The sequence below is a fragment of the Dryobates pubescens genome, chromosome 4 (assembly GCF_014839835.1).
Source record: "Dryobates pubescens isolate bDryPub1 chromosome 4, bDryPub1.pri, whole genome shotgun sequence".
NCBI lineage: Eukaryota > Metazoa > Chordata > Aves > Piciformes > Picidae > Dryobates > Dryobates pubescens.
Genome location: NC_071615.1, coordinates 47529191 through 47672348, shown reverse-complemented (window position 1 = coordinate 47672348; position 143158 = coordinate 47529191). Strand labels below are relative to the sequence as shown.

The 143158-nt window shown below is 46.8% G+C and overlaps 2 protein-coding genes across 2 annotated transcripts; one reads left to right on the top strand and one right to left on the bottom strand.

Annotated features, from left to right (window-relative positions):
• Positions 1-70301: 70301 nt before the first annotated feature.
• Positions 70302-76435, top strand: SGO1 (shugoshin 1). The gene is made up of 9 exons (XM_009903692.2): positions 70302-70437; positions 70522-70715; positions 71745-71849; positions 72177-72241; positions 72396-72532; positions 73411-73428; positions 73706-74548; positions 75020-75167; positions 76294-76435. Exons 1-9 carry the CDS (start codon positions 70302-70304, stop codon positions 76433-76435), a joined length of 1788 nt encoding a protein of 595 aa, XP_009901994.2.
• Positions 76436-80383: 3948 nt separating this feature from the next.
• Positions 80384-133940, bottom strand: KAT2B (lysine acetyltransferase 2B). The gene is made up of 18 exons (XM_054161237.1): positions 133623-133940; positions 122267-122393; positions 116550-116695; positions 115463-115552; positions 112097-112278; positions 108297-108488; positions 106832-106938; positions 104227-104352; positions 101430-101566; positions 99357-99565; positions 97602-97728; positions 91185-91295; positions 88938-89081; positions 86862-86976; positions 85307-85343; positions 84943-85006; positions 84765-84849; positions 80384-80962 (listed from the first exon to the last, which is right to left on the bottom strand). Exons 1-18 carry the CDS (start codon positions 133830-133832, stop codon positions 80769-80771), a joined length of 2403 nt encoding a protein of 800 aa, XP_054017212.1. The 5' UTR covers positions 133833-133940; the 3' UTR covers positions 80384-80768.
• Positions 133941-143158: the final 9218 nt, after the last annotated feature.

Here is a 143158-nt window from a genome sequence, read left to right as displayed (position 1 = left end):
AGATGGTAGTTTTGCTTGTAAATAGAGCTTCATTTGCTTCCATCTGAGCTAGTGTGGCAATTTTATATTGGGGGGTAATTTCAACCCACCACAGAAGGCAACAGAGGAGGACACCTGTTAAAATGAAGATAAACCAGTGGGTTTAGTGGGGGTGGGCTGTGGGAAAGTGGGAACTATAACATTCACATACCTCTCAATAAATAGCCACTGGCCCTGCAGGTCTTGGCCACTTAGAATCATAGAATCAGACAGATTGGAAAAGACCTCAGAGACCATCAAGTCCTATGACCTAATACCTAACACCTCATGACAACTAAACCATGGCTCCAAGTGCCACATCCAATCCTTTTTTGAATAGCCCCAGGGATGGGGACTCCACCACCTCCCTGGGCAGCACATCCCAATGGCAAATTACTCTTTCTGTGAAGAACTTTCTCCTCATCTCCAGCCTAAACTTCCTCTTGCACAGCTTCAGACTGTATCCTCTTATTCTGCCACTGGTTGCCTGGGAGAAGTGACCAACCCCTTCCTGTCTACAACCACCTTTCAGGTAGTTGTAGAGGGCAATGAGGTCTCCCCTGAGCCTCCTCTTCTCTAGGCTAAGCAACCCCAGCTCCCTCAGCCTCTCCTCATAGGGCTGTGCTCCAGACCTCTCCCCAGTTTTGTTGCCCTTCTCTGGACTTGTTCAAGTGTCTCAATGTCCTTCTTAAATTGCTGAGCCCAGAACTGGACACAGGACTCAAGGTGTGGCCCAACCAGTGCTGAGTACAGGGGCAGAATGACTTCCCTGCTCCTTCTGGCCACACTATTTCTGCTGCAGGCAAACACAATGCACTTGGCTCAACACAAGGCCATTTTTTTCCTCCCTGTGGTGGTGGTGGTCCCTGCTCACAATTTGGTGGTGCTGCCACATATACTTACATGCATTTTATGTAACCACATCCACAGTGTATTGCAGAATATTTCTATGTGACTGGAAAAAGAAAGCAAACCTCTCATATCATAAACCCCAGCAAATTCTACCCTCCAGGACAGCTTCTGTTCATTAAATCATTAGGCAGTAACCTTATAGTGGAACACATTAGATAAATGTACATAGCCTCTTCAACTTTAAATGGACCATTGTGTTTTAATTGCAGCTAAAGCTGTCATAACCAGGACATTTTGAGCCCTGTAAAAGTCTTTTGCATAGACTCATGCATACAGAGGGCCTTCAGTAAATTTCAAACCCCTGTATACCATCATAAGATGGTAACCTCAAACCCAAAGCATCAAAGAGAATGAAATGAAATTTTGGTTGGGGTTTTTTAAGGGCACCAAGTATCCTACAGCACATTAAAATGAATTACTTGGACACTGCTACTGAGCTCATGCAGCAGTTGTTACTTCAAACTCAGGCCTGGAGGTCAGAGCTTATTTTGGTAATAAGGAAAACACTGACCAAACCCAAAAGCTTTCTTCTCGTTCTGTCCACAGTGTCTATTAGCTCTTTAAGTCTCATCTGCTGTGAGTAGAAGAGTTCAGAGAAGTAGCTGATGTTGCCACCTCTGGTTTAAAAACTCTTTCAAAACCTCTTTTAGTCCATGTGCAGAGATGTGCTGGCACTCACTTCTACACACACACCACTGTTTAAAAAGCAAATCACTACAAATAGCTCCACGCCTTAATTCCTACTGCAAGACCAGACAGGGAAAAAGATTGCAAGAGTCTGTCTCCAGGAGATTTTGAACTCCCTGTACATCCATCCAGCTAGTGGCAATCCCATTTCACATCAAAAATCGTAGACTCATAGATTGGTCCAGGACGGAAGGGACCTCCAAAGGTCATCCAGTCAGCAAAACCCACCAAACTTGGAGTCTGTCTCTGGGGCTTCTCCTGCCAGCTGTATGACCCTAGAATAAGAAGTACTCATTCCTTGGGCACTTTTGCCTATAGGAACTGCTTGCAACTTCAGGTTACTTCCCCAAAACCTACACTCAGGTATGCTAAACTGGACTGCTCTGCTAAACAGTTTCCTCTAGCTGTGCAAAACCTAGTGCTTTTATTTGTAGGCTGGAGTTCTGTCTGTCTAAATACCCATTTCCAAGCCACTGTCATAAAAAAGAGTAGGAGTAGCAAAGAGTAAAACCAGGTGCATTTCCCAGAACTCACTTTCAGAAGCTGAAGGGCAAGACAAAAGCATGGTAGAGTTTCCTATTCACCTGCCCCCAGAACACACACTTTCACCTCCATCAGGCTTCAGAGAGTTTCTCTGGTTTTTTCCCAGTCTTTCAAAATTAATATCCTTTATTAGGCTAATCAACACTCTGCTGAGAAAAGAAAGAGGCATCTAAAAATTCCTCCAGGGGACAAAACACCAGAACAATTGTCAGCCTACACAATGGACTCTAATAGGAGTCCTGACATCAGGCCAGAAGCAGGCAGATGGTGGGAAGGTAAACGGTGGAGGACACGCTGCAGAAAAAGGAATGAGGGACATGGGAATCTTTTTCAGCCAGTGTCAGTTCACTGACTGCCATTCTAAAGTTTCAATGTAACATCAAAGTAAATGGAAGGAAATAAGAAGGGAGAAAGCCAGATGACATAAGGAATATCCAAGGACTGGAGAAGGAGATTGAGCTTATCTTTCCTCTTCTTGCAGTGGTGAAGATCACTCATCTGTTGAGGGACTTGAAGAACCAAGTGGCAAGGAGCTGGAAGAATGGGGGATGGACTGCCTGCCCCCCTCTTCCTGCACTTACCACCTCCCTTTTCTTTCTGATATGGATCTGCTGTAATCAGCACTATGTTGACTCTTGCGTGACACTGCAAAGCAGCACCTTGAAGAATTCAGAATGATCAATGAAAGTAGCCAGCCCTTTCTTTCAGTCTTTATTTTTAGCCATGCTTGTGCCCTTCACCCAGCTACTGTGTGAATAACAGCAGCTGAAGGATCACACTAAGTAGCAGGTTGCTGTCTCTCTGGAATGTGGCAGAAGCGTTCATCACCCTGCCTACAGGGAAAGAAAAAAAAGCCTTGAATAATGCATCGAAGGGTTGGACAGAGTGACCAGTGTCCCTGCTCCTTCTTGTGCCCTGCAAGCATCTGAGTCAGGACCAAGAGTCACAGACTCATAGAATCAGCCAGGATGGAGAAGACCTCAGGGGTTATCAAGTCCAACATATTACCTTAGACCTAACACCTCAGGACAACTAAACCATGGTTCCAAGTGCCACATCCAATCCTTTTTTGAACACCTCCAGGGACAGTGACTCCCCCACCTCCCTGGTCAGCACATTCCAATGGCCAATTACTCTTTCTGTGAAGAACTTTCTCCTCACCTCCAGCCTAAACTTCCCCTGGCACAGCTTGAGACTGTGTCCTCTTGTTCTGTCACTGGTTGCCTGGGAAAAGAGACCAACCCCCCCTGGCTACAACCTCCCTTCAGGTAGTTGTAGAGAGCAATAAGGTCTTCCCTGAGCATCTTCTTCTCCAGGCTAAATGACCCCAGCTCCCTCAGCCCCTCCTCACAGGGCTGTGCCACAGACCTCTCCCCAGCCTCATTGCCCTTCTCTGGACACATTCAAGAGTCTCAATGTCCTTCTTAGATTGAGGAGCCCAGAACTGGGCACAGTACTCGAGGTGTGGCCCAAGCAGTGATGGGTACAGGGGCACAATGACTTCCCTGTTCCTGCTGGCCACATTATTTCTGATACAGGCCAGGATGCCATTGACCTTCTTGGCCACCTGGGCACACTGCTAGCTCATGTTCAGCCAGCTGTCCTTTGTGACATTTCTTCTCACAGCCTGCCAGCAGCAAGCACTGCTTGCAAGCCAAACTGACTCGACTGTAGTAATATTTTTCTGCTGAGACAAGAGCGATGATCATCACAACAGCACTGTTAAAAATGTTATAGGCTTCATAAAAGCAGTCATATCTGCTATAAAACGGTAGGTGATCATGACTGCTGCACCAGCCTCATCATAACTTAGCTTGACTTGTCTGGATGGAGAAACAAATTACAGACAATTCCCTTTCTTTTGCTCCATTACTGGGCAGAGTGATGCAGTGTCGCCGTTCCCTGCTAGACCTCTGTCGCTATAAAGGCAGCACAACGATTTTCAAAAGATAGAAGATGAGATCTGGAGTTGAAAATTGTCTGCATAGTGTTACAAGGTCTTTTAAAAAGCAGAACTAAGTAACACCCAGCAAGCTGTTAAGATTTATGAGAACCAGCAATGGCCCTCTGTATAGCTCAGCTCTGAGCTGATGTAAAGGGTGAGTCCCGAGAGGCTGGAGCCAGGCTCTGCTGGGTGATGCCCAGCACAAGGGGCAGTGGGGGAAGCTGAGGCACAGGAAGTTTCACATAAATATGAGAAAGTATTTTTTCCCTATGAGGATGACAGAGCACTGGCACAGGCTGCCCAGGGGGGTTGTGGAGTCTCCCTCTCTGGAGATACTAAAAACTCCCTTGCTTCCTGTGTGATCTGCTGCAGGTGCTCCTGCTCTGGCAGGGGGGTTGGACTGGATGAGCTTTCAAGGTCCCTTCCAGCCCCTGAAATTCTGTGATTCTGTGATGGAGCAGCTCCATGTAAGACTCAACACCTGCATTACTTGTCTGGGTAAGACTCCCTTTGTAAAACCACTGAGAGTTCAGGATCAAGTCTTGACCATGTGTTGTCTAAAAGGCTTACCCTGCTATGTAAACATCATTTCAATTCCCTCTCGTGGCACGCATCTGTTTGCACTGCATATGGCCAGCACAGTACTGAGAAGATCAGGCATTCAGTCCAGACTTTGCTTGTCTCAGGTCAGAGATTCGAGTGACAGTGTCAGCCAGACAACTGAGACAGCTTTCAGTGCAGGGCTCTTCAGCAATGTCTCTTCAGAAGAGAGGATTTGTTTGCTGCTATGAGGGCTGTGCAAATAACTGATTTTCCAGAGGGCTGTCTGATTGCAAGAGAGAGGCAACCAAGCCACACTTTTTATGCTTTATCAAATCAAATTTGGTGTTGGGGGGGTTGTTGTCGGGTTTTTTTTGGGGGGAGGGGTTTGGTTGTTGGGTGGGTTTTGGTTGGTTTGTTTGGAGTGGGGTTTTTTGTCTGTTTGTTTGGGTTGGGTTGGGTTGGTTAGGTTTGTTTTGGGGGGGTTCTGTTGGGTTTTTGTTGGGTTGGGTTGGGGTGTTTTCTGTTTGTTGGGAGGTTTTATTTGGTGGTGGGGGGGGTTGTATTTTTGTTTTCCTTGCTAAAATTACAAGCTCAGGAAAAAAATCAGTATACTAAATGAAACAGTCCAAGAGGTCCAAAACTAAGTGGGCTGATGTGGAAGGACTGTGTAAAAGTCAAAGTCATCCACAGCAATGTTTACAAAGCCAGAGCAAGAAAATGCCTTTCCCTCCTACCTACAGCGAAGGAGAATTTGGCTCAGTTAGTTAACCATCAAGTTACAGCACAGAGTAGGAAAGAGGAAGCAAGGAAAGGAAGAGAGCCTTGATCCTCCTGACTTACAAAGTTCTCCTTCATTCATAGAATCATAGAATCATTCAATCAATAAGGGTGGAAAAGACCTCAAAGATCATCAAGTCCAACCTGTCACCCAAGACCTCATGGCTACTAAACCACGGCTTCAAGTGCCATGTCCAGTCCCTTTTTGAACACCTCCAATGTGTTGAAACGGCTATGCAGAGGCCCCAGTGCCATTCACCTTCAGCTTGGCCTCCATCCAAAATAAAGCAGCTTCAGCTATGGACTTTTCCTCCTTTAACTGAGACAATTCATGCAGTTTTCCATTCCCTACATTTGGTCCAATTATCCAGAAATGGAAACTTTATATTACCTGTGCCAGAGAAAGAAATGCAACTTAAATACAAGCTATCATGGAGAACAGCTGTGCGTCTCACAGAGGGACTAGTCTTTTTTTCTTCCTAAATTCTCAATGTTTGAGGTCAAGCACTATTACTATAGTAAAAGAGAAAGCCTCAGATGGAGGTAAAGAACAGTAATAAGGTTTAGAGCTTTCTGTATTCCCCATATCAGGCATGCTAAGATTCACATTTCTTGAATACAGGGACTTGGAAACCAAAAGGTTATCTTGTTGAGAAGTAGTGAGTCAGTATTGCTCCCCTGGTCCAGGGCAGCTGAATGCAGTCGTAGTACAATGAGGTGCCATTGGGTGAGGAATGGTGCCTGAACCCCACTGCTGCTCTAGCAATGAGATTCCAGAAATGCAGAGAATCTCAGAAGTCCTCTCAGAAGTCCTTGATTGCTGTGTTGTAGAATCCACAATACCACAGAGTCTCAGAGTGTCCTTAACAACAGAAGTCCTGGAAGCCCTTAACAGATGAAGCAGCTAACAGAAATAGAAGTCCCAAGCATGTCCCTGGCAGCATCCCTCAACTGAAGCCCTAGCTGAATTCCCTAACCAAACTCCCCAGAGAAGCCCTAAATCCCCAGGCTCCAGTACTGCTGAGAGTAGCTGCTTAAATTCTCTTTCTTATCAATCCTTTGACCAACAAAACCCAACCACATCTCTAAGCTAAAATCTCTTCCCAATGAGAGGTGCCAGCATGTCAAGAAGGCGGCTGCTGCAGCATGTTCCAACCCAAGGGTGCCAACGTGAGGCTGTTGTTCTTGGCACACATGGAATGTGATTGCTTTGTTCTTTGCAGTGTGCAATTAGTCAGCTAGAAAGCTCCTCCACATGTTGAAGTGGAACCTCCTGTGCTGTAGCTTAAATCCATTGTGCCTTGTCCTGTCACAGGTGCAAGTGAGCAGAGCCTCTTGACACCCAGCTCTCACATATTTACAAACATTTATTAAATCCCCTCTCAGTTTACTCTTCTCCAGACCAAACAGCCCCAGGGCACTCAACCTCTCCTCATCAGGCAGTGCTCCAGTCCCTTCAGCATCCTGGTAGCCTTCTGTTGGAGTCTCTCCAGCAGATCCCTGTCCCTCCTCAACTGATGAGCCCAGAACTGGATGCAATATTCCAGGAGAGGTCTCAACAGGGCCAAGTAGAGGGGGAAGAGAACCACCCTGGATCTGCTGGACACACTGCTCTGAATGCAGCCCAGGATCCCATTGGCCTTCTTGGCCCCCAGGGCACATTGCTGTCCCATGCAGAACTTGTTGTCCACCAGCACTCCCAGGTCCTTCTCCACAGGGCTGCTCTCCAGCAGGTCCCCTCCCAGCCTGTACTGGCTCAGTTGATTCTTCCTTCCCAGATGCAGGACTCTGCACTTGTCCTTGATGAATCTCACCCCTGTCACTAATCTAGTACAAGCATTATCAGATCCTGGCCTTTGGGAAGGAAAGCTGGACATGCTGACATCACTGCAAATGACACTAGAGGAGAAACCACTTGAAAATGAAACTCCACACTTAAAGGCGCATAAGCAGCATTTATTATTTTATATTTTTTGTGGTGTGGCATTTTCATTGTAATTTAAATATAATTTAATCATCATTTCATCATAAATTATCTGGAAGAGATGCATCTCTGCTGGAAATGCATGAGCTGAATTGGATGGCTTGGGTCTCACGCCAGGCTTCTGCACCATCCAGTTATAATGGTGATTTTTCACAAGCACATCATCTTTGTGAAGAGAAACATTAAAATCTACAACATTTTGTGAAGTAGCCACAAGACTCTTCTCTGCTCAGCACTGGTGAGGCTACCCTGGGTTCCATTCCAGGCTCCCCAGTACAAGCGAGACATGCACATAATGGAGAAAGTCCAGCCAAAGGCCACGGAGATGATGAAGGAACTGGAACATCACTCCTGTGAGAAAAGGCTGAGAGAGCTTGGACACTTCAAACTGGGGAAGAGAAAGCTCAGGGGGAAATCTCAAAGCATATAAATACTTGAAGAGGTATTTATATACTTGGAGGGTGCATCTAAAAGGTGTAAAGAAGGTAGCGCAAGGCTCTTCTCAGTGGTGCCCAGTGAAAGGATAAGAAGCAATGGGCACAAACTGAAACACAGGCTGTGTCTCACCACAGACACAAATGCTTAAACATCAGGAAACATTTTTTCAGTATGAAGGTGACTTCACTGGGATAGGTTGCCCAAAAAAGTTAGGATGTGTCCATTTTAGTGGCTGAATAAAAAAGGGTTTGGGCCTAGGACATCACAGAATCATAAACTCATAGAATTGTTAGGGTTGGAAGGAACCTCAAGGATCATTCAGTTCCAAACCCCCTGCCATGGGCAGGGACACCTCACTACATCAGGTTGCACACAGCCACATCCAGCCTGGCCTGAAAAACCTCCAGGGATGAGGCTTCCACCCTGGGCAACCTGTGCCAGTGTCTCACCACCCTCATGGGGAAGAACTTCCTAATATCCAATCTCAGTCTACCCATTTATAGTTTTTTCCATTCCCCCTAGCCCTATCACACCCCAAACAGTCCCTCCCCAGCTTTCTTGTAGCCCCCTTCAGATACTGGAAGGCCACAGTTAGGTCTCCTCAGAGCCTTCTCTTCTCCAAACTGAGCAGCCCCAACTCTCTCAGTCTGTCTCCACAGCAGAGCAGCTCCAGCCCTCTGCTCATCCTCATGGACCTTCTCTGGATACGTTCCAGCACCTCCAGGATGCTTCTTGTAATCGGGGCTCCAGAGTTGACTATGAAAGCTTTTCTTTCTAAACCTATCTTAGGAATGAAACAGCAGGAGATTAGGTGAGTTAGTGCCAAACACAAGTTACAGTCCAGTCACAGTGAAACTAATCTGATTTTGTTACAAACAAACAAACAAAACAAAAACAACAACAACAAAATCCTAACCATTGTTATCACTGAAAAAGGCAAGGATTGGGCTGCCATCCTACCCACACATCCTGAGCACTCGCTTTGTGACCCTACAAAACAACAGGACACACATCCCCACTCCTTTGCTGTGAATGTGTTTGTGCCGGGGCTGGAAACAGTACAACTGTACCTGGCACTGCTAGAGCTCACTTGAGACCTCTGCAAACTGCAGCCAAGGACTTAAAACCAAGTGACAGACCTCCTGCATCCTGCTGTTATAAAGACAACTGAGGTCTCTGAGGTTAACAAAGTAAGCACTTTTTTTAGTTGACCTAAAATCTGTGCAGTTTTAGTATCACAGGGTCACAGTATAACTAAGGTTGGAAGAGACCCCAAGGATCATCGAGTCCAACCTGTCTCGATAGACCTCACAACTAGACCATGGCACCAAGTGCCACGTCCAATCTCCCCTTGAACACCTCCAGGGACAGTGACTCCCTGGGCAGCACATCCCAATGATGAACGACTCTCTCCATGAAGAACTTTCTCCTCACTTTGAGTCTAAACCTCCTCTGGCACAGCTTGAGACTGTGTCCCCTAGTCTAAAAGTCCAGCTCTGATTAAGTATTTCAGTCTCCCTTCCCCCCCATCTGTCTGTTTATTGCTGGCTCTCCTTCCAACTGTAACAGTACCAGGCACATCACCACCCACAGATACTCCCTAATGATCCAGGGGACAGTTAACCACACTATGTACCAGCTCACAAACCACACCAGTGGGTCTGCAACTTACTCAGCTACAGTGAGGACCAGATCTTGAGCTTCCAAGTCAGCCTTCCTTTTTTTCCTCCTCCTTCTTCTTTTTTTAATTCATTTGGCAATAGGACTATTGTCATTCTTTCACTTCACCTACTGAGTCAGTCTGAGGCATCATTATGCCACATAAAACTCTACCATCTGGGACACAAAGTCTCAGGTTTCTGTGCAGCAGCATGTTCTGCAGCCCTATTCTAGCTTCCCCTGCTATGGTGTGCTCTGAAAGCCAATCACATCTTGGGCTGCATGAAGAGGAGTGCAGCCAGCAGGGTGAGGGAGGGGATTCTCCTCCTCTGCTCCACTCTGCTGAGACCCCACCTGGAGCACTGTGTCCAATTCTGGAGCCACTATTACAAGAATGATCTGGAGGTGCTGGAACATGTCCAGAGAAGGGCCACGAGGATGAGCAGAGGGCTGGAGCTGCTCTCCTATGAGCCTCTGGGAGCCTGTGTAGTACAATCATTCCAAGTCTAGATGCTTTTGTTGTGGTTGTTTTGGGGTGGTTTATTTTTTCCATTTTCAGAAGCAGACTGCATGGCTTGCAGCCTCCCCAGCTGTGGGCACACAGATGTTCTCAGTGGGGTTTTTCTTCCAGAGACAATGTTTGGGAAACTCAAAGTAACCCTATCCCTAATCACCTTTGTTCAGTCAGGACTGAGTCAGCTTCTAACAGCAAGGTGATATTGAAGCTGAAGGCTATTTCTCCCTCGTTGTTATTCAGTCTGCTGGCTGCTTTACTGCTCCCCTGTGGGAACTGGTCCCTTTACACCCCAGCTTTCAAATATTAGGTAAGAAATCACTAACACAAACACTATACATAGCATACACAGAATAGAATACATAGAATAAACCAGGTTGGAAGAGACCTTCAAGATCATCGCGTCCAACCCATCAACCAATCCAACACCACCCAAACAACTAACCCAAACAACTAACCTATGTGAACATATGACTGCTAGGATTTTACCAGCTTCTACAAATGACAATCTGTTCACTGTTAACACTGAAGACAGATTTGGTAGTGAGATGCTCTGCTTCAGCATACCTCGAAAAGGACATAGAAGATTTCACAGTATCACAGTATCACAGTATCACAGTATAACTAAGGTTGGAAGAGACCCCAAGGATCATCAAGTCCAACCTGTTCCAACAGACCTCACAACTAGACCATGGCACCAAGTGCCACGTCCAATCTCCCCTTGAACACCTCCGGGGACGGCGACTCCACCACCTCCCTGGGCAGCACATCCCAATGACGAATGACTCGCTCAGTGAAGAACTTTTTCCTCACCTCGAGTCTAAACCTCCCCTGGCACAACTTGAGACTGTGTCCCCTTGTTCTGGTGCTGGTTGCCTGGGAGAAGAGACCAACCCCCTCCTGTCTACAACCACCTTTCACCACAACATGAGGAGAAACTTCTTTACAGTGAGGGTGATGGAGCACTGGAGCAGGCTGCCCAGAGAGGTTGTGGAGCCTCCTTCTCTGGCCACATTCAAACCCCACCTGGATGCATTCCTGTGCAGAGTACCCTGGGTGATGCTGCTTTGGCGGAGGAGTTTGACTTGATGATCTCTGAAGATCCACTGTGACACTGTGATCTATTCTTTCCTTGCTATCCCCCAGCCCATGGCATAAAGATGTGTTACAATGTTCTGCCACGCTGTGAAGCTGTGGACTATTCATCATCAGAGAAATTATGTTAGGAATGTTAGGAAGAGCTCTGTGCAGAAGCTCTTACTGCTGCTAGCGCAGTTTCTTTTTGTCTGCTGAGTATGTATACACACATTCAATGTTTGCTGCCAACAGCAGCGAGAGTAGGAAGTGTCTGCATCTTAAAGGCTGTAACAATGTATCAAGAGTAACAGGAAAGTACCACAGCAATCAGCATGCCGCTGTTAACTCAAAAGCCTCCAGACCCCTGGCAAACAGCACATCTGCACTCACTGGTGGTGTTCTGCATAGCCAGTGTGCCCTTGCAGCCCAGAAAGCAAATCACATCCTGGGCTTCATCAAGAGAAGCATAGCCAGCCGGTCCAGGGAGGTGATTCCCCCTCTCTATTCCACTCTGGTGAGATTCCACATGCAGCCCTGCATCCAGTTGTGGAGCCACTATTACAGGAAGGATCTGGAGGTGCTGGAGCATGTCCAGAGAAGGGCCATGAGGATGATCCGAGGGCTGGAGCACCTCTGCTACGAGGACAGACTGAGGGAGGTGGGGCTGTTCAGTCTGGAGAAGAGAAGGCTCCAAGGAGACCTTTTTGTGGCCTTCCAGTATCTGAAGGGGACTACGAGAAAGCTGGGGAGGGATGTTTTAGGGTGTCAGGGAGTGATAGGACTGGGGGGGAATGGAAAGAAAAAAACTAGAAATGGTTAGATTCAGATTGGATATTAGGAAGAAGTTCTTCCCCATGAGGGTGGTGAGACAGTGGCACAGGTTGCCCAGGGAGGTGGTGGAAGCCTCATCCCTGGAGGTTTTGAAGGCCAGGCTGGATGTGGCTGTGAGCAACCTGCTGTGCTGTGAGGTGTCCCTGCCCATGGCAGGGGGGTTGGAACTGGCTGATCCTTGAGGTCCCTTCCAACCCTGACAATTCTATGATTCTATGATTCTATGAATGCTACAAAGACAGCAAAATTCAGCCTTGCTGGAAGGGTTTGGATTTGATTTTGCTGGCCCTGGCCCACAAAGTCAATGTCATGGAAACTGTAATGTCTTCCTTCTTTAACAGTTATGATATTAATTAGGACAGAATTGAATTCACAAGCTGGAGGTGAATGGAGGAATTAGCTAATAATGTATGATTAAACAACAGTAAGCAAGGTCACTGCTTGACTAAATATTTAGTAACCAGTGATTGGACTTTGCTGGTCGATCTCTTTAAATGACCTGATGGGAGATGACCTCTTTCTTTTAGATTAAATGCCTGCTCAGGCTGAGTTATTGATCAAGAATCTGACCTCATTACTAACACTGCTGTTCCCACATTGTTAATCTCTTTGCACATGGGGTGCAGGTATTCACTGGAAAACCTGAAGCAGATTCAGTCGAGTTGAAGCTTGCTTGGTCAATTCACAAGGTGCCATTTTTGGGTATTCTGGACTGGTTTCTCTCTGCTTTCCTAGAGCAATCACTCCCAGCTTACAGAGGCAGAGGAAAGATTCCATCAAACTCGCATTCTACAGTGTAAATCTTGCCTTGTTTCACAGAATCAACCAGGTTGGAAAAGACCTCCAAGAGCAGATCATCTTGGGGGCGATCACTGCACACATGAAGGATGGCCAAGGGATCAGCCAACATGGATTTAGGAAGGGCAGATCCTGCCTCTCCAACCTTTTCTCCTTCTATGATCAGGTGACCTGCCTGGAGAGCTGCCAAACAGAAAGGGACCTGGAGGTACTGGTTGATAGTAGGCTGAACATGAGCCAGCAGTGTGCCCAGGTGGCCAAGAAGGCCAATGGCATCCTGGCATGTATCAAGAATAGTGTGGCCAGCAGGAGCAGGGAGGTCATTGTGCCCTGTACTCAGCACTGGTTAGGCCACACCTTGAGTCCTGTGTCCAGTTCTGGGCCCCTCAGTTCAAGAAGGACATCGAGACACTTGAAGGTGTCCAGAGAAGGGCAACAAGGCTGGGGAGAGGCCTTGAGCACAGCCCTGTGAGGAGAGGCTGAGGGAGCTGGGGTTGTTTAGCCTGGAGAAGAGGAGGCTCAGGGGAGACCTCATCGTGTCTACAACTACCTCAAGGGAGGTTGTAGCCAGGTGGGGGTTGGTCTCATCTCTCAGGTAACCAGCACCAGAACAAGAGGACACAGTCTCAAGTTGCACCAGGGGAAGTTTAGGCTGGAGGTGAGGAGAAAGTTCTTCACTGAGAGAGTTGTTAGCCATTGGAATGTGCTGCCCAGGGAGGTGGTGGAGTCACCATCCCTGGAGGTGCTCAAGTGGGGATTGGACACGGCATTTGGCACCATGGTTTAGTAGTCATGAGGTCTTGGATTGGATCTGATGATCTTTGAGGTCTTTTCCAACTTTATTGATTCTATGACTCTATGATCATCAAGTCCAACCTGTTTTAGCTAAAAAATACCACATGCAGCTGATGTTCTACTTCTACTGTGTACCTGTCCTCAGAATGTTAAACCTTTGCACTGTGCATCAAGTGGCTTTTACAGAATACTGAATACAGAATTAACCAGGTTGGAAAGGACCTTCAAGGTCATTGAGTCCAACCTATCACCCAACAACATCTAATCAACTAAAGCATGGCAACAAGTGCCTCATCCAGTCTCTTTTTAAACACTTCCAGTGATGATGACTCCACCACCTCCCTGGGCAGCACATCCCAATGGCCAATCTCTCTTTCTGTGAAGAATTTCTTCCTAACATCTAGTCTAAACTTCCCCTGGTGCAGCTTGAGACTGTGTCCTCTTGTTCTGCCACTGGTTGCCTGGGAGAAGAGACCAACCCCCTCCTGGCTACAACCTCTCTTCAGGGAGTTGGAGAGAGCAATAAGGTCTCCCCTGAGCCTTCTCTTCTCCAGGCTAAGCAACCCCAGCTCCCTCAGCCTCTCCTCACAGGGCTGTGCTCCAGACCTCTCCCCAGCTTTGTTGCCCTTCTCTGGACACTTTCCAGCATCTCAACATCTCCCTTAAACTGAGGGGACCAAGCACTCAAGGTGTGGCCTAACCAGTGCTGAGTACAGGAGCAGAATGACTTCCTTGGTCCTGCCTGTGTTTGATAGGGTCTTTTCAGAGAAAGGGGGACTAAGGGGAAGAAGTTGAAGAGAATTGCTGTTGCAGGCAATGCAGGGTTCAGCAAATACAATTGCACCAAGAACTGGCTGCTGCTGCCTCCTCCTCCTGAAGAAACCAGCCATGGCAACACATTGCATGAACCCTACAGATCAAAAGAATCCCCTGAAGACCCAGCACCTCTGCAACATCTCTTTTACCACTTTCCTTTCAATTTAGCTCCACAGGAAACCAAAGAAGCCAGGGAATGTTTGTTTCAATCACAGCAGGTGGTGAGAGCCAGGTTCACCATGGGATAAGGTTGACTGAATCTGTTCACCTCCCACCCAGAACCCACTCGGGGGGGGTGGGGGGGGAAGAAAAAGAAGAAAAGAAAAAGGCACATAACAAACAACAGACAACAGTTTAAACAACTCCCCAGCTCAAGAGGGACAGGGATCTGCTGGAGAGGGTCCCATGGAAGGCTACGAGGATGCTGAAGGGACTGGAGTAGTGCCTTATGAGGAGAGGCTGAGAGCCCTGGGGCTGTTCAGTCTGGAGAGGAGCAGAGTGAGAGGGGATTTAATCAATGTTTCTAAATATCTGAGGGCTGAGGGTCAGGAGGCAGGGGACAGGCTCTGCTCTGCTGCACCCTGGGATAGGACAGGGAACAATGGATGTCAGCTGCAGCACAGGAGGTTGCACCTCAACACAAGGAGGAACTTCTTCACTGTAAGGGTCACAGAGCACTGGAAGAGGCTGCCCAGAGAGGTTGTGGAGTCTCCTTCTCTGGAGGCTTTCCAGACCCTTCAGGATGCATTCCTGTGTGACCTGTGCTGGATTCTATGGTCCTGCTCTGGCGGTGGGGTTGGACTCAGTGATCTCTTTGGGTCCCTTCCAACCCCTGACATCCTGTGAGCCTGTGATCCTGTGAACAGGAGAGGCCTATTAAAAGACTATGTTCAAATAGGAAGCAAATCAAAAACTTTCTGTCCCAGAAGGAAAAAAAGCTGCTGTGAGGTCAAACTGTTAGGCAAATTTCTGTTGAACTTTTTTGTTTTAGCTAAGACACAGTTCTGCCTTCGAGTTCTGCCAGATACACCTGTTTAAAAAAGAAATAACAGCCTGCTTAAAAATGATAAAGCTGACCTGCAGGGAAGTATTGATTTTATTATTTTATTCATTTGGGAGCAGCCTGGCTTTAGTCTAGCACTGCTCTGGTACAGATATTTTTAATGCATTTATTTTTAGGTATGTTGACACAGAACACACCGGATTGGAAGTTATACATCTTTGGGAAATGCAAGATGTCTAACAGAAAGGAAAACAACTATGTGGCGTTCCCTTGAGTCATTTTCAGCCCTGTGAAGTACAAAACTTCATCCAAATTGAAGCAGACTCTGGAAGACACTTAGAGTGAATTATTTCCATGCTTAGAAGCAAAGGTCTGCCCAATGTAAGGAGTTAAATGGGAGAAGTCTTAAGAGAGAGATGCTTATCTGAAAAAAGTCACTGAATGAATAGGAGGCAAGCTGTAGCTTTCCTCTGACCTCCTAAGCAGCAGGGATTGAGAAAGAAAACAATAGGAAGAAATTGAGAGCAGCCCTGAAGAAAAGACTTGGGGGTGCTGGTAGATGAGAACCTCAACAGGAGCCAGCAGTGTGCACTTGCAGCCCAAAAAGCCAATCACATCCTGGGCTGCATCAAGAGAAGTGTGGCCAGCAGGTCAAGGGAGGTGATTCTCCCCCTCTACTCTGCTCTGGTGAGACCCCACCTGGAGTGCTGTGTCCAGTTCTGGAGCCCCCAGTGTTATAAGAAGGATCTGGAGGTGGTGGAAGGTGTCCAGAGAAGGCCACAAGGATGATCAGAGGGCTGGAGCTCCTCCCCTATGAGGGCAGACTGAGGGAGTTGGGGCTGTTCAGTCTGGAGAAGAGAAGGCTCCAAGGAGACCTAATTGTGGCCTTCCAAGTATCTGAAGGGGGCTGCAAGACAGCTGGGGAGGGACTTTGTAGGGTGTCAGGGAGAGATAGGAAAAAAAACTCTAGAACTGGGTAGATTGAGATTGGATGTTAGGAAGAAATTCTTCCCCATGAGGGTGGTGAGACACTGGCACAGGCTGCCCAGGGAGGTGGTAGAAGCTTCATCCCTGGAGGTTTTGAAGGCCAGGCTGGATGTGGCTGTGAGCAACCTGATATAGTGTGAGGTGTCCCTGCCCATGGCAGGGGGGTTGGAACTGGCTGATCCTTGAGGTCCCTTCCTAACAATTCTATGATTCTATGTTTGTATGAAATTCAAACTAAATTATGTCCTATAAAATAGCAAAGTTATTCAGGAGGTGTGGAGGAATGATAATGCTTTCAACTCATCCACCTTTAATGCCACTTTGAACATCTAAGGAAAGATCCTGCACCATAAAGGGAAGCATCTGCAGTCTGTTTCTTTGAACAGCCCCTGTCTACTTGTCCCATACCCGCTGGAATAAGCTCTTCTGATCTTGTTTGCTGTAGAGTGCCAGTATCAAAAGCATCAAGTGACCTAAAAGGCACAGCAATCCCATCTCTGCCATGGCCCTGGGAGGAAACCCTCCCAAGCTGCAGGCACTCCTGTAACAAAAGGTAGGGAACGAATCTGAGTGGTAAATGAGAGATGAGTGCTGGGAGACTCCTCTGCCTTTCTGTGCTAACCAAGAGGAAAAACACCGCCGAGGCTCAGCCCTGCTGAGCTCTGGGGAATTGGCCCAATTTCAGTGAAATTTTTCTAATCCCAGTTTTGGGATCCTTGAGAGTCACCCCTTGTGGCTCACATTTCTGAGCCTGGACACCCTCAGGTGCTGTGTGAAAGCTATTTTCAGTCCCACATGGGTAGGCTGTCAGCTCAGAGCAGCAAGCACTTAACAAGAAAGGATCAGGGGAAGGTGTTAGCCTCCTGAGCAACCCTACAATACTTCAACAACTTCTATGGCAAAGGCAGCTGCTCAGATGAAAGTACCCCAGAGACTGGATGTGACTCACAGGGCCAGCTGAAGTGTGCTGTGTGGCCAGGCACGTGTGACTATATGGAACAGACAATATGAGGGGGCAACAAGTGTTGCATAACTTTCTGCTCCTCAGCATCTTCCTGTGAAGGGATGGGTGGAGAACTTTCCTTTCAAAAGCAGCTCAAGGGTTTCACAAAGATGGTTGTGAGAACTATAGTTAACTCACAACAATTCTGACATTAATTCCACATGTAGGATGGAGAAGACTAAGCTCATCTTTGCCTCCCCCACCTCCTCCCCTTTCATTTCCCCCTCCCTTCTTTTTTTCCCCTTTGAAATAGGTCCTTACTGACACATGCACTCAGAATGGGAAGAGAAGCAGGGAAACCACAGCTGAATGGCAGATTCATTTATTTTCTTTTCCTTTGAGAGTTAGAAATTCATCATGGGCTATCATTAAAGGTGTTTTCCAGTCATGCTAACCTTTGGTTTCTTATACCGTCCAAGGCTCTTGGATCCTCTTAAAAGATGCTTTTAGCTTGATGTCTGATTGCTCTCTCATTTTCCTTCTGATTTTCTTTCAGTTCTCCCAGAAAATGATGCTTCTACCAACTTAGATAGGAAAGCTTTGAGGTCTTTTTATTATGAATTCCATTCTCAGCTATCATTTAGACAATCTGCTAAACTAAGACAGCAAAGTGGCCAGCTGTTGCTTGGGAAGCTGTAGATTCTGAGCAAGGAGTACAGATAAGAAAGACCCATGTAAGAATGCAAATGAATCTATCAAACACAATACAGAATACAGAATTAACCAGGTTGGAAAAGACCTTTGAGATCATCAAGTCCAACCTAGTACCCAATACCATCTAATCAACTCAACCATGGCACCAAGTGCCTCATCCAGTCTCAAACACCTCCAGGGACGGTGACTCCACCACCTCCCTGGGCAGCACATCCCAATGGCCAATCTCGCTTTCTATGAAGGACTTCTTCCTAACATCCAGCCTAAACCTCCTCTGGTGCAGCTTGAGACTGTGTCCTCTTGTTCTGGTGCTGGTTGCCTGGGAGAAGAGACCAGCCCTTGCCTGGCTACAACCTCCCTTCAGGGAGCTGTAGAGAGCAATAAGGTCTCCCCTGAGCCTCCTCTTCTCCAGGCTAAACACCCCCAGCTCCCTCAGCCTCTCTTCACAGGGCTGTGCTCCAGACCTCTGCCCAGCCTTGCTGCCCTTCTCTGGACACCTTTCAGCATCTCAACATCTTCCTTGAACTGAGGAGCCCAGAACTGGACAGAGCACTCAAGGTGTGGCCTAAGCAGTGCTGAGCACAGGGCAGAATGACCTCCCTGCTCCTGCTGGCCACACTGCTCCTGATGCAGGCCAGGATGCCCTTGGCAGCGAGCAGGATAACATCAAGGTGTCGGAAGAGGCTGCGCTGGGGCTGGAAGCGAGCCGCCGCCGGTGCCCTCCCCGGTCACTGCAGCGGGCCAAGGCAGCCGCGCTGGGAGCCCGCACGCTTCGCGCCGCTCTTGTGCCGCCCCCTGCTGGCGACACCGCCGCACTGCGCCCCGCCCCGCCGGCAGCAGGCAGCCGGCGGTAGGGCGCCGTGAAACAAATCCCAAGCCGCTCGGTGACCCGGGCCGTGTCGGACTGCTAACAGCAGTCCCTTGCCAGCGAGTGCGCCTCTTAATAAAATTAGGAGGTGGTTCATTGTGTCCTGGCTTTCTGTGAAACTTCCCTGCCGCGTGTGTCTGTGTATATATTTAAGTCCTTGACAAATTTGAACTCCACTGGAGCAGTAAGAAAGCTAAAGTCAGATTAATCAGAATAGATTCCCTAGATGAGACACTCATTGCTTCTGAGCAAACCTTTAGGGAGAAAAGCTGTCCTTGAAAAATACTTGATGAAGCTGTTGCACTAAGAAAGGGGATAAAGCTGTGGCTTAAACAGCCACAGAGAGCTCTCTTAAGCAGAGAGAGGCAGGAGAGGCATAGGAGAAAGAAAGAGGCTGATATGGAGATTTCCATTGTATCCAGCAACTCCAAACACCTTGAAACCCAGAGAAATCTAGAAGTCTGTCCCACCAAGGTCAAGAATCAGAAACTTTGCTCTAAGATATTTCTTGAGCTAGTCAAAGCACTTAGATCCTTGTGTAGGTGGCAGGGAAGCAGGAGGAAAATTTTGTCCCGATCTTATTCTGGAACACTGAGGGCTCTGCCTCTATTCCACAGCCAGAGATAACAGCAGAGGTGTTTTCCAGGCCAAGATCCAGCCAGGGAACACCCACACCTCCCACTCTGACTGACTTTTTCTCAAAGGCAGTTCAGCGTGGGAAGACTCTTATGTCATCCGTAATTCACTTCAGACTTAGCTCACCTGAACTGAAGGCAGCACAAGAGGCCATGATGCAGTCAGAACCGGGCACTAAGAATCCCACCTCTTTCCATCTCCCTCAGTGACACGTAGAAACAATTGGTTGTTATTTTTTTCCTGTATTTTTCACATTTCTGGAAAGCTCAAGTCTTGCATTTGTTTCTACAACACAGATCTGCAGATTTGACAGGCTGGGATGATTTGTCTGGGCAACTTGAAATCCAGTAACTTAAGAACAATGCACTTAGCCACACCGAAGGCCCAGCTGGCCCAGCAAACTGTGTCCAGCTGACTAGCAGCAACGCCAAGGGAGAAGGACAAGAACAGTCCAAGTCTGTAATGAGAGTCCTCCAGATTGCTCCCTCAGCCTCCAGTGCTCTGTAGTTCAGGGACCTCAGAAGTCAAAGGCAGCAGAACTGTGTATAAGGAGACCTGGGTTTTGTTTTCTTACTCCCAGGAACTTGCTCTTTGACTTCAGGGACCCATATCAGTTTTCAGCTTGTGCAGGACCCTTTGGCAAGGAGTTCCACTATTTCATCCCCTGTTTTCTTTTGTGCCACTCACAGTTTCATAGATGTGTATCTTCTCCTTTAGCAGTCATCACTTTCTTTCAGACTGAAGTCTTCCCTTGCTATCTTTTCATCTTTTTCAATCATTCAGACAAGTAACTGACACCATCCCACATCATTTAAGGACAGACCCCTGATGACAAATAAATGGTTGAAGGCAGGACTAAGGAAAAGGGGGGGGGGGAGGAGGGGGGAAAAAGAGGAAAAAATCCCAAATAAAATCATAAGAGAAACAAAACCCACACAAACAACCCCAAAACTTTCCAAGGGAACTGTGGTTTAAGTACAGCAGTGCTAAATAACTGTAGATTGCAGGCATTCCTTTCTTCCTTGAGCAAATCAGTCATGAGAATTGAACCTCTTACTACAAAGAGGTTCCCCTGGTCCTGGAAGGTAAATTAAAAATATTAGAGAAGAAAGAAGGCACCTAATGACTGGGGAAGGTCTGAGGGAACCTGCCATGTAAGCAGCCACTTTATTCTCATCCTGTTATTACAGCATTTTGTGCTCCAATAGGAACAATAATAGGGTTTATCGGGGGCACTTGTCATCCCCTGCTCTCACATAAGACAAATTATATCCCCAGGGAGGTATTCTTTTTGTGTCATCACTTTGGGCATCAACAATTTCATTTTCTTCAGGATCAGATCTTAAAGCTAGCTTGAGCTGGAAGCAAATAAAAGCAGTATTTACAAGTAAAACTGCAACCTGCAATGGAATGCAATGAACATGTACAAAACACATAGGATTTACAACACTTACAGGTATTGACAAGTAATAAACAGCACAAGGACCACCCCCCTTGCCTCCCCATCACTCCCCTGTAAAGATGGGAGAAGAGAAAGGAGCAGAGGAGTTAATACCCAAACAATGCAGCCAAAGTCAAGCAGAATCAAGTCAGGATCTCTCCCAGAGTGAGGGAAGGGAAGGGAAGGGAAGGGAAGGGAAGGGAAGGGAAGGGAAGGGAAGGGAAGGGAAGGGAAGGGAAGGGAAGGGAAGGGAAGGGAAGGGAAGGGAAGGGAAGGGAAGGGAAGGGAAGGGAAGGGAAGGGAAGGGAAGGGAAGGGAAGGGAAGGGAAGGGAAGGGAAGGGAAGGGAAGGGAAGGGAAGGGAAGGGAAGGGAAGGGAAAGTGGGAAGAAGTTGTTTTGGTACAACCAGTTTTAGTCCCTTATCTCTCCAATGGGATTGTTTAGGGTTGGCTTTATTTTCCTTTTTACACCCACTAGTGATTTGTTTACATTTTACTACATTCTGTTCAAGATCTGTGAAAAACTTTTGAAGGCATAGCCTTAAACTACCACCTAGCTCCAGCAGGCATGCAGTGCTCCAGTGCATAATGCCCTGCAGAAACGCTGGTCCTCGCCGTCAGCGGTGCCATGCTGAAGATGGCAGTGAAGATTAGATAATCACTGCTTGGGTGGCCCACACAGCAGGATGTCTAGATGAGGGTGAGCACCACCAGCTCCTGCTGAAGACAGTCAGGTACTGTCACTGTACAGTGGGAGAACCACCCCTTGGAGATGGTTAGTATGCTCCAAAAGAGCTGTACTACTGCCAGTTTCACTAAGTGCTGTAAGCTACAGGCTTTTGTTCTGACTCCAGCCATATATTAGCACTTTGCCTGCTCCTTGGGGAAGAACTGTATGTCTAGTGATTAGGAAAAGCAAACCTGCTGGCACATTTGTAGGATATGTGCATCTCTAAGTTAAATTTTCACTATGAGCTACTCACACTCACCTTGGAAAGCACTGGGACAAGCTGAGACTGCAGAAAGCCTCTCTGACTGTATCCTTTGCTCCCTTGCTGAAAGGAACCTTCCAAAGGTGGTCTGGAGATGCACAGAACTTTCTTTTGACTAACTCAGGTGATTAATTTGGTAATGAGAATAACACACAGTCAGGCCCACTTCGCTGAAATGTCTCCATTTGTTCTGAATCTTCGGGCAGATACCATTTGCATCTTGGTCTGTGCTATTAAATTCCCTTCACCGTTGCCCTCCAGGCAAGCATAAACCTATTCAAGTTTGGTTGTGGGTGGGGTTTTTTTGGGGAGAAGGCAGCACTACATAACAAAACAAAACCAACCCTGCATACTAATGTCATCAGACTGAAGCAGGGACAGGCTTGTCTGACATCTGGACAGAAATGTTACTAGATACAATTTACTACCAAGCATCTAACCTATCTCTATCTCTATCTCTATCTGTGTCTCTGTCTCTGTCTCTCTGTCTCTGTCTCTGACTCTGTCTCTGGCTATCTCTATCTCTCTATCTATCTCTATCTATCTCTATCTCTATCTCTATCTTCTATCTCTATCATCTCCCTCTATCTCTACCTCTATCTCTTTGTCTGTCTATGTCTCTGTCTCTGTCTCTGTCTCTATCTCTATCTCTATCTCTCTTTCTCTATCTCTATCTCTATCTGTGTCTCTGTCTCTGACTCTGTCTCTGTCTCTATTGCTTTCTATCTCTTTCATCTCTATCATCTCTATCTCTATCAATGTCTATCATCTCCCTCTATCATCTCCACTATCTCTACCTCAACTTCTTTGTCTCTGTCTCTATCTCTGTCTTTCTCTCTCTCTCTCTACCTCTATCCTCTCTCTCTCTCTCTCTCTCTCCATCTCTACCTATCTCTATCTCCATCTCTATCTATCTCTGTCTCTATATCTCTTTGGCCAGTGGTGTTGCCCAGGGACCAGTGCTGGGTCCAGTTTTGTTCAATATCTTTATCAACAACCTGGCTGCGGGGATTGAGAGTGCCCTCAGCAAGTTCTGATGATGCAAAACGGGGAGGGGGGGGGGGGAGGTGGCTGACACCTGTCAGGCTGTGCTGCCATCCAACGAGAGCTGGACAGGCTGAGGGCTGGGTGCAGGCAAACCTCATGAAGTTCAACAGGCACAAGTGCAGGGTCCTGCATCTGGGGAGGAATAGCAGCAGGTACCAGGACAGGTTAGAGGCTGCCCTGCTGGAAAGCAGCTCCACAGAGAAAGACCTTGGGGTGCTGGTGGACAGCAAGTTCTGCATGGGACAGCAATGTGCCCTCATAGCCAAGAGAGCCAATGGGATCCTGGGGGGCAGCAAGAAAAGTGTGGCCAGCAGGGCTAGGGAGGTTCTTCTCCCCCTCTGCTCTGCCCTGCTGAGACCACACCTGCAATCCTGTGTCCAGTTTTGGGCTCCCCAGTTCAAGAGAGACAGAGACCTGCTGGAGAGAGTCCAATGGAGAGCCATGAGGATGATTAGGGGACTTGAGCATCTCCTTTACTGAAGAGAGACTGAGAGCCCTGAGGCTGTTTAGTCTGCAGAAGACTGAGAGAGGATCCAATCAATGTCTATCAATATCTGAGGGGTGGGTGTCAAGTGGAGGGGGCCAAGCTCCTTTTGGTGGTGCACAATAAGCCACCAAGGAACACCAGGTACAAGCTGGAACATAGAAGATTTCACCTCAGCATGAGGAGAAACTTCTTTACAGTGAGGTTGAGAGAGTCCTGGAGCAGGCTGCCCAGAGAGGTTGTGGAGTCTCCTTCTCTGGAGACTTCCAAAACCTGCCTGGCTGCATTCCTGTGCAGACTGCCCTGGGTGATGCTGCTCTAGCAGGGAGGCTGGACCAAATGATCTCTGGGGGTCCCTTCCAACCTCTAATGTTCTGTGATCCATTTCTATAGGTACCAGTTGTGGGTAGTATGAACAATCAAGCACATGGCTCTGCTCACCCTGAGCCAGTACAATAATGTGCTGTACTGTTAGCAGTGGCATCCCACAGAAGCAGCAGAAAGCCAAAGCCCTGATTACTAGGTGATCTTCAAATATTATTGCAGCTCTTCTTGTCCAGACACTGTCCTCCCCATGTCCAGGAAAGCAATTTAGATCACCTTTCCCTTTGTCTGGAAGGAAAGGGCATCTTGCAAGTGCCTTTCTTTGAGGGCTGCGGCAGCGTGCTGGGCTGGAAGCTGTCCCTCAGCTATCCCATAGGCTGTGGGGCTTCGAGGGGGACTTTTAAACCACTATTTCAGTGAAGTTATTGCCACATATCGTTTGTAAAGCTCTGTGAGATCCTAAGGGATGAAAGGTGCTATATAAATGCAAATTGTTGCTGTTGCTATGCATGAACCATAGGCAGGTTCCAAACCAGACCGACTATGGACAATGTCATTTCTCCTTTCTGACCTTTCTGACTGAGAACCACTGCAGTTAGACAATCTCTGAACTGTCTGGGCATGAAGACAAACACCAAAATCTCTGGAAGCTGTGCTCAAAGTGAGCAGGTGAGCTCAAGGAACACAGAAAAGTAAAAATAAGATCAAAGCAAATCAAATCAGATCAAATAAAAATAAGACTTAAAGAAAATAACTTAAAATAACAAAACAAATAATAAAAGAGAAAAATAAAATAACATCAAATAATAGAAGAAAAGAATAAAATAAGATAAAATAAAATGTAAAATTAATAAAATTAATGTTTTTAAAATAAAATAATAAAATACAAACAGCAACAACAACAAAAAACACCTCCCTGACTTAAGGCAACATTGATAAGACACCAGGCCAAGGAACTGCAGAGCTACAGGCTGGGGTTGGAGTGGCTGGAGAGCTGCCAAACAGAAAGGGACCTGGGGGTGCTGATTGACAGCTGGCTGAACATGAGCCAGCAGTGTGCCCAGGTGGCCAAGAAGGCCAATGGCATCCTGGCCTGCATCAAGAATAGTGTGGCCAGCAGGAGCAGGGAAGTCATTCTGCCCTGTACTCAGCACTGGTTTGGCCACACCTTGAGTCCTGTGTCCAGTTCTGGGCCCCTCAGTTTAAGAAGGACATTGAGAGACTTGAAGGTGTCCAGAGAAGGGCAACGAGGCTGTGGAGAGGTCTGGAGCACAGCCCTGTGAGGAGAGGCTGAGGGAGCTGGGGGTGTTAACCTGGAGAAGGGGAGGCTCAGGGGTGACCTCATTGCTCTCGAAAACTACCTGAAAGGAGGCTGTAGCCAGGTGGGGGTTGGTCTCTTCTCCCAGGCAACCAGCACCAGAACAAGAGGACACAGTTTCAAGCTGCAGCAGGGGAGGTTTAGTCTGGAGGTGAGGCGAAAGTTCTTCACTGAGAGAGTCTTTAGCCATTGGAATGTGCTGCCCAGGGAAGTGGTGGAGTCACCATCCCTGGAGGTGTTCAAGAGGGGATTGGATGTGGCACTTGGTGCCATGGTTTAGTCATGAGGTCTGTGGTGACAGGTTGGACTTGATGATCTTTGAGGTCTCTTCCAACCTTGGTGATTCTGTGAAGTTGGGCTTTTATTTTGACCCTGTAATAAACTCTAGGACAACTGTGAAGAAATCTGTTCACTCTTCTGTGCTTCTGTTCCTGGCTCTCCTCCTCCCTCCCCCACCATCTGTTTTGGCTGCCCATATGGTGTGTGTCTATCTACATTGCAAATTGCCTCCAGCTCAGTGTTTGCACAGAGCTTACCCAAACCTCATCGTCAAAGTTTCCAAGTCAATAAAAGCAGCGAAGAAGCTGCAACCCTGTCAGCTGACAAGGCAAATGTATGCAAATTGGGGGCTGCTAATGGGAGAGGAAAAGTGGAGTGGAGTCATGGCCCTTCAGCCTACCAGCTTCTTCCTTCCAAATTAATATTCAGATGCTTAACAGTGCTATTTTAAGAGCCATGAGCTAGCTCGGTGTTAATTAGCTGGGGCAGAGCATTGCATTAATACAGCTGTATTGCCTCAGGTGTAAGCTACATGGTGTAGAACCAGCCTGGGAATCACAACATGACTGCATAGGGCTTTGAAGAATTATCCTCAGTACTCCCTGGGAAATAAAAAGACACAGAACAAAGAAACTGAGGAAGCAGCTCAATGCCTACCTTAATTTGTGGTCTTGCAAGGGTTGGCTCTTCAGTCAGATTTAAAAGTTTACAGCCTTTAATATGTCCTCTCTGCTGGGTGCTTATTGCTCTTCTACTCTGTTATCCAGGCAAACATGGAGTAGCTCGTGGATGTGACTCCCAGGGAGGTGGTGGAGTCACCATCCCTGGAGGTGTTCAAGAGGGGACTGGACGTGGCACTTGGTGCCATGGTTTAGTAGTCATGAGGTCTTGGGTGACAGGTTGGACTTGGTGATCTTTGAGGTCTCTTCCAGCCCTGTCAATTCTATGATTCTATGAATTTGAATATGGTCATCAAGGGATGAGTGCAGGGTCCTGCATCTGGGAAGGAATAACAAACTGCACCACTACAGGTGCATCCAGTCTGGGACTCCCCAGTTGAAGAGGGAGAGAGAGCTACTGGAGAGAGTCCAATGGAGGGCTACAAGGATGCTGAAGGGACCGGAGCACTGCCCTGTGAGGAGAGGCTGAGAGCCCTGGGGCTGTTCAGTCTGGAGAGGAGATGACTGAGAGGGGATTTAATCAATGGTCCTAAATATCTGAGGGCTGGGTGTCAAGAGCAGGGGGGACAGGCTCTGCTCAGCTGCACCCTGGGATAGGACAAGGGGCAATGGATAGAAACTACAGCACAGGAGGTTCCACCTCAACATGAGGAGGAACTTCTTCACTGTGAGGGTCACAGAGCACTGGAAGAGGCTGCCCAGAGAGGTTGTGGAGTCTTCTTCTCTGGAGCCTTTCCAGACCCTTCTGGATGCATTCCTGTGTGACCTGTGCTAGATTCTATGGTCCTGCTCTGGCATGGGGGTTGGACCTGATGGCCTTCAGAGGTCCCTTCCACCCCCTAACAACAGCCTGTGATCCTGTGAACCCACAATCAAGAGTCCTTAGAGCAATTGCATCATACTAACTATTGCCTGGTTTCTTGCCATGCCCAATCTCTCTCACCATGTCTATGCCAGCTTTGGCCAGGCATGATAGCTGTGAAGTGCTGGCAGTCAGAGCTGGTAACAAAAGGAACCTAGATGCCTGTCACACGGTTTTACAACCAAAAGGCCTGTTTTCCTGCGTTAGTGCACGGGGCTAACATTCATGTTTTAGTAGACATTGTGTTTTTGAACTAGATGATGACTGAGCTGTGAATGCCAGGGCTTAAGAAGGACTTTTACCCTTTTATTAAATAGGGGAAGGTGCAAACCTTCTAAACAAAAACCCCACGAGGGCCAGCTTCATCCCTATCTAATTTCATGGGGAGTTACCCACACTATTGTAGAAGTCAGCAAAATTACCACAAAGCAGCCAGTGGTTCCCTTTCTCCAGAGTAAGAACAGAGTTCCCATTCAACCTAACAGCCTATTCCCACGGCATCAATTCAGACGTTTCTCGACAGCTCTTCCACGAGGAACTATGAAGTGTGAAATTAATCTTGGAAGGCCTGTAGATACTAGTCACTCTACACTGGGCATAAATCCCTCTCATGCACAGATCTGCTTTTTGGCATTGGCACAAAGTGTCTCTCAGTGTCCCAGCCTTGCACAAAGACGACCAAACACACTGCGATCTTGTGCTGCACCCAGTTTGAAACTAGACTGAAACTTTGGGTGGGTTGGTTGTTCTTTCGGGTTTTTTCTTCCCCTTCTTAGCCCTTTCTGCAGTCCATAAGTGCTGCCTCACATGCAGTAGTGATTACACTCTGAGTAACTGTAAGAACTATCTGCAAGCCTCCTTCTGGCATGAAACATTGTCTTCTGAAAAGATTTTCACTGGAAACTGAGAGCTGTCAAGAAAAACACAGCGAGAACATGGGAAGGGAAGGGAAGGGAAGGGAAGGGAAGGGAAGGGAAGGGAAGGGAAGGGAAGGGAAGGGAAGGGAAGGGAAGGGAAGGGAAGGGAAGGGAAGGGAAGGGAAGGGAAGGGAAGGGAAGGGAAGGGAAGGGAAGGGAAGGGAAGGGAAGGGAAGGGAAGGGAAGGGAAGGGAAGGGAAGGGAAGGGAAGGGAAGGGAAGGGAAGGGAAGGGAAGGGAAGGGAAGGGATAAAGAAAGAAAAAGGGAAGAAAGTAAAAAAGAAAGGAAGAATGAAAGAAAGGAAGAGAGAAAGAGCAAAAGGAAAGAAAGAAAGAAAGAAAGAAAGAAAGAAAGAAAGAAAGAAAGAAAGAAAGAAAGAAAGAAAGAAAGAAAGAAAGAAAGAAAGAAAAAGAGAAAGAAAGAAATAAAGAAATATAAATAAAGAAAGAAAGTAGAAAGAAAGAGAAAGAGAAAGAAAGAAAGAAAGAAAGAAAGAAAGAAAGAAAGAAAGAAAGAAAGAAAGAAAGAAAGAAAGAGAAAGAAAAAGAAAGAAAGAAAGAAAGAGAAAGAAAGAAAGAGAGAAAGAAAGAAAGAGAGAGAAAGAGAAAGAAAGAAAGAAAGAGAAAGAAAGAAAGAAAGAAAGAGAGAAAGAAAGAAAGAAAGAAAGAGAAAGAGAAAGAAAGAAAGAGAAAGAAAGAAAGAAAGGAGAAAGAAAGAAAGAGAAAGAGAAAGAAAGAAAGAAAGAAAGAAAAAGAAAGAAAGAAAGAAAGAAAGAAAAAGAAAGAAAGAAAGAAAGAAAGAAAGAAAGAAAGAAAGAAAAAGAAAGAAAGAGAAAGAAAGAAAGAGAAAGAAAGAAAGAAAGAAAGAAAGAGAAAGAAAGAAAGAAAAGAAAGAAAGAAAGAAAGAAAGAAAGAAAGAAAGAAAGAAAGAAAGAAAGAAAGAAAGAAAGAAAGAGAAAGAAAGAAAGGAGAAAAGCAAGAAAGAAAGAAAGAAAGAAAGAAAGAGAAAGAAAGAAAGGAGAAAAGGAAGAAAGCAAGAAAGAAGGAAGACCTTGGGCCCCAGATGCTATCTGTCAAACTGGATCCACCTGACTTAAAAAGAAAATACCCTTCAATCCATTCTATAAAGGTCATGGGAACATATGCTGCAAATACAAGCAATTATTCAGCATCTGGAATGACTGAGAAATGTATTGGCCTTTTCCTTCAGCTGAGTATCTTTCTCTTTTATAACTCATGGTTGGTGAACAGGCCCTGCAAGTTGATGAATCTGCTTGCATGAGTGCTATTTATTTTCTTGAACTGCTGTAGCTGACAAACAGCTGTTTGCAATGTGGGATTCAGAGAAAAGCTTATTCTGAGACAGAATGTAAATTACTTACATTTCCCTCCCCTTTCCCAAAATAACCTTTTCACTGCCACCCCCTCCACCAGCCCACAACCTCTTTTAGCAAAATGCTGAAGATCATAGAATCAACCAGGTTGGAAGAGATTTCAGAGATCATCAAGTCCAACCTATTACCTAACACCTCCTGACAACTAAACCATGGCTCCAAGTGCCACATCCAATCCTTCTTAGTACACCTCCAGGGATGGTGACTCCACCATCTCCCTGGGCAGAACATCCCAATGGCTAATTACTCTTTCTGGGAAGAACTTTCTCCTCTCCTCGAGCTTAAACTTCTCCTGGCCCAGCTTGAGACTGTGTCCTCTTGTTCTGGTGCTGGGTGCCTGGGAGAAGAGACCAACCCCCACCTGGCTACAAGCTCCTTTCAGGCAGTTTTAGAGAGCAATAAGGTCACCCCTTAGCCTCTCCAGGTTAACACCCCCAGCTCCCTCAGCCTCTCCTCACAGGGCTGTGCTCCACACCTCTCCCCAGCCTCATTGCCCTTCTCTGGACACATTCAAGAGTCTCAATGTCCTTCTGAAATTGAGGAGCCCAGAACTGGACACAGGACTCAATGTGTGGCCCAACTAGTGCTGAGTACAGGGCAGAATGACTTCCTTGCTCCAGCTGACCACACTATTCTTGATGCAGGCCAGGATGCCATTTGGCTTCTTGGCCACTTGGACAGACTGCTGGCTCATGTCCAGCCTACTGTCCACCAGTACCCCCAGGTCCCTTTCTGCCTGGCTGCTCTCCAGCCACTCCAACCCCAGTCTGTCTGACTGCATGGGGTTGCTGCAGTTATTGAAGGCCAGGACATCCCATCTCTTTGCTCCAGTGCTGGGCAGATTTGTCATCTCTCTGCAAAGCTGCTAGCAGCAGCAGCAGCCATTCACGTGTTCATAGGAAAAATAGATCTTCCTTTCCCTTCCTTAAATATCATACTTTCCAAGTTACTCAATGCATCAGGTTTTGCAAATGTTATGTTATTGCCCTTAAAAGATTTATGTGCCTGTGGCAAGAAGTGTAAAAATCATCTATTTCTTCGTGTTATTACTCTTGCTGAGTAATCCCAGCTGAAAGATGCTGGCTATTACCATGGTGTGAAAAGCCATCTATGACTGATGCCCCCAACGCTGCTCAAGACTGATTGCAGGTATTCAACTGCATGACCTGAGCACTTGCCTCACACGCTTTATTTAGGCCATGTAACACATGGAGCCACAGCTGGATTTCCTGAACCACCACAATACTTACAGTGGTTGACTGTGGTGGGTGGAAAATTACCCCCAGAATAAAATTGCCAGATCAGCTCAGTTGTAAACAGAGCAAATGAAGTTCTGTTTATACAACATCTAGACTGAAACCCAGAAATATGAAATGCAATGAATAGGTACAAAGTATCAAATATTTGCACACATTTACAGTTTATTGTGGTGGTTTTAGGCTATGCCTTTAAAAATTGTTCACAGATCTTGAACAGAAAAGTAGTAAAAATGTAACTAAATCACTATTGGGTGTAAAGAGGAAAAGAATGATAATTCTAAGCAATCCCATTTGAAAGATAATGGTCTTAGGCTAGTAATATAAACAGTTTCACTCTCTTCTTGCTTCTTCACTCTGGGAGAGATAATAACTTGCTTCTGCTTGACCTTGGCTGCATTGGTTTGGTTAAGTCTAACGTCCTCCTGCTCCTTTCTCTTGTCCCTTTTGTACAAGGGGGTAAGGGGGAGGCAGGGAGGGAGAAGCTAGTGGCTTCCCCTTGTCCTTGTGCAGTTTGCTAATTGTAAAGACAGGTAAATATTGTAAATCCTGGATATTTGGTACATACCCTTTGGTACATATTCTTGATCCCTTCTTCTGGGTGGCCAGCACCAGAACAAGAGGACACAGTCTCAAGCCGCACCAGGGGAGGTTTAGGCTGGATGTTAGGAAGAAGTTCTTCATAGAGTGATTGGCCCTTGAAATGTGCTGCCCAGGGAGGTGGTGGAGTCACCATCACTGGAGGTGTTTAGGAAGAGACTGGATGGGGTGCTTGGTGCCATGGTTTAGTTGATTAGATGGTGTTGGGTGATAGGCTGGACTTGATGATCTCAAAGGTCTTTTCCAACCTGGTCTATTCTATTCTATTCTATTCTATTCTATTCTATTCTATTCTATTCTATTCTATTCTATTCTATTCTATTCTATTCTATTCTATTCCAGCCCTACTGTTACAGATCATTTTCCCTCCCACTAAATTTTTGGACCAATACTATGTAGTCGTATTGCAGCACAAAGATCTTGCTCTCTAGTGAGCATTCCAGAAATGAATTCTAATTCAAAAGAGATTCCTTTAGTTCTGTCATTTCAGTGCATTTCTCATGACTTGTCATTAAAAAAAAACCCCACCAAAACCAAAAACCAACAACAACCACCAAACAACAAACACCACCAGAAATAGGCCTTGGACAAAGCCAAATACAGCTGAACGATCCATCAGAGTTACAAAAGGCAACTCAGTTAATTTCACTGCATTTGTGGTCATGAGCACAGTTAATAGGAGCAGGTGGCTTTGTTTTAAATCCACATTTTTCATAGAATCATAGAATGGTCTGGGCCAGAAAGGACCTCCAAAGCTCATCCAGCTTGACCTCCCCACAGTCAGCAGGGACATCCCCAACTAGATCAGGCTGCCCAGGGCTTCGTCCAGCCTCACCTTGAATATCTCCATACATTTTTCCTTGCACTCAGCTGAAAAACAAGAGATATTTTTCAGCTATCCAGTGTGTAGTCTTCATTTCATGTAGTATATAAAGATTCACAACTAACATTAAAGTAAGTGCATGTGGTCTAACTCACTGTAAGCTTTTCTGCTGCTACTCTGGACCTGTTACAAGTGTGTCCTTGAATCCATTAAAACCAGGGTTTGTGGCAAAAAAATGTGTGTGTCTGAACACACATCCAGAGAGGTGATTCTGCCACTTTGTTCTGGGGAGACCTCACCTGGAGTACTGTGTACAGGTCTGGAGCACTCAATATAGGAAGGGCATGGACCTGATGGAGTGGGTCCAGAGGAGGGCCATGAAAATGATCCTTTTCTTCAGGGCTGCTCTCAAGCCAGTCCCTGCCCAGCCTACATCAGTGCTTGGGATTGCCCCAACCCAAATGCAGGACCTTGCACTTGGTCTTGTTGCACCTCATGAAGTTGGCTTGGGCCCAGCTCTGCAGCTTGTCAAGGTCCCTCTGGATGGATCCCTTCCCCCCCCACCCTGTCAGCCACACCACACAGCCTGGTGCTGAGGGTGCCTCAATGCCACTGTCCATGTCACCAACAAGGATGTTAAACAAGACTGGTCCCAGTACTGATCCCTGAGGGACTCCACTTGGCACTGGTCTCCACTTGGACTTGGACTCTTTAAGAGCCACTCTTAGGGTGCAGCCCTCAAGCCAGTTCTTTATCCACTGAATGGTCCATCCTTGGGACCCATCCTGCACCAGCTTGGAGACCAGGATGTGGTGTGGGACAGTGTCAACCCCTAATTTGATTTACAATTAAGAACTAGGCTAAAGTGCCAGCTCCAAACCATAACACTCATAAACTCTGCTCCATTGCCCTTTTATTACAACACAAACTCTTCACCAGATCAGGGGAACTCTAAAGAAGGATGCCTGAACTTAAATGTTTCCCTTCAGTTTGCTTAGGCTTAATTTGCAATTTCATTCTTGCACCTTTCATACCAACTGTTCCACTCTCATCCTCTGTGACAGATGATATCTGACAGCCTGTCAGTACACTGAAATCACAGCAGACCTCCAACTTTGATCCTGTAACCACTGCAGCCTGAGCTTTCACTCAGTAAGACCTCTTTTGGATACATTCACTGGCCTGCTGAAGTAATAGTTTCAGAATACAGAATCAACCAGGCTGGAAAAGACCTCCAAGATCATCAAGCCCAACCTATCACCCAACACCATCTTATCAACTAAACCATGGCACTAAGTGCCTCATCCAGGCTGATGGTGACTCCACCACCTCCCTGGGCAGCCCGTTCCAATGGCCAATCTCTCTTTCTGGGAAGAATTTCCCCCTAACATCCATTCTAAACCTCCACTGGTACACCTTGAGACTGTGTCCTCTCCTTCTGTCACTGGTTTCCTGGGAGAAGAGACCTGAGGCAAGCTTTAGAAGCAAGTGCTTGCTGCTGTATCCAGCGTGAAGGGCACCAGCAAAACTGCAATGCAGCCTTTTAAAGAGCTGCATTAAATTGTTTAAGTCTCACCAGCTTAATCCTTCAAGTATTAAGCAAACAGCTCTGGATTGGGTTTTGAGAAGGAATCTGAAAAAGCCAAGGGTTAGGTTACATGTTGATAAAATTGAAACAGTAAAATCAGAGCAATAAACCAAATCCAAACTATTAAGTGGGCTGATTAAACAGTAAGAGCTCATTTTCCCCCTCTGCTATTCTAGTAATGCTGTGCTCGCTGTAATGACACATATTTTGGGCTTGTACAAACTTCTGTACATCTGCCTGCCGGTGCTAAGAGGCTAAGGGCGTACAGCAGAGTCCCTAAATGACCCTGTGACAAAGGGAAACAGGTCCAGAGCTGCTAGACTGGTAAGGCATGACACAGGGCTGGAACAGGAAGGCAGTGCTACTGCTGGAGGGTGATAGCCTGCACAGGTACCCCTCTGCTCTTCCTCTGCACTCTCCAGGTCTGGAGAAAGGGTGACCACAGGATTGTACCAAAGGATAATTCAACTTGTGAGTTCATTTTGGATCTTGCAGATTTAGAGTCATAGAATATCTCCAGGGAAGGAGCCTCAACCACCTCCCTGGGCAACCTGTTCCAGTGTTCCACCACCCTCATAGGAAAGAACTTGTTCCCACAATCCAATCTAAATCTCCTCCACCTTGAAGCCATTGCCACTCATCCTGTCACTGCAGGCCTTTGCAAACAGTCTCTCTCCATCCATCCTTCAGGTATGCACCTGATTCTAGTTATTTATACTTTTATAGCTCTTTATGATGTGGCTCTACAATTACACAGCAAATATTAGGGCTTTTAGTTTAGTATCAGTGGGTGGATCAGAAAGCATCTGGAAAGGTTTGATTAATTAAACAGAAGCTTTGGTATCTTGCTGTATGCTGTGTCTTTAAGTACATATTTTTGCTTGTGAGTAAGGATAAGGGTTTGTGTGCAAGATATTTGTGCAAGAGTGGCTGTACTCTTGCTAAGTGCATTGAGTTTGGAGGATTTGCAAAGCATTTCGTTACTGTGCTCATCACAGCTATGCACATTTGGCCAGCATTGTGTGATGAGACTGCTGAGGGGGCTGGAGGGAGTCTGATGAGGGGAGGCTGAGGGACCTGGAGGTGTTCAGCCTGGAGAAGAAGAGACTTAGAGGGGATCTTATCACTCTCTGCAGCTACCTAAAAGTAAGTTGTAGTCAGTGGGGGTCAGGCTTTTCTTCCCAGGCAACTTGTGACAGGACAAGAGGGCATGGCCTGAAGCTGTGCCAGGGGAGGTTTAGGTTGGATATTAGGAAGCACTTCCTCACAGAAAGGCTGATCAGGCACCAGGGAGGTGGTGGAGTCACCATCACTGGAGGTCTTTAAGAAAAGGTTGGATGTGGCCCTTGGTGGCTTGGTTTAGCTGATGTGATGGTGAGAAGAGTCAGTATTGCCCTTTGCTCCTTAGGGGAAAAATCCCTTTCCTATGGCAGGGAGTAAAACCCCAGTTGAACAGAACCTATTCCAGTATAGTATCTACTCTCCAGAACAAGAAGGAAAAGTTCATTGTAGGGCACTCTTGCCTCCATCTCTGAATTTAAGCAGATTCAAGTTCATATAAATTGTTCTTGCAGACACATCAGCATGACAAGTGACTCTGGCTTAGTGCTGCCCATGTCACTTTGCATTAGGAAATACACTGTGACTGACATCAGTGATATAAAATGTCAAGTAAGACACTGGTACCTTCTGTTTTTAAATGCAGGGAAATAAACTGTGACTTGAAGCTCAAACCAGGCTGGCTTCATGGCCACACCCAAAGAGTGGCTGTCAGTTGGTCCATGCCCAAGTGGAGGCCAGTGACAAGTGGAGTCCCTCAGGGATCAGTACTGGGACCAGTCTTGTTTAACATCTTTGTTGGTGACATGGACAGTGGCACTGAGGCACCCTCAGCACCAAGCTGTGTGTTGCAGCAGACACACTGGAGGGAAGGGATCCATCCAGTGGGACTTGGACAGGCTGCAGAGCTGGGCCCATGACAACCTCATGAGGGTCAACAAGACCAAGTGCAGGGTCCTGCATCTGGGTTGGGGCAATCCCAAGCACTGATATAGGCTGGGCAGGGACTGGCTCGAGAGCAGACCTGAAGAAAAGGACCTGGGGGTGCTGGTGGATGAGAAGTTCAACAGGAGCCAGCAGTGAGCACTTGCAGCCCGGACAGCCAAGCAGAGCCTGGGCTGCATCAAGAGAAGCACAGCCAGCAGGGCAAGGGAGGTGATTCTCCCCCTCTACTCTGCTCTGGTGAGACCCCACCTGGAGTGCTGTGTCCAGTTCTGGAGCCTCTATTACAGGAAGGATCTGGAGGGGCTGGAAGGTGTCCAGAGAAGGGCCACGAGGATGAGCAGAGGGCTGGAGCTGCTCTCCTATGAGGACTGACCGAGGGAGTTGGGGCTGTTCAGTCTGGAGAAGAGAAGGCTCTGAGGAGACCTAATTGTGGCCTTCCAGTATCTTAAAGGGGCTACAAGGAAGCTGGGGAGAGACTTTTGAGGGTGTCAGGGAGTGATAGGATTGGGGGGGATGGAAAAAAAATAGAAATGTGTAGATTCAAATTGGATGCTAGGAAGAAGGAACCTCAAGGATCAGCCAGTTCCAATCTCCCTGCTGTGGCCAGGGACACCTCACACTGCACCAGGCTGCTCAGAGACCCATGCAGCCTGGCCTTAAAAACCTCCAGGGATGTGGCTTCCACCACCTCCCTGGGCAACCTGTGCCAGTGTCTCACCACCCTCATGGGGAAGAGCTTCTTCCTAACATCCAATCTGACTCTACCCACTTCTAGTTTTGCTCCATTCCCCACCAGCCCTATCACTCCCTGACACCCTAAAAAGTCCTTCCCCAGCATTCACTAGGCCCCCATATTGGGATACTTTGAACAAATCCTCACCCTTGCATTTATCCCATTTTCTTGTTCCTGCATTCCAGCTGTATGTTTTGCTTCACATATCCGACATGCAATAAGAAGAGTTAACACCACGATGTCAGGGTTAATTTGTGAACTGCTGGAGAAAAATCAGAATCTGTCCAGCCCATTAGTGAAATGAAAATTGTACAGGCACAATTCCAGCAGTTCTGAATAATTGAATCTAGATTTGCTCATTACAGTAACCTTCAGGGGACTATCATGCAAGATCTGTGACAACAGCAGCTTTAAAAAGGACAAAGCTGTCCATCCTGACAGACAGCCCCAGAATTTCTCCATGCTAAACTGCATTTTGCTTGCAAATGTTAAGTGTGCAGTCTTTGTATCTCCTGACACAGGAACTCATTAGCTTTATCTTGTGTTACATGTAAGCTGGAGAAAGTGACCAATATGAATACATCTCTAAGTGGTTTTACACATGAGGGTGACAGCCGAGGTGGAAGGCTCCTCAGTGCCATCCTTAGGTACAGGATTCTGAAGAAGCAATGACTGTGGCAAAAGAAATGTTTCAGCTACTCACCTTTGCCTACTGAGTGTTGATCACACTTTGCTACTAGAATCATAGAATCATAGAGTTGTTAGGGTTGGAAGGGACCTCAAGGATCAGCCAGTTCCAACCCCCCTGCCATGGGCAGGGACACCTCACACCACAGCAGGTTGCTCACAGCCACATCCAGCCTGGCCTTCAAAACCTCCAGGGATGAGGCTTCTACCACCTCCCTGGGCAACCTGTGCCACTGTCTCACCACCCTCATGGGGAAGAACTTCTTCCTGACTTCCAACCTGAATCTACCCATTTCTAGTTTTGCTCCATTCCCCCCAGTCCTATCACTCCCTGACACCCTAAAAAGTCCCTTCCCAGATTTCTTGTAGCCCCCTTCAGATAGTGGAAGGCCACAATAAGGTCTCCTTGGAGCATTCTCCTCTCCAGACTGAACAGCCCCAACTCTCTCAGTCTACAGCCCTCTGCTCATCCTTGTGGCCCTTCTCTGGACACCTTCCAGCACCTCCAGATCCTTCCTGTAACAGGGGCTCCAGAACAAGACACAGTACTCCAGGTGGGGTCTCACCAGAGTGGAGTAGAGGGGGAGAATTCCTCCTCTACCCGAGTCTACCTTCTCTTCCTGCCTAATTCTATGGTTTGTCTTCTACACTAATGATACTCATGTCAAGGAAAAAAAAGGTGATCTTTGTTTTCTAGGCCTGAATGTTTGACACAGTCCTTTAAAATCTTGTTGTTATGTCCTATCTCTCATCTTACTTAAGCTGTCTCTAAAAAACTGGCATCAAATTGGCTGGAAAAAAATTTCCAGGTAGAAATATCTGGATTGCAGTACTACACCTTAGCCAGTTGTCTGCAAATCTTAATCCCTCTCTGTCTTGATTCCTTCCATACTTTTTTCCCAGCAAGAAATTGGGCCTCTTTGAAAGGGATAGTGTGGTGGGTTGAAATTACCCCCCCAGCTAATTTGGAGAAATACCCCCAAAATCAAATCACCAGACTTAGCTCAGTGTGGGCTGGAAGCAAATGAAGCTCTACTGACAAGCAAACTACACTCCAGAAATATGCAATGCAATGAATATGTACAAAATATACAAGAGATGTACAATACAGAGATATTTACAGTTTATAAACAACACAGAAACTCCTCAGCCCCCCTGGATGGAGCCAGGGAGACCATTCACCTCCTCCCCCACTCCCTCCTTCCTTGCTGGTACTTGACACAGTAGTCACAAGAGAGATCTCCTGGCAAGGCCATGAAGACAGAGAGAGTGAGTTGCAAGCTGAAGGGACAGAAGAAAAGAGAGCACAAACTCTTTATGCCTCTGCTCCATATTCCCATTATCAATCCAATGAATTCTATAGACCTCAGCATTATTTTCCTTTTGCATCCAGTGGTCATTTATTTTACTTTCAGACTTTGCAGTCAGGGACTAGGCTAAAGTTCCCCCTTCAAACTGTAACAGAGAGTAACATTTGCTTTAATATGGGAAGTGGGTAGTGGGGAAAGAACACAACTGATTCTTATATCTCCTGTCTTGCTTTTCTGGTCCATCATTAAGAGGGATAGAAAGATTTGAGGTATGGCTCTGGTTATGTTTCCTGTGGACATATAAAGCAGAGCTGTGAAAAATGTCCAAAAAAACCCCAAAACAAAGCAAAACAGCAGCAAGCAAGGCTACATTTGCAGGTAAATTCAAATTCAGAGACATGCAAGATTCCCCAACCAGAAAGCTTCCTGAGCTTCCTGAGCTTCTGCACCGTGAAACTATTACATAACAGAAATGACAAAGCCATCGAAATGCAAACAGTTTTTACTGGTTGTGACTTTCCACTATTTATAGGTTGATGTACCTTTGGGGAAGTGCCATCCCAAAATTAAACTTCATTTTAGTCTCCAAAATTAGGCAAGTCCCATGACTCAGTGGAGGAGAAAGAGAAAACAAGAATGTTACACATGCACACTTGTAAATGGGGTGGGCAGCTTGGTCTGTTAGAATTCATTAGAGACTGAGTCACAGAATCACAGAATTGTCAGGGTTAGAAGGCACCTCAAGGATCAGCCAGTTCCAACCCCCCTGCCATGGGCAGGGACACCTCACACTACAGCAGGTTGCTCACAGCCACATCCAGCCTGGCCTTGAGCACCTCCAGGGATGTGGCTTCCACCACCTCCCTGGGCAGCCTGTGCCAGTGTCTCACCACCCACATGCTGAAGAATTTCTTCCTAACATCCAATCTGAATCTACTCATTTCTAAATTTTTCCATTCCCCTCAGACCTATCACCTCCCTTGCCCTGCTGGCTGTGCTTCTCTTGATGCAGCCCAGGATGTGATTAGCTCTGGTTGGCTTTCTGGGCTGCAAGTGCACACTGCTGCCTCCTGTTGAGCTTCTCATCCCCCAGCACCCCGAAGTCCTTTTCTTCAGGGCTGCTCTCAAGCCAGTCCCTGCCCAGCCTACATTGGTGCCTGGGATTGCCCCAACCCAGCTGCAGGACCTTGCACTTGGTCATGTTGAACCTCATGAGGTTGTCATGGCCTCACCTCTGCAGCCTGTCAAGGCCCCTCTGGATGGATCCTTTCCCCCCAGCCTGTCAGCAGCACCACACAGCTTGGTGTCATCAGCAAACTTGCTGAGGGGCACTCAGTGCCACTGTCCATGTCACCAACAAAGATGTTAAACAAGCCTGGTCCCAGTACTGATCCCTGAGGGAGTCCACTTGTCACTGGCCTCCACTTGGACATGCACCCATTGACAGCCACCCTTTGGGTGCAGCCATCAAGCCAGTTCTGTATCCACTGAATGGTCCATCCATGGAACCCATCCTGCACCAGGTTGGAGACCAGGATGACCAGGAGTCATGATTGTGAAACTAAATTTACTTAAGGACAATAACCTTCAAGCTAAATTCAGTATGCCAGCCAGCCTTCTCACTTCTCACGAATTCAGGCAGCCTCCAGACTTCCTTAACTGTGGTAACACCTTTGAGCTCCTGCCTGGCAGTGTTTGGGCTGCTTCCTCTACTTTCCTATATATGAACTTTACTCCATATGATACCTGCTCTTTTTTCTCTTCTCTTTTTTTGGTTTAAAGGGCACATGAAACTGATATTAGGCTGCCTCAAGTGTTTTGTCTGTATAGCATCATTGTCAAGGCACTAAAAATCCTTTCCCAGTTTAGCTAAGGAGTAAAATTAGAAAGGGACTGCATACAAAAATAACATGAGTAAGTGGAAACAGCTGAAATAACTCCCTCTGCACACAGCAAATAAAGTCTGATGATAAATTATTAAACCAAAATGGTAAATGTCAGATGAAGACCTAAGGCTAAAGCTAAATATTGAGAGTACTATTTCAAGAATGAGAAGCCTGATGGGATGTCATCCAGAGGGACCTGGACAGGCTGGAGAGGTGGTGCCCAGATGAACCTCATGAGGTTCAGTAAGAGCAAGTGCAGGGTTCTGCACCTGGGCCGGAACAATCCTCACTATCAACACAGACTGGGGGAGGAAGTGAGAGAAAGCAGCCCTGAGGAAAAGGACTTGGGGGTGCTGATGGATGAGAAGCTGGACATGAGCAGGCAGGGTGAGCTTGCAGCACTGAAGGCAAATCACAGCCTGGGCTGCATCCAAAGCAGCATTGCCAGCAGATCCAGAGAGGTGATTCTGCCACTTTGATCTGCTCTGGGGAGACCTCACCTGGAGTACTGTGTCCAGGTCTGGAGCCCTCAATATAGGAAGGACATGGACCTGATGGAGAGGGTCCAGAGGAGGGCCATGAAAATGATCAGGGGGTTGGAGCAGCTCTGCTATGAGGACAGGCTGAGGGAGCTGGAGGTGTTCAGCCTGGAGAAGAGCAGGCTCCAAGGAGACCTAATAGCAGCCTGCCAGTACCTGAAGGGGGCAACAGGAAGGAGACTGCAAAGGCCTGCAGTGGCAGGATGAGGCACAGTGGCTTCAAACTAGAGCAGAGCAGATTTAGATTGGATGTTAGGAACAAGTTCTTTCCTATGAGGGATCAGCATTTGTCAACAGTTTCTCTGGCTGGCAGGAGACAGCTCTACCCCAGCGTGTGAGGGTATGGTTTGAGGAGTCACCTGGGACAAGTCGTGCACAGTCGAGCAGGGACTCTGTTTCAGCTCTGACTTTGAAAAGTGTTGCAAGGAGAGGGTAACTTTAATGGCAGCAAATTTCCATCAATTTGAGTCCTGCCATGGGGGTCACAGAGCTAACTATGCTGAAGACACGTCAGCTCAGCTTCAAACTGCGATGGCACCTGCAGAACGGCAGGGCCTCGCTTTTCATCCTTTCTTGGCTGAGTGGCTGTGCAGCGTGCAGAATCCATGTACACTCAGGTGGCTCTGAATTTAATTTCCTCCCTAATGTCCATAATTGGCAATTAATACTGATGAGTCACAATTCATCTGAGCATACACCAGTCCTCTGTTTTTCACCGTGGCACTTGTGTTCCAACTCAATTGAGAGCATCCCTAAATCTATCCTCTAATAGCCTGCTTCATTTTATTTTTGTATTCCACAGCCCTTGATAACAGCAAACTAATTTCTGTAACTCTGTTTGATGAAAATGTGCTGATGGAACTCATATTTCACTTCATTGACTGTAATGAGCTATTTCATCAAGCTGTCCACGGGACACTATTACAGAGAAAGTGATAAATCTGCTAATTTCTTCGCTAGAAATTTCACTGGACATTTTTTTCTTAAGGAAAAAGAAAAGAGCCATGAAGTGGGTTGCATTAGACTTCCACCAAATGATATGTCAGGGTCTACATGAAACAGAAGCAGTGACTGCTGCTGCACTTAATGGAGTGTAAACATTAAACACGTGCTGATTGATCGCTAGGTTGGCTGAAACGCCACAGAACGAAACCCACAAGGCTTCTTCTCCCCTGTAAATATTTACAGGCTTGACATACTCATCACAGACCTGGGGATGAGTGGCTGGGGAGCAGCCTGGCAGAGAGGGGCCAGAGAAGGCTCTGAGGAGACCTAATAATGGCCTTCCATTATCTGAAGGGGGCCTACAAGAAAGCTGGGGAAGGACTTTTTAGGCTGTCAGGGAGTGATAGGGCTGGGGGGAATGGAGCAAAACTAGAAATGGGTAGAGTCAGATTGGATGTTAGGAAGAAGTTCTTCCCCATGAGAGTGGTGAGACACTGGAACAGGTTGCCCAGGGAGGTGATGGAAGCCTCAGCCCTGGAGGTTTTGAAGGCCAGGCTGGATGTGACTATGAGACAACTGATGTAGTGTGAGGTGTCCCTGCCCATGGCAGGGGGGTTGGAGCTGGCTGATCCTTGAGATCCCTTCCAACCCTAACAATTTTATGATTCTATGATTCTATGACCTGTGAGTGCTGGTTGACAACATCTGGACATGAGCCAGCAGTGTGCCCAGGTGGCCAAGAAGGCCAATGGCATCCTGGCCTGCATCAGGAACAGTGTGGCCAGCAGGAGCAGGGAAATCATTCTGCCCTGTGCTCAGCACTGGTTAGGCCACACCTTGAGTCCTGTGTCCAGTTCTGGGCCTTTTAGTTTAGGAAAGATTTTGAGTTGTTGGAACATATCAAGAGAAGGGCAACAAATCTGGTGAGGGGTCTGGAGCATAGCCCTGTGAGGAGAGGCTGAGGGAGCTGGGGTTGCTTAGCCTGGAGAGGAGTAGCCTCAGAGGAGACCTTATTGCTGTCTACAGCTACCTGAAGGGAGGTTGTAGCCAGGTGGGGGTTGGTCAATTCTCCCAGGCAACCAGCACCAGAACAAGAGGACACAGTCTCAAGCTGCACCAGGGGAGGTTTAGACTAGATGTTAGGAAGAAATTCTTCACAGAAAGAGAAATTGGCTATTGGAATGTGCTGCCCAGGGAGGTGGTGGAGTCACCATCACTGGAGGTGTTTAAGAACAGACTGGATGAGTTTAAGATGAGACTGGTGCCATGGTTTAGTTGATTAGATGGTGCTGAGTGATGGGCTGGAAGGTGTGGTCTCAACAGAGCAGAGTAGACAGGGAGAATCACCTCCCTTGACCTGCTGGCTATGATAGATATAGATATAGATATAGATATAGATATAGATATAGATATAGATATAGATATAGATATAGATACAGATATAGATATAGATATAGATATAGATATAGATATAGATATAGATATAGAGATATATCCCTAACCCTAGACTGAGCCCCTGGGGAATTGCCATGTAACCATTTAACCTCCCACTGTGGCTCCAGTTTTATTTAGCCTTTGAATTGCTGTCACATTTAGACATCCAAATGGTCAGGACCTTGCTATGTTAACCTACCAAGTCCTTAGGAACATAGCCTCCATAGATCCTCTAGAAGTAAAAGCTTTGCTTTAAAAGTAGGCAAACATTGGGGAATGGAAGCTGCTCTAATTTTATGAGAGCAAGTATGCCACTCTCTAATTAAGATATATAATTATATAAGTCCTGGGCACATTAAGTGCCATCAGAGTCTTCCTAAGAGACTTCTCTGTAATAGGCCAATTAGTAGTCCCCAGATCCCTATCCTGGAATTGGAAAACCATGAGAAGATCCAAGCAAGATCAGTTTTGATGCTATTAGCAAAGCAGACCACATACTCATCTTCATGCATGACCATCAGTAACCATGAGGCTGATGATGCTTGTAGAATATCCGTCTTAGGAGAGAAGTTCAGTTTCATCAGGTCTTCCATAAAGCATAATTAGATTAATTAAACTGCCCCTGGTAAATCTGCAGTCTCCAGGCTACCACTGTATTGTTAATTTACACATCTTTCTTCCACTCGCATTTTAGTCTTTTCTTTTTCAGTAGATGGATTGATGGCAACCTGTGCCAGTGTCTCAGCACCCTCATGGGGAAGAACTTCCTAACATCCAAGCTGAATCTACCCATTTCTAATTTTTAACTATCTATAAATATGAATATAGTCCTAGCATAGAATCATAGAATTGTCAGGGTTGAGAAGGGACCTCAAGGATCATCCAGTTCCAACCCCTCTGCCATGGGCAGGGACACCTCACACTACAGCAGGTTGTTCACAGCCACATCCAGCCTGGCCTGAAAAACCTCCAGGGATGAGGCTTCCACCACCTCCCTGGGCAACCTGTGCCAGTGTCTCACCACCCTCATGGGGAAGAATTTCTTCCTAACATCCAATCTGAATCTACCCATTTCTAGTTTTGTTCCATTCCCCCAGTCCTATCACTCCCTGACACCCTAAAAAGTCCCTCCCCAGCTTTCTTGGAGCCCCCTTCAGATATTGCAAAGCCACAAGAAGGTCTCCTTGGAGCCTTCTGTTCTCCAGAATGAACAGCGCCAACTCCTTCAGTTTGTCCTCATAGGAGAGGAGCTTCAGCCCTCTGCTCATCCTCATGGCCCTTCTCTGGACACCTTCCAGCCCCTCCAGATCCTCCCTGTAACAGAGGCTCCAGAACTGGACACAGTACTCCAGGTGGGATCTCACATATTAGAGTAGAGGGGGAGAATCTCCTCCCTCAACCTGCTGGCTGTGCTTCTCTTGATGCTGCCCAGGCTCTGGTTGGCTTTCTGGGCTGCAAGTGCACACTGCTGGCTCATGTTGCGCTTCTCATCCACCAGCACCCCAGGTCCTTTTCTTCAGGGCTGCTCTCAAGCCAGTCCCAGCCCAGCCTATATCAATGTTTGAATAATTAAGGGGAGGGAAAGGAAAAACACAAACCAGTTTCCTCTGTCAGTTCAGGCCCAAAGATCTGAGCCTAGAGGCTGTTACTAAAAAATGCTGCTATAGGGTTTTTTCCCTAGTGGAGCCACAGCCCAAATAACAACAAACACAGTGGAAACACAGATGAAAGATCATAAGCCTCCCAGCTCAATGAAATCAATATTAAATATTTGATCAAGTTAATAAAATAGATAATGATGTCTGCAAGGAAAGCAAGACCAAAAGCCACGTGACAGAAAAGACTTGTAAAAGTTTCCAGAACCTAACTCTGCAAGCAGAGCAACCAAGCAGTGGAGACAGCAGTACTGGAGACAGCAGACTAGCCAAGCCAGTCTTTCCCAGTCTCCTTACACAAGTTCCAACACATATTCAACCTTAGGGCGAGATGGGTGTCACCAATCTATACCAATACCAACACACTCATTTAATTTCTCACACTCTCAGACTATATTCTGTCCACATTCCCTCGAGCATCACCATGGGCATTACCATGGGGATTCCAGTTCACAAGATCACAGGATGTAAGGTGTTGGAAGGGACCTCCAGACGTCACTGAGTCCAAACCCCCTGCCAGAGGAAGACCACACAACCTAGCACAGGTCACACAGCCATCTAAAGCACACGTTTACCATAACTGAAAGAGAATAAGATGACTGAAATTGAAGAAGTATATAAAGTAGAGACACAGAGAAGAGCAGAATTATTACCAAGAGGAAAACTACATGTGGATGTGGAATTGCAAACCAGTCATTGCAGTCAGCAGGGACATCCCCAACTAGATCAGGCTGCCCAGGGCCTCATCCAGCCTCACCTAGAATATCTCCAGGGAAGGAGCCTCAACCACCTCCCTGGGCAACCTCTTCCAGTGTTCCACCACCCTCATAGGAAAGAACTTGTTCCTAACATCTAATCTAAACCTGCTCTGCTCTAGTTTGAAGCCATTGCCCCTCGTCCTGTCCCTGCAGGCCTTTCCAAACAGTCTCTCTCCAGCCTTCCTTTAGGCCTCCTTCAAGTACTGGCAGGCTGCTATTAGGTCTCCCCAGAGCCTCCTCTTCTCCAGGATGAACACCCCCAGCTCCCTCAGCCTGTCCTCATAGCAGAGCTGCTCCAACCCCTTGATCATTCTTGTGGCCCTCCTCTAGACCTGCTCCAGCAGCTCCACATCAATTAGATCACAATTTACAGAGCACAGAAATGACTTCAAGTAACAAGACCTCATAAAGCACATTGTGTTTATGAGGTGCCCAGTTCTACAAAGATCTGCCCATTTCTTGAAGCATGTGATTCATCTGGAATTTCCAATTGTGTCTCCAGTTTCTAACAGGATGCCAAAATACTCAGGGCCAGCAACCCTGAGAATAAAACATGCTCATGCACCGATTCTGTGGCACTCTTTCTTTGAGTTGGCACAAACCACACGCTGGGTAGTTTGGACAAAATCTGCAAGCCTATCCAATCAGGGCATTTCATTAGCTCCAAAGAAACTCTTGTCAACATGGCAATCCCTGTGGCAGGATAATTCATTTCAGTCCAGCAGGCACAGACAAGCTCAAACAGTCATTGCAGTGCTTGGAAGCCAGCTACAGCTTGCATGTTTAATAGCTGTATGGAAAAGATGAACAAATCAAGTTTTAAGAATGTTCCTAAAATGGCCAGGTTTTCTTTCAGAACAGAGGCAGAAACACTTCTGTACTGTTTTGGACATAATAACCACTTCAACAGCTTCTAGGGCTCAGAAGGAATAAAAATTACAGCATTTAATAACAGCAATTTCTGTCTTGCCAACACAGCCGTGAGAATGCATGAGAGAACTGGATTCAGGTGACACGTTTTGGGTGCAGAAGGCAATTTCTTACAGATCACAGGATCACAGGATGTTAGGGTTGGAAGGGACCTCCAGACATCGAGTCCAGCCCCACTGCCAGAGCAGGACCATACGGTCTAGCACAGGTCACACAGTAACACATGCAGATGGGTCTGGAAAGCCTCCAGAGAAAGAGACTCCACAACCTCTCTGGGCAGCCTGTTCCAGTGCTCTGTGACCCTCACAGTGAAGAAGTTCCTCCTCATTTTTAGGTGGAGCCTCCTGTGCTGTAGTTTCTATCCATTGTCCCTTGTCCTATCCCAGGGTGCAGCTGAGCAGAGCCTGTCCCCTCCCTCCTGACCCCCAGCCCCCAGATATTGATAGACATTTATGAAATCCCCTCTCAGTCTTCTCTTCTCCAGACCAAACAGCTTCAGGGCTCTCAGCCTCTTCTCACCAGGCAATGCTCCAGTCCCTTCAGCATCCTCATAGCCCTCCATTGGTCTCTCTCTAGAAGATCCCTGTCCCTCTTGAAGGCCAAGGTCCAGCATATGGGTCAGGGCAATCCCAAGCACCAATATAGGCTGGGCAGGGACTGACTTGAGAGAAGCCCTGAAGAAAATGACCTGGGGGTGCTGGTGGAGGAGAAGCTCAATATGAGCAACCAGTGTGCACCTGCAGCCCGGACAGCCAAGCAGAGCCTGGGCTGCATCAACAGAAGTGTGACCAGCAGGTCAAGGGAGGTTATTCTCCCTCTCTGCTCGACTCTGGTGAGCCCTCACCAGGAGTACTGTGTCCAGTTCAGGAGTCCCTATTTCAAGAAGGATCCAGAGGTGTGCACGTGTCCAGAGAAGGGCCACAAGGATGATCAGAGGGCTGGATCTCCTCTCCTATGGAAACCGACTGAGAGAGTAGGGGTTATTCAGTCTGGAGAAGAGAAAGCTGTCAGAAGACCTTATTGTGGCCTTGCAGTATCTGAAGGGGGCAACAAGAAAGCTGGGGAGGGACTTTTTAGGGTGCCAGGGAGTGATAGGGCTGGGGAGAAATGGAAAAAAAAGTATAAATGGGTAGTTTCAGATTGGATGTTGGGAAGAAGTTCTTCCCCAGGAGGGTGGTGAGACACTGGAACAGGTTGCCCAGGGAGGTGGTGGAAGCCTCATCCCTGGAGGTTTTGAAGGCCAGGCTGGATGTGTCTCTGAGCAACCTGAGGTAGTGTGAGGTGTCCCTGCCCATGGCAGAGGGGTTGGAACTGGATGATCCTTGAGGTCCCTTCCAACTCTGACAATTCTATGAGTCTATGATTCTATGACTATTGGTATGGCTAGCATGCCTGATCCTCTGCCTTTCTCTCCTATAGTTAGCATTACTGCAGCAAAAGCTCTGAGCCTCCCTTGTTTTCACTGAATGGAGAAACAGATGAGTTTATGTTCTCTACAGTACACATCTCTAGATTCTCCTCATGTCTCATTTCACGGTGTTTAGAAGGCTCTTGTGTTGAATCAGGTGCTTCTGAAAGGCTCCAGACACCCCTGCAGACTTCATCCTGGTTTCTCATCTTTGGAAAGTGACGCCTGGTGGACACGCTTCTTGGTAACACATCAGTGAACCCATCCTCTCCACCTGAAGAGACACTTCCCAGCTCTGCCCCTGGCTGCTTCAGATGCACATTGGAGGGTTGCCCTTGTAAGTGGAGAGAAAAAAAGTCATATTAAAGCTGAATAGTAACAACCTGTTAAGGGTTTTGTGCAAAGTCTGAACCTGTAAAAACAACATTAAGACTTTTCTTCGAATCACAGAATTGTTAGGGTTGGAAGGGACCTCAAGGATCATCCAGTTTCAAGCCCCTTGCCATGGGCCTCACATAACATCAGGTTGCTCAGAGCCACATCCTGCCTGGCCTTCAAAACCTCCAGGGATGAGGCTTCCACCTGGGCAACCTGTGCCAGTGTCTCACCACCCTCATGGGGAAGAATTTCTTCCTAACATCCAACCTGACTCAACCCAGTTTTATTTTTGTTCCATTCACTAGATGATCTTTGGTTTCCATTCTGACCCAAGCCATTCCATGATTCTAATTACTTTTACTAGCTGTACACTCCTGTTTGTAACCTTACTAAATGTGGAGTCAAAAAGAAAAAGAGGTTGTGTGAAGTGGTTAGTATTTTATTGTTGCTTTTGGTTTGGTTTGGGTTGGGTTGGGTTGGGTTGGGTTGGTTTGGTTTGGTTGGGTTTGGTTGGGTTTGGTTTGATTTGGTTTGGTTTGGGTTGGTTTGGGTTGGGTTGGTTTGGGTTGGGTTGGGTTGGATTTGGTTTTGGTTGGTTTGGGTTGGTTGATTGGTTTGTTCTTGTGAAGTTTTTGTGGTTTGTTGGTGGTGTTGTTGGTTTTGGTAGGGATTATCAGAGGGTTTTTGCCCCAATTATAACTGTTGCTTTTAAGAAGGTAGTCACACAATGATCCCTATAACCATGACATAGATCTTTTTTGTTAGGCTATATATTACCGTTAGCATTTGTCCTTCCTAGGCAATTACAGCTCCTCAAGCATAAAAAGCATTTGTCAGCCTATTAATTTTCCACTGGAATCCTCTATTATTGCTCACTTGAGTGTGCAACCCAAGCTTCTTTGGAGTCCAGCTGGTAGTAACTGTCATGAAAGAGGAATTCCAGCCGCCGCGCAGCCCCTCACTTTGTCAGTGGCTCCTAACTTCATCATGCAGAATGTATCAAGCCAAAAAAAATGTCTGTGATTGTTCTTAGGCCAGTGTTGAACTATTTTGGAAAGCTTGGGTGAAATCAATTCAGTCACTCAAGTTAAGCCAGCGTGACAAAAACAAATGGTGCTTTCCACAGATGTCCGGATTGACATTTTCAAGCGTGGAAATCCTACAAACTGGCTAATTCTCCCCAGGTCAGGCCAGGCTGTTTCATACATCCTCACAGAGGCAGGAACAGTCATTCATGGCTCATGAAAAATGATCCAGTAATTGCAAACTTATGAGCATTCAAGTCACACATTTGTTTGAATTTTTCCTGAAACAAGAGATGAGTTAATGCTGCTGGAGTTTAGAGCTAATCAATTACAAGCAATGCCCCTTGCTGAAGTCTGGTTTAACATACAATTAAAGTGTGGCTGTGTCACAGTTTTGAAGTACTTTTTCTTACAAGAAAAAATACAATAAATAAAACTGACAGAACACCAGTGACTGAGGGCCTATGATTTCAACATATCCCCAGAAATGTGTTCTTCCCTCAGTATCATCTACCCCATTCAGCACACTCAGCACCTACACTCCCTTCCCTGCACTCTGCCACTCTTGATGAAGAATGATAGAATCATAGAATTGTCAGGGTGGAAGGGACCTCAAGGATCAGCCAGTTCCAACCCCCCTGCCATGGGCAGGGACACCTCACACTACAGCAGGTTGCTCAGAGCCACATCCAGCCTGGCCTTCAAAACCTCCACAGCTGAGGCTTCCACCACCTCCCTGAGCAACCTGTGCCAGTGTCTCACCACCCTCATGGGGAAGAACTTCTTCCTAACATCCAATCTGAACCTACCCATTTCTAGGTTTTTTTCCATTCCCCCTAATCCTATCATTCCCTGACACTCTAAAAAGTCCCTCCCCAGCTTTCTTGTTGCCCACTTCAGATACTGCAAGGCCACAATAAGGTCTTCTGACAGCTTTCTCTTCTCCAGACTGAACAGCCCTGTCACTTAGGCTGTTTTCTTTCTTTTCTCTGTTAATTAAACTGTTATCTTTCATACAATATAATGAAAGAACAGAGTGGCCAAAACAAAATTATGTTGCTGATCATGTATCAGGGACAGGGAAAGCATCACTCTTAGCAGGGAGGGAGGAAGAAGGGCTGTGGAGTCACCAGGACTCTATGACCTGGGGTGTACTAAGAGGAGTGTGTCCAGCAGATCCTGGGAGGTTCTCCTCCCCCTCTACTCTGCCCTGGTGAGACCTCACCTGGAACATTGTGTCCAGTTCTCAGTTCCCCAGGTCAAGAGGGAAAGAGATCTGCTGGAGAGAGTCCAACAGAGGGCTACCAGGATGATGAAGGGACTGGGGCACTGCCCTATGGAGGAGAGGCTGAGAGCCCTGGGGCTGTTCAGTCTGGAGAAGAGAAGACTGAGAGGGGATTTAATAAATGTCTATCAATATCTGAGGGCTGGGGGTCAGGAGGGAGGGGACAGGCTCTGCTCAGTTGCACCCTGGGATAGCACAAGGGGCAATGGTTAGAAAATCCAGCACAGGAGGTTCCACCTCAACGTGAGGAAGAGCTTCTTCACTGTGAGGGTCACAGAGCACTGGAACAGGCTGCCCAGACAGATGGTGATGTCTCCTTCTCTGGAGACTTTCCAGACCCCTCTGGATGTGTTACTGTGTGACCTGTGCTACATTGTATGGTCCTCCTCTGGCAGTGGGGTTGGACTCAATATTCTCTGGAGGTCCCTTCCAACCCTAACATCCTGTGATCCTGTGACCTACAAGCTAGGGTACACCAAGCTTGTAAGTCACTGATTATGGAGAGAAGAGGAGAAAGCATGAAGACTTCAGACCTCTTCCCACTAAATTGTTATTTGCTCATTCAAGCAGGAGCTAAAGGCTCCTTGGAACTCCATCGAATCAAGCAAAAGGAGACAAATCATACTTACAAAGCTTTGATCTTTGAAGATAATTGAGGGGCAAATGAAATTAAGATATCATGAAAGTAGATCATTAAATATAAGACAGTCCCTGTTCTCTCAGATATGTTTTATCTGAGGACTGGGGAGGTAAAGTCAGGAGTTATGGCAAGCATGGGTCACAACCATCAAAGACATATAGAAAAAAAGAAAGTGCAATAATAATATTTAGATGAAACAAATGAAAATATCTATGAGAAGATTAAAAGACTTACAACCCTCTAAGGGATTGCTCCTACCTAAAATGCAAATCAGTGGAGGGTATTGAGCTAAAGACCAATTTTCCCTCCTAATTTCCTAACTGATCCCTTTGCTGAAAGCTCGATCTATCAGAACAAAAGGGAGCAAAAATGGCATTGAAATGAACAGCCTCAGAATTTGGACTCTTGTTTTTCACATCACCACAAGCCAGCTGCAGTTTTATGTTACAAAGGTAAGGCATTTGTGTAGCAGTAGTCAATAGTGTACTCAATGAGAGTGCCTAATGTTCTCACCATTATTTGGAACACTTTATTTGCCACAGCAGCAAGGTCAAACACTTGCAGAAGTAAATTAATTGTAGCAGTGTTTGTCCTGGTTGAAAACACTTGCAGCTACTCTTGAGACCTGATGCTCAATGTCACTAACCTACTCTGGGAAGGAATGATATAAAAGGTAAAGATTTTTGCCAGAGAGATAATCTTGCAGCTTTTAAAGAGGAAGACTTAAAAAAACCCCAAACACAAACCCCACAGAACAACAACCAACCAAGCATAACAACAAAACCACACTTCATTCTACAATGATATTTTAGAACAAGTAATAGAACTTAAATAACTATTAAGTCAGCATCATGGGATCAGTCCTTCCAGTGGGGCATTATTACCTCCCTTCACTTGTATTTCCTGTGTTTATTGGAGTTGCATGTGTTCAACTCTGCTAAATATTGAAGTGTTTCACAGCTCCACATTTACATTGCATGTATGTTGTGGGTGGAAATTCCAGCCCCCACCCAACATTAAATTTGCCAGCCCAGCTCAGTTGGAAGCAAATGAAAGCTGAATTTACAAGCAAAACTCCAATCTACAATGGGCTGCAGTGGATATGTACAAATACACAGGATTTACAGGATTTACAGGTATTTACAATTAACAAACAGCAGAAAGACCCCCAGGGCCAAGGACCAGGGGAAGTTACTAGCTACTCCCTCCCTTCCTCCCCCTTAACCCCCTGTACGAAAGGGACAAGAGAAAGGAGCAGAGTCACATTAGACTTAGCCAAAACAACGCAGCCAAGGTCAAGCAGAAGCCAGCAGAAGCACAGTTAGTATCTCCCAGCCCGAGGAAGCGAGAGGAAGAAAGAAATTGCTCACCTTACCAGCTTTAGTCTGTTATCTCTCCAATGGCATTGTTTAGAATTGTCATTGTTTTCCTTTTTACGCCCAACAGTGACTTATTTACATCTTCACTACTTTCTGTTCAAGATATGGGAACACATTTTTAAAGGCATAGCCTAAAACTACCACAATGCAACACTCAATGACCTTTCCATAGAGGTCTGTTCACAGGTCTGTTGAATCTGACTCCAGCAGAGGCTCTCTCCTGCAGTTTACAGACGGTTTCCTTACAGAGGTTTTAGGAGACCCTACTTGGTTATGACTGCTGTTGTTCTCCTCAGATTTGGGGGCCACTGGGTGATGAATGAAGGCACAAACCCTGTTGCCATATAGCAACAAGACTCCAGAAATGCAGAGAGCAGAGAATCTTAGAAGTCCTCCCAGAAGTCCTTTACTACTGCATTGCAGACTCCCTTGCATTACAGAGACTCAGAGTCCCACTTACAGAAGTCCTGGAAGCCTTTAACAGACAAAGCAGCTAACAGAAGTCCTGAGCATATCCCTAGCAGCATCCCTACACTAAAGCCCTTGCCAGAAGAAGTAGCTGACTAACAGAAGCAGAAGTCTCTAGCAGCCCTAAACCCCTCAAGCCATTCATAACCTAAGTCCCTAACCCCCAGTAACTCTTCCTCAGAATGATTGTTCCTATACTCTCTGTTATCAATCCCTTCAGCAGTCAAACCCAACCACAACTCTAAGCTAAAATCTTTTCCCAGTGAGAGGTGCCAGCATGTCAAGGAGGTGGCTTCTGCAGCATGTCCCAACCCAAGGGTGCCAAGGCTGTTGTTCTTGGCCCCCATGGAATGTGATTGTTTGGCTCTGGGCAGCCTGCTAAGGAATTGGTCAGCTGAGGAATCCTGCACTCTGCACACGTCCAGCAGCTGCCCTCAGAACAGTGGCTGCAACAACTGTCTGCCTGTCCCTGTGGCCAGGGTGGCCTTGTCCCTTGCTTGTGCTTTTACAGGCTTTCACCTGAGGCTGCTCTTACAGCAGTTGTGGGCAGGCATCAGAACAGGCTGCCTGGGGAGGTGGTGGAGGCATTCAAAAAACATGTGGACATGGCACTTTGGGACATGGTTTAATGGCCATGGTGGTCGTAGTTTGATAGTTGGACTTGATGACCTTAGAGGTCTTTTCCAGCCAAAACAATTCTTTGCTATGCTTTTGCAGCAATTCCAGTAACAGCTGAGCTTGGTTGTGATTTGAGCCTGTTTGCTACAGAGCTGAGAGCCTATTGTTAGTCAGTCATGAAATGTTTCTCAATGAGGAACTGCTCACTGCCTCAGGCTACGTTTTGGACAACTTAAGGTCAGATGCAGTATTAGGTTTTTCTGATATTATAGTTCTACTCCCTTCCTGAAAGTTCTTCTCATCGATAAAAATCAATAAGCTACAATATATTCTTTGTTTAAGGCTTTGATATTTTTGTGTAATTTTGAACTCCTGTGAAAAATCAATACCAAAACAAATTTTCATCTTAATGCTGTGAACAGATGCTGGTAATGGTGAATACATCTACCTCTAGCACAGCAGACATTACTGGGCAGAAGATCCACCTGCTGTGTGGGAAGCTATGGGCAGGACATATGAAATACAGCTTTTCTCTGTGACTTGGTTTAGCAGGGATTCTCTGATTTGCACAGTGTTTTGCACCAATGCACAGCAGCTGCCTCTTTCCAATGCAAGAGTTTCTGTTATGGTCCTAGTCTCCTCTAAGTAATTGCTTAGTAGCTAGTATGCTCAAATAGTGTGGAAGAGAGCAGGACCCAATTTTCCTTTACCTCAGGGGATTAAAACATACTTTGCCAGGAAACTTAATCACTCAGCTATAAATAAAGGAGGAAGGAGATGCTCTGCACTCTTCTTAGTGGGACTACACCACTGCGCAGGACAGGGAGGAGGTGATAGAAAGCAGCCCTGGGGGAAAGGATTTGGGGGTGCTGATGGATGAGAAGCTGGACATGAGCAGGCAGGGTGAGCTTGCAGCACAGAAGGCAAAGCACAGCCTGGGCTGCATCCAAAGCAGCATTGCCAGCAGAGCCAGAGAGGTGATTCTGCCACTTTGATCTGCTCTGGCGAGACCTCACCTGGAGTGCTGTGTACAGGTCTGGAGCCCTCAGTATAGGAAGGACATGGACCTGATGCAGAGGGTCCAGAGGAGAGCCATGAGAATGATCAGGGGCTTGGAGCAGCTCTGCTACAAGGACAGGCTGAGGGAGCTGGGGGTGTTCAGCCTGGAGAAGAGGAGGCTCTGGGGAGACCTAAGAACAGCCTGCCAGTACCTGAAGGGTACTGAAGCCCCTCAATTGCACAACAGTTCAGGAGAGACAGGGATCTGCTGGAGAGAGTCCAATGGAGAGCTGTGAGGATAATGAAGGAGCCCTGCCTGGTGAGAAGAGGCTGAGAGCCCTGGGGCTGTTCAGACTGGGGAAGTGAAGACTGAGAGGGGATTTAATTAATGTTTCTAAATATCTGAGGGCTGGGGGTCAAGAGGGAGGGGACAGGCTCTGCTCACTTGCACCCTGGGATAGACAAGGGGCAATGGATACAAACTACAGCGCCGAGGGTTGCACCTCAATATGAGGAGGAACTTCTTCACTGTGAGGGTCACAGAGCACTGGAACAGGCTGCCCAGCGAGGTTGTGAAGTCTCCTTGTCTGGAGACTTTCCAGACCCATCTGGATGCATTCCTGTGTGACCTGTGCTGGATTGTATGGTCCTGCTCCGGCAGTGGGGTTGGATTCAATGATCTCTGGAGGCCCCTTTCAAAACCTAACATCCTGTGATCCTGTGACCTACAAGGTAGGGTACACCAAGCCTGTGGTCACTGATTATGGAGAAAAGGGGTGAAAGCTTTAAGCCTGAAACCTCCTTGTGCTTCTGGTGAAGTTGCTTAGTTGCAAATGTAGTGCCAGGTATTTTTATCCTGTGCAAGACTATGCTTCCATGAGCAATTATTATCTAATTAAAATCATTAATGTTTATGCCCTAGGGAAACATTCAATTATTTGTAGGCATCTGAGTTTTCCCTGTCTCCTGATTCTTTAATTTCTGCTTTTATTGAGCAGTTTTAAATATCCACAAGGGATTTCACTGCCACCCCAAAGCAGTGCCACCCTGTAGCCTAGGGCACTGCTTTCAGTGCTTCTCTTTGGAGTTAAGCTGAATAAAAATGAGTAATGTACCTATTAAAGTTTCATTACTGGAGCTACAGCCTGATTTTATGAAGTTTTCCTTTATACCAAAGGATGTTTGTGGCAATTTTAGGCTGGTGCCTAGAAAATTGTCCACAGATCTTGAGCAAAACATGGTAGAATGTAAATGAATTACCACTAAGGTCTCAATATTCCCAGGGGTCTGAATAACTAATATAAGATTAGTTGTGTAAACTAACTTTTTCTCTTTGGGGCTTCTTCACTCTAGGAGATGCTAGCTGGTTGCTTCTGCTGGCTTGCTGCTCTTGGCTGCATTCTTTGTTGTGGCTAAGCACCAACAGGCTACTCTCTGCTTCTCTCTTTTACCTTGTATAGAGTGGGGGAAAGGAGCAGGGAGGGGGAGGCTATTAGTAGCCCCCTTGTTTTGTCCAAGGGGGTTCTTATGTTGCTGATAAATTATAACTATATGTAAATATTGTCTATTTTGTATGTAATCATTGCATTTCATATTTCTGGGTGGTAGTTTTGCTTGTAAATAGAGCTTCATTTGCTTCCACTGAGCTAGTCTGGCAATTTTATTTTGGGGGGTAAATTTCAACCCACCACAATGCTCAAGATTTTCATGCCATGAATCCTGCCTGCATCAGAGTTCAGAACTCTCTCTTCCCTTCAAATAGAAGCTGTTATCTAGGAGTGCCTGGAAGAACACACGGGTGGCTTCAAAACCTAGAGCACTAATGCTCTGCAAAAAATATTTTGGAGATAGGAAGATAGGAGACACAGCAAAATATCAGTGAGAGAAAAAGCTTAAGATAAAGATTTTCCTCTTATTCAGCAATTATGCAGCCCATCTTTTCCTCACTAAATGGAAAATGTTTCATTGAGGGCTAAGATTTTCATTTCAGAGTTCTGCTAGGCCTTGATCCATGTACATCAAAGGCAGTACAAAGGATCCCACTGATCTGGCTCTGAGCAACCTGATGTAGTGTGAGGTGTCTCTGGCCATGGAAGGGGAGTTGGAACTAGATGATCTTTGAGGTCCCTTCCAACCCTAACAATTCTATGATTCTATGATTTAAGTAAATGCTGGAGTAAGCTTCTGTGTCTCTCTTAGAGCCAGTAAATTAAGGCCCTGGAGTAAAAGAAGGAAGGCTGCCTTCATTATCAAAGTGTCTCTCTAACAGCTTCTCAGGCTCCTAGCTTAGAAATTTTCCTATTTGGAGCCAAGATCATTTGGGTGCAAAGGAAAACAGCTGGTGAAAGAGCACATTTTTTCATCTCAAGCAATCTCACACAACTACTCCAAAGGATGTGGGAAGTGATTTGTGCTAGCATTGCTGTCAACCTGAGGGAGGATCATTGCTGATGGCCTGTAGCAAGCAAAACATTTTCCCAGCTGTGCCTAAGCAAGTCCATCACCAAAAATGCTCCCCTCCACTGCAAAGAACAAAGTGTTCTGAATACAGCTGTGAAAGAAGAACCTTCTCATCCACTGCCATTCCAGATTTCAAATGTTTTTTCACTCTGTGTTGGTGTGAAACAAAAACTCCTTGAAGGTTTTGACAAAGAGAAAGCCTGTCTTCCCTGGCATACCCAGATCAAGTTCCATGTGTTGTACAAGGGATGTAAACCTAAGCCTTTATCTAGCATAACATGAATTTTCATTTTTATCATTGGAGCTGTTACATATATATGCTATCTATAAACACTCCTGCATTTTATTGCAGCCAGGCTCTCCTCCCCCTCTACTCTGCCCTGCTCAGTTTGCATCTGGAGTATTCCGTCCAGTTCTGGGCCACTCGGTTCACAAAAGATCTCAGGGAACTGCTTGAAAGAGTCCAGAGCCACAAAGATGATGAAGGGAGTGGAACATCTTCCTTATGAGGAGAGCCTGAGGGAGCTGAGGGCTCTTTAGCTTGGATAGGAGGAGACTGAGGGTAACCTCATTCATGTTTGTAAAGATGTGCAGGGTGAGTGCCCAGAGGCTGGAGCCAGGCTCTGCTGGGTGATGCCCAATGACAGCACAAGGGGCAATGGTGGAAGCTGAGGCATAGGAAGTTCCATGGGAACACGAGGAAGAATTACTTCCCTGTGAGGGTGACAGAACACTGGCACAGGCTGCCCAGGGGGTTGTGGAGTCTCCCTCTCTGGAGATATTCAAGACCCAGCTGGATGTGTTCCTGTGTGATCTGCTGTAGGTGATCCTGGTCCAGCAGGAGGGTTGGACTGGATGGTCTTTCGAGGTCCCTTCCAGCCCCTAACATCCTGTGATTCTGTGACTTGATCCAGTAGTTTATGAGGATGATTGCTGTGTTTTGGGACTACATTTATTTGCCCCTTGGGACCACTTTGCTTTACTTTCTTCAGCACGTCGTCAAGACAGCTGTCCCAAACAAAGGTAAATGGCAAATAGTCCTTTTATGACATAAGTAATCTCAGTGAAATATGCCCAACCAGTGGCAATAACACACCTTTTGGAAGAGGTTCTAAATAGCAATGAGCATCACTAGCATGACCTTATTTGAAATGTGCTTGGAACAGGTATAGCTTCCATGACAAGAAAGCAAGAACACAGCCTGGCATGGCCTGTATTTCCACAGACATTTTTAGATAGAGTGCTCTTTACTAAGGCCCTGATGCCCATATATTCATAGAATAACAGGTTGGGAAGGACCTCAAGGATCATCTGGATGAAGATTTCTTTGCAAATGCACTGTCTACACAAGGTTGCCCAGCAGCCTGTCTGTCTGAATCTCCAAACTGGCCAGTGCTGAGGAATCCACCACTCCTCTGGGGAAACTGTTCCAGTGGCTGATTGATCTCTTTGTATATACAAACAGTGCAGTCTCCTGCTCAGAGCAGCACGTAATTGTGTCATTCCCATTAAGTGAGTGGGACTCAAGCACACATTGTTCCATACATGTTGTCCTAAGTACAGATTGAATAATCATTGTTCCTTGGGAATTATTCTATTTTGGCATAGAATTAAGAAATGCAAGCAGATGCTCTGTGGTGCTTTAGTCTCAATAGCATAAATAGCTTTGTTTACAATGCTTTTAAGGTAACATGACTGTATCCCTCTTTCTACATGCTGTTCCATTCACCATCCTAGGAAAAGAAAAACCAAAAAGCTAAAATACTTCTCTCTATACAATTTCAAACCAGGAATATTCAAGCAATTCTGACCAGCTCTGTTGCTTGTAGTACAACAGGCACCAGTGCAGGTTAGAGGCTGCCCTACTGTCAAGCAGCTCCCCTGAGAAAGACCTTGGAGTGCTGGTGGACAGCAAGTTCTGCGTGGAACAGCAATGTGCCCTTGTGGCCAAGAGAGCAAATGGGATCCTGGGGGGCAGCAAGAAAAGTGTGGCCAGCAGGGCTAGGGAGGTTCCTCTCTCCCTCTATTCTGCCCTGCTGAGACCACAGCTGCAATCCTGTGTCCAGTTTTGGGCTCCCCAGGCCAAGAGAGACAGAGACCTGCTGGAGGGAGTCCAAGGGAGAGCCACAAGGATGATTAGGGGACTTGAGCATATCCCCTGTGAAGAGAGACTGAGAGCTCTGGGGATGTTTTGTCTGCAGAAGAGAAGACTGAGAGGGGATCTGATCAATGTCTATCAATATCTGAGGGGTGGGTGTCAAGTGGAGGGGGCCAAGCTCTTTTTGGTGGTGCACAATAAGCCACCAAGGAACACCAGGTACAAGCTGGTACATAAACGATTTCGCCTCAACATGAGGAGAAACTTCTTTACAGTGAGGATGAGAGAGTCCTGGAGATGGCTGCCCAGAGAGGTTGTGGAGTCTCCTTCTCTGGAGACTTTCAAAACCTGCCTGGATGCTTTCCTGTGCAGACTGCCCTGGGTGATCCTGCTCTCGTGGCGGGATGGGACTCGATGATCTCTGGAGGTTCCTTTCAGCCTCTAATGTACTGTGATACCTGGCAGAAGTGCTTGTCAACATTTAAGCAGGCAAAACTTCCCCATTTCTGGTTCCTTCAGCATACCTTCTTCAGCATGCATGTCAGGACACGGTGTAAGTTTAAACATTACCCTGAAAAGATTTAATTATCTGCTGCTTTCATCACCTGTCTCCAGCCTACACCTTGCTGTCCAAGCTATTAAATGAAAATCTGGAATACAATTAGAGAAGAAAATGGATTTATTTGATTAATGTGTGTGTACAAGTGTGGGTTCTCTTGTGAACTATTCAAGTGTTGAGTTTAATTGAGCTACAGCTGGTGCTGACTTTGTTTTCAGAGAGCAGGGATTTGCTGACTGATTGACTCTCTCTCTCTCCCTTTTAACTTGAAGATGCGTTCAGTAAGAAGTGAAATTTCCTGATGTTACAAAACCACAGGGAGAAAGACTGAACAGAAATAAAAGCACAGAAAGTCAAGTGGTTTACACAGAAGGAAGGAAACTAAACTAGGCATAGGAGTTAGAAAAGGCATTAAATCATGGATTTTATTTGTGTCTCTCTAACTCAACCCTTGTGGGGGGAGAAGAGGTAGTATTCCAATGGCAACAGAAATTTCCTTTGGAGAGGTGGAATAACTTAAATTCATGAACTTTTAAAACTCTTGCAGCTGAGACCTTCTCTCCCTTGTTGCCAGCATTAGGTGCTGTTGGAATGGCACTGCTCTTTGTTGAGGAATACTGTTTTAATTTATGAACAATATGGCTAATGGATGTTAATAAAATATTACCAACCTTTATTAATATGGAAATGTTGGACTGGATGAGCTTTCGAGGTCCCTTCCAGCCCCTAAATCCTGTGATTCTGTGAATATGTGTGATTCTGGGATAAAGCACACACTCCCAGTAGTAACCTTTGGTTACTATCATGAGAGCAGAGAGCACAAGAGGACACAGTCTCAGGCTGTGCCAGGGGAGGTTTAGGTTGGATGTTAGGAAGAAGTTCTATACAGAGAGAGTGATTGCCCATTGGAATGGGCTGCCTGGGGAGGTGGTGGAGTCGCCATCACTGGAGGTGTTCAGAAGGAGACTTGATGGGTTGCTTGGTGCCGTGGGTTAGTTGTTTGGGTGGTGTTGGATTGGTTGATGGGTTGGACTCGATGATCTTGAAGGTCTCTTCCAACCTGGTTTATTCTATGTATTCTATGCATAGTTCTTTGTTACAGTATGCACAGTAAATGCAATGCAGGATGAGTAGGTGCTCCTACTGTTAACACTTTCAGCAGAGTCCCATCCTTATGGGTAGAAAAGAAATAAATTGTGAGGAAAAAATGCTGAGAATTCTCTGTCCTCAGCAGAGTATAAGGAAGATGTTCACAGCTTGGTATCCTCTCCTTATTTTCTTCTGTTCTTTACACCAGGAATAGAGCAGGTGCCCTTCTGGATTTTACAAGCAGTGTTTAAAGGAGAGATATAGAAATGGCATATATGTAAACATTAGCAACTACAAAACAAACAAACAGAAATACAATGTGTCAGCTATTAAAAAGTTTATCATTAATAACTTAAATTTCTTTAAGTTGTACCAAGACTGGCAGCTGTCACTGAATTCCCACAGCTTTGCTTGTACTTTACCAAATATCCCTATGCTGTATTCCCATTTTGTTCCAGAAAAAGGAGATAGCCTTCGCCTCAGCCAGCAAGCTCTTGACTTCTCATGGGCTAGAGTAATTAATAGCACAGCTATAAACTTTCTAATTCCTCTAAGGAGTTCTTGAAATCCCACAAGTGCTTTCATTATCTTTCTTCAAGGGACTATTTATAAATCCTGCCTTTGAGACCTTTTTTGTGCAAGCTGTTTGTAAAGCACACTCAAATTTGTGGAGTAATCTGGCTCCACCAAGTGATGATTGCTGTGATTGCTAGCCTGCACTTAGATAATATACATGGGCAGTAAGCATTAAATCGATTTGATAACATCAGGATTTTGTTTAAGAGCTCTGAGCTTCAGTAATTCACAGAATCACAGAATCACCCAAGTTGGAAGAGACCTCAAAGATCATCAAGTCCAACGTGTCACCACAGACTCCATGACTACACCATGGCACCAAGTGCCACATCCAATCCCCTCTTGAACACCTCCAGGGATGGTGACTCCACCACCTCCCTGGGCAGCACATTCCAATGGCAAACGACTCAGTGAAGAACTTCCTCCTCACCTTGAGCCTAAACTTCCCCTGGCACAGCCTGAGACTGTGTCCTCCTGTTCTGGTGCTGGTTGCCTGGGAGAAGAGACCAACTCCCTCCTGGCTACAACCACCCTTCAGGTAGTTGTAGACATCAATAAGGTCTCCCCTGAGCCTCCTCTTCTCCAGGCTAAGCAACCCCAGCTCCCTCAGCCTCTCCTCCCAGGGCTGTGCTCCAGACCTCTCCCCAGCCTTGTTGCCCTTCTCTGGACACGTTCAAGTGTCTCAATGTCCTTCTTAAACTGAGGAGCCCAGAACTGGACACAGTACTCAAGGTGTGAAGTGTATTATTTTGTCATAGCACAGATGGTCAATGAAAACACTGAAGCACTGTAAAGAATTTCTTCGCCCCAGCTCTCCTGGATGATGCTGAAATACTGTTTGACAAAAGTACCCCTAATAAGTACCCATATTATTAGTAATTCCACCAATAATACCTATGAGATTAATTGTAGTAGTGTAAGAGAGGGTCAGTGGGATCCTGGGGTGCATTCAGAGGAGTGTGTCCAGCAGATCTAGGGAGGTTCTCCTCCCCCTCTACTCTGCCCTGGCCTGGTGAGGCCACACTTGGAATACTGCATTCAGTTTTGGGCTTCCCAGTTCAGGAGGGACAGGGATCTAAGAAAGAGGGTCCAAGGGAGGGCTATGAGGATGATGAAGGGACTGGAGCACTATCTGGTGAGGAGAGGCCTGAGAGCCCTGTTCAGACTGGAGAAGAGAAGACTGAGAGGGGATTTAATAAATATTTCTAAATATCTGAGGGTTGTGTGTCAGGAGGGAGGGGACAGGCTCTGCTCAGCTGCACCCTGGGATAAGACAAGGGGCAATAGATAGAAACTACAGCACAGGAGGTTCCACTTCAACATGAGGAGGAACGTCTTCACTGTGAGTGTACCAGAGCACTGGAACAGGCTGCCCAGAGAGGTTGTGGAGTCTTCTTCTCTGGAGACTTTCCAGACCCATCTGGATGTATTCCTGTGTGACCTGTGCTAGATTGTATGGTCCTGCTCTGGCAGTGGGGTTGGACTCAATGATCTCTAGAGGTCCCTTCCAACCCCTAGTATTCTGTGATCCTGTGAAGAGGAATGACCAAATTATTGCAGGAGACCAAATTATTTTCTCCAAAGTAGTTCCACAGCTGTGCACACAGATAATGAGAGAAAGTCTGCTGGGAATACGTGTGAATGAACTCACTCTGCAGCCTTTAACACAAGGTTTGAAAGAACATGCTTCGGAAGGCTCAAACAACGTGGATGAAAATCACAAGCATAATGAAGAATATTTTATTATGTTTTCTGCAATACTATTTCTGAAAGTCAGCAAAAGGGAAGTTTTTTAAAGCTTTCCTGAGAGAGGAGACTGAAGGCCAGGGACATATCATGCCAAGCCATATAGTAAATCTCAGATTGCTTTAGATGCTGCCTGTGTCAGCTTTCTGAACTTACTCAAAAGATCTTGGGCTTAGCTTTTGCAAGGTCACAGGGGTATGAAAAAGTCAATCTGATGAAACTTGAAACTACCATGATGCAGTTGATAGTTGACAGTTCAGTGGTGCCCAGTGATAGGACATGGAACAACAGGTACAAGCTAGAACACAGGAGGTTGCACAACAACAGGAGGAGATATCGCTTTACAGTGAGGGTGACGGGTCATTGAGTAGCTGCCCAGAGAGGTTGTGGAGTCTCCTTCTCTGGGTACATTCAAACCCCACCTGGATGCATTCCTGTGTGGACTACCCTGGGTGATGCTGCTCTGGCAGGGGGTTTGAACTCGATGATCTCTGGGGGTCCCTTCCAACCTCTAATGTGCTGTGATACTGTGATAGAATCTAGTGCAGGTTGCACGGGAATGCATCCAGACGGGTCTTGAAAGTCTCCAGAGAAGGAATGGGACTCAAATATAGCTAACAAACTCCAGTAGAGAATTATTTTTACCTTGACTTGCTCACTGGAAGTCAAATCACAAAAGACAATCTCCCTAAATCCTTCCAAAACCCACCTGGACAGGTTCCTGTGCAGCCTGGCCGACATGATCCTGCTTTAGCAGGGGGTTGGACTCAAGGGTCTCTGGAGGCCCCTTCCAACCCCTAACATTTTATGATTCTGTGATATTTTAACTGTCATTGTTAGCTGTAAATTTTGCCATTTCCTTTACCATCATCTGTTCTGTCATCTCAACTTGCCTAAGTTTTCTTTCTACTAAAAACCAGCAGAAAGGCAACTTTTTATTTAAATTAAGTGTGGATTCTTTTAAGTTTAGAGGGTTTGGGGGGGGGAGTTCATTATAAGATGAAAGTCTGAGGCATTTCCACATCAAAGCTCTACTCTGCTTTGCATCTTGTCACAGGAGGGAACAGACAACCTTGCAGACCAATAGAAGCTGTCAGTGTCCTAGATCCTGATGTTATTCTGAGGAAGAGCAGGGAGCTGTGAATAAAATAACAGGGAAAGACACCTTAGGATTTGAACTGATTCCATTTGGAACACATTTTGTGGTGCTTCTTAAAGCCAGATTTTTGCCTGCATTCTTTGCCATCTTTTCTTAATCTGTCACTGCACATAAAACAAATGTAAAAAAAGAAAAAGGCTTACTCTTAGCTTGCTAAAGATCAGGAGGGAAATAAAGCAAAAGCTTTGCTTTTTGTCCCCAGGTGTAGACCAGGATTCTCTCCTTTGCATTCTAAGACTTCAATAATTTGGAGTGATAAACTCTGTATGATTTATGGACTTAATTATCAATCAAAGGGAAAAGCAATCTTTGAAATGGGCCCTGTCCTGTTCCATATCTTTATTGATGATCTGGATGAGGGGATTGAGTCCATCATCAGTAAGTCTGCAGATGACACCAAGTTGGGAGCAGGTGTTGATCTGTTGGAGAGTAGAAGGGGTCTGCAGAGGGACCTTGACAGGATGGACAGATGGGCAGAGTCCAACAAGATGGCATTTAACAAGTCCAAGTGCTGGGTGCTGCACTGTGGCCACAGCAACCCCATGCAGTGCTACAGGCTGGGGTCAGAGTGGCTGGAGAGATGCCAGGCAGAAAGGAACCTGGGGGTACTGGTTTACAGCATCAGAACATGAGCCAGCAGTGTGCCCAGGTGGCCAAGAGGGCCAATGGCATCCTGGCCTGCATCATGAATAGTGTGGCCAGCAGAAGCAGAGAAGTTATTCTGCCCTGTACTCAGCACTGGTTAGGCCACACCTTGAGTCCTGTGTCCAGTTCTGGGCTTCTCAATTTAAGAAGGACATTGAGATATTTGAACATGACCAGAGAAGGGCAACGAGGCTGGGGAGGGATCTCCAGCACAGCCCTGTGAGGAGCGGCTGAGGGAGCTGGGGTTGTTTAGCCTGGAGAAGAGGAGGCTCAGGGAAGACCTTATTGCTCTCTACAACTACCTGAAGGAAGGTTGTAGCCAGCTGGGGGTTGGCTTCTCCCAGGCAACCAGCAACAGAACAAGAGGACACAGTCTCAAGCTGCACCAGGGGAAGCTTGGGCTTGAGGTGAGGAGAAAGTTCTTCACAGAGAGAGTAATTTGCCATTGGAATGTGCTGCCCAGGGAGGTGGTGGAGTCACCATCCCTGGAGGTGTTCAAGAGGAGATTGGACGTGGCACTTGGTGCCATGGTTTAGTTGTCATGAGGTGTTAAGTATTAGGTAATAGGTTGATGACCTCTGAGGTCTTTTCCACCCTGGCTGATTCTGTATGTGACATTTTAAACAATTTGTGTTAGCACTATTGTCTCTGTGGTAATAAACACTAGCAATACCCAATTAGAATGACCCCTAAGAAGCCACCCACTGTAGGTTTAAAACCTCTTGTACACCCAACAGTAAACTGACTGTCCAACAAATAGCAACATAATCAGGGAGTAGAAAAGAAGAGAATAGGTAGGTAGGATTCAATACAAATAAAGATAATCAAGTGTGGATTCTGATAAAATTGTGTAGAAGGTTGCATAGAAGGAAAGGAATCTTCACTTGAAAGGTCTGGATGGTTAAGTTTTGTGATTTTGCACTCAGGATGTACTTTGGTGCAAGATTTCATGACCAAAACAAAATAAAATAAAAATAATAATAATAGTCAAAAGCCAGATTTCCCATGAGGCAACAGAGAAGTTGAAATAAGTCAGTACCAAGACAGACACATCAAAATATCATCTTTAGCAAAAGGATTATGCAAAATGTAGGCTTCCTCTCTACTTCCTCACTAGTAAATACTTTCTGGTTGCCAGCAGAAGTACACAGACTAAGATGTGATTGTTCAGCCTACAGACAGTAAGATATTATCTGTAGGAATGAAACTAGGAAGGCCAGAAATAAGTAGTTTTATCTGAATGCATGTAACAGAATCCTAGACAGATGCTCCTGTGACAGTCTGCATCTACTCTTTCCAAAACAAAACTGTTTGGAGAATCATAGAGTCATAGAATGATCCAGGCCAGAAGGGACCTCCAAAGCTCATCCAGTCCAACCTCCCCGTGGTCAGCAGGGACATCTCCAACTCAATCAGGCTGCCCAGGGCCTTCGTTGAGCCTCACCTTGGATATCTCCAGAGAAGGGGCCTCAACCACCTTTCAAGACCCATCTGGATGTGCTCCTGTGTGACCTGTGCTAGATTCCATGGTCCTGCTCTGGCAGGGGGGTTGGATTTGATGATCTCAGGAGGTCCCTTCCAACCCCTAACATCCTGTGAGCCTGTGAACCATAGAACATCCATTGATGTCTTTTTCAACATATTTCTCCTTAATACAATGTCTAGCTTTTACCATACATACCATCTATGCATATAAACACAAAACACCAATAGTGGTAACTTTTTATTCAGATTCCTCCAATAAAATTGAGGGAAAGGATGGGAAACCAGATGAAATTGTAGGAATGAAGAGCTGTAACACTGGACACTGTAATACAGTTAGTTGCAAAGTAAGATAACAGAATGATAAAAGGTAGCAAGATACAGAGAAGCAGAAGTAGGGAAAAGTGTAAAGATAACAGAGCTTGGAAAATTCTGCCAGCATTCTGCTTTTCTGTCAGTCAGTCCAAAATCTTGTCATGTTTGGAACTGACATCAGCAGCAGTTCAATTGCCTTTCCATATCTCTTTACCACTGCCATGCCACTTACAGCTTTCACTGGTGACAGATTTACTTCAGCTGTTCAAATAAACATCAGAATTTTAGTGGCAGGCTGAGCTACAGAAACAAAACTACCTCAATCTTGATAAGCTATTTCAATGTCAAATGCTATAAATGTCATTTTGGCCACGCAGTTATTACTTTTGCTGACCCCCCCATGAGCCTTTGAAATCCTTCACTTCTTACAAAGAAGCAGCAGCCTTGCAGGGCGAGCTGAGATACATTATCAACAGAGTCACTGAATGTATAATACTGACCACTTGTTCTTTTGGCCTCTTTTCTGTCTGGTAATATCCACAACACTTCCCACAAAGTGATTAAGTGATAAAATAACCCCACTTACAGTAATACGGGCAGCACACCTAGGGCACAACCAAATGGACTACTGGGTAATGATGTTTGCTTCTTAATATATACTTGGTTATAAATTGTACCCCATTGTTCTGTGTGTTGGACTGAAGTCATTAAAAGTGCTAGCACAGGACCTGTTATGAGAGGAAAAAAGTGTCAATCTATATCTATGTCTTCCACCTATGAACAATGATTAGCTCTTTGAAAGTCATTCACCCATGACCCAAACCTCTGAGAGCTCACTGCAGCATTACAACCCCAGCAGGAAGGAAAATTGCTTTTCCACACCTCATAAAAGTCCTTCTGAAGTGAATACTCTGATCCAGAAGCACAGCTGGCTGTGTGCTCTAGCCAATGTGCATGCAGGCTGCTGCTACTAACTTCAGAGTGTTCTACACTTCATTGTGTTTTACCAGTGGCTTTGGGAGCTAGTAAGGATTGTACAGTACCTAATGCTATAACACTTCAAATAAATACTTGCATTTAATGTGTAAAGTAGTTGTGTTTAAAAAGAAAGGCAAACGAGACCAGTTCTAACAGACTGAGGGAGCTGGGGTTGTTCAGTCTGGAGAAGAGAAGGCTCCGAGGAGACCTAATTGTGGCCTTCCAGTATCTGAATGGGGATACAAGAAAGCTGGGGAGGACTTTTTAGGCTGTCAGGGAGTGATAGGACTGGGGGGAATGGAGCAAAACTAGAAATGGGTAGATTCAGAAGTTGCTCCCCATGAGGGTGGTGAGACACTGGCACAGGTTGCCCAGGGAGGTGGTGGAAGCCTCATCCCTGAGGTTTTGAAAGCCAGGCTGGATGTGACTTTTGGAGGTGCCCCCCGCTCACGACAGGGGCGTTTGAACTGGATGATTTTTGAGGTCCCTTCCAACTGTTTACAGTTCTGTGATTCTGTGAAGTAAAATACCCCAAACTAATTATTTTTCTCTCCTAGCTTTGCTACTTAATAAATGGCTCTTTTCTGCCCTTGTCTTTCCACCATGACAGGTGATGTGGGGCAGGTGAACGCATAGCGACAGGACCGAGGGTCTGGCCGGGGGCATCCTGAGTCCGACTTCAGTCAGAGTTGTAGGGCACAGGACTGCGGTTGCCGAATACGGTCGCAGCCGGTCACCGGCGCTGAACGCCGCTACCCCTCAGCGGCAGCGCGGCCGGGCCACGCCTGCCCCCTGCCCCCCGCCCCAGCGTGGTGACGCCGCGCCGGGGGTGGAGCCTCCGCCGCGGCCCCGAGCGCAGGCGCGAGGTGCGTCTGAGCGCCGCAAAGACGCCGCCAATGGGAGGGCGAGGCGCGGGCTTTTGAACGCGGGGAGGAGCGGCGCTAACTGCCCCGTCGCGCGGGAGGGAGGCCCTGCTGCCGCGGGTGCTGAGCGCGGCCGGCGGGCGCTGCCCTTAGGCGAGCCGGGGCCCTTAGGCGGGCGCCAGGGGAGAGCTGGCGGCGGCGGCGGAGGCTGGGCTCTGGGGAGTGCGGGATCGTCGCGGTGTGCCGCTCTGGCAGCGGCGGCAGTGCTTGGCGAGTGACGGGCGGTGTATACTGCCTTCAGAAGAGGTATGACCGACCGGTGGGTGGGTGTCATGCGGGCCCTTCAGTGTCAGGGAAGCCGAGGGCCCACTTTGGACACACGCAGGCCTCTTCCTACCCCCTTCCTCCGACCTGCAGGCGCGATGCGAGTCTTCAGAGGCCTCAGCTTGGTGTGCGCCGCGGTCACTGCTCTTTGCAGCTCCGAAAATTGGCTGTGGTAACAGCAGCCACAATGCAGGGACTGGCTTGAAAATAACCATAGTGGTGTGTCTTTTCAAGAAAGATGTTGAGATGCTGGAAGGTGTCCAGAGAAGAGCAACAAGGCTGGGGAGGGATCTGGAGCACAGCTCTGTGAGGAGAGGCTGAGGGAGCTGGGGTTGCTTAGCCTGGAGGAGGCTCAGGGGAGACCTCATTGCTCTCTACAACTACCTGAAGGGAGGTTGTAGCCAGGTGGGGGTTGGCCTCTTTTCCCAGGCAACCAGCACCAGAACAGGAGGACACAGTCACAAGCTGTGCAGGGGGAAGTTTAGAGTTGATGTTAGAAATAAACTCTTCACAGAAAGAGATTTGCCATTGGAATGGGATGCCCAGGGAGGTGGTGAGGTCGATGTCCTGGAGGTGTTTAAAAAAAGCTTGGATGAGGCACTTAGTGCCGTGGTTTTGTTGATTAGTTAGGGTTGGGTGACTGCTTGGACTTGATGATCTTGCAGATGACCTGGTTGATTCTGTCATTCATAGTTGTGGGTCTCTTCTCCATGTGTGTATGTAAGTGTGGTGGTTTGGCCCTGGCCTGGAGGCCAGATACCCACCAAGCCGCTCTGTCACTCCCCCTCTTAAGTGAAGAGGGGAAGAAGGGAAAGAAAATATAACAGAAGCCGGGGATAAGATAGGAGCAATTTAGTAACACTAATAAGCAAACAGCAATAGACCGCGCGGAAGCAAAGAGAGCAGAGAGAGAGAGATGTTGGTCTCTGCTGCCCATCAGCAGGACGGTGGTCGGTCTCGGGAAGCAGGGCTCTCTAAGCTTGGTAGTTCCTCGGGAGGATAAACACCATAGACGAATCCCCACACTTCCTCCTTTCACTTCCTACTTATACCTGAGCTGACGTCATATGGTATGGAATACCTCTTTGGCCAGTCTGAGTCAGCTGGCTCAGCTGTGTCCCCTCCTAAGATTTTGCCCACCCCTCAATGTACTCCTGGGGCAGGGAAATGTTGAAAGGACACAGCTTGAATACTGGATTTAGCTGTAGCCAAAACACTGCTGTGTTATCAACTACTGCTGCAAAAAAAAACCACCACAGCACTAGAACAATACTGTGAGGAGAGTTAACTCCAGCGCAGTTCAACCCAATACAGTAAGTTAAAATGGCATGAGCTTTACTCCTGCTTCTCTATTCCATTCTTTTTGGCATAGGGAAGCATTATGTACCATCAGCTTAATGACTTCTTTACCTTTTTATGTTTCTAAAGGTAGAAGATGGCTGAACACTTGAAAAAGCCCTTCAAAGACAGTCTGAGTGATATAAAAGAACGAATGAAAGAGAAAAGAAATCAGAAGTGGTCCAGGTTGGGTAAAATTAGCCAGACATCTACTATCAAGCCCAAAATACCAAGTAAGATGCACACATGTCTTAATAGCTTTCAGAACCTTTGCTTGTTTTTCCAACCAAGATGAAATACTTACTGCTCTGTTGCAGCCAACAGCTCCAAGCAAATGAAGAGTATCCAAGCAAACAACAGAGCTCTCGCTCTGGCTTTGCAAGAAGAAAAGCTCAAACTGAGGGACGCCCAGGCTATTATCCTTCATTTAAGGAAAGACTATCAAGATCTGAAGCTTCAGATGCTTGATTTGCAGCGAAATCTTAAGTTCAAGCAAGCACAGGGACTTGAGGTATTTTTAATAACCTTTTTATTTCGAAAATCAGAATCTGCTCCAATGCACTTATGATCTTAAATTAGAGAAATATTTCTCCCCAAAAAGGATTTTTTTCACAGTTTAACCTAATCTGGTGATTAAGTAATTATTTTTTTTCCCCTGGCTATTCTTTTCTTTTTCATTAAAATCTGTCTTCTGTGAATTATTTGGTTTTTTGCCCAGAGTTGAAGGAATCTGATGTGGGTATCTTCGTGATTTAGTCATCTCTCAACACTGATCAGAAGTTACTATGTTGGTAGTTGATACTGCCAGTTGTGGCTGGAGAGCAGCCAGGCAGAGAGGGACCTGGGGGTACTGGTTGATGGTAGTCTGAACATGAGCCAGCAGTGTGCCCAGGCAGCCAAGAGGGCCAATGGCATCCTGGCCTGCATCAAGAACGGCGTGGCCAGCATGAGCAGGGAGATCATTCTGCCCCTGTACACTGCACTGGTTAGGCCACACCTTGAGTCCTGTGTCCAGTTCTGGGGCCCTCAGGTTAGGAAAGATGTTGAGTTGCTGGAGCGTGTCCAGAGAAGGGCAACAAAGTTGGTGAGGGGTTTGGAACACAAGCCCTACGAGGAGAGGCTGAGGGAGCTGGGGTTGCTTAGCCTGGAGAAGAGGAGGCTCAGGGGAGACCTTCTTGCTGTCTACAACTACCTGAAGGGAGGTTGTAGACAGGCAGGGGCTGGTCTCCTCTCCCAGGCAACCAGCACCAGAACAAGAGGACACAGTCTCAAGCCTGGGCCAGGGGAGGTTTAGGCTGGAGGTTAGGAAGAAATTCTTCATAGAGAGAGAAATTGGCCATTGGAATGTGCTGCCTGGGGAGGTGGTAGAGTCACCATCATTGGAGGTGTTTAGGAGGAGACTTGATGGAGTGCTTGGTTGCATGGTTTAGTTGATTAGGTGGTGTTGGATGATAGGTTGGATGTGATGATCTTGAGGGTCTCTTCCCACCTGGATTGTTGTATTCTACTAGAGTTTGATTTTTGTTCCTCTGTCCCTTAGAATCAGCAGTCGGCCTTGAATGAAATCATTTCAAAAGTTTCTCAGAACTTACTGGACTCTCTTAATCTCCTTGGCCCAGCACTGACTTTGTGTTCCATGGGGGCAGTAAGTATCTTTTCCTCTTGCGCAGCAGGGTTTCTGTTATTTTTTCCCCTTACACCTTCCAGCACAGATGCATGCTTTTGAGGTTTGAGCTTTAGTTTGGAGGTACAAGTAGTCCCACAGTTTCCAGTGTGACATGAGTCTGTGAGAGTGTGTAGTGGATTGTTAGGAACTGAGTATGTGAGATCCCACAAACACTTTGTGCTAGCCAGAAAGAAAGTCAAGGGCTGTGTAGCACAACTTGAGTAACTTGGTTGTTGTCTAAAATGTGTATATTGGTGTGAGCTTGTTGCAGCTGTCTAGTCACAGCAAGATTTGTTTTGTTGACAGAACCAGAGAGTGTCATCATCCCTTCCTGGAAATATTTCCAGTGTCACAGGACAAATTCACTCAGTGTAAGTAACTTTTAATACTTACATTTGAAAATTCTGCTTGCAGCAAGTTTAATTTTCTGACTGGGAAAAGGGGGAAAAAATCCAATGTAATGAAGTAATTCAGTCATAAAAGACATTGCTCTTCAGTAAATACTACCTTTGTTATTTCCTCCAGAGCATCTCCACAGTCTGCTGATGGAGATGGTCAAGTCCTTCCACGTGGGATGGAGACTGATAGTGCCAGAAATGAGCTGGCTCAGCCTTTGTCAGGGCTCTGTGAGGAATCAGACAATGCCATTTGCTTAATCAAAGGTAACTAAGTCAAAGTGTTGTATTTTGCTTGGTTCTGAGTCGGAGGGGAAAAGAGGTGTTAGTATATGTTTAAAATATAGGTACTGCTTTTGAAGTAACTGTCAAGTCCTTTTCCACTTATTATCATAAAGGTGAAATATTATATTGGACACTGGTAAACTTTTTGAATGAAGATGCCTAGCAAAATGGGAGAGGGCTTTGAAAATGCTTCATCTTCCACATCCTACAGTCTAGTTCCATTGTCTATTGAAGAGTAAAGTTGTCTTCAGTAATCAGTGATTGTTAACAAAGCAAAATACCGAGTTAAAAATAAAAGCCCTGTAGATAACCTCTCCAAACAAAGCAGAGGAAACTCTTAAAGCAGTTAAGTATTACCACGTTCTGTCTGGAAAGTGCATTAACCACATCTTACCCTTACGAATCTCTGGAGAAAATTCTAAGCCAGTAGTGTGCACTTTGCAGCCCAGGATACAATTGGCTTTCTGGGCTGCAGCAAGAGAAGTGTGGCCAGCAGTTTGAGGGAGGTGATTCTCCCCCCTCTATTCCACCCTGGTGAGACCCCACCTGCAGTACTGCATCCAGTTCTGGAGCCCCTATTGCAAGAGGGATCTGGAGGTGCTGGAAGGTGTCCAGAGAAGGAACACATGGATGAGCAGAGGGCTGGAGCTGTTCTGCTATGGAGACAGACTGGGAGAGTTGGGGCTGTGCAGTCTGGAGAAGAGAAGGCTCTGAGGAGACCTTCTTGTGGCCTTCCAGTATCTGAAGGGGGCCTACAGGAAAGCTGGGGAGGGACTTTTTAGGTTGTCAGGTAGTGATATGACTGGGGGGGGTAGGAAGCAAAACTAGAAATGGGTAGATTCAGATTGGACATTAGGAAGAAATTCTTCCCCATGAGGGTAGTGAGACACTGGCACAGGCTGCCCAGGTGGAAGCCTCTTCCCTGGAGGTTTTGAAGGCCAGGCAGGATGTGGCTCTGAGCAACCTGATGTAGTGTGAGGCCCATGGCAAGGGGCTTGAAACTGGATGATCCTTGAGGTCCCTTCCAACCCTAACAATTCTGTGATTCAAAGAAAAGTCTTAATGTTGTTTTTACAGGTTCAGACTTTGCACAAAACCCTTAACAGGTTGTTACTATTCAGCTTTAATATGACTTTTTTTCTCTCCACTTACAAGGGCAACCCTCCAATTTGCATCTGAAGCAGCCAGGGGCAGAGCTGGGAAGTGTCTCTTCAGGTGGAGAGGATGGGTTCACTGATGTGTTACCAAGAAGCGTGTCCACCAGGCGTCACTTTCCAAAGATGAGAAACCAGGATGAAGTCTGCAGGGGTGTCTGGAGCCTTTCAGAAGCACCTGATTCAACACAAGAGCCTTCTAAACACCGTGAAATGAGACATGAGGAGAATCTAGAGATGTGTACTGTAGAGAACATAAACTCATCTGTTTCTCCATTCAGTGAAAACAAGGGAGGCTCAGAGATGGTTTTGAGGCAGAGAGTTTCTGAAACTCCACAGCTCCACTTGAAAAATAACTCGGAGCTTAAACACCGTGAATGTAAAGGCAGAGGAGACTCTCACGTTAGGAAAGACAAGCCTCAGGAGCGACTGGAGCGGCCTAGAAGTATTTCCAGGCAAAGACCAAAAAGAAGACAGAGTAAAGAGACTTGCAAAGAGAAGTCCGATTTCTTGGGCGATGCGTACGACTTCGGCTCGGAGGAGCGCGTCCACCTTACACCCTTCCGACAGAATAAGGGGGATGACACAGAGGCTGCCCTGGATGACAAAGAAAACTTATCTGAACCTAACACCACCGAGTCAAGTGAGATTGAAGAAGATTCAGATGATAGCCTGTATGAGCCTTACAAGAACAAATCAAAGAAGAGGAAAAGTTCAGTGGGCAAGGAAGACACATCACCAGTTCATCCAAGGCCCCGGTCTAAAAGGTGTTTGGCGCAGCGTGAGCTGAAGCTCAACAGTGAAAAGGAAACCGACAGCAATGACTCCAGTGACAAGGCTACTAGTAAGTGTAGAAAGTGCTCTGGAATTGGTTTGGTTTTGCTTCCTTGAGAGATAATACTGTTTAGACTTTTTTTGATATATAAAAATGCAGACAGAATGACGTTACAAGCATCATGGGGTTCCTTTTGCTGTCTGCTTTTTCCTCAGCAGAAATGGGAATGAAAGGGAAGCTTTAAGAAATTGGTCAGCAATTAAATAATGCTGCATTTTAGGTGTGTTTAATGATGTATTAAAGCTGAGGAAAAAAGAGGCGTATAAATCAAGAGAAGTAAAATAATAAATTGGACTGCCTGGTACTGCTTAATGTTGTTTTTTGCAACTTAAAATCCTGCATTCTTTTATGTATTCTTCAGTGGGAAAGATGAAGGTAATAGTTATAGCTGAGAGCAACTTAACATGTATTACGTTCATTGACATTCTCTTTTAAGCTGACCTGCCTGAGTTTTCCTAAGTGTGCCAACTTTCTTCCCAGGGCAGCCTCCTGAGCCTTCTCATGGTCATCTTTGTGACGTTACCAATACCACTTCCTTGCTCCCTGGCACTGGGAGTGCACTGCGATCGCCAAAACGCAAGCGAAGCTGTACTCTCACTGTGAACTACAAAGAGCCAAGTATTGTAGGGTAGGTGTCTTATTTCCCACTCTGATTGCTATGAAGTTCATAGTATTTTGTCACATGGAGGGTTTAGCTGGGCTTGTTTAGCCTGGAGAAGAGGAGGCTCAGGGGAGATGTTACTGCTCTCTACAAATACCTGAAAGGAGGTTGTAGCCAGCTGGGGGTTGGTCTCTTCTCCCAGGCAGCCAGCACCAGAACAAGAGGACACAGTCTCAAGCTGCACCAGGGGAAGTTTAGGCTCAAGGATGAGGAGAAAGTTCTTCACAGAAAGAGTAATTGGCCATGGGAATGTGCTGCCCAGGGAGGTGGTGGAGTCCCCATCCCTGAAGGTGTTCAAAAAAGGACAGCATGTGGCACTCGGAGCCGTGGCTTAGTTGTCCTGAGGTGTTGGGTATTAGGTAATAGGTTGGACTTGATGATCTCTGAGGTCTTTTCCAACCTGGTTGGTTCTATAATTCTTTGATTTGAGGGAATTATTGTGGTAGTTTTAGGCACAGATCCTGAATAGAAAGGGCTAGAATGTAAATAAATTGCCATTGGATGTAAAAAGGAAAATAATGGTAAGTCCTTCATAATCCCATTGGCCTGGTATCTAACACAAAGTTTTGTCAACTAGCTCTTTCTTTTTGACTTCTTTTGCTCTGGCATATACTAGCTGGTGTTTCTGTTGGCTTGCTGACCTTGGCTGTGTTCCTTTGCTGTGGCTAAGTGCTAACAAGCTACTCTTTGATCTGCTTTCCCTTGACCTGTGTACAAGGGGAAAAGGGGGGAAGCTGAGGAAGCTGTTGGTCACATCCTGGTGTTGTCCAGGGGGGTTCTTACGTTGTTCATAAATTGTACGTATTGTATATCTTGTACATACTCACTGCATTCCATATTTCTAGATTGTAGTTGTGCTTGTAAATAGAGCTCCATCTGCTTCCACTGAGCTAGTCTGGCAATCTCTTTTTGGCTGGGGGGGGAGGTAATTCCAACCCACCACAATTATTTAAATACTGGAAGTAAGATCTTACAAACATTCAGTGTTAGCTAACTCAGAAAACAGTTCATGTGAAATTTAACTTGGTAGCTGCTGTGTTTTAAGTGACATGGTTTTTTTGTCTTGTGTGTTGTGGTTGTGGTGTTTTAACAGGAAGCTCAGAAGAGGAGATCCCTTTACAGATACAAACTTCCTGAATTCTCCAATTTTCAAGCAGAAGAAAGATGCTAAACGTTCTTCCCTGAGGAAAGGCTCCTTGTCCAAATACAATGAGAAATTTGTTGGCTGCCATTGACTCCTAGCCATGATCCTCAACCCATTAGTCATGATCTCTTACACAAATCATGCAGCTCTTTTCTGAGCCTGATATTTAGGATATAAAGGTAAGGGGCTTTGGATTTTTAATGAGTTGATTCCATTTACCAAATACTCAAGACTGAGTGGAATTACCTTTGTTATAAAAGCAAACTCTTCTGAGAGCAAGCATCCCTGCATCACATTTCCCATACTTTTTCTGGTCTCTTTTATGTTTGTTTGGTTTTGTAATAAAGTTTATAGAGATCTTGTCTAGGTAATGGTTGTGGTTTCGTACTGAAGCTTGTAATAAATGTAGTAGCATTTAGAAGCAGCTTGGAGTTGATCAGTGTTGGTTGTGCACCATTTCCATATTTGCTTCAAGGGTGGTGATGTCAGCAAGTCCCTGTACTCCTTCCTTGTCCTGTGTGGCATAAGCACTGCTTAGAAGCAAGACTGCCAGCTGTAATTTGATCATGTAGCTGCAGCTCTCAAGAAGAGTAATTTGGGGTTGGTTGGTACTGCCATGAATGTGATCACCTTAAATTTACTTTGTTCCTATCTGGTTATCTATGAAAGTTGGTGAACAGTGCTCTGCTTTGGTGGAGTATAACATAAACTGCTGTTATGGGATTTCATAAGCTCTCCAGAGGGACCTTTCTGGGCTGGACAGATGGGCAGAGTCCAACAAGATGGCATTCAACAAGTCCAAGTGCTGAGTGCTGCACTTTGGCCACAGCAACCCCATGCAGAGCTACAGGCTGGGGACAGAGTGGTTGGAGAACAGCCAGGCAGAAAGGGACCTGGGGGTTCTGATTGACAGCTGGCTGAACATGAGCCAGCAGTGTGCCCAGGTGGCCAAGAAGGCCAATGGCATCCTGGCCTGCATCAGGAATAGTGTGGCCAGCAGGAGCAGGGAAGTCATTGTGCCCCTGTACTCAGTGCTGGTTAGGCCACACCTTGAGTCCTGTGTCCAGTTCTGGGCTCCTCAATTTAAGGACATTGAGACTCTTGAATGTGTCCAGAGAAGGGCAACAAGGCTGGGGAAGAGGTCTGGAGCACAGCCCTGTGAGGAGAGGCTGAGGGAGCTGGGACTGTTTAGCCTGGAGAAGAGGAGGCTCAGGGGAGACCTCATTGCTCTCTGCAACTACCTGAAGGGAGGTTGTAGCCAGGTGGGGGTTGGCTGCTTCTTCCACCTAAGTGCTCCTAAGTATGAAAGGATACAAGAATACAGAGTGGAAAGCTACACCCAAGTAATGGGCAAGGACAAAAACACAGGTTCCTCTTGCAGGATTGCCTGCCTCACCTGTCCCACTTGAACTGGTGTAGGACATCTCCCATTCAGTAACAGGTACTGCTAATTAGTGTTGTACTGGGTAACTCTTACAGTAACAATAAAAGCTGCAGGCTCTGTATGTTTGAAAATACTTGTTCACAACACAGCCTTTGGATGTTGGAACTGAAACTTAACCTTCTATTTGTATCCTAAACTTCTAGCTCCTGGGCATTGCCATTTAATTCTAACTGTAGTACTGCAGGGCCTTAAGCAGAATGATTTAACTTCAGATGCTCTTTTCTCTAAGCAACCATCTGTAACAGCTGTTAGATGGTGATAGACAACATCCAGAGCAGCCCAAGGCAGGTGTGGTGGGTCTGGGTTTGTTCTTTCCTGGGAGGGTAAGCTCAAAGAGTTGCTGCAAAGGAAGGAGGCTTGAGTCTAGCTCACCTACTCTCAAGTGATACTCCTAGAAGTGTCCCAAAAGTCCAGCTAAGCTGCTTTTGATCACTACTATTTGCTACCCTCTGAAGAGTTCATCTTTACATAATCTGGCACAGGAATTAATCTTAGAGAGTAAGAAGAGTTGCTTTGGTGGTTTGTGTGTTTTTTCCACATCTACTGAATTGTCTGTCAGGTATTGGACAGGTGCAGGGTTTATGTTTGTAAACCATAACCGTACCATCTGAGTAACATCATGGTGATAGTAGTAAGTTACAAGCTCAGCACAGACTACGGTTTACTCCTGTGGCTATCATGTCCTGTGAAGACAAGATGCCAGTGGAGAAAAATGAGGAACCAGTATGAGCTTGCCTTGAGACAAAAAAATCAACACATTTGAACAGCCAAGATGAATTGTTTGACAGGTGGAGGAGAGAGGAGTAACAGCACTGTGGAGCTCAGTAATGGGCTGGAAATGCAACTTGGAAAGGCCACAGCTTCCCACACTGAATGCTCAGCTTTAGCAGACACATTCCCAGTGAACTCAGAGCTTTTTTAGCATGTTTTCCAGTGTACCACAACTGCACTCTACTTGTAGAGTCCCCATGTCCATTTGTGAGCTTGCTTCTGTGGATAGAGTTGTGGTTCAAGAGCTCATAAAAAAAAAAAGAGACCAAACTAAGTGGTTTTTTGTACATATATAATTTAAAACTATTCTGTACCAGTACAATATATTAATTTTACAAATGTAAAGTTCATCAGCTGTTAAAGCATTTGCAAACCCACATATCCTACTGTAACTTTATTGCACAGGATCTAGGAAAATATTAATTCTTAAATTAGAAAAACAAATGTTTCAATATAGAAGAGACAAATCTGATTGAAAGACAATAAGAAAAAGCTACTCTTGGAGGAAAAAATAACAAAGTTTCACAGGATACCAAGCTCAGCTGTAGGCCTAGTCTACAAACCAGGATTGTAGCAACCAGTACTGGCTAGTTGGAGGGGAAGAAAATACTGGCTGTACCTTTTTGTTTACAGAGCCAACTGCGGGTCAGACTAAGCTCCTACCAAACACTATGGCAGATCTAGTGTTAACAGTCTCAACACCTTATGCACCAGGTGGTTCCTGACACCTACTCGCTGCATCGACTTGTGAGTGAGTTAACATTGCACAGGCGCTCTGCAGGAATATATTCTGTGACACGGCACAGGACTGGGGGCTTGGGGTTGGTTGGTTTGGGGTTTGTGGGGGGGTGTTTTTTCAGTCCTATAGCTATTGAGGTTTACTAGTGTGACATCTGTAAATATAAAACACCCAGAATGAAAGTCAAATCTGGTTTTCATAAAAGCAATTTGACTTGACAGTTACAAACTGTAAGTAGAAAGCGTCAAGTGACAGCTTTTTGGCCTGCACTGATCTGCAGTAGGAAGTTAGGTGTACCTCTGAAATGTAGGATAAGCAGCAAAATATTATAGATGTGTAAGTGCTTTAATTGGAAGATAAACTAACAGGAGTTGGAAAGTGTTAATATGTTTCCTGGGTCTAAATAATCACAGTTAATAAGCATTTACAATAAAGCTTGGTAGAAAATCCAGTTTACCACAGAGCCAAGTAGAGAAGCTAGAAGCTGTCATATGTCCTTTGTGTTTGATAGTCTTATCTCTGCTGAATAGCCCAAAGAATTCAGCAGTGAGGGAGCAGTAAAGAGGCTGAGCCATGAAGTGCATCAAAACCTTAACTCTACTAAGCCAGTTGAAAATGGCCTACACTATGCAAATCAGATTCTCTGAACTTACTTTGGGTACTTATGTCCTGCATAAGCCAAGTCCCTAAGACATTCCACACCTAGCCAGATAGTTCTCTTTTCTTCCTCTTGCTTCTTTGCTTTTCTTTCTTTTTTTTCCTTTTCCCTCCTTTTTTTGTTTGTTGGTTTTTTTAATAGTGGTTATGAGACTACAACTTGCAGGTAAAATATTTACCAAACCCCAAAATGAATAGAAAAGCTTGCATCTCCCAAAGCTTGCAGGCAGTCCTGTTTCATGCCTGCCTCTTCTGCCCCAGCTTCTCAACCAGCTGAGTCTTTCCTTTTGGTGGTTTTTTTTTTTCCTTTTCTATTTTTTATTGTTTTTTTTTAAATAACATCTTATAAAAAGAGTCTACAAAGAAACAACTTTGGGCCCTCCCCACCCTTTGTTTTCCCTTCCTCTAGTCTTTTTTGCTGGGGGGGGGAAATAAAAGCTGATAAAACTTTATCAACTAGGTACTGTATTAGGTAAGCTATACCCCAGCTGGGGGCTGGGAACTTTCTTTTGTCTTCCCAAAAGTGCAGTTTCCCCCAGCTGGGGGTTCTGAGGCTGTCGTTGAGACACTTACTCCGGGACCAAGAGGGTAGTGGGCACACAAAAGAAATGAGTATTTTTTTTTTTGTTCTCTCTGTCATTAAATAAACATTATAAAGCCTTTTAATAAAATAGTTTTTGCAACTGCAGTATAATACACTACAAAGGGTCTTCAAAAGTGCTAAGTATTAAAGAGAAGTTCCTGGCCCCCTGGGCAGTCCCACGCCTCCGCCCGGGGCCGAGGCGCGCCGCTGGGTTGCACAAGCCGCCAGAGTCACTTGTCAATCAATCCAGCTTCTTTGATTTTGGTGTAGAAGAATTTCTCCAGTATGTTGGCACACTTGTAGTACTCGCTCTCGGGGGGGTTGTACTCTCTGCAATTGGTAAAGACTCGCTGCAAGTCTGCCATGAATAGTTTCTTAGAGACGTAGTACCTATTCTTGAGGCGCTCGCTCATTGTTTTGAGATCTGCGCAGAAGAGAGACAGGTGAGCGGTGCTTGACTCCTGCCCCTTACGGAGGGAAGCTGCAGCCCAGGAGGCTCCACCTCAGCACAAGGGGAAACTTCTTTACTGGAAGGGTCCCAGAGCACTGGAACAGGCTGCCCAGAGAGGTTGTGGAGTCTCCTCCTCTGGAGACTTCCAAGGCCCTGGATGCATTTCTCTGTGATCTGAGCTAGATTATATGGTCCTGCTCTGGCAGGGGGGTTGGACTCGATCTCTTTGGGTCCCTTCCAACCCCTGACATCCTGTGATCTTTTTGTATGCAGTAGTCCTTTAGACTGATTTGACATTTGACATGAACTGGCCAAGCTAGGCTTTGAAATTCCTAATTGCCTTCATCTATGAGAAGCTGAGTCGCTTAGGGCTATTCAGTGTGGAGAAGAGAAGACTGAGAGGGGATTTAATCAATGTTTCTAACTATCCAAGGGCTCGGGGGCAAGAGGGAGGGAATAGGCTCTGCTCAGTTGCTCCCTAGGATAGGACAAGGGGCAATGGAGAGAAACTACAGCACAGGAGTTTCCACCTCAGCATGAGGAGGAACTTCTTTGCTGTAAGGGTCACAGAGCACTGGAACAGGCTCCCCAGAGAGGTTGTGGAGTCTCCTCTGGAGACTTTCCAGACCCATCTGGATGCATTCCTGTGCAACCTGTGCTAGATTCTATGGCCCTTCTCTGGCAAGGGGAGGTTGACTTGATGATCTCTGGATGTCCCTTCCAACCCCTAACATCCTGTGACCTAAGGTGCAGTCCCTTTTTCAGCTTCAACAGCAACTGAGCCCCCCCGACTACAATATTTCACTTTAAGAATGATTTTGTGTAGAGGTTATTTTTTCTTATTTAAAAGCTTAAAGCAGCATTGTTTTGTGTTCTCCTATTTCTCTGAGTTTTCAGTGGGTATGAGGTGTCCTTAATTCTCCTCTAACTGCTCTGTGAGGCAAACCTGTTAGCCCTACTAGAGGAGGCATTAAGAGCATACAAGCAAAGAACTCGAATGCCACAAAACATCTTTGTGTTAACCTGAAATCCTCACCTCTGTGTGAACACAGCAGAGAAGAGCCATGGCTGTACTACAACCACTATGTGCAGCTTTGAAAACAACAGAGAGTAGCTTTGTTCCACACTCTGTATATGTTAATTAAAGCTTCAAGGCTTCCAGTTCATATCATCATGTATCCCTTGTTAAGACTCAGGCCACACCAGATCTCTCTTGCTTTCAACACAGTAAGCAAAACATTTACGTACCCAACCTTCTCTAAGAAATGGTTTCCTTTATACTAGAATCAGGCACCCAGCACATGTGTAAATCACCCCCTCAGTGTTCTCCACACAGATGCTCTCCCAGTGATTCTTACCTAGGCATTTAAGAACTTGGGCCACATTACAAGCATCCCAGGAGAGAGTACAGCAGTGGGAGGGGCACTGGATGGCCTTGGCTTTGCTCACCTCAGATGCTCTAACAAGTACTTGTTTTAGCAATGCTTGAGCCAGGTTTCAACAGCACCTTTGTGAAACTGCACCAGAAGCAGCTGCAATGAAGAAGGCTTACTGCCAACAAGCATTGCAAGGAAAGCAAAGACCAAAGACCTCCAATGCAAAGGAATTAAACCTCAAAACTTACAGTTTGAAACTACAGTTGTGGTTATTTTTGGTTTGAACTTTTTTGGTTGTATGTTTGGGGGTTGTTTGGGGGTTTTTAAACTATATTTGACTTTTGGGATTGGATGTGGCACTTGGTGCCATGGTTTAGTAGTCAGGAGGTCTTGGGTGACAGGTTGGACTTGGTGATCTTTGAGGTCTTTTCCAACCTTGTTGATTCTATGAAAATAGAGGCAAACCCTGTCAAATTGTCAGGAGTGGCCTATGCAAGCAAGCATTTGCTGTCAATACCTCTTTCCAATGGTGCATCAATTGCCAGTCACTACTGCTGCATAATCATTTGAAAAAGCAAGGGCTCATTCAGCTCCAGTTACAGCTTACTCACCTCCCATCAGATATGAAATTTAGGTACATACATCTCAACTAGATAGCCAAGAAAGCTGGGGAGGGGCTTTTTAGGGTGTCAGGTAATGATAGGACTGGGGGGAATGGGAAAAAAATACAAATGTGTAGATTCAGCTTGGATGTTAGGAAGTTCTTCCCCATGAGGGTGGTGAGACACTGGCACAGGTTGCCCAGGGAGGTGGTAGAAGCCTCATCCCTGGAGGTTTCTAAGGCCAGGCTGGATGTGGCTCTGAGTAATCTGATGCAGTGTGAGGTGTCCCTGCCCATGGCAGGGCATTTGGAACTAGATGATCCTTGAGGTCCCTTCCAACCCTAACAATTCTATGAGTCTATTAGTGGGACACTGGAACAGGTTGTCCAGGGAGGTAGTTGAGGCTCCAGTCCTGGAGACATTCAAGGCCAGGCTCAACAGGGCTCTGGACAACCTGATCTAGTTAAGGATGCCTCTGCTTACTGCAGAGGGGCTTGGACTATATGGCCTTTGGAGGTCCCTTGCAACCCAAACCATTCTATGATTATAGCAGCCAACCAAGAAGGCTGTTCAGCTCACCCCACAGCATACATTAACTGTCTGGTCAGTTAACCTGTTCTCTCACTACAGTGAAGGTCTGCCTCCATCTGTCTCTCAGCTGTACAGCTTTACATTGCAGGTGAAAAGAAAAACCACAGTATTTATTGAAAGTAATCAGCTTAAAACAGGGGCAAAATTGTTAATCTATGAGAACTGGCCCTAGGAAGTAGTCAAAAAGCCCTGCAGCCAGATTGCTCAAGTATTGCACAGTTTACTCTACATGCAACTCTAAAGCCATTGTGACAAGGTAAGGAAAAAGACAAGGCTGTTTCTTTTGAACTGAAATTATGTCTGAGCAATATTTATACAGTATCAGCATGCTGGTATTGATCACTAATCAGAACAGTTTAGGTTGTGCTGGGTTCCTTAGCTGAAAAAAATCCAAACCAAAACTAAACCAAAGACCTGATGATCCTTGTGGTCCCTTCCAACCCTGACTGATACTATGATACTATGACCTCAGTCTAATCCTAATAAGAGCTGCTGCCTCCATATCCAATATAACACAACTGAACAAGGACAGGCAACGGTGCTACATTAATAGTTGGACTCAATGATCTTAAAGGTCTCCTCCAACCTAAATGATTCTATAATTCTATGTTTAAAAGGTAGTCAAAAAGGTTTTTCTCTATGTAATTTATAAAGCTTAAATGTGTTCAAAGCAATTCAAAGGATTAGGTGGTCCTGAAAGTTTGCCATGAGAGTTTTTTAATACACCAGTATCATAGACTTGTTAGGGTTGGAAGGGACCTCAAGGATCAGCCAGTTCCAACCCCCCTGCCATGGCCAGGGACACCTCACACTAGATCAGGTTGCTCACAGCCACATCCAGCCTGGCCTTAAAAACCTCCAGGGATGAGGCTCTGCAATGATGAGTTACCACACCCAAGAACGTATTTGTAGAACTTGCATAAACTAGCTCAGTCCCAGAGATTTCCAGATGAGTGCCATTTAAGACCTGGCTAGGGCTCCCTAGGGCACACTGAGATGTCACATGTGTACACCACAGATGCTTCCCAAAGCGGTCATAAACGCCAACTGACTGCGTCCTACCCTTGGCACTTCAGAGCTGCAAGCCATCCAGCTGCAAGCAATAGGTATCTTTCAACAGAAAACAATCAGATTGCAATTGATCTGCTATGTCTCCAGCTATAAAGATTTTTAAACTCTATACTTAAAAAACGTTAATGGCATTACCCATGGGAAACCTTATAACTTCATAATATCCAGGAGCTTCTGTTCTCTTCACAGGTTCCATGAAGGGCCAAGCGCTTTGATGGCTCTTTGGTAAAGAAAAAAGGTATCTAATATGGAAACTCCATATTGGAAATCGTTTGTAAATCTTTACAGAAGGTAAACAAGAGCTGGCACTCACCTTCACCTGCTGCAGGATGGTTTTTAATGTGCTGTACAGCTGATCTGGATCCTTGGGCTCCTTACTTGAAAGAAAACACGAATGCAAAAGTATTATTAGCTTGAATCCCTTCCCTTCGTTCCTATAATAGGCATCTAACCTAAAAGCAGCTTCAAAGTCTCAAGTGTTTTGTGGAAGAAAGAAAAGTATTGAAACAAAACACAAACCAAATCCACCCCCTGAGAAACAAACAAACCAACAAACAAACAGCCCAAACTCGCTTAATCTGCGAGGGATGAATTCTGGTTTCCAGGGGATGGAAGGAAGTACCAGAGGACATTGTTTAGAGGCTTTTCTCAAAGCCCTCTCTAACTGCAGCACTTACCCTCTGTCTTTGCCACTTGGTTTCCAGCCAGTCTCTCCTGTACACCAACAAACAACATGAGAGATTACATGGGAAGTGCAGTAGGTCAAAACAGTAACTGACTTATTGCAGCTCTAAAAGGATAAGCCAGTTCAACACTGCTGCAGTGAAATGGCTTTAAGTTAACTCCTAATAAACTACACAAACATCAAGCCTACAGCCCCTTGCAATTTCCTCCATGCTTCTACCTCCAGAGTGCTGAAAAGATTCTAAATATTCCTACATGAGACATATATTTTTATATTAATTCAATATATCTCTTACAATGACCTAGATACAGATCAATGATGTCAGAGCTATCCAGTTTTATTCCCTAGGGACAAGAAATAAGTTTGCAAAAGAACACAGTTAAAGAAAAATCCTCTAAAAGCTGATACTTAGAATCATAGAATTGTCAGGGTTGGAAGGGACCTCAAGGATCATCTAGTTCCAAACCCCTGCCATGGGCAGGGACACCTCACACTACATCAGGTTGCTCAGAGCCACATCCAGCCTGCCCTTAAATACCTCTAGGGATGAGGCTTCTACCACCTCCCTGGGCAACCTGTGCCAGTGTCTCACCACCCTCATGGGGAACAACTTCTTCCTAACATCCAATCTGAATCTACCCAGTTCTAGGTTTTTTTTCCATTCCCCCTAGTCCTATCATTTCCTGACACCCTAAAAAGTCCCCTAAATGTTTTAAGTCTGTTTTGTCCTAGAAGCCCGTGTTTAGGCACAGAACTCACCCTTGCACAGGAGTGCAGTGCATAACAGTGGAAAACTGCTGACTAGACTGTGACACAAAGCATTTCTACATAGAAATACAATTATATGTATGCACATAAAAGAGGATCAGCCTGGCCTGCCTTCAAGAAGTCTCAAAGAGAGCAATGATAATAAAAACACAGCGATCTTCATAGAGGTTAAACCAGCAGGCCACAACAATCTCATCACAGGCTCACAGGATGTTAGGGTTGGAAGGAGCCTCCGGAGCCCATCGAGTCCAACCCCCCTGCCACAGCAGGACCAGAGAATCTCCTGAAGATGGACAGGAATGCATCCAGATGGGGCTTGAAAGTCTCCAGAGAAGGAGACTCCACAACCTCTTTGGGCAGCCTGTTCCAGTGTTCTGGGATCCTCTCACAGTGAAGTTCTTCCTCATGTTGAGGTGGAACCTCCTGTGCTGTAGTTTCTATCCATTGCCCCTTGTCCTATCCCAGGGTGCAGCTGAGCAGAGCCTGTCCCCTCCCTCCTGACCCCCAGCCCTCAGATATTGATAGACATTTATGAAATCCCCTCTCAGTCTTCTCCTCTCCAGACTAACCAGCCCCAGGGCTCTCAGCCTCTTCTCACCAGGCAGTGCTCCAGTCCCTTCAGCATCCTCATAGCCCTCCATTGGTCTCTCTCAAGTAGATCCCTGTCCCTTTTGAACTGGGAACATTTTAATACAAAGGACTGCATTAGTATTTTCCAGTCCTGGGCCTTTGTTGGGCTTTTCTGCTTCTGCTCTACATGAAAAGGAGTGGATACATACTAATGCCAGGAATGCTTTCTATGGGAATCTGCCGCACTCCATCTTTGAAGCAAGAAAGGCCAGGGTAAACTTTCCGTATTTGAGCTTGTTTCCTTTCTATCAGCTTTTTAATGATCTGGAAAATAAAGCAGTAGAGAAAACAAGCACACAAAAAATGTGAGTTGCTCAGAAGTCACCCAGGGAATTAATGTTACACACAGAAATACCTTTGCTTTGTATTCTTAAGGTCCTTACAGATCCCCTGAAACTGGTAACATGAGTGAGCTACCTGGATGAACACTGATTCCACAGGTGAGGCTAAGAAAGCCTCTCAGGTGCCTATTTAGGCACAAATCTGGAATAAAAGGAGTCACTGCCTGCTGTATTGACCACAGGCTGCACATATCCTGGGAAGGAGGCAGAAGCAGGGAAGGAAATCTTCCAGCAGCAGGTTTGGGAACTGGCTGTAATTTTAACAGCTGGTGCTTGTGAAGTGCTGGTCAGAAATTTCAAGACACATAATGAATGCACATACATGTTCACATCCCAGAAGCCTCGAAATAGCTGTTCACTTACAGAATTAACCAGGTTGGAAAAGACCTTCGAGATTATCGAGTCCAACCCATCACCCAACACCATCCAATCATCATGAGATTTGACCAACCTTGAAAGAACAAATTATCCTTGAGTCCTGTGTCCAGTTCTGGGCTCCCCAGTTTAGGAAGGAGGTTGACTTGCTGGAACATGTCCAGAGAAGGGCAACAAAGTTGGTGAGGGGTTTGGAACACAGCCCTGTGAGGAGAGGCTGAGGGAGCTGGGGTTGCTTAGCCTGGAGAAGAGGAGGCTCAGGGGAGACCTTTTTGCTCTCTACAACTACCTGAAGGTAGGTTGTAGACAGGCAGAGGTTGGTCTCTTCTCCCAGGCAGCCAGCACCAGAACAAGAGGACGCAGTCTCAAGCTGCACCAGAGGAGGTTTAGGCTGGATGTTAGGAAGAAGTTCTTCACAGAGAGAGTGATTGCCCATTGGAATGTGCTGCCCAGGGAGGTGGTGGAGTCACCACATTGGAAGTGTTTGGGAGGAGACTGGATGGGGTGCTTGGTGCCATGGCTTAGTTGATTAGGTGGTGCTGGATGATAGGTTGGACTTGATGATCTTGAAGGTCTCTTCTAACCTGGTTAATTCTATTCTATGTCTGTTACTGCACAGTTAGTAAGGGAGAAATTAATGCTTCAACTGCAAAATTCAACTGCCTAGCGACTTGAACAAAAAAAAGTATTCTAAGTAAAAAAAACCCAAGAAAAACAAAAGAAGAAAAAAAAAAAGAAAAAGAAGAAAGAAAAATTTAAAAAGGAAAACTAAAAAGAAAAACAAAAATTTAAAAAAAATTAAAAACAAAAAATTAAAAACAAAAAATTAAAAACAAAAAGGAAAGCAAAAGAGAAAAACAAAAGAGAAATAAAAAAGGAAAACAAAAATATAAATTAAAAAACCACACAAAAAATTTTTAAAAAGGAAAACAATAAAGGAAAACAAAAAAGGAAAACAAAAATATGAATAAAAAAAAAACATAAATAAAAACAAAAAGGAAAACAATAAAGGAAAAAATAAAGGAAAACAAAAAAGGAAAGCAAAAATGAAAAAGGAAAAAAAAAAACAAAAAATAAAATTAAAATAAAATAAAAACAAGAAAAACAAAAAGGAAAAACAAAAAGGAAAACAAAAATGAAAATAAATAAAACCAAGAAAAACAAAAAGGAAAAACAAAAAGGAAAATGAAAGAAAAACAAAAGAGAAAAACAAAAAAGGAAAAAAATTAAAAAAAAAAAAAGGGAAAAAAAATGAAAACAAAAAGAAATCTAAAAAGAAAAACAACAAAAAGGAAAACAAAAATTTTTAAAGAGGGGAAAAAAGAAAACCAAGAAAAACAAAAAGGAAAAACAAAAAGGGAAACAAAAAAGAGAAACTAAACAAACAAACAAAACTGAAAAATAAAACCAAACCACAAACCCTCCCCAAAATCTACCCTGGCCCCCACTGAATGGTCTGGAAGCATCTGAAGAGCTTCTAATGTTGGAGAGTTTCACGTCGGACTTTACCTCTTTCTGCTTCTTAATGATGACAGAGAATTCCGTGTAGGGGATTTTGGGGTTCAGCTCGCACCCCATCAGCGTGGCACCCTCGTAGTCCTTGATGTAGCCAACGTATTTCGCCTTTGGAACTTTAATATCTTTGGAGAAGCCCTGGAGAAGAAAGAGCTCAGATTGGTATGAACCTGTTGGCATTGTGTATCTGAGTGTAAGGCCTGAGATTTAGAACCAAATTAATCCTAATGTTGAAACACGGACATCAAAAGTGTCACAGGCCATCTTATGTTTAAGTGAAAGGCTCTGACGCGCCAGGGGAAGTTTAGGATGAAGGTGAGGGGAAAGCTCTTCACTGAGAGAGTTGTTAGGCATTGGAATGCGCTGCCCAGGGAGGTGGTGGAGTACCTTGAGTGCTGTGTCCAGTTCTGGGCCCCTCAGTTTAAGAAGGACATTGAGACACTTGAACGTGTCCAGAGAAGGGCAACGAGGCTGGGGAGAGGCCTTGAGCACAGCCCTGTGAGGAGAGGCTGAGGGAGCTGGGGTTGCTTAGCCTGGAGAAGAGGAGGCTCAGGGCAGACCTTATTGCTGTCTATGACTACCTGAAGGGAGGTTGTAGACAGGAAGGGGTTGGTCTCTTCTTCCAGGCAACCAGCACCAGAACAAGAGGACACAGTCTCAAGCTGTGCCAGGGGAGGTTTAGACTTGAGGTGAGGAGAAAGTTCTTCACTGAGCGAGTCATTTGTCATTGGAATGTGCTGCCCAGGGAGGTGGTGGAGTCCCCATCCCTGGAGGTGTTCAAGGGGAGATTGGATGTGGCACTTGGTGCCATGGTCTAGTCATGAGGTCTGTGGAGACAGGTTGGACTGGATGATATTTGAGGTCTCTTCCAACCTTGGTGATTTTGTGCTTTAGAACCAAATTCATTCTAATGTTAAAATACAGACAGTACAACGGGGGAAAAAAGTCACAGACCCTGGGTCATAGAGTTGCAAACACCTTTCATGGGAGTCACTTGGCACAAGGATAGTTAATTGATGTTATATACAGGAAAAGAAGGGAGATGGCAGAGCTAATCAGATGGGAGAAAATACTCTTACCGTGGACAAATGTCCTGGTTTTCTCCCCAGAGTTGCTATTTGAATATTAAAGGATGCTACTTCTGTAAGTGTTAGTCAAGGAAAGCTGCTGTTGAAGTTGGGATGGCAGCAATTTCACAAGCCAAAAAAAAGAAGAATCTATTTTGTCTTAGGGTTTTGTTTAAACTTTTGTATTTGCAGCAGGCAAAGCAGGTAACAAATTCTATGAGGAGCTCTGGAGTTAACCTACAGGCTTCATGCAGTGCATGAAGTTCATTGACAAACAAACCCACAGCAGAATGAGCCAGCACTGTGCACCTGCAGCCCAGAAAGCAAATCACATCCTGGGCTGCAGCAAGAGAAGCATAGCCAGCAGGGGGAGGGCAGGGATTCTCCTCCTCTACCCTGCTCTGGTGAGACCCCACCTGGAGTACTGTGTCCAGTTCTGGAGCCCCTAGTACAGGAAGGATCTGGAGGTGCTGGAAGGTGTCCAGAGAAGGGCAATGAGGATGATTAGAGGGCTGGAGCTCCTCTGCTATGGAGACAGACTGAGAGAGTTGGGGCTGTTCAGTCTGGAGAAGAGAAGGCTCCAAGGAGACCTTATTGTGGCCTTGCAGTATCTGAAGGGCTCCCATAAGAAAGCTGGGGAGGGATTTTTTAGGCTGTCAGGGATTGATAGGACTGGGGGTGATGAAAACTAGAAATGGGTAGATTCAGACTGGATGTCAGGAAGAAGTTCTTCCCCATGAGAGTGGTGAGACACTGGAACAGGTTGCCCAGGGAGGTGGTGGAAGGCAGGGAAGGAGAAGCTAGTAGCTTCCCCTTGTCTTTGACCAGGGAGGGTCTTGTGCTGTTTGTACCTGCAAATATTGTAAATCCTGGGTATTTTGTACATATTCATTGCAGTTTTGCTTGTAAATACAGCATTTATTTAGTTTCAGCTGAGCTGGCCTGGCAAAGTTAATGCTGGGGGGGGAAATTTCAACCCACCTCAAAGGAAAATGCACTATAAGCCAGCATCTTTACACAAGATGCACACAGGGCACACTTTGTAGATAGGAAAAACAGACCACACAAAATTGCACTGTGCATTTTGCCCAGCTACCTCATCAGGCCTGGTTGCTTTGTTCATCACTGCCACACGTTAACCGCTGGCACCAAGAGATTTCTTCCCCTGACTTACTTGTTTTTTGAAGTACCCGATGGCATATTCATCTGCATATGTGAGGAAGTTGAGAATGTTGTGTTTGATGTGGTACTCCTTCAGATGGTTCATTAGGTGAGTCCCATATCCCTGTGTGATACACGAGGGGGAAAAAAAAACCACATTACAAAGCCTTTGGGGTCTGCAGAAACAGTGGGTTGAGTGTTATCCCAGAGTGCTCTTCAAAACACAGCATTTCCTCTAGATCCTATGGGCCCCATCTCATTCAATGATCTAGGTAAGGGGATTGAGTCCATCATCAGTAAATTTGCAGATGACACCAAGCTGGGGACAGGTCAGTTAGAGGGTCGGAGAGCTCTGCAGAGGGACCCTGACAGGCTGGACAGATGGGCAGAGTCCAACAGGATGGCATTTAACAAGTCCAAGTGCTGGGTGCTGCACTTTGGCCACAACAACCCCATGCAGTGCTACAGGCTGGGCACAGAATGGCTGGAGAGCTGCCAGGCAGAAAGGGATCTGGAGGTAGTGGTGAACAGCAGCTGAACATGAGCCAGCAGTGTGCCCAGGTGGCCAAGAAGGCCAATGGCATCCTGGCCTGCATCAGAAATAGTGTGGCCAGCAGGAGTAGGGAAGTCCTTCTGTCCTGTCCTCAGCACTGGTTAGGCCACACCTTGAGTCCTGTGCCTCTCAATTTAAGAAGGACATTGAGACTGTGCTGCTCAGGGAGGTGGTGGAGTCACTGTCCCTGGAGGTGTTCAGAAAGGGATTGGACATGGCACCTGAAGCCATGGTTTAGTTGTCATGGGGTGTTAGGTATTAGGTCATAGGTTGGACTTGAGGATCTCTGAAGTCTTTTCCAACCTGGTTGATTCTATGATTCCATTTAGGAGATTTTCTCAGCACTAACTGGTTGAGGCATACTCAAAAGCAAATTGGTTTTAGCCTTGTAAGGGTATCTTGGTGACCCAACAGGACACACAAGACATCACAGCTTCCAGCATCTGATTCACTTTTAATCTAAAAGAGAACAAATCCTAGACTCTCTCCAGAGGCAAGGTGTAGCTTGAATGAAATTGTCTTGGTTTAAAGAGGGAACAGATATAATTTTACTCCCAAAAGAAGTAAAACAAAGAGGCTGTCATTGAATCGGAGAGAAACACAGATTGTATTCAGAAATGGACAGGAAAATACAGAACACATGAATCCTTAACACCTCATACATATACAGGATACATGAAAAATCTCAAGACCCTTCCCCCAACCAGACTAAGACACAAACCTGTGCTCCTTTTCACATACCACCCTCCAGCCCCCCATTGTCTCCCTTCCATTAGGCCTAAACAGGCTGAAATTGCACAGGGAATATCAGTCAGGCCTCTGAAGACCACAAAGAAGCCTCCTTACCCCTGACACCAGATAGGGACACCCTCCATAAAGCCAAAAGGAGGGAGAAAAGAGACCAACTTGGCCTTACTGCCATCTTATAAAGAGACAGCAGAATTATGGGTTTGAAAGACTACAGTTTCCAGGGTCCACCTCCTGGACTGCCTAGTGCCTAGCGGGCTTCCTGTCTCTATGGTTAAGGCCAATGGGATCCTGGGGTGCATCCAGAGCAGTGTGTCCAGCAGACACAGGGAGGTTCTCCTCCCCCTCTACTGCCCTAGTGAGACCTCAGCTGGAATATTGCACCCAGCTCTGGGCTCCCCAGTTCAGGAGGGACAAGGATCTGCTTGAGAGAGCTCAATGGACGGCTACCAGGATTATCAAGGGACTGGAACACTGCCCTGTGATGAGAGGCTGAGAAACCTGGGGCTCTTTACAGGTCACAGAGCACTGGAAGCTCCCCAAAGGGGTTATGGAGTCTCCTTCTCTGGGGACTTTCCAGACCCATTGCTGTGTGACCTGCACTAGAGGCTGTGGTCCTGCTCTGGCAGGGGGGTTGGACTTGATGATCTCTGGAGACCCCTTCCAGCCCCTAACATCCTGTGAGCCCCACAGAATACATTGTCCTGGAAGATGTAATTCAAGCTGCACAGGAATTTCTTTTTCTTCTAAAGTTACATATCAGTGATTAATGTTTAATGCTTTCACCAATAGCAGAGCTGGTATATAGTAAAAATGATTAGCCTTATCAGTTAAAAATTGCAAAGCAGCAGTGGTACCAAAATTGCTCCTCCTAGAGGAACCAATTCTGAGCCAAGATCTCTGTTTCATCCTGTTCTGTGTACCTGCAGCAGAAACAGCCTCTGCCTCACAGGACTTACACTCTGAATTTATCACAGGGCATAAAAGGGAATATTGAAGCAGTTATTACCATAAGAAGGAAAAAATGACTGAGTTCATAATCAAATAGCTGTGCCTTCTGACTGCACACAGGGGGAGTTTCCATTTTCATTCAACCTCAGAGTAAACAAAAGGTTGCACTTATTCAGATTTCCAGGTAAGTGATGGTCTTCCCTTTCTGATGTGAGATGAAGAAATATGAAACAGAGAGCCCATGACAGTGTGTTGTTCCTGCATATGTTCCAACTGCAATGTCATTAGAGACCAACTGAACTGGAGGGCTGGAGCACCTCTCCTGTGAGGACAGACTGAGAGAGTTGGGGCTCAGCCTGGAGACGAGAAGGCTCCAAGGAGACCTTATTATGGGTATCTGAAAGGGGCTACAAGAAAGCTGGGGAGGGACTTTTTAGGGTGTCAGGGAGGGATAGGACTGGGGGGAATGGAAAAAAACTAGAAATGGCTAGATTCAGCTTGGATGTGAGGAAGAAGTTTTTCACCATGAGGGTGGTGAGAACAGATTGCCCAGGGAGGTGGTGGAAGCCTCATCCCTGGAGGTGTTTAAGGCCAGGCTGGATGTGGCTGTGAGCAACCTGCTGTAGTGTGAGGTGTCCCTGCCCATGGCAGGGGGGTTGGGACTAGATGATCCTTGAGGTTCCTTCCTACTCCAACAATTCTATGATTCTATGACTCAGACCTCATGTTTGAGATTTAGACCTCATATGCCAGAAAGCAACCACTTCTGAATCTGAGAAAGTTCTTCAAGCCATATGTTCACTTGTTAACCTGGCACTCATCATGCCTGGCACCAAATGCAAAGAAGTGGTTAGACAACTGATGACCTGCTAATTGGCAGAGCAGTTCTAAGGACCCAGATGTGCTGGAGATGATGAGAGACTTTCTAACTGCAAATTTGGGTTGTCAGTTTTTTTGAAGAGGATGAAAACTCTGCGTGAAAAATGTTAATTGAAAAACATTTCCCTTAAACACAGGCTACAAGTTTACCAGCTACTCAAGCTCCTAATTTCCTGTGCACTTGAGACACTGTAATTCTAAAGCATCTGACAAAAAGTGTCAACTTTGTCTCAAAAAAATTCCAGCAGTTATGATGGCAGCACTTCAAACATTTTCTGCTCACCTATTATTTTTACAGCCTTCACAGGATTTATTCATTCTGACATACAGGTCTGGAGCCCTTGATAGAGGAAGGACAGGGACCCAATGGAGAGGGTCCAGAGGAGGGCCACAAAAATGATTAGGGGCTTGGAGCAGCTCTGCTACGAGGAGAGGCTGAGGGAGCTGGGGTTGTTCAGCCTGGAGAAGAGGAGGCTCCAAGGAGACCTAATAGCAGCCTGCCAGTAACTGAAGGGCTACAGGAAGGCTGGAGAGAGACTGTTTGCAAAGGCCTGCAGGGACAGGACAAGGGGCAATGGCTTCAAACTAGAGAAGGGCAGATTTAGATTGGATGTTAGGAACGAGTTCTTCGCTATGAGGGTGGTGGAACACTGGAACAGAAAGCCCAGGGAGGTGGTTGAGGCTCCTTTCCTGGAGATATTCAAGGTGAGGCTGGATGAGGCCCTGGGCAGCCTGATCTAGTTGGGGATGTCCCTGCTGACTGCAGGGAGGTTGGATTGGATGACCTTTGGAGGGGAGCCTGAGGGAGTTGAGGGCTCTTTAGCTTGGATAGGAGGAGACTGAGGGTAACCTCATTCATGTTTGTAAAGATGTGCAGGGTGAGTGCCCAGAGGCTGGAGCCAGGCTCTGCTCAGTGACACCCAATGACAGCACAAGTTGCAATGGTGGAAGCTGAGGCATAGGAAGTTCTCTATGAATGTGAGGAAGGATTTTTCCCCTGTGAGGGTGACAGAAGACTGGCACAGGCTGCCCAGGGGGGTTGTGGAGTCTCCCTCTCTGGAGATATTCAAAACCCACCTATGTAGGTGATCCTGCTCTGGCAGGGGGTTGGATTGGATGAGCTTTTGAGGTACCTTCCACCCTCTAACATTCTGTGATTCTATGATTTGATGCTTTTATGACAGGCCACTGCTTTCTAACACCAGAGCCAAACAAAACCAAATATACCTTAAGTACTAAAAACTGTAACAGATTTTCAATCCTGCTGTTTGCCCTTCCACATTCAGAGCTCTTTCCTTCGAAGCAGGGCACACAATTTCTGCACATTCAACTTCTACAAACTAAATTGAATTCACCTACTGCCTCTAGTTTCAGTTTCAACTGGAGGGGAAAAAAACCAAACCAAACCAAGAAACACCACCAAAACTACAGCACCATCTAATGGCAACCTCCTGAATTAAACGGTCAGAGATCTACCTGTAGATCGTGGGAGAGCAGCAGGAAACTCCTCTGTTCATAGTGCTCTACATTCTTTCAACAAACCACTAATTCTCACCACCCAGAGAATGTTTTCACAGAATCACAGGATGTCAGGGGCTGGAAGGGACCTCGAAAGATCTTCCAGTCCAACCCCCCCTGCCAGACCAGGCTCAGCTACAGCAGGTCACACAGGAACACATCCAGGTGGGTTTTGAGTATCTCCAGAGAGGGAGACTCCACAACCCCCCTGGGCAGCCTGTGCCAGTGTTCTGCCACCCTCACAGGGAAAAAATTCTTCTTCATTTTTCCACAGAACTTCCTATGGCTCAACTTCCACCACTGCCCCTTGTGCTGTCATTGGGCATCACCCAGCAGAGCCTGGCTCCAGCCTCTTGGCACTCACCCTGCACATCTTTATCAACATGAATGAGGACACCCTCAGGCTCCTCCTCTCCAAGCTACAGAGCCCTCAGCTCCCTCAGGCTCTCCTCATAAGGAAGATGTTCCACTCCCTTAGTTATCTTTGTGGCTCTGTGCTGGACTCTTTCAAGCAGTTCCCTGAGCTCCATTTTGAACTGAGGGGCCCAGAACTGGACACAATACTCCAGATGCAGCCTCACCAGGGCAGAGTAGAGGAGGAGAACCTCTCTCCACCTACTAACCACAGCCCTTCTAATCCACCCCAGAATGGCATTAGCCATCTTGGCCACAACAGCACATTGCTGGCTTGTGGTCAACCTTCCATCCACTAGGACCCTCAGGTCCTTTTCCCCTTCACTGCTCTCAAGGTCAGTCCCCAATCTAGGGTTCTTTTTTCCCAGGTGCAAGACTCTACACTTGCCCTTGATGAACCTCATTCAGTTTCTTCCAGCCTGTCTAAGTCTTGCTGAATGGCAGCACAACCCTCCTGTGCCCTCATCCAGCTCATGGCATTAACTCAAGGAAAGTGTACAGCACAGAACATGTGCTTATTTGAGATGTCAAATTGTACCTATTCTTCTTCTGTTAAAATACAGAGTGGAAATTGCTGGAGGCAGAGGAGTGAACAGTCTTAAGAATGGGAGGCTACTGACCATTACTGTGTTGAGAAAGGCTTCATTTATTTAATTACATGTAATCCTGCTGTTGTGCTGATGATTCTAAATGGGCACATTTGTCCAATTTGTGTGTGTGTAATATTCAGAATCACTGTATCTGCCAAACTCTGTTTGGCAGCTCAGCAATGTATTAGATGTGACTAATATAGTTAAGGGCCTACGCAGTAGTGAATGGATCACAGGATGCTAGGGGCTGGAAGGGACCTCCAGAGATCAAGTCCAAAACCCCTGCCAGAGCAGGACCACAGACCTGGGGCTGTTTAGTCTGGAGAAGACTGAGGGCGAATCTGATCAATGTCTATCAGTATCTGAGGGGTGGGTGTCAAGTGGAGGGGGCCAAGCTCTTTTCAGTGGTGCACAGCAATAAGCCAAGGAACACCAGGTACAAGCTGGAACAGAGAAGGTTTCAGCTCAACATGAGGAGAAACTCAGTGAGGGTGACAGAGGCCTGGAGCAGGCTGCCCAGAGAGGTTGTGGAGTCTCCTTCTCTGGCCACATTCAAACCCCACCTGGCTGCATTCCTGTGCAGAGTACCCTGGGTGATCCTGCTCTGGCAGGGGGCTTGGACCTGATGATCTCTGGAGGTCCCTTCCAACCTCAAACCTACTGCGATATAATCTAGTGCAGGTCACACAGGAACGCATCCAGACAGGGCTTGAAAGTCTCCAGAGGAGGAATGGGACTCAAACACAGCTAACAAACTCTAGCAGAGAATTATTGTTACCTTGACTTGCTCGTTGGAAGTCACAGCACAGAAGACAATCTCCGTGAATCCCTGGGAGGGGAACATGCGGAAGCAGATGCCGCCGATCACACGACCATCTTTTATTAATGCAAGTGTCTTGTGTTTCCTGGGTGGGCAGAAAGAACAGCCACTGTAATTCAGCCACACAGTACATACAGTGTCATGACCTTCCTCTTTATTTGAGAAACTTGACTCACTTCTTTCCATGATGCTGATACAACTCTTGAGGCTCCTGTTACCTGCTTGTATCTATAGCACAGTTACTCTTTTAACGTCACGCATCGAATTTGCCATCAAATTCATCACTCGGGTAGCAAGGTCCTGGCCTTGCCAAGTACTCCTTGATACTAGGGGTAATGCCCAATGTGGAAGAGCTGTATTGCTTTCACTGCATCTATCACATCTATTGCTATCACTGCATCTATTGTTGACAGTTGTGCAGTTCTCAGGATGGTTTTGCCCTGACTAAATTAGAAATCGGTGGAGTTTACAGGACAGCAAGTCCCTTCTCAACGAGTCCTGTTGTCTCACATGTACTCTATAGCCAAGTTGCTGTGGTAGAAATGTTGTGGGAACATACTGGTCAAAAGGAAGCAGACTCTACAAGAAACACAATGGTGGAAAACTGGACACTTTTGAGGAGACCCTCCCTTCACACTTCAGTATGCGGCACAATCCAGTCAGGGCACCAGGGCACATAGAGAAAGTCTGCAGATGACACCAAGTTGGGAGCAGGTGTTGAGCTGTTGGAGAGCAGAAGGGGTCTGCAGAGGGAGCTTGACAGATGGGTGGAGTCCAAAATGATGGCATTTAACAAGTCCAAGTGCCAGGTTCTGCACTTTGGCCACAACAACCCCATGCAGTGCTACAGGCTGGGGTCCGAGTGACTGGAGAGCAGTCAGGCAGAGAGGCACCTGGGGGGACTGGTTGACAGCAGCTGAGCATAAGCCAGCAATGTGCCCAGATGGCCAAGAAGGCCAATGGCAACCTGGCCTGCATCAGGAATAGTGTGGCCAGCAGGAGCAGGGAAGTCATTCTGCCCTGTACACTGCACTGGTTAGGCCACACCTTGAGTCCTGTGTCCAGTTCTGGGCTCCTCAATTTAAGAAGGACATTGAGACTCTTGAATGTGTCCAAAGAAGGGCAACGAGGCTGGGGAGAGGTCTGGAGCACAGCACTATAAGGAGAGGCTGGGGAGCTGGGGGAGAAGAGGAGGCTCAGAGAACATCTTACTGCTCTCTACAGCTGCCTCAAGGGAGGTTGTAGCCAGGTGGGGGTTGGCCTCTTCTCCCAGGCAACCAGCGCCAGAACAAGAGGACACAGTCTCAAGCTGTGCCAGGGGAAGTTTAGGCTGGAGGTGAGGAGAAAATTCTTCACAGAAAGAGTAATTGGCCATTGGAATGTGCTGCCCAGGGAGGTGGTGGAGTCACCATCCCTGGAGGTGTTTAAAAAGGACTGGATGTTGCACTTGGAGCCCTGGTCTAGTTGTCACAAGGTGTTAGGTATTGGGTAATAGGTTGGACTTGCTGATCTCTGAGGTCTTTTCCAACCTGGCTGATTCTATGATTCTATGTGCAACCTGTGAATGCTGCTACAGTCAATGGGTCTTTCTGAAGTGCTTGCAGTCCAGTAGCAACCAAAGCAAGGCAGGACACTTGCACTGACAAAGAGAAGAGCAACATTCTTGGTTAAGGAGTGATGTCTCCTGTTCAATCCCTCTCCAGCAGTACTCACGGGTCAAAGACCAAGCGTGTGATGTACTCCTTTGGCATTCGAGGCAGCTGGTGGGAGAACACATTCTGCAAACCAACCAGCCACATCATGATCTTCTTATTGGGCTTCTGGTTCAAGGAGTTGCCCACCACGTGGAATTCGATCACCCCCCTGCGCTCCTCCAGCCGTGCCGCCTCGTCCCGGGCCGAGTGTGCCGAAAGGAAATTGGTCTGTGCCTCATGAAAGAGGAACAAAATCACATTTTGGAGATTTCACATCCTCTGATGGGAAAGCCTTCAGGAATAAACAAATGAAACCCACTCTTTTTCTATAAGAATCATCTTTTCCAAAGGCAGAGCTCCCAGCGGTCACCTTTGCTGCAGCAGAAGTGACGCTGTGGGGTAAGCTGGATGTAAGCCCACAGTGCAGCGGGCAGGGGTTATTCAAACTTCCTTTGGTAAAGAGTAGGTAACAGCAGTGACTCAGCAAGCTCCAACATCTCTCAGGGGAAGGCAGTCAGCCAGTTGAAGCTTGTGCCACTAAGTCTCCATATTTTCTTAATGCTAGGCAGCTTAGACAAACGCAGTGGATTCACCTTTGCATGCTACAGATCACACATGTGAATGCTGCTGTAGGTAAGGTCAGACTTCTGCATTTCAGGAGCACTTTCCACTGTCTCTGCCACTACCAGAAGAGCCTTAAAAGAACATTCAAGTTACTATTGATTTTGCTGTTACACATCTAGCAATTGCATCCATATCTTTGAATGGAGAGAAAATTAATCTGGACTATTTATTTCACTTTTTTTCTCCCCCCCAGACCATTTTACAATTCCAAAACATCCCTACATGCACATGCTGTTTACTTTTCAAAGCAAAGTTTGGCTGCTGGCTTTCTAGTCACTGCCAGCCCCAACAGCCAGGCTGGCACAGCATCTGCAATACACAGAGCCATCAGTCACAGCATATAGTTTGAGTAAGAAATGTAGGTGGCTCCAAATCTTCAGCAGTCTCTAGCTAAGCCTTGGCAAATGAGCTGCTGGCAAAACATAACCTGGCAAGGGGAACAGAGGGAGGAAAACACCAGGAAAACAAAACAAACCCCAAAAACCCAAACAAACAAAGAAAATCCCCAACCAACCACACACACAAACCCCACAAACAAAAAACTCCCCAACCAACCACACACAAAAACCCAGACAAACAAATCCCCAACCAACCACACACACAAACCCCACAAACAAAAAACTCCCCAACCAACCACACACAAAAACCCAGACAAACAAATCTCCAACCAACCACACACACAAACCCCACAAACAAAGAAACTCCCCAACCAACCACACACAAAAACCCAGGCAAACAAATCTCCAACCAACCACACACACAAACCCCACAAACAAACAAAATCCCCAACCAACCACACACACAAACCCCACAAACAAAAAACTCCCCAACCAACCACACACAAAAACCCAGACAAACAAATCCCCAACCAACCACACACAAAAACCCAGACAAACAAATCTCCAACCAACCACACACAAAAACCCCACAAACAAACCCCCAATCAAACAAAAAAATCCCAAACACCCCCAAAAACTCAACTAAAAAGCGCAATGGCACCACTTTGCATTTCAGTTTGGCTTTCTCTTTCAGCAGAAGGAATGAAAAAGGGCAGCTGTGGATGGTGGTGCAAGTCACGGTGTGGATCATCCATTTTGCACTAGACAGAGGTTTTCAATTCCCACCTTTCATTCTGATGCAGGGTTTGCGCCCTGTTTACCTTCTCTCATGAGCTACACCTAGGGTTAACAATGAAATGCACACCCTGGAACTGCTCTGTAGCAGAAATATCTTGGGAAGACTAACCTGGGATCTGCTTTTGTTACTACTGCTGCTGGTTTGCAAGTCTCTCTGCAAGCAGTACACAAGGCACCAAAGGTAGAACTACGCTTGGTGTTTGCTCACCTAATCACGCTCTGAAAGTGTCTGCTTTTGTTATTGACAGCATGACTCACAGCTCACCACACTCTCTGCATGCAGAGTTGTTACAACCTGACTAATTTCAACAGCAGCTCTCTGTATTTCTCACCTCTGGCCCAAGCATTGCTGCAGGATCCGTAATGGTCGACATTACTTCATTGATTAACTCGATAGGAATATCTCCTACAACCCTTGGCCTTTTGGAATCCTCCAGAGAATAGGGTTCGTTGTTTTTCCTCTTTTCCCCTATACAATAAAACCAGGACAAATTAGAAACAACCCAACCATAATCAGAATTAACTAACAGTCAGTTGCCAGGAGTGGCCTCTTTAGAACTGGCCTGGCCAGCAGCTGAGCGGTAGATCTTGGCAAACAGGAGATCTCCTGTGCTTTCCCTCTGGTAGGGAAATGCTAGGGGAGCAGAGACACCCACCAGGAGCTAACAGCTCTCTCCTTCAGGATGAAGAGCCAGGGACATTGCCAGGGCAATGGCAACAACACCTTTAAAAGCCCTCAGGGAGTGGTTGTAGCACACTTCCGCCACGCTCACTGAGGGGTGTCCATGTGGGAGGCCCTGGCCTGCTCTGTGCCCAGGCCAGGGTAGGTGGCAGCCCCTGCAGGCAGCCTGAGGCTTGCTGCAGGTACCCAGGGAAGGCCAAGTACCCTGGGGATACAGTGATGAGCTACAAAGCCATTAGCTGGTAGGTTAGTGGGGTAAGCCTGTGTGTGGGGGCTGGGCAAGGTGCAGCTCTGGCAGGGTGCTGAGCTGTGGGCAGTCCTGGGGAGCCAGCCCAGCTCCATGCTGAGCTCGGCCGTGGCTCTCCTCCAGGGACCAGAGAAATCGGCTGAATTTGTCACAGAGTGTGGCACCCCAGCCAGGGCAGGGAGCAGAGGTTTGCAGCTTGTGTAGAAGGGTGCAAGGGAGGGTGCTGAAGCTTGGCCAGCTCAACCAGGAAGATGGACCAGCAGCTGTTTGGGCACCAGTCCAGCCAGCAGCACTCACCCTACCCAACTCTCCAAGCAGAATGGTGAGCACTAGTCAGAGATGAAAGGCTGCATCTCTGGCTGGGGAGGTCTGCACCATCTGCCAGCAATGTGCTCTGGTGGCCAGGAAGGTCAATACCATTCTGGGGTTTATCAGAAGGGCTGTGGTTAGTAAGTTGAGAAAGGTTCTGTTCTCCCCCTCTACTCTGCCCTGCTGAAGCTGCATCTAGAGTATTGTGTCCAGTTCTGGGCCCCTCAGTTCAGGAAAGACCTCAGGGAACTGCTTGAAAGAGTCCAGTGGAGAGCCACAATAATGATTAAGGGAGAGGAACATCTTCCTTATGAGGAGAGACTGAGGATACTGGCACAGGCTGCCCAGGGGGGTTGTGGAGTTTCCCTCTCTGGAGATATTCAAGACCCTTGTGGATGCTTTCCTGTGTGATCTGCTGTAGGAGATCCTGCTTTGGCAGGGGGGTTGGACTCGATGAGCTTTCGAGGTCCCTTCCAGCCCCTGAGATTGAGTGATTCTGTAATTCCAAAGGCAGCCTGGGTGAATAACTTCATTGCATATTTCTGTATAAACTCTCTCACAAAACATATTTCTTGTAGTGACTACCTTCTACTTATTTTGCTCACCTGTAATACAAAATACAAATACAATCTACTCACTCTCACTTCTAAGATCATTTCATAACCTGTCCCTCAAAGAAAGCTGCAGTTTAGGATCCACCTTAAGTTACTCTGCAATTAACACCAAGGCTACGAATTCATTTAGCTTTTCCTCCTTCCTTGAGGACTTACTTTATACATAAGCTTGTGATCACCTCTCTGACCTAGAAACCTTCCACAGGCTCATTAATCCTGAGGTGTTTGGCACAGCAATCATCAGGATCATTTATGCATTCCTCAATTCTTTTTCTCCAAGTAACTTTTTCAGGTTTTAAATGTAACCTGATTGGTGTCTTTGGACACAATTTCAGTACCTTGAACCAAGAAAAATTACTGCTGTTTTCTTTTTTAATTGAAAAAAATCAATAGCCCCTTCTACTCTTTTATTTAAACTAAACCCTTATTATGGCTTATAATGCAGGTACTGCAGGTAAAATGCTTTTCAAGAGCCTCTGCCACCAGTCTGTCCCCCTTCAATTGAATTTAAACAAAGCTGGGGTTCTTTCCCTCCCCACAAATATAATTTCATTTCATAGATTCATAGAATGGTTTGGGGTGGAAGGGACCTTAAAGATCATCCAGTTCCAACACCCTGCCATGGTCAGGGACAGCTTCCACCAGAGCAGGTTGCTCAAGATTTCATCCAACCTGGCCTTCAACACCTCCAGGGTGGGGCATTCATGACCTCCCTGGGCAGCCCATTCCAGAGTCTCACCACCCTAGTACTGAAGAACTTCCTTCTCAGCTCCAGTCTAACCCTGCTCTTCCTCAGCTACAAACCATTCCCCCTTGTCCTGTCTCTAGACACCCTCATGAAAAGTCCCTCTCCAGCCTTCCTGTAGGATCCCTTCAGGTATTGGAAGGTAGTTCTAAGGTCCCCTTGGAGTCTTCTCTTCTCCAGGCTGAACACCCCCAGCACCCTCAGCCTGTCCTCACAGCAGAGGTGCTCCAGCCCTTGGATCATCTCAGTGGCCTCCTCTGGACTCTCCTCTGTAGAAATGCCCTCAGGCTATTTGAGAGGCAAGATTTTGCCCCTTTCCTGACTACAATTCTTCATCTTGACTCTTTTCAGCCATGGCCAATACTTCTGCAAGTTAAACATTACCACAGTGGAGAAAGAGTATATATGTGCATGTCCTTGAGCAAAACGCCTCAAGGCTGCTACTGCAGAGCAAAGGCAACGCTCACCACGTACTGCAACTCCCCAGAACATTGACAGAGGAAGCCAAAAAGCAAGTTTCCCTCTTTATTACCTAGGTTTGGGTCAAGGGCAGAAGAAACTTTGCAAGCAGGACTCATATTGCCACTGCTGGGTTGCTCCAGAGATGAAGGACTTGCACTGTATGAGACGGATCTCGCAACAGGAGGTGGATTGATAACTGCAATGGCATGAAAGACAAAGGCAAACAAATAATCAGGACATGGAACCCAGTAAGGTGCTGACTGAAGGACTGTTGCAATGCTGGACTCAATTTCACACCCACCATCTGAGAAGTAACAGCTAATGTCATGCAACAAAGCAGTGCTACCATTTTGCAAGCAAAGTTCAAGCTTTGTCTCGACCTATCTTTCTAAGCTTCTGCCTAAGGAGGGACTATACTACTGCTGGCTGCCAGAGACAGCAAATACCAGGCTTTATTATTCTGCAGTGCTGAGCACAAGCTAAGAAAGCAAACTTCCTTCACGTGTCTGCCAAGCCTGCTGGCATTTAGCTTCATGAAAAGGCTTTTTGTAAGGGTCTGTTGAAAAGCAAAATCTCATCACTCAGCTTCAGCCACCCACTTGAACAGCGTTCAAAGACTTGCAGGACAAACCACACTCAATAAAGGGAGAAGAAGCTGTTGCACCAATTGAGAAGGTTATTGTTTTCAAAAGCTACAGACTAACAATTCTAACATTAAAAACAAAACAAAACTCTTCCCAAGTTCAGCTGTGGCAAGATTTTTGGCAGGCAGACAGTGAGGGCAATGTTGAGATGACAGCTCACAGTCTGAACACCTGCAGTCATTCCCTCTGCATGCCTTTCTCCTGCTGTCATCACCACCAACACCCAGTGCTTAAAAGGTGTGCATTAAAATAAACTATCACAGTACCACAGTACATCAGAGGTTGGAAGGGACCTCCAGAGATCATTGAGTCCAACCCCCCTGCCAGAGCAGCATCACCCAGGGGAGTCTGCACAGGAATGCAGCCAGGTGGGTCTTGAATGTGTCCAGAAAAGAAGGCTCCACAACCTCTCTGGGCACCTTGTTCTAGTGTTCTGTCACCCTGACTGCAAAGAAGTTTCTCCTCATGTTGAGCTGAAACCTTCTATGTTCCAGCTTGTCCCTGGTGTTCCTTGGCTTATTACTGTGCACCACCAAAAAGAGCTTGGCCCCCTCCACTTGACACCCACCCCTCAGATACTGATAGACATTGATCAGATCCCCTCTCAGTCTTCTCTTCCCGACTAAAAAGCCCCAGGGCTCTCAGTCTCTCTTCACAGGGGAGATGCTCAAGTCCCCTAATCATCCTCCTGGCTCTCCCTTGGACTCCCTCCAGCAGGTCTGTCTCTCCTGACCTGGGGAGCCCAAAACTGGACACAGGATTGCAGCTGTGGTCTCAGCAGGGCAGAGCAGAGCAGAGCAGAGGGAGAGAAGAACCTCCCTAGCCCTGCTGGCCACACTTTTCTTGCTGCCCCCCAGGATCCCATTGGCTCTCTTGGCCACAAGGGCACATTGCTGTCCCATGCAGAACTTGCTGTCCACCAGCACCCCAAGGTCTTTCTCTGTGAAAACAGGGTCCTGGTGCCTGCTGCTATTCCTCCCCAGATGCACTTGTCCTTGTTGAACTTCATGAGGTTTTCCTGCACCCAGCTCTCAGCCTGTCCAGATCTCTTGGGATGGCTGCTCAGCCAGTTGGGGTACTGCAGAAATGCCCATGACACAGTGAGCTCTAAGAGCAGCATGGTTTTAGTGCTGCAATGAACTCGTGGCTCGATGATCTCCGGAGGTCCCTTCCAACCCCTAACACTCTGTGATCCTGTGAATTCACCAGCTCACAGTGCAGACCAGGACTCTCTCACCAAACAAAAAGCTTGTATCTGTTGCAGTGGAATTTCACTAATCCTCCAGGAAATTTACTGTCAGACAAAGTGCTGACATGATGGTTTGCTCAGCTGATAAGCAACAACTTTTCAAATCGCTGACTCGTACAAAACACTGAATCAAACACCTGGGAATTGCAGTCAACCCCTGAGCTGCAAAAATGGATTTCAAATACTTGTGAGCAGGACAGAAGAGGAGAAGGGGAAACTGAGAGCCATCATCAGTGTCTCCCTACAGTTGAAGGGATGACTTACACTTCAGTGCCCTGAGAAGAAAAGCAAAGCTGCAGAATAGCTAGTGAGGCACATGAATAAGAAACAAAGGCATGGGAAAACTATAAAAAAGCCCCAGGGTAATCAAAAGGGGGTGCAAAGGCAATGAGACATCTGACATGGAAGGTTCCTACTTCTCTAGTGCTCAGGAGATGAAGGGCTGGCATGGGTCCCCATGCAAGCAGACCACTGTGCAGCAGGGGACCCCCTGTGGCCATTTACTCCCTGACTATTGTCACTTGCCAAAGCTGAACTGCACTTGTGCACCCGAATGCTCAGATGATTTGCCTCAGTACTCAGCCTGCTCTATTAACACCTCAGCTAGCTGCATTTCGTCATCACAATGGGATCTTACATGAGGAAGCAGCAGAGGATCAGACATAGTATAGGCTCCTATTTATTAAGCTGCATATCTAGGTCATATTGCTGAGAATGCATCACTTGTACAGGTTTGTCTTTTTACTCAGGTGTTTCCCAATCCACCACTAAATGCAGATTACCTGTCTGGATTCCTAGCTGTCCAGTTTGGGAACTAGACACCATGAAATCCTGATCCCAAATGGGAGAATTCGGGCTGTACACTTCTTCTTCCAGCATTGACAGAAACCTAGGCACAAAGCCAGGTGAAATATTAACTCAAGAGGACCATTCAAAACATGCTCTTTTTCAGGATACACATTTTCAACCTATTCCAACTTCAAAATATTTCCTGATTCAGTAAGAAAATGCTGCTCTTCTGCTCTTCCTTAAAGAAACACAAATGCACACCAAATCACAAGGCAGAGTAGCTATTGAGTATCTTAATTCTGTGGAGTGCTTTCACCTGTGAAAATTCAGCTTTGATTATAAGCAATATTTATCTGATATGCAAATGCAGAAGCAGTTACAAACTGCTTTTACAGAACAAGCCTGTGCACTAACAAGAAAGCTGTAAGTTGAGAGATGCCATAATTGTCTATTTTGACAAGGCAGAGCTTTGCAGATGCACTTGGTTTCTGTCTCTTACACAGTAATAAAATCCCAGTGTTAGTTCTATCAGCAGTGCTCTTAGGAAGATACTTTCCTTCTTTTAACTGTCCTGCTCCAACATTTCATTAGAATCATAGAATTGTTAGGGTTGGAGGGGACCACAAAGATCATCCAGTTCCAAACCCCCTGCCATGGACAGGGTCACCTCACACTACAGCAGGTTGCTCACAGCCACATCCAGCCTGGCCTTCAAAACCTCCAGGGATGAGGCTTCCACCACCTCCCTGGGCAACCTGTGCCAGTGTCTCACCACCCTCATGGGAGGAACTTCTTACTAATGCTTTTCAAATTACTCATTTAAGCTGTATGGGGCAGTGGCAACACAGAGGCATAGGCACACATCCTTCCTCCACAAATGTGCCCCTTGTATCAGTGTGGTGCTAAATCACTTTTGTTAATGCCTTTTTTTAGGGGGCAGATCATAATCTTATTCACAGAATGAATCATAGAATGCACTGGATTGGAAGGGACCTTTAAAGGTCATCTATTCCAACCTCCCTGCACTAAGCAGGGACATCTCAACTAGATCAGGGTGCTGAGAGCACCATCAAGCCTGAACTTGAGTATCTCCAGGAATACCTCCCTGGGCAACCTGTTCCAGTATTCCACCACCCTCATTGTAAAGAACTTTACTTCCTAATGTCCAATCTAAGTCTACACTTCTGTAGTTTGAAATCATTGCCCCTTGTCCTAGTGCTGCATGCCCTTGGAAGCAGTCCCTCCCCCCAGCTTTTTTTATAGTCCCCCTTCAGGTACTGGAAAGCCAGAGCCTTCTCTTCTCCAGCCTGAGCAACCCTTGGTCCTTCAGCCTGTCTTTACAGGAGAGATGATCCACCCCCTGATCACCATTTGAAGCCGCAGGTGACTTTTCCCTGTCCTTGCCCAAGCTGCTCACTGCTGGTTAACCCTGAATGCAGGCACACTGGGAGCCCTTACTTTGGAAAATGGGTGAGGATTAGTGTCCGTTTCTCTTGAGGAAGCTTGTCTTTCTCTTGCCTGGCCTGCTCCAGCAACTGTCTTCTCATGACAGTAAAAACAGAGCGAAGCAATGTCCTACCGAACACCTGGGTGGTTTCATACCGAGGTAGACTGTCACAGAACTGAGGGACATTGCAATAACAAAGCCACCTGTAAAGGGGGGGAAAAACCAAAACACATAATTATGATTGTCTAACATATGTATTAATGCAATAGAACCACTACCCAAACCATTTAGAAGGAGGCTGAGAACAGCATGGTAACTTGACTTCAGTGAGGCTTGTGATAGTGTCTCCCATAACATCCTCACAGAAAAGCTCAGGAAAGGTGGCACACACGGCTGGTCTGTGAGATGGACTGAACACTGGCTTGACAACCTCAGAGGGTTGTCAGCAGTGGCACAGAGTCAACTTGGAGGCCTGTGGCCAGTGGTGCTCCCCAAGGATCAGTACCAGCAATGTGCCCTTGTGGCCAAGAGAGCCAATGGGATCCTGGGGGGCAGCAAGAAAAGTGTGGCCAGCAGGGCTAGGGAGGTTCTTCTCCCCCTCTGCTCTGCTCTGCCCTGCTGAGACCACAGCTGCAATCCTGTGTCCAGTTTTGGGCTCCCCAGGTCAGGAGAGACAGAGACCTGCTGGAGAGAGTCCAATAGAGAGCCAGGAGGATGATTAGGGCACTTGAGCACCTACCCTGTGAAGAGAGACTGAGAGCCCTGGGGCTGTTTAGTCTGGGGAAGAGAAGAATGCAAGGGGATCTGATCATCTGGGGAAGAGAAGAATGCAAGGGGATCTGATCAATGTCTATCAGTATCTGAGGGGTGGGTGTCAAGTGGAGGGGGCTAAGCTCTTTTTGGTGGTGCACAATAAGCCACCAAGGAATACCAGGGACAAGCTGGAACATAGAAGGTTTCAGCTCAACATGAGGAGAAACTTCTTTGCAGTCAGGGTGACAGAACACTGGAGCAGGCTGCCCAGAGAGGTTGTGGAGTCTCCTTCTCTGGACACATTCAGACCCCACCTGGCTGCATTCCTGTGCAGACTGCCCTGGGTGATGCTGCTCTGGCAGGGGGGTTGGACTCAATGATCTCTGGAGGTCCCTTCCAACCTCAAATGTACTGTGGTACTGTGATGACCATACTAATCAGTTCCACACCAAATCTGGACAGAGTTAAGCAGCATTTATATTGCCCAGTTTATTTAAAGCCATGACAGCCAGTACTTTCAAGTCTCCATATATTCTTTCTCTTCTTTCAGACAAGAATCACAGATCACATAAAATTCAAGTTGATATCAGGGATTCTCTCCACTGCTTGTTCATTCAGTTTTCCAAGTCTCCAGCTTGCAACTCAAAATACCCTTAGCTTGGCTCATGTTCCCTCTTTAGTCCTCTAAATTTCTTCATGTAGACATAAAAGGATCCCAGCTATATAATCTAGTGCAGGTCACACAGGAAAGCATCCAGACAGGGCTTGAAAGTCTCCAGAGGAGGAGACTCCACAACCTCTCTGGGCAGCCTGTTCCAGTGCTCTGGGACCCTCACAGTGAAGTTCCTCCTCATGTTGAGGTGGAACCTTCTGTGTTGTAGTTTACATCCACTACCCCTTGTCCTATCCCAGGGTGCAGCTGAGCAGAGCCTGTCCCCTCCCTCTTGACACCCAGCCCGCAGATATTGATAGACATTGATTAAATCCCCTCTCAGTTTTCTGCAGACTGAACAGCCCCAGGGCTCTTAGCCTCTCCTCATCAGGCAGTGCTCCCATCGCTTCATCATCCTGGTAGCCCTCTGTTGGACTCTCTCCAGCAGATCCCTGTCCCTCCTGAACTGGGGAGCCCAGAATTGGATGCAATATTCCAACTGAGGTGTCACTAGGGCAGAGTAGAGGGGGAGAAGAACCTCCCTGGATCTGCTGGACACACTGCTCTGAATGCAGCCCAGGATCCCATTGGCCTTCCTGGCCACCAGGGCACATTGCTGTCCCATGCAGAACTTGTTGTCCACCAGCACTCCCAGCTCCTTCTCCACAGGGCTGCTCTCCAGCAGATCCCCTCCCAACCTGTACTGGCTCAGTTTATTCTTCCTTCCCAGATGCAGGACTCTGCACTTATCCTTGTTGGACTTCATTAGGCTCCTCTCTGCCCAGCTCTCAGTCTGTCCAAGTCTCACTGAATGGCTGCACAACCTTCAGGGGTCTCAGCCAAGTCTCCCAGGAGTGACACTTTAACTAGCCCAATTCCAGTACAACTGGACTGCCATTCTGTCCCCTCCAATTAGGGCTACCTAATATCTCTGTCACAAACAAACAGAGGCCAAAGACCCCCCAGATATGGTCTTAGGAGCCCCATGGATTATCAGTAATTGATCTTTACAGCAGATAGCTGTTTGAGGAGACAGGCCACCTGAGAGCATCCCACTCAGACACAGGCACAGGGCAGCTCTCTCGACAGCAGACTGTCTTCAGCCACAATCTCAACTCACACCAGGGTTTGCTGCTCTACCTCATGGATCTGAGGTTTGCCTGGGGAAAGGCCATCAGGCAAGTGAGCAGAAGGTGGTGCCCATCCTCAACCAGGAAAATTGTCCCTGAGTGTTCCTGGGGAGATGAGGTGTGCTGCCAGAGACCTTGGCTGCCTGTGCTCACCTGTGGCACAGTGACTGTCGCCTGCACCAGCAGGAACCTTTACTGCTGTCACCATGCTAACCAGAAGAGGTGTTGCACTACTGGTACAAGAAAAGCAAAAGTAAGAAAGATCTTGCTTCTTATCCGAGCTCTTCTTCCTTCAGTGACTAAGTTATTCCTTTGAATGCTGACAACATATTAAAATGTCATAACAAGAACTTAGCATTTCAAGGCATCTAATAATAGCTATTCCCCATTTAGCATTTCAAATCTTTCATGATTTGGTTTCAAACTGTGATGCTGTTCAATATTTACTGTTGTGTTTAGGGTTTTTGTTTTCCTCTTTTTAGGGCTGAGTAAGAAATTACCCAAAATTTTAGTACACAAAATAAGGATCTTACACCAGGTTCCTGTCTGAAAAGACTGAGAGCAGCTCTGCAAACACAGAATCACAGAATCAACCAAGCTGGAAAAGACCTCCAAGATCATCCAGTCCAACCAGTCACCCAACACTATCTAATCAACTAGACCATGGCACCAAGTGCCTCATCCAGGCTTTTCTTTCACTGTGGTGGTGAAGTCTGACGGTGGTGGAGTCCCTGTCCCTGGAGGTGTTCAAAAAAGGACTGGATGTGGCACCTGGAGCCATGGTTTAGTTGTCCTGAGGTGTTAGGTACCAGGTAATAGGTTGGACTGGATGATCTGTGAGATCTTTTCCAACCTGGTTGATTCTGTGTGATTCCTCCAGGGACACTGACCCCACCACCTCCCTGGGCAGTCCATTCCAATGGCCAAGCTCTCTTTCTGGGAAGAGCTTCTTCCAAAGATCAAGCCTGAACACAGCTTGTTCTGTAGCTGGTTGCCTGGGAGAAGAGACCAGCCCCCACCTGGCTGCCACCTCCCTCCATGGAGCATGCAAAAGCATTGCTAGATACAGATGCCTGCAGCCTCTACTGAGTGTTCTCGGCCGGTGAAGCACAGCTCTCAAAACGCAAGTGTGAGTGTTAAACTCTGCTGTGGCCTCACTGAAATCCTCAGGTTTTCATGTAATGGTGTTTATGGCTGAAAACTCCACAAGGAGCACCTGAGGCAGGCAGATGACATGCTTGTGAGCAAGACTTGTAGGAAGCAGGAGCAGCATTACCTGGTGTAATTCACTTTATAAGCCGCAATGTCATCGTTGGGTGACCTCAGTCTCCGCTGAGAAGGAGTCTCCAGGTGCCAGTAGTTAATGCGGTTCAGAAACATTTTAGCCAGCTCCACTATGGTTTGCCTCTCCTTGGAGGGTAAATGGCTGAATTTGTACTGCACGAAATTGTTCACACCCTTGGAAAGGAGAAAATGGTGGGTTAGTTATTCAGCCAACATTTACTGCAGGGGTGAACCTCGACACTGCTCCCTTCGTGCTTATCGACTCTGAGCTTGCATTACGTGGGAGAGGAAACAAGTACCAGAGACCAAGAACACCTTCCTCTCTTAACTGCTCACAGAATCAACCAGGTTGGAAGAGACCTCCCAGACCAATCCAACCAATCACCCAACCCTATCTAATCAAGTAGACCATGGCACTAAGTGCCTCATCCAGGCTGTTCTTAAACATCTCCAGGGACATCGACCCCACCACCTCCCTGGGCAGCACATTCCACTGGCCAGTCTCTCTTGCTGGGAAGAGCTTCTTTCAGAGATCAAGGCTAAACTTCCCCCTGCACAGCTTGAGACTGTGTCCTCTTGTCCTGGTGCTGGTTGCCTGGGAGAAGAGACCAACTCCCACCTGGCTACAACCTCCCTTCAGGTAGTTGTAGACAGCAATAAGGTCTCCCCTGAGCTTCTTCTTCTTCAGGCTAAACACCCCCAGCTCCCTCAGGCCCCTCCTCACAGGGCTCTGTTTGTGACCTCTCCCCAGCCTCATTGCCCTTCTCTGGATACATTCAAGTGTCTCAATCTCCTTCTTAAACTGAGGGGCCCAGAACTGGACACAGTGCTTAAGGTGTGGCCTAACCAGTGCTGAGTACAGGACACAATGGTTTCCCTGCTCCTGCTGGCCACACTGTTCCTGATCCAGGCCAGGATGCCATTGGCCTTCTTACCCACCTGGGCACACTGCTGGCTCATGTTCAGCTGCTGTCAGCCACCACCCCCAGTTCCCTCTCTGCCTGGCTGCTCTCCAGCCACTCCGACCCCAGCCTGTAGCACTGCATGGGGTTGTTGTGCCCAGTGTGTACACCCTGGTGCTTAGATGTGTTAAATCTCATGCCCTTGGACTCCACTACTTGTACACAGCAGCAGGTACATCCAGGCGTGTTTATTCTATCCACCTCCAGAAGCTGACTTAAAGGGAGAGAAGGAAAAGTCTACATTTTAACTTGCTTCTCAAAGGTAAAGAAAAAAAGATTAAATCAGGGAAGAGAGAAAGATGCAGCAGGTTTTACTCCATATGCTCACATATGAACAACTTTGCTGATAACCATACTGCATGATTTGTTTCCTCTGTAAGTTAAATATCACTTATAAACTTCTCCAGCTAGTTTTCAATAGTAGATTAGGACCTGTGGAGTTTTAGTCCTTAAGTCTGTAAGTCTTTGGGCAATTCCAAGCACCAACAGGGACTGGCTTGGTGGAAGCTCAACATGAGCCACCAGTGTGCACTTGCAGCCCAGAAAGCCAATCACATTGTGGGCTGCATCATGACAAGTGTAGCCAGGCAGTCAAGGGAGCTGATTCTCCCCCTCTATTCCACTCTGCTGAGACCCCAACTGGAGCACTGTGTCCAGTTCCAGAGCCCCTAGTACAAGAAGGATCTGGAGGTGCTGGAAGGTGTCCAGAAAAGGGCCAGGAGGATGATCAGAGGGCTGGAGCTGCTCTGCTATGGAGACAGACTGAGGGAGTTGGGGCTGTTCAGTCTGGAGAAGAGAAGCTTCCTAGGAGACCTTATTGTGGCCTTCCAGTATCTGAAGGGGACTACAAGAAAGCTGGGGAGGGACTTTTGAGGGTGTCAGGGAGTGATAGGACTGGGGGGAATGGAGCAAACCTAGAAGTAGGTAGATTCAGATTGGATGTGGCTGTGAGAGTGAGGATGTGAGAGTGGCAAGAAAATAGTTACTACACCTAAAAGTCTTCACATTTAAAAGACCCTTTTTAAGAACAGAGCATCCATTCATCCACTGATGGGAAACACCAACCTCCTGCTTCAGTGAGGTCTGCAAGCCTCTGCCCATTCTCACTGGGGCTAATGGACCTACTTGTGAACAAAAACTGCCTTCTGGCACAGGCTGCCCAGGGGGGTTGTGGAGTCTCATTCTCTGGAGCTATTCAAAACTCACCTGGATGTGTTCCTCTGTAATCTGGTGTAGGTGCTCCTGCTCTGGCAGGGGGCTTGGACTGGATGAGCTTTTGAGTCCCTTCCAGCCCCTGCAATTCTGTGATTCTGTGATTCTCAGGAGCTGGCTTAATCAAAATCTGAATTTCTTCAGATGTTCCCCATGCACTGAGTGCTACAAAAGCCTCAGTTATTCTTTGGCTTTGGCTTTGTTTTGTGTTGTGTACCCACTGAAAGAGAAGGCTATGATCTCACTGAACTGGCCTGCAACATTTTCATTGATTTAGAGAAAACAAGGCTCAGTTTAACACTGGATTTCAAAACACTTCAACAGCATTTTTCATCACTTGAAACAAAGGAAGATTAGAACTGCTGCACACAGAAACAGTATCCCAAGTTCATTCTCTAAAACCACAAGAAAAAAGTCACTTTCATTAAAGCATGAGATGAGTGATCAGAGAATTGTCAGGGTTGGAAGGGATCCCAAGGATCAGCCAGTTCCAACCCCCCTGCCATGGGCAGGGACACCTCACACCACATCAGGTTGCTCACAGCCACATCCAACCTGGCCTTAAAAACCTCCAGGGATGAGGCTTCCACCACCTCCCTGGGCAACCTGTTCCAGTGACTCACCACCCACACAGGGAAGAACTTCTTCCTAACATCCAAGCTGAATCTACCCAGTTCTAGGTCTTTTTCCATTCCCCCCAGTCCTATCACTCCCTGACACCCTCAAAAGTCCCTCCCCAGCCTTCTTGTAGACCCCCTTCAGATACTGGAAGGCCACAATTAAGTCTCCTCAGAGCCTTCTCTTCTCCAGACTGAACAGCCCCAACTCCCTCAGTCTGTCCTCACAGCAGAGCAGCTCCAGCCCTCTGCTCATCCTCGTGGCCCTTCTCTGGACATGTTCCAGCACCTCCAGGTAATATAACTATTGTGCCAACATTAAAGGAGAAGCAGCAGCAGAAGTCTCCTACAGTACCCTACTTTGTCCTAAGTAATACACAGAAATATCTGCAAACTGCCTAACCCCCATGCTATCATATCTTTAAAACAAAAAACCCCAAACCCAATACAAATAATAAAAAAGGCCAAACCCACATCACACCAAAATCCCAAAGCACCCAACCAAACCACCCCCCAGCTGAAAAACAACCCCTCCCCACCAACCAGTCCCACATTTTGCCTCCCTACCTGTTCAATGCTGGGTTTCTCAAATGGTGGGCTTTCCAAGGATCCCTCTACCACAGGCTTTCCCATCTGTAAAATGCACTTCCTCAAAAGCTGTCAAAAATACACACAATTATCTGCTTTCAGTTGTACATACATGGGGTCAGGGGGAGTCTCAAGTGCACAACACACTGCAGGCACGCTTCTGGCTGTGTCTCTGCTGGCAGTTTTAGGCTGTGCCTAGGAAAATTTCCCACAGATCAAGTAGGAAAGTGGTAGAATGTAAATCAATTACCATTGGATGTAAAAGGCAAAACAATGATAAGGTCTAAATAATCCATTGGTCTGATAACTAACAGAAAGTTAGTTGTGTAAACTGACTCTCTTTTTCAGTTTCCTCACTCTAGCAGATACTAACTGATGCTTTTGCTTGGCTGTTGCTGACCTTGGCTGCATTCTTTGTCGTGGATAAGCACTAACAAGCTCCTCCCTGCTCTTCCCTCCCCATTTTGTGTGGGGGGAAAGGAAGCAGAGAGAGGGAAGCTCTTGGAAACCCCCTGCTTTTGTCCAGGGGGGTTCTTGTGCTGTTTATAAATTGTAAATGCATCTAAATATTGTATGTTTTGTACCTATTAACAGCATTTCATATTTCTAGATTTTAGTGTGCTTGTACCTAGTGCTTCATTTGCTGTCAGCTGAGCTGGTCTGGCAATTTTATCTTGGGGGGGAAATTTCAACCTCCTACAACTTCACTGTGAATCCACTTTCTATGAAATGTGTGTAAGAGGCTCCTCTGAGCTAATGGAGGCAGCTAAGGTAGCATTTATGCCAACTGACCTCTCCCAATGAGTAAGTGAAGAGGGTAAGGCTTGCAGGTTGCACAGTTTATAGACAGGACTCAAAGTTAGCTCCTCAGTCACTTGGATGACTTTTGGAGTTAGACACAGTAAGTACACTACAAGAACCAGAACATCCAGGCCATCATTAGAGCATCATACTAGGGGAAAAAAATATCTCAGCAGATGAGCAAATACAGCATGAGGAGCAGTGAAGATGGCTTATACCTGAGAGAGTGAAACCCCCTACAAGAGACTATACAAGTTCAGCTTACTTTGAACAGGTAGAAATAAACTTGCTTGGTGTCTGCATCTTCTTCTTTGTGTACACAGGTGAACAGGTACTCCACATCCAATACAATCCCCAGAAGCCTATTCATTTCTTCTTCAGACACATTCTCCAGGTGAGAAACATGAGCAGCTAGACAAAACAAAAACCCAAACACGTAAAGAGCTTACTGAAAGGACCAACAGCACAAATATGCTCTGGGATATCTCAAATGAACCTGTGATGGTAAAGGCACTGATCCTGGAATAACCTGTTTAAATGGAATGGCTTTCCAGGAGCAGCTGAAATATCTGCCACACTGCAGCAATTGGTAAAGGCAGTGCAGTACCACTGGGTGGTAACTCTCACAGCACAGAAATGAGGCCTGGGTGGAATCCCAGCATCTGTTAACATTTTTGACAGGCCACACAAGCCCTGTCCATGTCAATGTGTTACAATATATAAACAAATACACACAACAAGAGCAGGTGCAGGGTTCTGCACCTGGGCTGGAACAATCCTCACTATCAACACAGATTGGGGGAGGAGGTAAGAAAAAGCAGCCCTGAGGAAAAGGACTTGGGGGTGCTGATGGATGAGAAGCTGGACATGAGCAGGCAGGGTGAGCTTGCAGCACAGAAGGCAAAGCACAGCCTGGGCTGCATCCAAAGCAGCATTGCCAGCAGAGCCAGAGAGGTGATTCTGCCACTTTGCTCTGCTCTGGGGAGACCTCACCTGCAGTGCTGTGTACAGGTCTGGAGCCCTCAATAGAGGAAGGACATGGACCCGATGGAGAGGGTCCAGAGGAGGGCCATGAGAATGATCAGGGGGGTGGAGCAGCTCTGCTATGAGGACAGGCTGAGGGAGCTGGGGGTGTTCAGCCTGGAGAAGAGGAGGCTCTGGGGAGACCTAATAGCAGCCTGCCAGTACCTGAAGGGGGATACAGGAAGGATGGAGAGAGACTGTTTACAGAGGCCTGCAGGGACAGGACGAGGAGCAATGGCTTCAAACTAGAGAAGAGCAGATTTAGATTGGATATCAGGAAGAAGTTCTTCACTATGAGCGTGGTGGAACACTGGAACAGGTTGCAAAGGAAGGTGCTTGAGGCTCTTTCCCTGGAGATATTCAAGGTGAGGCTGGATGAGGCCCTGGGCAGCCTGATCCAGTTGGGGATGTCCCTGCTGACTGCAGGGAGGTTGGACTGGATGAGCTTTGGAGGTCCCTTCCAGCCCAGCCCTTTCTATGTTTTTTTCCCAAGAGCTATGCTTTAAGACACAGTTTCATGACTAAAGAAAATAAATCCATAATTGCCACAAACTTCATAATCCAGCTTTTGATGCAGGTAGCACCTTCTGTGAAGAGAAAACCCAACCCAAACCAAACCAAACAAAAGAAAAGCCTCAGCAGCCCTGTAAACAGGCTGTTTGTTTTGAACTGGATGTGCTTAGCCACGTCCCTTACTTTCATCTCATGCAAGGCCAATCTACACTTTGTGCACCCTATGTGAACAAAGATTTTTCAGACTGGCTGTGCTTCAGAAGTCTACAGAAAAAAAAGCCATCTTTCAACATAGCACAGTTTCCAAGAGACAAACTCCCTTTTATCTTCTCCAAAGGTAAACACAGTTCTACATCTGCAGTTTTCAAAATCTTAAGGGTTAGTGTGAGGGAAGCAAGACACCCAGCTCAGGATGAGTTGAACAGCAGCCCCCCCAGGAAGAAAGAAGGCAATTTGATACAAAAAGGCAGTTTCCAGAGAGAAGATATTTGCATTACAAAAAGCAACGATCTTGGCTGACTCCAGGCCAAGGTCTATGGTGTGCATGTCCTCCACTGGGAAAGGGCAAGAAAATATCCTTTATCTCACTGTGAGAGTGGTGAAGCCCTGGAATGGGTTGTCCAGGGAGGTGATTGAGACCCCATCCCTGGAGGTGTTTAAGCCCAGGCTGGATGAGGCTCTGGCCAGCCTGATCTAGTGTGAGGTGTCCCTGCTCATGGCAGGGGGCTTGGAACTAGGTGATCCTTGTGGTCCCTTCCAACCCTGACTGATTCTATGATAAAAGAACAGGAAAAATATTTAAGTTGTTGGGGTTTTTTTTCCTATATTTGAATAACTTTTATCAATATTTACTCCTTCCATAATAATCTCAGCTAGGCTAACATGATTAGGACTGGTAAGGAATCAGATTTGTGTTGAACATTTCTTACAGGGGTAGGAAGCAAAATGACATTTGGCTTGGGAAGAGAAAAACAATCACATCTGTTGGCAACTCAGCAAAGATGGTTTGGTAAGTTCAGTCTGACACCTGCCAAGATGTTTAAATTCTGTACATTTCTGCTGCTTCAAGTAAAATGAATTATGCTACAAAGATGCTAGCAATTGTTTTCACTTAAATGAACACCTGTAATATTGAGGCTTAGCTGAGACACCTAAAGGCTGTGCTGCCATTCAGTGAGACTTGGACAGACTGAGAGCTGGGCAGAGAGGAACCTCATGAAGTCCAACAAGGATAAGTGCAGAGTCCTGCACCTGGGAAGCAAGAATAAACTGAGCCAGTACAGGTGGTGGAGTCACCATCATTGGAGGTGTTCAGGAGGAGACTTGATGGGGTGCTTGGTGCCATGGTTTAATTCATTAGGTGGTGTTGGATTAGTTAATAGGTTGGACACAATGATCTTGAAGGTCTCTTCCAACCTGGTTTACTCTATTCTATTCTAATTTAAAGGCTGGGAGGTGATCTGCTGGAGAGCAGCCCTGTGGAGAAGGACCTGGGAGTGCTGGTGGACAACAAGTTCTGCATGGGACAGCAATGTGCCCTGGGGGCCAAGAAGGCCAATGGGATCCTGGGGTGCATAGAGAGGAGTGTGTCCAGCAGATCCAGGGAGGTTCTCCTCCCCCTCTACTCTGCCCTAGTGACACCTCAGCTAGAATATTGCATCCAATTCTGGGATATCCAGTTCAGGAGGGACAGGGATCTGCTGGAGAGAGACCAACAGAGGACTACCAGGATGCTGAAGGGACTGGAGCACTGCCTGATGAGGAGATGCTGAGAGCCCTGGGGCTGTTTGGTCTGGACAGGAGAAGACTGAGAGGGCATTTAATCAATGTCTCTAAGTATCTGAGGGCTGGGGGTCAAGAAGGAGGGGACAGGCTCTGCTCAGCTGCACCCTGGGATAGGACAAGGGGCAATGGGTATAAACTACAACACAGGAGGTTCCATCTCAACATGAGGAGGAACGTCTTCACTGTGAGCACTGAAGCAGGCTGCCCAGAGAGGCTGTGGAGTCTCCTTCTCTGGAGACTTTCAAGCCCTGTCTGGATGCTTTCCTGTGTGACCTGCACTAGATTATATAGCTATGTGGCCCTGCTCTGGCAGGGGGGATGATCTCCAGAGGTCCCTTCCAACCCCTGACATCCTTTGATCCTGTGACAATAGAGTGTCTGAAAGCTGAAACAGGTATGGTCACCATGAGCTTCCTTTAAGGACAAATATGTAGAATTCCCAGCAGAAAAAACTCATTTGTCCCTAAGCTAGATGTGAAGGCTTAATATTCCCAAGGTGTCTGTTCTGACTTTGTGAAAGGCATACACACCCTCCTAGATGAGCACTGCATTACAAATTGAGAGCACACGACAGAAAACACGCACTCAAATAACAAATGGAAGAAGCATCAAGATAAGTAGCCATTTCCATGCAGTTTCCATAACAATACTGCAAGTTACCTTGGCTACTCTCTGCCTGCACTTAAATACTTTATTAATCTACAGAACTATTACCCTTGCAATGAATCTGAAAGCCACACAAAGGGGGAAAGGAGCAGGGAAAGGAGTGCGGGGTGGAGGGGGGGAGAAGGAGAAGGGGGAGAAAGGAGAGGGGGGAAAGGAGAAGGGGGGGAAAGGAGAAGGGGGGGAAAGGAGAAGGGAGGGAAAGGAGAAGGGGGGAAAAGGAGAAGGGGGGGAAAGGAGAAGGGGGGGAAAGGAGAAGGGGGGGAAAGGAGAAGGGGGGAAAGGAGAAGGGGGGGAAAGGAGAAGGGGGGGAAAGGAGAAGGGGGGAAAGGAGAAGGGGGGGAAAGGAGAAGGGGGGGAAAGGAGAAGGGGGGGGAAGGAGAAGGGGGGGAAAGGAGAAGGGGGGAAAGGAGAAGGGGGAAAGGAGAAGGGGGGGAAAGGAGAAGGGGGGGAAAGGAGAAGGGGGGAAAGGAGAAGGGGGGGAAAGGAGAAGGGGAAGTATACTGTGATACTGTGGGAAGTACTTAAGCACATGAATTAAGAACAGTGTGAAAACAGATTGATGAGGAAGGTGTCCACTGTCTATTTCAAAATCAGTGTGCACACAGAGCCACCAGTAATGTATATAAGACAGGAAAAGCTAGGAATACCAAAATATGCTACATGAAGGTGCACAGCAGGAACTGAAGACAGTGCTGGGAAAAAGAGAGGCTGAATGTGTATATAACATACTAACACATCCAGTAACCAGTTTTCAAAGTGAGTTAGGAGCAAAAATGTTGAGCATCAGGGAAATGGACCCTGTAATACAGCAGAAACCAATCAAATGGAGCCCCTTAGTGCATAATATCTGATCTTGAGGCCGGTGGAGAGTTCAAAATTCAGTCATCGCTACAGTTTTGTAGTGGTGACCCAAAATGTGGCCCCACCCCCACTGCCCCAGATGGAAGAAAAAACATCATGAAAAACCCAGCAGTGAGCCAAGCTGTGGAGCTGAGTCACACACAGAATACAAATGTGAGGCAAGTAGGCAGAAATAAGCTCGGTGAGCTAATACACAGCACCAAACAGATTAATGCACTAAAACCTGCACTGGCTAGAAGACTGAGAGATGTCTCCAGTGAGACTCATGTCTAGGATTACAGGTCTGGAGCCCTCAGTATAGGAAGGACAGCGACCTGATGGAGTGGGTCCAGAGGAGGACCACAAAAATGATCAGGGGCTTGGAGCACCTCTGCTATGAGGACAGGCTGAGGGAGCTGGGGGTGTTCAGCCTGGAGAAGAGGAGGCTCCAGGGAGACCTAATAGCAGCCTGCCAGTACCTGAAGGGGGTTACAGGAAGGCTGGAGAGAGACTGTTTGCAAAGGCCTGCAGGGACATGGTGAGGGACAATGGCTTCAAACTAGAGAAAAGCAGATTGAGATTGGATGTGAGGAACAAATTCTTCACTGTGAGGGAGGTGGAACAGGTTGTCCAGGGAGGTAGTTGAGACCCCTTCCCTGGAGAGAGAATGGAATGGAATGGAATGGAATGGAATGGAATGGAATGGAATGGAATGGAATAGAATAGAATAGAATAGAATAGAATAGAATAGACCAGGTTGGAAGATGCCTTCAAGATCATCACGTCCAACCCATCAACCAATCCAACACCACCTAATCAACTAACCCATGCCACCAAGCACCCTATCAAGTCTCCTCCTGAATACCTCCAATGATGGTGACTCCACCACCTCCCAGGGCAGCCCATTCCAATGGGCAATCAAGGCTGGACGAGGCCCTGGGCAGCCTGATCCAGTTGGGGATGTCCCTGCTGACTGCCGGCAGGTCGGACTGGATGAGCTGTGGAGGTCCCTTCCGGCCTGACAAGTTATTGACATTTATGTTCAATCATAACCCCCACTTCAAGGTCTTGGCAGGGTGTCTTGAGTGCCATCCCACAACACTGGCAGTTCCTGGGTGTGGGGCCACGGAGTGGAGGAGAAAGGCGAGAGCTTACCCAGCGTGTGGCTGCAGCTGCGGCAGGGCTCAGCCAGGCTGGCAGCCGCCTGCTGTACCTCTGCACGGGGTGGTGTGGGAGGTGGGTTGGGGTTCTTCCAGCCATTGCATTTACAGGATTCCTCGGCCTGAAATCAAAGCAAAGAGGTGTGCATCAGCACTGTCAAGCACCAGAACTGGCTTCAACTGCTGTAACTTCAAAAGGAATGAAAAGTAACATTATTCATTGCCGGTTGTCTTTTTGTTCTGCATTTATGTTCTGGGGAGGATTTTCAGGGTGTTTTGTTGCTGTTATGGCTTTGTTTGGTTTTGCTTTTTCTCTACCACATAGTTAGATTTTGCTTCCTAGAAATAGTAAGGAAGAACAGTACAACTGCCATAGAGATTAACACGGCTCTGGAAAGATGGGGAAAAAAGCCATGTAAACAAAAAGCCTTCACTCTAGTAGCATTTGACCACTTCCTGGTACAGATCCTGCCACCAAGAGAGTTCTAATGATTTAAACACAAACAGGGTATCACAGAATGTCAGGGGATGGAAAGGACCTCAAAAGATCATCCAGTCCAACCCCCCTACCACAGCAGGATCACCTAGACCACATCACACAGGAACACATCCAGCTGGGTTTTGAATATCTGCAGAGAGGGAGACTCCACAACCCCCCTGGGCAGCCTGTGCCAGGGCTCTGTCACCCTCACAGGGAAAAAATTCTCCCTCATGTTCACATGGCACTTCCTATGCCTCAGCTTCCACCATTGCCTCTTGTGCTGTCATTTGGCATCACCCAGCAGAGCCTGGCTCCATCCCCTTGGCACTCACCCTGCAGCACATCTTTATCAACATGAATGAGGACACACTCAGGCTCCTCCTCTCCAAGCTACAGAGCCCTCAGCTCCCTCAGGCTCTTCTCATAAGGAGGATGTTCCTCTCACTTAACCATTTTTGTGGCTCTGTGCTGGACTCTCTCTAGTAGCTCCCTGTCCCTCTTGAACTGAGGGGCCCAGAACTGGACACAATATTCCAGATGCAGCCTCAGCAGGACAGAGTAGAGGGGGAGGAGAACCTCTCTCCACCTACTAACCACAGCCCTTCTAATCCATCCCAGGGTGCTGAATGGCAGCACAGCCCTCTGGTGTGTCAGCCACACCGCCCAGCTTTGTGTCTAACAGGTTTATCACTGCTTTATCGGCTACACTAGCGACAGGGAATCACCCAACTGAACCCATGCTCATGACAACCGAAGCAGGGTGAACCGAGGCCTGAAGTAAGCAAACAGTAACTGCAGTCTTGGAGAAACTGTGCAAAGCAAGGGCTTGGCCACACAAGCAACTGATGCCAAGGACAGTGACGACAGCAACACAACCTGCTGCTTACCTTGGAAAGTTTCTTTATGCTCACTGAGCCTGAAACTCCAGCCACAGATTGCAGCTAAAAGGGGCATCCATGAAGGGAGACTCTGTGACTTTGGTAATCATGTCTCAAATCATTCAGATTCTAATTATCCAACAAGTAGCAATACAGGAGGGGATTTTCTTCTGCATATCCAAATATCTTAGTTATTTTGATGGTAATGTACTTAAGGCATCATTCATACTCCTACCTGAAGATCAAATTGGAAGGGAATTGTGCTTTTCTACCATGCAGAGATATCTGTGCACTGGGCTGTAACCAGAGATGCACGAATTTGCACTGCCAAGGCCTCAGAGAGGAAAGTATGCCAACTGCTGCAGCACATCTATGCCTGAAACAATCTTGGTAGGAAAAAAACTGCAATATTAATACATCCAGTGCTAATGTGCCATTTTCCCAACCTGATTCTGAATGTACTTAATGCAATCTATTTCAGGAAACCAATTCAGCTTCCTTTTATGTTTCCAAGTCCAATCTTACCTAAGGAAGAAGCGCCTAGGAGAAGCAAGAAAGGATCACAGATTGACAGTTCCTGAGGCTGACAGCTTTGAGGACTGATGGCAAATTGTTCTTCCAAACTAATTTCAATAGTCAGCAACCTGAGCACCAAGAAAACCGCTGCCTGCAGCTTACTGAACAGCACAGGATGTTTTTACCATCTCTAATGCTTAAGTGTTTATCCAGCTGGGCTCCTGACCCCAGGTGCCATGGCCTCTGCCCATCTGGCAGATACAAAAAGGTGGCCAAGATCCACCAGGATGACTCAGAAATCCAGCTTCAAATGCCCAGCCAAAAACATTTCCACATACTTCCCTTGGAAAGGGGACAATGTGCAGTCTCTGCTCCTCCAGGTCTCCAAATTCACCGCCTGGGTGTAGGCTGCCTGCCTCTCCGTGTGTTTACAAAGTGGCATCAGGGGGCTTTCAGTACGAAACAAAGGCAAGATTAAAATGATTTCATTTCTTTTCCTAAGGTATCATAAAATGCTATCTGGATTGCTTCATGGTGAGTTTTGTGTTTATTTTTCTACCATGCTTTCTATGAGTAATATGGTTGGCAGAGAAGCGAGTCAGGCCCAGTGTTATTTTCCAGCAGAAGCTGTCTCTTACAGTTTCACAGGCACTGGGCCTGTTTTTACTGCTTTGTTATCCAGATCTACAGGACCTGTCAAAGTTTAATGACTAGAAAGGGAGATCAGTGATTGAGTGACACCAGTGAACCAGGGATTGCCCAAGAGCATGGACTATGGGAAATGACATGAACCCCCATTTTCGATCAGTGCCTTGAGCTAGACAAAACCAATGCCAAGTAAGCTGTGCACATTAGCTTTTGGGGACAGGCAAGGCTGCCATGAAAGCTTTTGCAATTAAGACCAGGATAGAGAAATGGTCACCAAAAGAAAAAAAAAAAAGAAAAGGTCAGAAAATTAGATTATTGCCAAAGAAAATTCAAGAGACAATCACAAACAGGTCCTCAAAAAATACATTGCATAATGTTTTAGGGCACTCGATTTGATCCTGCCCATGCAGCTGTCCAGACAGATGTTCAACACTGTCAATTACAGAATCACAGAATTAACCAGGTTGGAAAAGACCTCAGAGATCATCAAGTCCAACCTATCACCCAGCACCATCTAATCAACTAAACCATGGCACCAAGTGCCTCATCCAGTCTCTTTTTAAACACTTCCAGAGATAGTGACTCCACCACCTCCCTGGGCAGCACATCCCAATGGCCAAACTCCCTTTATGTGAAGAACTTCTTCCTAACATCCAGCCTAAACCTTGAGACTGTGTCTTTTCCTTCTGTCACTGCTTGCCTGGGAGAAGAGACCAACCTCTGCCTGGCTACAACCTCCCTTCAGGTAGTTGTAGAGAGCAATAAGGTCTCCCCTGAGCCTCCTCTTCTCCAGGCTGAACAACTCCATCTCCCTCAGCCTCTCCTCATAGGCCTTGTGCTCCAGACCCCTCACCAGCCTTCTTGCCCTATTACTGACATAATACCATGTTTATTATTAATGGCATTAAATCATACCACAACAAAACATGTTAAAAAAACCCCAAACTCAAACCAGACACAAGCTATCTGAGAGACTTCTTTTTGCCTTCCAAGTGGAAGCAGCCTTTCACAGAAGCTCACCACACACTGTTTACTATCAGGCTTCCAAACTATCAACAGTGAGTAAGAACATAAACTTCAGTGTCACACAACAATTAACAGCAAAGATGCAAACAAACAGATGTACAGATCGTGACAACGGCTCAGCCAAACCAGCCAAAAATAAGTATCAACCCACCCACAGAAGAATCAAAACAGCAGGGTTGGGTTTTTTTCTGCCCTCAGTAGTGTTTCCTTACTTGATCTTTTGGAAGCAACTGTTGCTTTGTATTGTTCAAATTATTCCAGCAATCTTTCTCAAACAGCTACTAGGGTGGGGGCTCTTTTGCCCTTCATCTCTCTATAAACCACCAGGGTCGGCACAAATGTCTTTGTTAACCCAAGAGCAACATAACCCAAAACTAAGCTTTCACTGTTGATGTTGACAGTGAAACTATTCTGCACTGATCATACAATGTGCATTTCCTTAGCAGCTTAAATTGCTGAGTTGCTTTAAGTCTTCCTCAGGGTTTTGTTCATTCAGTCCTTTTCTTTGACTGTCTTCAGCTTTTCCCTTTCTTTCTTCCTTTGTTTCTCTTTTTTTAATGTCACTCATCTGCTTTTCATTACAAAGTAAAGTATGACTTCACCTCTGAAAAAAACCCACAACCACGTAATTGGAGATCAAAATAGGTTTGGGGGGCAGGGGTGAATAAAAAGCAGCATTTTAACTAGTACATGCAGCCCTTGGAGCCTTGCTTTCTGGGACACCTGCAGAGCCTTGATAAAGCCACAGGAGAAAGTTGGCGCCTTCTGCCTTACTCAAGTCTGCAAAGTAATGACTGTCATCTTTGCAGGCCAGGGGGATCACAAACACTGCATCTCCATTGGCTGTTTTAAACAAAATTAATTAAATCAATTAATTTGAATCAACAATGCAATTAATTAACGATTGCACACTGCTGCCTGCACCGTCACCCTGCACCCTCCCACCCCCAAACCAAACCAACCAACCCACCAACACCACCCAAACCCAAACAACAGCACCCAGGAAAACCCCAACAACCCAACCAACCAACAATGCAGAAAGTATGTCCATTTTGCACTACACAACAGAATCTCAACAACCTTTTTGACCCCTTCCACATCAGGTGGTGTGTTACAATGTGGGACATCAAACTGTCCAGTAGCTCTCGGCAGTGAAACCTGCAGCTCCTGGCAAACAGAACCGGGGCTGTTCAGCCTGGAGAAGAGAAAGCTCTGGGGAGACCTCAGAGATACATTTCAATATGTGAAAGGGACCCATAAAAAGGCTGGAGAAGGACTGTTTAGAAGGTCTTGTAGCAATAAGATGAGGTGAAATGGTTTTAAACTGGAGCAGGGTAGATTTAGGCTGGACATTAGGAGGAAGATCTTTGCAATGAAAGTAGTACAATACTGAAACAGGCTGCCCAGGGATGTGGTTGAGGCCCCATCCCTGGAGACTGTCAAGATCAGACTTTATGTCACCCTGGGCACCCTGATCTAGTTGGAGGTGTCCCTGCTGGCCACCAAGGGGTTGGACAAGATGACCTTTGAGGGCCCCTTCCAACTCCCAATGCGATCTGTGAATCTGTAAAACATGAATATATTAACAGCAGGCTAAAAATGGACAGGGGGAAAAATACAGCACACTTTAACACCTCTTGCTAACATCTTTATTTTAAAAGGAAGGACCTGTAAGTTGCAACATAACACATCTCAGCACCTTTTCAGTCAGCTTCAGGCATCTAAATGAATAAAGAATGTTGCAGTAACATACAGACTAAAATATTTCTCCCCTTTTTGGACAGTGAAACAAGCACAGGAATATAAAATGTCAAGCTAACTTAATGACTAAGTGAGAGACCCAAACAGTTTTAAAACTGAGTTTCAAAACAGCTGGTTTTTTGCTGGGTCCTCTCTCCCACTCAAAATCACACAGGTTGCCCTGTTTGGCAACTGAGAGGCCAAGCAGACTTAACACATTACACATACACACCATTACAGACCCCTCTGTTTCCAGCAAATAGAATTACTCTGGCAAAAAACCAACAATATTCTTCCTCCCAATACACAAAGCCACAAAAAGCACCCTGTAAGGTGTTTCTTTCCTGCAAACAATGATCCCAAACTGATGCTTTTAACAAAGAATCATAGAATCACAGAATTGTCAGGGTTGGAAGGGACCCCAAGGATCAGCCAGTTCCAACCCCACTGCCATGGGCAGGGACACCTCACACTACAGCAGGTTGCTCACAGCCACATCCAGCATGGCTGCAAACACCTCCAGGGATGAGGCTTCCACCACCTCCCTGGGCAACCTGTGCCAGTGTCTCACCACCCTCATGGGGAACAACTTCTTCCTAATATCCAATCTGAATCTACCCATTTCTACTTCTGTTCCATTCCCCCTAATCCAATCACTCCCTGACACCCTAAAAAGTCCCTCCCCAGCTTTCTTGTAGCCCCCCTCAGACACTGGAAGGCCACAATAAGGTCTCCTGGGAGCCTTCTGTTTTCCAGACGGAACAGCCCCAACTCTCTCAGTCTGTCTCCATGGGAGAGGTGCTCCAGCCCTCTGATCAATAGCACACAAACCATAACAAACACACTGACAAATTTAAAATACTTCTTTTTCCTGCTCAGACGTCCAGTACCCAGCAACCAGAGACACAGACACTGCTTGGAGAGCCACTCAGACACAGCAGGAAATTAAGCCGACATACTCCTCTTCAACAATACAAAATAATTAGTTCAATGCTCAGCTCTGAGGACCTGTTCTGAACTTATTGATTTCATTCCCTGTATTTCCCAGTTTCATTTACATGCAGGTTACCATATAAAGCTTTCCTAAATAAGAAGAGACCCAGTTCCACCTTGCAAATTTAATGGTAGACTTCCTACTCAGTTTAAAGGGAGATGCTTTAATTTGACCTGAAAATGATAGTACCAAAGCTTTGTTGGATGTCTTAGAAGTCTCCCATAGACATCTGCAGAAAATAACTTTAACAGATATCCAGCTGAGATTCAAGGAGCTGCACTCACACTATCACACTCTCATCTTCACGTGCCCTATCAAAGTCAGGAAAAAAATAATGGCTTATAGAAATGGTGGTCCACATTCATGTGTAGAATCCTAGAACAGGCCAGGCCAGAAGGGACCTCCAAAGCTCAGCCAATCTGACCTCCCCACAGTCAGCAGGGACATCCCCAACTAGATCAGGCTGCCCAGGGCCTCATCAAGCCTCACCTTGAATATCTCCAGGGAAGGAACTGCAACCACCTCCCTGGGCAACCTGGTCCAGTGTCCCACCACCCTCATAGAAAAGAACTTGTTCCTAACATCCAATCTAAATCTGCTCTGCTCTAGTTTGAAGCCATTGCCCCTTAAGAGGAAAAGAAAAACCCCACTGAGGTCACTCTAGGAAGAGAAGTGGGAGGAAGTGCTTCTACCAAGCATCAGTAGCTGGTCTAGAACCTGGGACTCAGATTTTACATCAACCTCTACCACTCACTCATCCGCAGCAGGTCCTTGGCCAGGTCATCTTAGCATAACCCTTTTTAGGCTCTGCTCATTTTATTTGCCTAAAGCACAAGGTCTTTCTTCAAGCAGGTATTACTGGCTGTTACTTGTGCAAATGATTTGGGCTACTGGGTTCTAATTATATTTAAGCACCTGGGAGTTAGGGCAAGATATATATAAACAGAAATGCCCACTTTTACAGCAAAACCAATGTGCTAAAATAGTACATAGTTCAACTTGTTTAGAAGAAAAACTCCCAATGGAACTGAAGAGAAAGTTGTATCTTCACATACTGTAAACCAACATGGGGGGGGGGAGCTGAGGAGACTTCCTCCTACATCTTCATTAAATATATTTACTGAAGTCACACAGTGCTGCTTTTATGTAAAAGCACTGCAAGCTTGCATGCCTAATGCTGGACAAACCCAGGGAGATCTGTGTAGCCATTCATACACCCAGAGATACAGCAAGTGCCAAACACAAAACCCCACACAGCATACAGCACTACTGTGCACTCCCCGACGCCACAAGAACTGTGCCAGTTCCTAAGTTCACCTTGAGTACTGTGTCCAGTTCTGGGCTCCTCAGTTTAAGAAGGACATTGAGATACTTGAATGTGTCTAGTGAAGGGCAAGGAGGCTGGGGAGAGGTCTGGAGGACAGCCCTATGAGGAGAGGCTGGGGTGGTTTAGCCTGGAGACAAGGAGGCTGAGGGCCTCCTTTGGCTCATTGCCATATACAGCTACCTGAAAGGAGGTTGTAGCCAGGTGGGGGTTGGTCTCTTCTCCCAGGCAAGCAGCACCAGAACAAGAGGACACAGTCTCAAGCTGTGCCAGGGGAAGTTTAGGCTCGAGGTGAGGAGAAAGTTCTTCCCAGAAAGAGTAATTGGCCATTGGAATGTGCTGCCCAGGGAGGTGGTGGAGTCACTGCCCCTGGTGCACTTGAAGCCATGGTTTAGTTGTCATGAGGTGTTAGGTATTAGGTTGGACTTGATGATCTCTGAGGTCTTCTCCAACCTTGTTGATTCTATGATTCTATGCTTTATCTTCACACTCAGCTGCATTCTTCATACACAAAGTGGGATGCTTGAGAAGGTTGGGGTTTGTTATTGTTTGGTGGTTTAGGGGTTTAGGGGGGGATTTTGGTTTGGGGTTGGGGTTTTTTTTGGTTGGTTTTTGTTTTGTTTGGGTTTTGTTTAGTTTTGTGGTTTGGGTTTTTTTGGGTGGGTTGGGGGGCAGGGGGTTTGTTCTGGTTTGATTGTGTTATTGTTGTTTGTTTCTTTGGTTTTGCTTGGGTGTTATACACAGAAAAGACTGCTCTCCCTTCATCCCTGGTTGTGTTCCTAATCAATTCTGTGTGCTGAATTTTGAGATGAATTTTGTGGGAGGAGGAGATTTGATGCTGAGGGTGCCCTTACATAACTTCTGCACAGCTCTGTGCAGATTTACACAAGCTTCACCTATGAATGAAACTGAAAGGAGCACAGACACCTCCTTCGGCCATGGTGTGTTTGCCCTCTCTCACTCTTTCTGCACTCACACACAGAAATGCAAAATAAAAGGAAGAGAAGTTGCAGCTTGAAGACAGAGTTCAAAGCTACACTTTTCACTGCTACAGTTTCTTGAAGACTGCTAATGTTACAAGCCAAACAGCATCGTTTTGGAGAACTTGCCAGGTGTTGAGGGGAAAAGAAGTTCTTCCACCCTGCTCAGTCCTTCCCCCTTTGTCCCCCTTATCCCACTCCATCCACTGGATGCACCCAGGACTCCTCACAGAAGCAAGCCAGCAAGGATACTCCAGCAGAGCACCAGCAGTAGGGGCTGTCAGCACACTGCACCCCACCACCAGAGCCCTGTGAGAGGGGAAAAAAGGGCTGCAGACAGGCTGCAAAATGCCTTCCTATGTCCTTGTTGTTGTCCCTCCCCCGACCCCCCCCCCCCAAATCACATTCATCTCTCTTCCAACAAAGCATCTGCAGCAGTGCACATGTGGTGTACCATGAGTCCCCCAAAAAAGCAAAGGGTTTGGGAAGAGATAAGGCTGCCTGCACTTCACAACACAAATATCTCAGTGGGGCAACACAGGCCAGGAGAAGGCCCTCACAAAGATCATCTGGAGGTACATCAAGGGAAGAAACAAGAAGAGTCCAGGGAAGAAGAAAAGCAATTCACACACACACGCACTCCTAACAACCTGTGAGTATCTTAGTCACAGGATATATCTGGTTGGAAGAGACTTCAAAAATCATCCAGTCCAACCTTTGACCCAGCACTGAAGGGTCAACACTAAACCACGTCCCTAAGCAGTCATCCCACAAACAGCTTCATTTAAAAGCAAGTCTTGGTAACTTTAAGATACAGGGGTTGCGAAGGGGAGGCAGCAGTGGAAACACATCAAACCATGCCAGCATCACAGTGAGGGCCACAAGTTTCAAGTAAATCAGCTGCCTTTTTAACTTTGCGACAGGAGTGTAACCTTGCAGTGTTCTGTGGATGCAACAAAGCTGAAGTGGAGGTGCCTGCAGCTTGGGCAACAGCTAAGAAACGGAATTGTGCGTGGCTTCCTTAATTTGCTCTCACATTGCGCCATGCCTTCAGCCCACAGCTAAAGCTCCTCACACCACCAGGCAAGACAGCAGTCATGCTGTGATGCTTCCTCATGTGCACTACCACTTGCCACCCGGTATCGGAAATCCCAAGCATTGATATAGGCTGGGCAGGGACTGCCTTGAGAGCAGCCCTGAAGAAAAGGACCTGGGGGTGCTGGTGGAGGAGAAGCTCAACATGAGCCAGCAGTGAGCACTTGCAGCCCAGAAAGCCAACCAGAGCCTGGGCTGCATCAAGAGAAGTGTGGCCAGCAGGTCGAGGGAGGTGATTCTCCCCCTCTACTCCACACTGCTGAGACCCCACCTGGAGTACTGTGTCCAGTTTTGGAGGCCCTATTAAAAGAAGGATCTAGAGGTGCTGGAACATGTCCAGTGAAGGGCCACAAGGATAAGCAGAGGGCTGGAGCTCCTCTCCTATGAATACAGGCTGAGAGAGTTGGGGTTGTTCAGTCTGGAGAAGAGAAGGCTCCCAGGATGCCTTCCAGTATCTGAAGGGGACTACAAGAAGGCTGGGGAGGGATGTTTTAGGGTGTCAGGGAATGATAGGATTAGGGGGAATGGAGCAAAACTAGAAATGGGTAGATTCAGATTGGATGTTAGGAAGAAATTCTTCCCCATGAGGGTGGTGAGACACAGGAACAGGTTGCCCAGGGAGGTGGTGGAAGCCTCATCCCTGGAGGTTTTTAAGGCCAGGCTGGACCTGGCTCTGAGCAACCTACTGTATTGTGAGGTGTCCCTGCCCATGGCAGGGGGGTTGGAACTGGATGATCTTTCCAACCCTCACAATTCTATGATTCTATGTGCACAAGCACAGACGATAATGCCAGCTGTCACAGGCCTCCGACGGTGGGAGCTTCCACCAAGCTCCCCGTCGTCAACAAACAGGCAAGTCTCCTCCTTCTCCCACCATGAAGAAAACTGCAAGTGTAAAAGTGTGTAGAGAAACCCAGGACAGCTCTCCTGAATACGAGAGACGAGCGCTGGGCAGGTGTTGCGAAAGACACCCTCGCTGGGGCAGGGTGCAGGTGGAAGGTGGTACCTGCTACCGGCCCCGGCACCGCCACGGCGCTACGTGACCAGCAGGGATAGAACTTTCCCAAGGCCAGAGGCCGCGCCCCTTCGCTTCTCTGCCAAAGCGGCTGCCGAGCGCTGCCAGCTCGGGGCAGCGTTTTTTGCGATGTCAACAGTTCGGGGATGCGAGGCTGCCGTCGCGCCGCGGCCGCCAGGGAGACCCAACCCGCGGTCGGGGAGGGCCGTGCCGCCCCCCCACCTCGGTGTCCCCGCTCGGCAGCGGGATATTTAGGCGGTGAGCAGCTCCGCCAGCACTATTAAGACAGCGCTTGCCGCCGGCACCAGGAGCCGCCTCGTCCGCCGCCTCCCACGAAAGGATGGCCGGACGCCGGGGATGGGCACATACGGCGCCGCACAGCCAGAACAGGAGATGGGCGGTGCTGGCCCTGCGATCCGCTCTTCGGCCACTTTGTGGGGGCCTTCTTTTATTTGCGGCCGCCGGCCGGAAAAGCTCCGCAGGGAACATTATCCACCGGCTCCGCCGGAGCTGCCGCTTCCGCGGGGAGCGCCGGGCTGCAGCCGGTCCGCCTCCCCCTCCCGGCACGGCCCTTCCCCACCGCCTCCCTTCCGTCCCCTCCCCTCCCGTCAATCCCCACCCTCCGTGGGCGGGTGGGCGCCTGCGGCCGGCTACCTTGCAAGCGGAGTAGACGCCCAGCTTTTCCAGCTTCTTGGCCCGCGGCGCGGCGCGCAGCTGCGCCTTCTTCCCCGCGGTTCGCGCCGAGCCGGGTCCCCCGGGGCTCTCGGCGGCGCTGCGGGCCGGCCCCCCAGCGGCCGGGGAACCCTGCTGCGGCCCGCCGCCGCCGCCCGCCGCCCCGGCCCCGGCGCCGCCAGGCTCCGCCATGCCCGCGGCACGGCGGCAGCCGCCCGCCCGCCTGTCCGGCCGGCGCGGTACGCCCGGCCCTAGACCCTCCCCTTCGCCGCGCCGCCGCCGGCTGCTCCCCGGGGGGGGCGGGAGGAGGGACCCGCCGCTCCGCGGGCGGCTCTTGCCCCGCCGGGCGGCGGAAGGGGGGGGTGGGGGGAGGCGGCACCCGCCTGTCGCCGCTGCGCACGGCGGGGGGTGTGTGTGTTGGGGGGTAGTGTTGGTGTTGGGGGGTTGCGGCCGCATCTCAGTGCGGTTGCTGCGCGCGGGCGGATGGAGCCCTGCGTGGCCGCTGGAAGGGCTGCGGCACCCGCTGCGAGCCCGCAGCTGCTGCGAAGCCAGCTCGGCTTTCCCGGTGGCTGCGGAGACAGCTGCCCTAGAGAGAAGCGACATCGCCGGCTGCGCGCAGCGCGCTGTGCCCGGGCTGCCGCGCTCCCGAGCCCCGCTGCTCTCGCAGCCCGAGTTCCCCCTCGTAGTGGCACCACTTTGTTTAACTCAGCCCATCGCGTTTCCCCCCTACGCGCTTTGCTGTCGCTATTTTTTCTCCCCCAGAAGATTTCTAGTTCAATATATAAATGCTGGTCAGTTTCAAATGCAAGAGAAATCAAAAGCTCTCTGCTCAGTTCCTCGTGTCATAGTTTTGAGACTTGGTTTATTTTGTTTGGTTTTGGGGTTTTTTTGTTTTTCTCGGGGAACAAGTGTTGACAGCCGGCCAGCTCATGCTTTAAACGGATTAGCTTTCAACCGAAAGCTAAAATTAAGCAAATGATCCTGCCGCAAGACTGCACTTTTTATGCACAGATGCAAGTGCGTAAAAGGTCTTGAGGTGGTTGGACTCCGCCACATATATATATAAAAACGTGTTTGAGCTGTGAGAAACCACTAATGGCAATTCTATAGCATGGCACCACGGGTTAAAAGCTTGGGATTTAGGCGGGGCGTTGGTGTGGGATGGGTTCTTTGATGTGTCAACTTGATCGGCAATATTAGCTGGGAAAGTAATCCCAGCGTACAAAGAGCTCTCACAAACTCAGGCCCTGGCACCTTGCACGGGGCAAGCAGAGTTTATGCTCAAATTAGGAGCAGTATTTGGGTGGTAGAGTGAATGAACACATTCCTTGGGCTCTCCCTCTTCCCTCACCTTGTCGGAATAGCTGGGGGATATTGTCAAGCCTAAGGTCATATGGTGAATTAGTAGATTCATTACATCATGGGGGGGGGAGAGGAGAAAAAGGGGGAAAAAGAATAAAACGCTGTAATATTTTAGTGAAGGTGGGGGGGCTGTTTGGATGGTTTGGGTTGGTTTTTTTTGGGGGGGGGGTGGTGGTTTGTTTGTTTGTTTGTTTTAAAATAGACGGCGGGTTGGGAGGTGGTCAGGACCTGCCCCTCGGCCTCCGCCGCTTAGAGCTTCCCAGCAGCCCTGACAGCGACCGGTAAGATGGCTGCTGCCGTCACCGGTGCTGTAAGACGGACTCTTAAGGTGGAGGAGCCGCGGCGGCGGCTGCCTCAGACTGCGCAGCAAATGTCAGGAGACTAAATAAATAAATAAATACATTTGGGGGGGTGGTTTGGTTTGGTTATTTTTTCTCTTGAAGTGTCTGAAACATGTTTTAAAATAATAAATAGCCAGTGTATGGTAACAGCCACCTAAGAACCTCTTTGATTCTGTCTTCTTTTCTTTTTTCCTTTTCCTTTTCTTTTCTTTTCTTTTTTCTTTTCTTTTCTTTTCTTTTCTTTTCTTTTCTTTTCTTTTCTTTTCTTTTCTTTTCTTTTCTTTTCTTTTCTTTTCTTTTCTTTTCTTTTCTTTTCTTTTCTTTTCTTTTCCTCTTTTCTTTTCTTTTCTTTTCTTTTCTTTTCTTTTCTTTTCTTTTCTTTTCTTTTCTTTTCTTTTCTTTTCTTTTCTTTTCTTTTCTTTTCTTTTCTTTTCTTTTCTTTTCTTTTCTTTTCCTTTCCCTTTCCTTTCCTTTCCTTTCCTTTCCTTTCCTTTCCTTTCCTTTCCTTTCCTTTCCTTTCCTTTCCTTTCCTTTCCTTTCCTTTCCTTTCCTTTCCTTTCCTTTCCTTTCCTTTCCTTTCCTTTCCTTTCCTTTCCTTTCCTTTTCTTTTCTTTTCTTTTCTTTTCTTTTCTTTTCTTTTCTCTTCTCTTCTCTTCTCTTTTCTCTTTTCTTCTCTTTTCTTCTCTTTTCTTCTCTTTTCTTCTCTTTTCTTTTCTTCTCTTTTCTTCTCTTCTCTTTTCTTCCCATTTCTTCTCTTCTCTTTTCTTTTCTTCTCTTTTCTTCTCTTCTCTTCTCTTCTCTTCTCTTCTCTTCTCTTCTCTTCTCTTCTCTTCTCTTCTCTTCTTTTCTTTCCTTTTCTTTCCTTTTTTTTTCTTTCTCTCTTCTCTCTTCTCTCTTCTCTTCTCTTTTCTCTTCTCTCCTCTCTTTTCTCTCTTTTCTCTTCTCCTCGTCTCCTTTCTCCTCATCTCTCTTCTCTCTTCTCGTCTCTCTTCTCTCTTCTCTTTTCTCTCTTCTCTTTTCTCTTCTCTTTTTCATTTTCTTTCCCTTTTCTTTCCCTTTTCTTTTTCTTTCCTTTTTCTTTTCTTTTTTCACGGGTAAGTTTTCTACTTTCCATTTGGACTTGAAAATGAAACTGTTATTGCTTAGTTTCACTTTCAGCTTTCTCATTACTCCCACTACTCTTCCTCGACAGTAAGTGTTGCCGAACACAAAGTGCATCTGAAAACAACAGCCTGGCTCCTATGCACCACTCAATGTCCATGTCTGAGTATAGACTCCTAGTTTTTCTGGAAGATGCTGTAACCTTTACACACACCCCAATACATTTTTATTTCCTTTCTTACTTTTTTTCCTCCCCAAATCACCAGCTTCTCCTTTAAACAGCAAGCTGATGATATTTAAGCCAGCATTATGTTTGCACACTCACATATAAATTAGTTTCAAGTGTCAGTTCTGAAAGTATGGTTACTCTTTTACTTCACACAGTGGCTGCACTGATGTTTATTAAGGCCACTCGCTGTGCATGTCTGAAGTTGCACAGGTGAGTGTGCACAGGATCACAGCCTAGGCACATGACCTTATTCACAGTATCACAGTACAACTAAGGTTGGAAGAGACCCCAAGGATCATCAAGTCCAACCTGTCTCGATAGACCTCACGACTAGACCGTGGCACTAAGCGCCACGTCCAATCTCCTCTTGAACGGTTCACCTTATTCTTCAAGGTCCCTAAAAGCCTGAAATTTGTTTGCTTCCATCCAACTGAAATTAAAAACAAACCAAAACAAAAATAGAAAGTTGTTACGAAGCAGATACTGACTTTGGTTAAATGCCTGAGTACTTGTTTACATTTCATGTAAACAAATGAAATTATATCTCGTCCTCCTAAGGGATTTCATGGGGAGAAGACTGCTGTGTTGCATAGAGGAAGAAACTGGTTATTATAAATGCAAACAAATACTTTTACTGCAGTTCCTTCTTGAATCCTCAAGAGCACAGCTTACAATACTATATCCTTTCCCCACACCCCCTCTGCCTTTTACCTTGCTGCTCACTAGATAACCAGAACAGTGAGCCTACCAGCCTGTGGCTAGGGATACAGTTACTATAGTAACATGTATAAACACACATTTCACTACATTTGCAGCCCTGCTGCCTGCTACCGCAGAGGAGAGGCTTAGAATGAAATCACTTTTTAACTGCAAGTAGGTAAATCTTTCTCTTTTGGTTTGTTTCCTTGTTGCTGTTGTTCTCCTGTTGTTTGGTTTGTTTGTTTTGTTTAAAGCCTGATTTAAATCACTGATCACATTCTATCCTTGGGCCAGTATAAAGAAGCTTGACTTTGTCTTGCACTGCTTCAGCGACAGGTGAAATATTGCACCCACAATTTTGTCAAGAATAAGGAATTCCAACATCACTTAGTGGGTAGAAAAACAGACCTAGAGTTTGGGTTGCTTTGACTCATGGTGGCTTCAGTGAGTATAATTTGCCTTTAACTGGTGTGGCAGTTTTAGGCTGCTGCCTAGGAAGTTTGTCCACAGACTGAGTAGAAAGTGGTAGAAGGTAAACAAATTACCATTTGGATGCAAAAGAAAAGTAATGATAAGGTCTAAATAATTCCATTGGTCCCATAACTAACAAAGTTAGTTGGTAAACTATTTCTCTTTGCCCTAGCAGATACTAACTGGTTGCTTCTGTTGGCTTGCTGACCTTGGGTGCATTTCTTTGTTGTGGCTCAGCACTCACAAGCTACTCTCTGCTGTTCTCCTCTTCCTCTTTCCCGTGTCCCAGGTTGGGGCAGGACAGGTGGAGAGGAAGAAGCTATTGGTAGCCCCCTGGTTTTGTCCAGGGGGGTTCCTGTGATGTTTACAAATTGTAAATATATGCAGATATAGTGTATTTTGTACATATTCATTTACTTACATGTTTCTAGGTTTCTGTTTGCTTGTAAACAGAGCTCCACTTGCTTCCAACTGAATTGGTCTGGCAGTTCTGTGTTGGGAGGGGTTAATTCCAACCCAACACAACTGGTTACAAGAAACAAGGTATGCTTTGACATATGACCATATATGTGTAATTCTTGATTCCCTGTGTCCAAGCTGGCTGGCTCTCTTGGCTGAATTAACAAGCAAGCACACATTAATTTTCCAATTCTAATGCATACATGACTATTTGAGCACAAAAGCATCGCTCTGGTGCTTATTTTTCCCTGTGCTTAGATTCAAACCCAAAGCATTCTCTGGAAAAACCTTGCCCCACTTTTCTGTTGCTGCCCTTCAGGGCATGTCAGTGAGTCTGCACAACTGGAACTGACTATGAAGCCAGCATTAAGCCAGGACTGATGGGAGCAGTGTGAGCCTAGCTGACTGCTTCTGGGCCCAGCTGCTACTCAGCTCCCAAATCCAAGTGGGTACCCAGGTGACTTAGAATCATAGAATTGTTAGGATTTGAGGGGCCCTTAAGGATCAGCCAGTTCCAACCCCCTGCCATGGGCAGGAACACCTCACAACACATCAGGTTGCTCAGAGCCACATCCAGCCTGGCCTTCAAAACATCCAGGGATGAGGCTTCCACCACCTACCTGGGTGACCTGTGCCAGTGTCTCACCACCCTCATGGGGAAGAAAATCTTCCTAACATCCAATCTAAATCTACCCATTTCTAGTTTTGCTCCATTCCTCCTAGTCCTGTCACTCCCTGACCCTAAAAAGTCCCTCCCCACCTTTCTTGTAGCCCCCTTCAGATACTGGAAGGCCACAATTAGGTCTCCTCGGAGCCTTCTCTTCTCCAGACTGAACAGCCCAAACTCCCTCTGTCTGTCCTCATAGCAGAGGTGCTCCAGCCCTCTGCTCATCCTCATGGCCCTTCTCTGGACACATTCCAGCACCTCCAGATCCTTCTTTCAATAGGTGCTCCAGAACTAGACAGAGTACTCCAGGTGGGGTCTCAGCAGAGTGGAGTAGAGGAGGAGAATCACCTCCCTCAACCTGCTGGCTACGCTTCTCTTGATGAGTCTTCTCTTGAGTAGTGTTCTGGAAGACTACTCATCCTCATCAAATTAAGGAAGCCAGGAGGTGAGTGAGACAGGAGTGCCAGCTCCTGTGATTCTCAGGCCTCTCTTCAGCTGCTGATAGCCCTGAGAAGGTGCCTGCCCCCTGCAGACCTGCATCCTGTGGTTGTAGCTCTCACCCAGACTGGCTGTGAACAGTGGAGAGGCTTCAGTGCAAGAGTGTGTGTGCATTGTCTCAGCCAAGGAGGCACTTACATTCTTGATACCGAGTCACAAAAGAGCAAATTAAAATGCAGTTTAGGGTGTGCCTGATGCTTAGCTATTGCCTAGTTGTCATTTAGGGCTTCTGAGGCCTATCTCGGGCATGTAAATTAAGGAGTGATTCAACTAACAGCAGCCTAATGCTGAATGCTGCCACTCTGAGAGTGACCTTCCAGCCTGCAGCTGAGCTCTGGCACTCCAACCCTAGCTCTTCTCGTGCTCCCAGCATAGCTGGGGCGAGCATGCCCAACCCACACTTCTCCTTTAGTTCGAGATGGGGCTTTCTTCCTGCTCTCCCACCTGGTTTTATTCTTGCTGTTCAATGTAAATGTGAAAAACAATCCTCTTGTCCCTCTGGGGAATTTCTCAGGAGGGTAAAACCCTACTGTGTCCTTTCATTAGCACATTCCTTGTGGGTGAAGTGGCCTCCCTCTTGGCTACCAGGCATTCAAGACTGCTATCAATATTTTATGAGCCGCTGGAAGTATTAACAGTACAAAACTTTTGTTTATTATGCTGTCTCTAGCCTTTTTTTCCCCCCAGCTTCTCCTTGCTTACATGTGACTTTAATCATGCAGATGGCAGACCCTCCCAACTAGGCCTTTGTCTCTTGCAGGGAATCTCACACCCCAACGACCCATATTTATTTATTTTTAAAACAAGAAATTGTGGGAAAGAACAAAAATGGGGAAAATGTCATTGGAACACTCAGGGCTGTTCTAGTAGCATAAACTTCTTGTCAGTGATGGAGCACTTAGCAATTCTTCTTCACTTCTTACCCAGAGGATGCTCCTCTTGATTGCAGTAAGGGTTTCAATTTAACAGAAAGCAAGGCAAAAGCTTAAGGCTTAAGACTGGGGCTACACAGCATGTGACATTTCCTGCCCATGCCAGCACCATGTGGAGTTGGTGTGCCAAGTGCAGAAGCTGCTTGTTAGTTTTTCAGCCAGCTGCAGTCACTACATAGGTCTACACTGTGTTGTTTTGTAATGCTGAGAGCTCCCAACTGCTTCATGCACACATCACAGTCCCACAGTACATCAGAGGTTGGAAGGGACCTTCAGAGATCGTTGGGTCCAACCCCCCTGCCAGAGCAGCATCACCCAGGGGAGTCTGCACAGGAATGCAGCCAGGTGGGGTTTGAATGTGCCCAGAGAAGGAGACTCTGTGACCAATCTGGGCAGCCTGTTCCAGGGCTCTATCACCCTCACTGTAAAGAAGTTTCTCCTCATGCTGAGGTAAGATCTTCTATGTTCCAGCTTGTACCTGGTGTTCCTTGGTTTATTACTGTGCACCACCAAAAAGAGCTTGGCCACCTCCACTTGACACCCAGCCCTCAGGTACTGATAGACATTGACCAGATCCCCTCTCAGCCTTCTTTTCTCCAGACTAAACAGCCCCAGGGCTCTCAGCCTTTCTTTATAGCGGAGATGCTCAAGTGCCCCAGTCATCCTCATGGCTCTCTGTTGGACTCTCTCCAGCAGGTTTCTGTCTCTCCCGTGCTGGGGAGCCCAAACCTGCCTCTCCACAAGCTTGTTTGTTTTATTCCTTTCTCTAGCATCTTTTATCTTCTTCTTTCTCCTCAATATGACAGAGATCTCTGTGATTCTCTGGGACCCTGCTCAGGAATACCCCACCCCTGAGTAGGCTAGATCAGCTGGCAGGTGCTGGCAGCCTTACAGACCCCACAGCAGCTGGCACAGGCTCATCTGGGAGCAGGTGGGTGGGAAGGAGTCTCCTTTTGGCTGTCTGCACCTGTGTGGCTGCTGACCTGCACCCCTGCTATGACACCAATACAGACAGTACAAATTTACCTAGAAACCCCTATTCATTTCTGTAAAATGGAATTACACTTGCCCAAGCACACCCAGCTGTGCAAACTCACTCCTGGGCCTTCCCTGTATCACCCCAGGGAGAGCACCTGGAAAGCTGAAGAGCTGTGGACAAAACCATGAGCACCTTGGTTAAACCACAGATGTTAAACTCAGACCTACCAAACCTGGGGTGTTTATAGCTGGAAAAAGCAGAGGAACCCCAGATACAGCAGTAATCCTAGGTGTGGGCTTGTGGGGTGAGAGGGGCAGGGTGTCACTGAAAGGAGAGTGCAGGAGCCACAGTTACATTATTTTCACTCTTCTCCCAGTTTTCTCCATGTGGATCCCCAAAACCTCTCATGTCCCCTCTTATACTGAGCTCAGTTGGCCCCACCATTCCCACTTGATGCTTCACAGCCTCTCTGAAGAGGCTGTGACCCACATAGGCACTTGGCTGATTACAAACTGCTACCTCTGCCCCAACAAGACAGGCCCAGCTACGGGGAACAGGTGCAGACTCTCTGGGCTGTAGGAAGAGCAGGTTTTACCATTCTGCTGCTGCTCCCATTTCCCAGTTTGATGCTTCCTCCCAGCTGAGGAGCTGTAGGTCTCCACAAGCAGGCAGTGTCACACATTACGAGGTGACCAAGCGATGGGCTCCTTCTCTTTTACAGGGTGACATGAACCCAGCTGGCCTGGAATCCCAGGATTCCAGTTTTGGACAACACTTGAGAAGATAAATCAGGAGACTAATTATCTTAATTTATTCTGCAATTATTTTAATTATTAATCACTTCTTTCTTGCAGCTGATCAGGTCTAGGGGTGGGAGTGCTCCCACGTTCTGCAGGCAGGCTCTGCCCCTGGCATGCTCCTGTGACTCACCAGGGTCATCTTTATCTCTTTCCACACCTCTCATAATAAGACTTCCTTGAAGCTGTATCATTGCTTCTGGGAATACAGCAAGCAGAGTACTGCACACACCTGAGCTGACTCACTTGGGAGAAGAGGTCTTGCTCCTTCTGCAGCATTCCCTCTACAGATAATTGTGGAGAGTGTGAGGGCCAGCCCTCCTGGAAGGAGTGGAAGATGTAGTGCATGGCTGCTGGGCTAGTCAGTGCTTTTTTTCTCTTCAGGTAAAATGTTTCAGAAGTCTTTTATGCATTTAGTAAAGGCTATGTAAGGCTTTTCACATAAGACAGAAGCTTTGTTGCTTTGGACAAAAGTGACCATGTAAAACTGGGACCTGGTAAGGCAGCCCCTGCCGAGGTGGCATTGCTTGCCTGTATCCTGGCTGAGCCTGTGCCACAGAGCATGGACCACAGCAAATGCTGCAGCCCCACTGGCCACCCGTGGGGGCTCCTTGTCAGAGCCCAGCTGCACTGATGCTGAAGTCCTTGCCGTGGTTTCTATACACAGGTGTGAGGCTTTTGCAAACATTTTTCCAGGGAAGGTGCTGCTGCCAAGCTGTGACTAATGGAAGGAAGGGAAGTCAGTGAGGAGAGGCACAAGGCTGAACACATGCAGGCCACAAAGCCATATCGCAGCATCTCAGGCCTGTGAGAAAGGGTGAACTGAGAGGGAAGCGCTGACTGAGGCACAAGCAAAGGAAAGGCATGGCAAAAAGTAAAGCAGGGAAGACGGAAGACAGGTAAGGAAGATGGTGCTCATGCAGCAGGAATTTGCAGCAACACAGTCTGTTTATGTGCAGCAGCTGATAATATTGCTAAGAGAA

What these genes read in the sequence shown, in the direction of transcription:
- SGO1 (XM_009903692.2), top strand. Translation starts at nt 70,302, where the DNA reads ATGGCTGAACACTTGAAAAAGCCCTTCAAAGACAGTCTGAGTGATATA. An exon ending in ACAGGACAAATTCACTCAGT is followed by an intron (nt 72,242 to 72,395) that starts GTAAGTAACTTT and finishes TATTTCCTCCAG; the next exon opens with AGCATCTCCACAGTCTGCTG. An exon ending in CTCCAGTGACAAGGCTACTA is followed by an intron (nt 74,549 to 75,019) that starts GTAAGTGTAGAA and finishes CTTTCTTCCCAG; the next exon opens with GGCAGCCTCCTGAGCCTTCT.
- KAT2B (XM_054161237.1), bottom strand. Translation starts at nt 133,832, where the DNA reads ATGGCGGAGCCTGGCGGCGCCGGGGCCGGGGCGGCGGGCGGCGGCGGC. An exon ending in ATCCTCACCCATTTTCCAAA is followed by an intron (nt 106,939 to 108,296) that starts GTAAGGGCTCCC and finishes CTTTGTGCCTAG; the next exon opens with GTTTCTGTCAATGCTGGAAG. An exon ending in ACAGCTAGGAATCCAGACAG is followed by an intron (nt 104,353 to 106,831) that starts GTAATCTGCATT and finishes ATGCCATTGCAG; the next exon opens with TTATCAATCCACCTCCTGTT.